We start from the raw sequence: 119,524 nt of genomic DNA on the forward strand, positions 1-119,524 counted from the left end.
GCTCCGCTTGTATATAAGTATAATGAAAGAATAATAATAATAATAATAATAAATATATTTAGTATATTTAAAAACTACTCACAGCAGGGATCAATTCTGCAGAAATAAAGAATTAAAGAGACTTAAATAATCTCTTATAAAGAGAGAGCTTAATTTATGTACTTATAAATAAGTTTCTATGTATAGAACTTATTAAAAGATAGTATAACTCTTCTCTAGCAGATTATTTTACAGATACTAGAACTTATAAGTTACTTATAAGTAGACTGACTGTGTGACCATGTCTGAGACCAGGATCAGATTTTTTGATAGTCTTATTATCAATTTAACTGATCTCATTACACAGTTTTAACATTAGATAGTAGTCTCATACTGTTTCAGTAGAACTTACTGTCTACTCTTATCACATTTTTCAAATGAGACCATGATTTCCACTTCTCAATTTAAATTATTTTTATGACTTTAAATGACTTTAAATCTCATTTGAGTGTTATCAAAAAGTGTTACTTTTTAAAAAATTAAAAATAGTCTAAAAAAAACCTTAAAATGTCTAAAAATAGTAACTTTATGTCAAGAATGGGACTAAATGGGATCAAATGAGATCACTTTCTCATTTTTTTCAAGTCATGATTTCATTTTAAGATCTGATATATAGTCACTTTACATGTTTTTTTGATAGCCAGTCCCAGCGGGATTCACGCCAAGAAATGTATGAGACCAGATCAAATGAGATCAAACATGAAATTCATGGTCCCGGCGGCCAGTCTACTTATAAGAAAATATTTCTGACTGAAGATATAAGAACTTATAAAGAAGATAGTGAATTCTTATACTATTTATCAGAGTTTATAAGTAGTATGATTCAGATTATATAAAGAACTTACTTCTCTTCTCATTCTGCAGAAATCTTGAGAATAGCTAGAAATAAACATTCTTATAAGTCTCTCTGAAAGTAAGAATATATATAATGCCTGTTTTAACAGTGTGCTGATGATAGAAGATTACTTTATCAAGATAACACACTTTATACTCATCTGTAAGAACTTAAAGTTAAAGAATTTAACTTATATCTTTATCTGTAATATGATTCAGTTATATAAATTATCTATGAATATTATCTCAGATAGAGAATTAATCTTTATAAGAAAGTTCTGATCTGATCTGATGACTATACTGAAGATCTTATAAGATCTAAGTATAGTATTTTATTAACAGACAGATGATCAGATAGAATATCTGATAAGTATATTAAAACAGTATCTACAGTGCTTTATTAATTACAATCAGAATAACTGTGTATATTAATTCTCACTTATAAAGTTTATATATAATAACTCAAAGTATATCAGCACAGATAAAACTCTCTTTGAAATACTCACTGAGACTTATCTACAGATAGACTGACCGTGTGACCGTGTCTGAGATCAGGACCAGATTTTTTGATAGTCTTATTATCAATTTAACTAATCTCATTACACAGTTTTAACATTAGATAGTAGTCTTATACTGTCTCAGTAAGACATACTGTCTACTCTTATCACATTTTTCAAATGAGACCATGATTTTCACTTCTCAATTTAAATTATTTTTATTGCTTTAAATGACTTTAAATCTCATTTGAGTGTTATTAAAAAGCATTACTTTTTAAAAAATTAAAAATAGTCTAAAAAAAACCTTAAAATGTCTAAAAATAGTAACTTTATATTAAGACTGAGACTAAATGAGATCAAATGAAATCACTTTCTCATTTTTTTCAAGTCATGATTTCATTTTAAGATCTTATATATAGTCACTTTGCATGTTTTTTTAATGACTAGTCTCAGCGGGATTCATGCTAAGAAATGTATGAGATCAGATCAAATGATTATTATTATTATTCTTCAATTATACATGTATACAGTCAGAGACTATGACATCTACCTGAGAATCTTTAGTTCTCAGGGTTTTTCCTATATCTATAGAGTCAACTATTATACATTTATCAATTTCAAATATGCAAAATCAGAAAATTCCAGCTCAGAATACAAAAACTGTTTACATATTACAGTATTTCAACACCTTCTGATAGTTTGAAATCATTTGAAAATGTAAGAAATCCCGCTCCTCGCGGATTCTTTACCTCTATTTCTATCTCTCATGTAATCAATAGAGCTAGCAGCCCTTGACTACACATAACTATATAGACTGAAGTTCGCGAATACTATTCACAACTCAGCTTGAATGCTATTATACATTTAATCTCTATATTTTATCTTTCTATCATGAATACTTCTAGTAGTTAACAGTATATATCATGTCAAGCTGCAAACATCTGAATAATTGCCTGTGAGCACTTATTCTTACATTTCAAGCTCAATCAGTCAGCAATCACTTATTATGACTGAAAGAACTAGAAACTTATATACTTCAATCTCTGTGAACTCTACTGCAGACACTCAGAAGCAGTCATCTGAATCATGAATAACTTTTATAAAAGAAGTCTCAGAGAACTTATTAATTACTCACAGAATATCATTCTCTGCATCTCAGACAGAGAAACTCTTCAAACTTATAAATAAACTAATCTCAGTGAAGAACATTCTTGAGCATCTTCTGTAAGACTAAGCTATTTTTCTATAAGAAATGCTTACTGTCTGTAAACACTCTCAAACTGAGTCTCTAGACATAATCTTCAGAGATACTCATGAACTGAAAAGAAACTTTCTTAAGCTATAATTACTTAAGATCACTTATCAAATCACAATCTATAAAAGCTTTTACAAGTTTGTATTTGAAATTGACTTACAAGCTCAGCTGTGTGATATGAAAGATGAAGAAGCTGTTATCTATATAATAACATATCTCTATTACACTGAAGTCAAGAACTGGCTGAATTATCTAGAGAATAATTATAAGAGATCTCACTGATCTGTTCTCAAGATCTATTTAGAGAATAAGTTAAGAGACTCTGTGAGCTGAACAGAGAACATCTGAACTGTGATCATTAATATTAGAAAAAGAGATGAGAAATCTGATAAAGACTACTCACAGTACTTTATAAAATTATGATATGAATTGAGATATGTGAAAACAGAGCTCTGAAATAAGATCTGAATAATGATATTTATAAAGAAGCTGAATAAAGATATACAGAACAAGCTCATTGAGTAAGACTCTAAGCTTTTAACTCTGAAGAAACTGATGACTCTCATTCACTGCTTGCAGATCACTGTGAGAGTCACAGACTTATAAAGAGTGAATTACTGACTGACTCTGTAAGAGTCAGAACAACAGAGAACAGATTTATCAGAAAAAGATAACAAGATATAGAGAGATTTATATCTGACTGCTGAGTAGAAAGAGAGAGCTTCATAAGCTTCTATGAACAGAGTGTATAACAGAGAGATTAAGAAAAAGAGACTCTGCTTCATCTGTTCTAAATCAGAATATCTTCATATAAACTGTTCAGATAAATTAAAATAGAAATTTGAAAAGTTATGAACAGAGTTAGTAATAGCCTTCTTAAAGATCTTGAAGCTGATATCTGAATCTGTTACTTCTCTGATAAAAATGCTTACTTATAGAGAGAGACTGTGCTGCAGTACTGCTATCTCACAAGTATGAAAAGTATTAATAAACTCAGAATCTCAGGTCACTGTAGTGTTTCTAAAGCTCACAGAGTGAATGAACTGAAAGATGAAAACTGAGAATCTGCTCTTATAATAAACAGAGTATAAGAACTCAGATCTGAGAGCTGAGAGACTTATAAGAGTTATCTTTGAATTATAAGATCTCTCTGAAACCTGAAGAAGATTTACAGAAACTGTGATCATCACAGATATCACAGATAATATATACTTAAGACTTATATAACTTCAAAGACACAATTCACACATAGCTGTCTATGAGTCAGGTTTATACTTTCAATCAGTGTTAACAGACTTACTTACAGAGATAGAATCAGTTAATACTGTAGAGTTGATTAGAGAAGACAAGCTCATCTATATAATAACTTTACAAGTATCTGAGAATCTCACAGTTATGAAAACTGAGTTTCAGATATCAGAGAAATACTGAGATCTCACAGAGATGTTCAGTCTGATAAAAACAGCTAAGCTTTCTTCTCACTATAAGAAGAATTTGATAATAGATTTAATAGAAGAGTAGAAGCTCTTCTGAAAATCAATCTATAAGCTCTCTTATTATAAGACAGAGATCTTGCAGATCTATATAAAGAAGAATCTGAAGAATGACTTTATCTGATCTTTACAGGTCTCTGCAGAAGTCTCTGTGATGTTTATAAAGAAGAAGAATAAAGATCTCAGATTATATATAGACTACTGTAATCTGAACTTCAAGATAATAAAGAGTTACTATTCTCTATCTCTGATTAAGAATGTGATCAACTGTCTCACAGAAGCTGTCATATTCACACAACTGAATATGATTAATATATATATATAACTATAAATACAGTCTGAGAATGAATAAAAGACTATCTTTAGAACTGCACTGAGATTATTTGAATATCTAGTAATATCTTTTGATCTGACTAATGTCTCTATGATATTTCAGTCTTTCATCAATAAAACACTTTATACATATATGAATATCTTTGTAATAATATATCTGAATAATGTGATGATGTACTTCACAAAGAAGAAAGAATACACTGAGTATATACAAAGTGTGTTGAAGGTCTTGAATGAGACAGAACTGTATATTAAGCTTGTAAAGTATAACTTCAGTATCTGCTGAATTAATTTTCTAGAATATATAATCACTGTAGATGATATTCAGATGAAATCTTTATAAGTTAAGACTATTCTATTATAATCAGAGTTAACTAGTATTTATAAGATTCAGATCTTTCTGAGCTTTATGAATTTCTATAGACAGTTTATCTTTGTATTTATAAGAATCTTCTTGACTCTTACAGACATACTGAAGAATGAAAATAAGAAGAAGTCATTCTATGAATAGAGAATGAAAAGATTGTTGAGAAGAAAGAACTGTAAGAACTTTTTTATCTCAGAAGCTCATAGAGTCTTTGTAAGATTGAAACAGATATTCACAGATACAGTGATACTATTTCACTTTGATTTCTTACTCTTAATCAGATTGAAGACAGATATCTTCTTCTTTATAATTTCAGAAATAGTCTCACAACTATAGTTAAATAAGAACTGGATTTCAGTGGCCTTTTTCTTATAGAAAATACAATCTGTAGAGATTAACTATAACATTCATGATCAGAAGCTTCTTATAATAGTGAAATTCTTTCATCACTGATATCACTATTTTGAGAGCCTTATAATAGTAATTACTATTAGAACTGATCATGATAGCTTATAATAGTTTACTTCAATTAAGAAACTCTCACAGCAGCAGATTCACTAAGCTCAGAGACTGAGTGAGTTCTGATTCAAGATAGAATATATCAAGAGAATTAAGAACTCAGCAAATAAACTCTTTCACAGATCAGACTATGTTAAGAAGATCAGAATGATAGATACAGAGAGACTAGAGAAGACAGAAAAGCTTTACAGAATGCTCAGACTGAGTGTTACAAAGAGATTGACTGAAGAGTCTCTCAATTCTCTATAAGAGAAGAAAGAAGAGAGAGAAAAGAAGTTTGTATAACTACTCTCTATAACACTGAGAGTCAATACTCTGAGAATCTCTGTGAGAATTCTTGAAGAGAGTATCTATAATCTGAAGAGTTTACAGACTTTAAGAAGCACTGCAGAAGATCTGATATAAGAAGAAACAGAGTATAAGTCTTTATAAAATCTTCTATTCAGATTGTCTGAACTGCAATTGAAGAATGAATATACTCAGTATATTCAGAAACTGCTCATGACAGAGATTAATTCTGCAGAAATAAAGAATTGAAGAGACTTAAATAATCTCTTATAAAGAGAGAACTGAATTTATATACCTATAAATGAGTTTCTATATATAGAATTTATTAAAAGATATCATGACTCTTCTCTAGCAGGTTATTTTATAAATACTAGAACTTATAAGTTGCTTATAAGAAAATACTTCTGATCAAAGATATGAGAACTTATAAAGAAGATAGTGAATTCTTGTACTATTTATCAGAATTTGTAAGTAATGTGATTCAGATTATATAAAGAACTTACTTCTCTATTCATTCTGTGAAAATCTTGAGAATAGCTAGAAATGAATGCTCTTGTGAGCCTCTCTGAAAGCAAGAACATATATAATACCTGCTTTGACAGTGTGCTGATAATAGTGAATTACTTTATTAAGATAACACACTTTATACTCATCTGTAAGAACTTGAAGTCAAAGAATTTAACTCATATCTTCATTTATAATGTGATTCAGTTGCATGAATTACCTGTGAACATTGTCTCAGACAGAGAATTAATCTTTGTAAAAGAGTTCTGATCTGATCTGATAACTATACTGAAGATCTCATGAGATCTAAGCACAGCTTTTCATTAACAGACAGATGATCAGATAGAACATCTGATAAGTATATTAAAACAGTATCTATAATACTTTGTCAATTACAATCAGAATGACTGAGTGTATTAATTATCACTTATAGAGTTTATATATAATAACTCAAAGCATGTCAGTACAGATAAAACTCTCTTTGAAATACTCACTGAGACTCATCTGTGAATAATCTTGATAAACTCACAAGAGTACACTATAGAGTATGATAATGTCTGTGAACAGGCTGAGAGAATTCAGAAGATTCAGAAGAAAGTCTGCAAATTCTTGAGAAAGACTCAAGAGTATCAGAAGAGATACTATAACTTTAAGCATATTACAAAGAGTTTCAAGAAAGATGATAGAGTTTGACTGAGTCTAGAAAATATTATTATATAGAGATCTAGTAAGAAGCTGAATCTCTTACAGACACAATCTTATAAGATTATAAAGAAAGTTAGCTTATAGTTCTACAGATTGAAACTGTTATCTGAGTTATAGATATATAATATTTTTCATATCTCTTTGCTTTATAAATATAAGAAATTCTTAGAAGAGAATTCTGTGACTCATCACTCTGTCTGTGAAGTACTAGAGAGTGAAAGAGAATATCAGATTAAAGAAATTATTGACTCAGAGAAGTGAGATTATAAGCTCTGATTCAAGGTTCAGTGATAAGAGTATTCTGATAAGATAAATAAGTTCACTTGAGAATTATTCAGACAGATAAGATATCTGCAGAAGCTGAGACATGACTTTTATACTGTGAATTCTGATAAGTCAGAATAATGTGATCTTCACTAAGAACCTGATTATAATAAAGATATTAACACTGTTATTTATAAATTCTAGTCTATAAGATAATGAGTTTCTACTGAGATGAACAGTCTGCAGTGTATATAAGAAAAGAAGAAATTATATTCTTATTAAAGTTAAAAAACAGAAAATAAACAGAGCTGTAAACACAATTTAGAGATTAATAAAGAAAAAATAAAGAAAATTCATACTCACACTCTTAATATTCATGATACTCAACTCTCTCATAACTATTAATTTCTCTCTTTAAAGAAGCAGAGAGTATTATATCTGCAGTACAGACAATTATTACATTTGATATAAAGATTATTAGAAATGCACAGACTTCAGAGAAGCTGAACATCAGAGTATATATAGTTGCAGCAGAGTCTTGAAAACTGACTATCTATATATGTAATCAGATATTTCTCATAAAGCTGTATTCACTCTTTCAGTTATACTGAAGTATTCAGCCTGAAAATAATTAAGATATGAAGAGAGAGCTTATCTGTTCAGATCAACTCTTATCACAAATTCATGACATTTATATTATCTTAATTATCTGAATTTTGCAGATACTCAGTAACTCATCTCTCATTGACAATGAAATTACAGAAATGTGCTGCAGCATGAGAATTATTAATGAGAAACTTAGACATATTCACATATATCTGATCAGAGATTGTATGAGTAGAGAGAGAGTGATTGTAGGCCTGTGAGACTGTAAAAGATACTGATAATATCAGAAGCTTTGCAAGAACTGTTAACTAGAATCTGTAAGAAATTACTTATAAGAAGACATATAGTAAAGAAGAGAACTGTGCTGCTTAAAGTCAGAGACTGATCTGAGAGAGACATGAGATTGACTGCTGATCTGAAGATCAGATGCAGTGATGAGACTGAGAGAGATAAAGACACAGTTATAAGCAGCAGTGTTCCTGCTTCATCAGTCAGTAAAAAGTGATTAGAGAAGTTATAGAGATATTTACAAGAAGCTCAGTAATAGTCAGATATTATTTATAAAGATATTGAAATTGAAAAAATTTTTTATTCTTGAGAAGTTCTTGAATTAATATACAGATATTATTAGAAATACTCTCTCTCTATTATCTGAGTGAAAACACTTCACAGATGAATGAAAATACTCACAGTTTATAAGAATGAAAGCTGTTACAGAAAAAGAGAAAAGAAGATAAGATTTCACAGACAGATCTAGAATATTTATACTACTCTAGAGAGGTTTGTTTACACTGTGAGTGATTCTGTAGAATAGTCAGATCACTCTAGTAAATAAAAGTGATTATGAATCACAGATCTGAATCTTTCTATATAACTATAAAGAGTGATTACAGACTATAAACATCTTGATTCTACAATTCTATAGAGTTAATGAAAGAATGAGAAATTTCTCACAATTCTACAGTGTCAAAGAACAATGATTTATAAGAATGAGTAAAAGATCAACTCATAAATGCTTCTCTTTAATAAAGATAATCTCACAGAGAGTGATTCATCTGTAAGATAAATCTGTATAATAATTATACAAGAATCTCATGAAAATAATTAAGAGTTAATCAGAACTCTTCTGTATGAAAGATACAAGATGAATCTGTGTAATAGTCAGAGAAGAATCTATAGATTATAAAGAATCTCACAGAATAAGAAACTGAGTAACAGACTCTTTTCTCTTTATAATAATAAGAGATTTTTTCTCACTGAGATTTTTTATAGATATAAAGAATTTTTAGTGAGTATTACTGCAGTGCTGAGCTGATTTCATGAAGTCACTCAGTGAAAGACTTCATGAATAAAGTCTTAGAGAGAGAAGAGTATGTAAGAAATTCTACTTCTTATAGATTCTTTATCTCTATTTCTATCTCTCATATAATCAATAGAGCTAGCAGCTCTTGACTATACATAACTATATAGACTGGAGTTTGTGAATACTATTCATAACTTAGCTTGAATGCTATTATACATTTAATCTCTACATTTTATCTTTCTACTGTGAATACTTCTAGTAGTTAACAGTACATATCACGCCAAGCTGCAAACACTCAAATAATCGCCTGCGAGCACTTATTCTTACAGAAAATATTATGACAAAAGAAAAGAGAACATAGTCTTAAAGATAGACACATTAAATAGATAGAGAAAAGAACAGAAGGAAACAAGTACAGTAAAGAGAGCTACAGAACAAGATCTCTGCAGTTTACATCTTAAGCTATATACATATTTTAACACTCTATATAACTGACCACTGTCTCTGTCCTCTCAGGCCTGCTTCAGAGGTTATTATTCTCTCTAAAGAGTCACCGCTCAGCTAGCTTCTGTAGCTAGCTTACTCATAAGTGAGATTCTCACTAAGAATAACATCAGAGCTACTCAATTCTAGTTAAGTCTCTAATCTTTCAGCTGACAATCTCAGCATTTCAGCCTATCAATTGATTGTCATGATCTTGCTTGCACTAATCACCTATTAAGAGTACCTAGGTCTTGTCTCATCTAGATTCTTGCTAGGCTCAGAGTGTTCTAATCAGATAGTTTTTAAATCTTCTTTCTCAGAAGTGAGTGTCTAGAGTGAGAGAAATGAGACCTGATTAGTTAAGCTTGATAATGATTCACTATTCTGTAGATACTCTAAATCTCAATCACTTTAGTACTGATCTAACTTGAAGTGTCTGAGAGACTGTTAATTCTAAGATTAGTGAGAATTAGTGCTCAGAAATTTCTGAGATGAACATCTTAAGCTTGATAATAATTTACTATAGTGCATCTGAGAGCCTCTGATACTGTTTTATAACTTAACAGTGAAAGCTGTGATTAAGATGACTCTTGCAGGGTTCGAACCTGCCCTCTCTTGGCATTCATTCCCCGGGGGGAAGGCCGCTAATTGAGGCTTCATAGTAGCGTAGTTAATCACTACGCCACCGGGCCTGAGATCAAATGAAATCAAACATGAAATTCATGATCTCAGCAGTCAGTCTATCTACAGATAATCTTGATAAATCTGTGAGAGTATACTATAGAGTATGATAATATCTGTGAATAAGCTGAGAGAATTCAGAATATTCAGAAGAAAGCTCACAAATTCTTGAGAAAGATCTAAGAGTATTAGAAGAGATACTATGACTTTAAGTATATTATAAAAAGTTTCAAGAAAGATAATAAAGTCTGACTGAGTCTAGAAAACATTATTATATAGAGATCTAGTAAGAAGCTGAATCACTTATAAATAGAGTCTTATAAGATTATAAAGAAAATTAACTTATAGTTCTATAGATTGAAACTGTTCTCTAAGTTATAGATATATAATATTTTTTATATCTCTTTACTCTGTGAATATAAGAAATTCTTAGAAGAGAATTCTATGACTCATCACTCTGTTTATAAAGTATTAAAGAGTGAAAGAGAATATCAGATTAAAGAGATTATTAACTTATAGAAGTAAGATGATAAGCTCTGATTCAAGATTCAGTGATAAGAATATTCTGACAGAGTGAATAAGTTCACTTAAGAATTATCTGAGTAGATAAGATATCTGCAGAAGCTGAGACATAACTTTTATACTATGAATTTTAATAAGTCAGAATAATGTGATCTTTGCTAAGAATATAATTGTAATAAAGATATTAATATTATCATTTACAAATTCTAATCTATAAGATAATAAGTTTCTACTGAGATGAACAGTCTGCAGTGTATATAAAGAGAAGAAGAAACTATATTCTTATTAAAGCTAAAAAATAAAGAAAATAAAAACAGAGTCTTGAATACAATTTAGAGATTAATAAAGAAAAAATAAAGAAAACTTATATTTATATTCTTAATATCTATGATACTTAACTTCTCTGTGACTATTAATTTCTCTCTTTAAAAAAGCAGAGAGTATTATATCTGTAATACAGATAATTATTATATTTGATATAAAGATTATCAGAAATGCACAGACTTCAGAGAAGTCAGATATTAGAGTATATATAGTTATAACAGAGTCTTAAAGACTAATCATCTGTATGTATAATCAGATACTTCTTATAAAGCTATATTTACTTTCTCAGTTGTACTGAAGTATTCAGTCTGAAAACAATTGAGATGCAGAGAGAAGACTCATCTATTCAGATTAACTTCTATTATAAATTTATAATATTTGCATTATTTTAATTATCTGAATTTTACAGATATCTGAAGACTCATCTTTCATTGATAATAAGATTGCAGAAATGTACTGTAGTATGAGAACTGTTAATAGAGAATCTAGATATATTTACATATATCTGATCAGAGATTGTATGAGTAGAGAGAGAATAATTGTAGATCTGTAAGACTGCAGAAGACACTGATAATACTGAGAGCTTTATAAGAACTATTAACTAGAATCTGTAAGAAATTACTTATAAAGAGACTTACAGCAAAGAACAGAACTATACTACTTAAAGTTAAAAACTGATTTAAAGAAGAAATAAAGTTAGCTGCTAATCTGAAGATCAGATGCAGTGATAGAGCTGAAAGAGATAAAGATACTATTATAAGTGATAATACTTCTACTTCATCAGCTGATAAAAAGTAATTAGAGAAGTTATGAAAATACTTATAAAAAGCTCAGCAGTAGTCAGATATTGTTTATAAAGATATTAAAATTAAAAAAAATTTTATTCTTAAGAAGTTCTTGAATTAATATATAAATATTGTTAGAAATACTCTCTCTCTGTCATCTGAGTGAAAATACTTCATGAATAAATAAGAATACTTACAGTTTATAAAAATAAGAGCTGTGATATAAGAAGAAAAAGAAAGATAAGATTTTATAAACAGATCTGAGATATTTATACTACTCTAGAGAGATTTATTTACACTGTGAGTGATCTTACAGAATAGTCAGATTACTCTAGTAAATAAAGAGTGATTATAAACTACAGATCTGAATCTTTCTATATAATTATAAAGAATAATTATAGACTGTGAATATCTTAATTCTATAATTCTATAGAGTTGATAAAAGAATGAAAGATTTCTTACAATTCTACAGTGTTAAAGAATGATGATTTGTAAGAATAAGTGAAAAATTAACTTATAAATACTTCTTTTTAATAAGAATAATCTCATAGAGAGTGATTTATCTATGAGATGAATTTATATAATAATCACATAAGAATCTTATAAAAATAATTGAGAGTTAACTAAAACTCTTCTATATAAAAGATATAAGATGAATCTATGTAATAGTTAGAGAAGAATCTATAAATTATAAAGAATCTTATGAAATAAGAAACTGAGTAACAGACTCTTTTCTCTTTATAATAATAAGAGATTTTTCCTTACTAAGGTTTTTTTTGTCACGCTCCCGGCCGTGTCAAGACCCTGTTGCGGTTTCACACGGCTCATTGCTTTCATGCAGATGATTTCATCTCATCTGAACCAGTTTTCAATCACTTTATAACATCATTTGAATATATCATAGAAAGATTCAATTAATGAATATGAGAACTCTGCTTCTATATAAGATCAGCAGATTACTTTTTCTTAGTAGTGAGACACTGCTGAGGTATCACTTCAGCTATTCTCACTTATGAAATGAGAGAAGATATCTGCTCATTGTCTATATAGAATAGCTAGATGCTGACTCTTTATAAAAGAAGTCAGTGATTTGTTTTTCTTCTACTGAAATATATATAAGAGTTACTGTATATCTTATACAATCTTCTTATTATACTAAGTATCATATCTGTGATATTCTTGCAATAACTCTGTAGTCTATGAGCTCACTATTTAAGCAAGATAGTCAAGCTTACTTATATAACTTCTTAAACAACTATCTCTATATAACACTGCTAACTAGTCATCACTTCAGTTCTGTTATATTACAATTCAAATCACTTAATCTGATTACATGTTTGAATCAGTTGAGCTCTAACAGACTGATATGACCTCACACATCTGTACTGAGATCAATTCAACCTCACTCTCTGAGAAAAATACTACATTATCTTCTAGAGTGTGTACATCTCTATCTCAGCAGAAATCCGAGATTCCTGAACCTGCTGCACATTTTGACATGGGCTTTTCAACCGCTCTGCTATCATCACAGCCTCTACACACCTACATCTATCATGGAGATAGAGAGATTAAGATCAGAGATTCTCTGAGATACAAGGAAAACATCTTGTCTGAATTTCACAGCTTTATCTGTACTCTTGCATTCATCAACCGCCCCACCACGAACTCGCTCGATTTTTCGAATAAGAACCCGCCGATAGATCCATCGAAAAGCCCTCGATCATACGAGCATTTGGACCCCATCGCCGACCGCATACCCCGTGTGGTGGTGGAGATATCCAGCCAAACGTGAACTAGACGTTGTTCGAAACTCCCGTGTGGGATTATCCCCCGTTCACCCCTACCACACCACAACCCCGGGCCAAAGTGCCTAGACTGACCGTGTGACCGTGTCTGGGACCAGGACCAGATTTTTTGATAGTCCCATTACCAATTCGACTTATCCCATTACATGCTTTTAACATTAGATAGTAGTCTCATACTGTCTCAGTGAGACTTACTGTCTACTCTTGTCACATTTTTCAAATAAGATCATGATTTCCACTTCTCATTTTAAATTATTTTTATTACTTTAAATGACTTTAAATCTCATTTGAGTGTTATCAAAAAGCATTACTTTTTAAAAAATTAAAAATAGTCTAAAAAAAACCTTAAAATGTCTAAAAATAGTAACTTTATATCAAGAATGAAACTAAATAAGATCAAATGAGACCACTTTCTCATTTTTTTCAAGTCATGATTTCATTTTAAGATCTGATATATAGTCACTTTACCTGTTTTTTTGATAGCCAGTCCCAGCAGGATTCACGCCAAGAAATGTATGGGATCAGACCAAATGAGATCAAATGTGAAATTCATGATCCCGGCGGCCAGTCTAAAAGTGCCATACAAATTGTAAGGTGAAGAGACATAGCCATATGCGTCAATCTTCTTGATTTTGGAAGATCCCTGATCTGTAATTGTGGAGATATCTGAGAAGCGACCTCCGCGAAAACCCTGTCCATCTTTGATGTTCCAAAACATCAACGCCAAGTCCCACCCTCGTACCGCCCTTCCCAATCTGGCCCATCCCCGGCAGAAAAATACAAAAAGATACCTCGGCAATAATATCAAGCACATAATCAACGGACACTTCTGAAGTGCAATCTTCACAGTCTGTCATCAGTGTATCTAGACTTCAACATCAAGTCTCACCCTTGTACTACTTCTCTCAATCTGACTCATCTTCAGCAGAATAATACAAAAAGATACCTCAGTAACAGCATTCAATACATAATCAGCAGACAATGAGTTAACAGCACATTAACAACTATAAAATCAGTATACCTCAAGATCTGACTGAGCCTTTGATCCCTGCACAGTGAGATATATTAAATCTAGTTTTAATATCTCAATATTCAATAGATTCTGCAAGGGATTGAGAACAGCAATACTAGGTTTCTATTGAATTTGAGAATTAACTCTATATTGATATAATCATTGACAAAGTCTTCTATTTTGAGATATAAATAACCAGTTTCTCTACATCCCGCTGACAATATTTATATTATTATATAGAAACAGACTTATATTCTCTATAATATCAAGACTCTGAAGAGAGAAAGTCTTGATAGAGAGTATATAGTAGTGTATATCTTAGCAGTTTCTATCTCATTCTTCTGCAGCAGTTAATGCAAAAAAAAAATCTTAGAAATAGTTTTTTACTTCTCTTGAAAAAGTAAGATGTTTTTCTCTGAGTTTTATATAATATTCTTACAAAGAATAAAAAACAGAGCTGTTTTCTGTCATAATTTCATATTCTTTTAAGTAAGAATTACTTTTTCAGTGACTGAAGAGCTTTTATTAATACTTAATTCTTTTTTACACTCTTTATTAACTGATTTGAGTTGCACACTTGTTGTGTGAGAAGAATTGAATGATTTAGAATAAAATTGAATAGTTTTAATCAATTTCTCTGCAAAAAATTGATTTATTTTTTATCAGTTTTTCTCTTAAAAACTGTCATATCATCTGATTCATTATTAATTGATATTATACTCTTCCTCACTGTATCTCAAGAAAGAGATTGTAAAGATTTTATTGATTTATCTCAAAAATCAATTTTAGTTTATTAGATTCTCTTCAAAAATCTAACCTAGTTACTGAACTAGTGTGAAAAAAATCAGGTGTTTTATACACAAAAGTCTTTTATTCTTCTTTTGAAACAGTCTGACCAACTTTTCAATTGAAAACAGACTTAGAAATATCTTAATTGAAACAGTCTGATCAACTTTTCATTGAGTGAGAACAATGAGTTCAAAAATACACTCAGTTAATGTGGAAAAAGATGCTTTCTCAAATGCTATTTCTGAGATTGAAATTCTGAAGAGAAGAAAGAAAGAAGAAATAGAGAAACAACAAGTTCTTGAAATACAGAAACTTGAAAAAGTAAGCAAGATTCTTGAAAAGCAGTGTCTGAGTAAGATGAATGAAGAAGTTCTGTTAATTCTTCATACTCAGACTAGACAACTACAGAAGATGATCAAGTTCAAACTTGAAATCTCAAACACAGTTTAAAAAACATTGAAAATTTCTAGTATAATCACTGACTCTTCATCTTACTCTTCTTCTTCTTTTTTTCCTACTTCTTCTTCTTCTTTGAATCAGAAGAAAATATATGCTCAAGCAGCTGAATCTACTGTCTTTAAACCTGCTGTCTCAAAACCTGCTCAAAATTCTGAGAAAACTGAGAAGAATACTGCTCATACCTCTATTCATAGAAAAGTGAAAAAGAAAATGCAAAAAGAGAAAAACTTTCAAATCTTCAGAAATAGAAGACTTATTCTCAAAGTCTTAAATCAGAATATTCTGCAAAGAAATAAGCTAAACTCAAATCTCATTTTCAGAATCAGAAATGAAATTAATCAGCAGTTCTTTTCTCAGTTAATGACTGATATTGAAGTTCAAAAATCAGTTATAGCTTCAATTGAGTCATCATTCTTTGAAAACTTCATCATTCTGACTACAATGCCTGAATTCAGTGCTGAATTCCTTATTCAGAATGAGAATCTCTGAAAGTCAGTAGTAGAATCTTTACTAAACATAATAATTCTATACAAAAGAGATGAAAAGTGAGATAAATTCATTCTTCATAATATTTCAGTTGAAATTTTTGACTGTGAAGAAGAAATACTACTTCTCAAAAATGAATTGAAAGAATACAACTCTATTCAACTGAGAAAGAAGTCTGTATGACTAAATTCAAATTGAGTTCAGATAAATCAGGAGAAATGCCTCTATTCTAGTATATATAAAAACACTTGAATAGTCAAAGATCTCTGAAGTAAGAGTAGCAGATTTGAAAATGAGAGTTCATGAATACAAAGACTCAAGAATGAATCTCAAAGCTCAAACACAGTGTTCAAACTGTCAAAGATATGAACACTTTATAATCTCATATTTTAGAGACTCAAAATGTGCATTCTGTATCAGAGATCACAAAACTAGTGAGCATAAATATGAAATATGCTTAAAAAGAGATGAAATATGTCAACACACTCTGCTTAAGTGCTCTAATTACAAAGAAAAACATGCATCTAGCTCAAAAGAATGCATGTTTACTTCTAGAACTCAAAAGAACTGAAGAAAAGATAAAGCTCAAAGTTAATCTAGAACTGAAGAGAAGAGTCAAGCCAGTAGACTTATAACTGCAAGCTTAAAAAGAAGAAACTCTCAACTATCTAAATCTTCAAACTTCAATTCTCCAGCTAAATATAAACAGAATTTGAATTCTCAAACTTCTGTTAAGATTAGAGAATTGAGAAATGACTCTGGTGATAAACTAGATATAATGCAAGCAGTTGAGATCCCTACTTTTCAAAACAGCTATAATCTACTATCTGATGATAGTGACTAGATTCTACTCTATCTCTACTCTCTTTTAGTATGAATATACAACAAAAACAACAAAAAAAGTTTAAAAACTCTTCAAAAATCACATTTATTCAAAATAATATGAATAGAAACTCAAATTGTATTTATTCTTATCTTCAAATTACATTTAAATAAAAAGTTGATTTTATACTACTTCAGGAACTGAATTTTGATGCTGAGTAAAATTACATCATTTCTTATTCAAGCTACTACTGCTTTCTACCTCAAAAGTGTGAGATAAAGTCAAGAGTAGTAATCTATGAAAGAAAGAGATTAAGATATCAGTTTAATCTAAGATTTAATATCATATCTGACTCTGATATTCTGATGAGTGATATTATAGATAAAGAAAATGAGTTTGATACTATACAGCTCATAAATATCTATAATAAAAAGTCATTGAAGAAAAATAACAATATCTGAACAATTGATAGAGAATTTCTGAACATAACTTTATCAAGAAACTCTATAATTGCAGAAGATTTCAATGCACATCATCTCTGATAAAATTCAGAATGCAAGAGAGCAGTGAGAGCTGATAATCTGATTACATGAATCTTTGAGCATTCAATAGATTTGATTAATAAGTCTGATCAATAAACATTCTTTAGAAAAGATATGAAACAGAAATCTATTATAGATCTAATCTTCATATCACAAAATCTAATGAAAAGAAGACTTGTAAACTGGTTTATTAATTTAAATGAGACATCAGAATCAGATCATGAGATTATTCAATTTAATATTGAACTGAGTGAAAGACAAATGAGTGAAAATCCTCTTCTCTCTAATCAGTTTAACTTTGAAAAAGCTGATTGAAAAGCAGTTGAAGAAAGTATAAAACTGTTAAAATCTGAAAGACAGAATGAGCTATATTGAAATTCTGGTCAAGATATCTCAAATGAAATGCTTGAGAATAGAGTGAAGCTTATTACATCTATTATTCTAATAAGTGTTAGAGATAATATTTCAAAGAGAAAATCTTCTGAGTATTCAAAACCTTGATGAAATGAGAATATCTTATCTAAAAGAAAAGAATTAGCTACTGCTAGAAGAGATTGAAAGAATAATATAATATCTGATAAAGAGTTTGAAGCTGTCAGAAATGAATATTTTTCAGATATTAAAAGAGCTAAAATAGACTGCTGAAATAAATTTCTTGAAGAAGCATAAGAGAAGGAAGTTTTTAAAGCTTTTAACTATACTAAAATAAGAAGTGTAGCAAAACTTCCAGTCATAGAATATGAGTTTCAGAATGAATCATATACAGTAAACTCTTTTAAGGAAAAATGTCAAGCTTTCATGAGAATTCTCTTTCAGAACTCACCAGATTCAGATTCAGATTCAGAGAAAGAGAATATATCACTTCTCAACTACATTGATGAAAATGGCTGGAAATGACCTGATCTTATACAAGATGAATTAGAGTCAGCTATCTTCTCAAGTTCTGATAAAACTGCTACAGAGCCTGATTCAATTAATCACTTAATTATTCAAAATACATATTTCTACTTAAAGAATGAATATTTTGAGCTCTTTTTCAATCTCTTGAAAAATAAATATCATTCTGAATGCTGAAGAGAAGCCACTGAAGTGATTCTTGTAAAACCTAATAGAAAAACTTCAATTTCTAAGTCATATAGAGTAATATCTCTATTAAACTGTCTAGAAAAGATTTTGAAAAAGATAATAGCTACTTAACTATCTTTTATAAGCTCTATTAATAACTCTCTTTTATTCAGTGAATAAATGAGAGATAGAAAACAATGTTCTGCAATTAACACTGTTCTCTCAGTTGTTTATAATATTCAAATAGCAAAGCATGAAGATCTGGTCTCAACTGCAGTTTTTATTAACATAAAAGAAGCATTTGATCATGTTTCAAAGTCAAAGTTAATTCAGACTTTGAAGATGTTAAAACTGTCACTTTCTCTAATAAAATGAGTTAACTGTTTTATATTTAAAAGAATCATACAACTTTTCTTTGATGAAATGAAATAAGATAAGACTGAGATAAAAATAGAAGTACTACAAGAATCTTCAATCTCATCTATTTTATTTGCAATATACACTGCATATCTATTTAAAAATAGAAATATGAGAATAGTGTGATCTCTGAGTTATGTGAATGATATTGATCTAGTCTACAGCTCAAAAACTATTAAAGAGAATTTGAAAGTGATTGAAGAAGCTGCAAAGAAAATCTTTATTAGAGCAGATATCAATCAAATTCAATTTGATATGAATAAAACTGAGTTAATTCATTTCTTTTCTAGATTCAATGAGAAAGAACTATCTCTAACTCTTTTAAATAGAGAGATTAAACCCAGTGTAAATGTCAAATGATTAGAAGTATAATTAAACTCCAAGTTGAATTTTAAATATCATATTTAACAAAGAACTGTCAAGGCAGAAAGACTATTAACAACATAATCAGACTATCAAATACAGAGAGAGATCTATTCTTCCAGGCTATGAGACAGTTATATATAGCCTGTATTACATCAGTAGCTGATTATGAAGTTTAAGTTTGATGAAATAATCAAGAGAATTTCACTGAACTCTTTCAAAGTCTGTAAAACAGAGTCTTGAGAAGAATTCTGAGAGTATTTAAATCATCTTCTATTAAAGCAATGGAAATTGAAGCTTCAATTCCTTCTTCTGCTATTAGATTTGAAAAGGCCTGTATAAACTATGCTCTGAGAGTTGTAAAGATAAGCTTAAATCATATAATCAGAGAAAGAGTCTCTTCTTCATTTTTATCAATTAACTCTGGAAATGAACTGAATTGAAATAGATTTCTTGATTGAAATGAAAATAATTCTTCAAAGAAAATGTCTTCTCAACTGTACAGACTATACTCTCTGATTAAAAATCAATTTTCTTCTTTAAATATTGAAAAAGTTGATCATGAGAAGTTATCTCTCTGAAGAGAAAAGCTTAAATCTCTTATAGACTTATAAATAAGTGAACTATTAAAAGAGAAAGAATATGAACAGTATTTAAAGAGAATCTCTATAATCAATATAAAAGACTCTATTCTGATTTATTCAGATGACTTAAAAAATGAGAATTTGAATAGATTAGATGCAGACATTGCTTATACTGAAGATAATATTAATTTTATCTCAGATTTCTGAAATCTAGACTGTGAATCTGAAGTCTTTGATGCTGAACTATTTACAATAGTGAAAGCTTTCAAACTCATTGAAATAAAATCTCATAAAAGAGAAAATTATTTGAAAGAGATATGAATATTCTCTAATAGTCAAGCTGCTTTAAAAAGACTTAGAAATAGTCAGATTTATAATGATCAAATGAATCTTGAACTGATCTTAAACTCTGTTTTGAAAATTCAAAAGAGAAGAATATCAAAACTGATAATTCATCTACACTAAGTTCCTGCTCATATGAATATTCATGACAATGAATTGACTGATTCAGCTGTAAAAAAGAGTGCAGAATTAAGCAGATCTGTTCAAAAAATTATGTTCTGATCTTTTATAAAGAGAAAAATAAAAGAATCTTGTTTAGACAAGTGAAATGAAAGCTGGCAGAAACAAAAGAAGAGTATACATTATTCAAGATTTGAAATAAAACTCAAGTGAAAATCTTGTTTAATTAAATGTAAAAAGAAAATATTCTCATCTATAATACAGCTGAAACTAGGACATGGCTATTTCAAATCTTATATACAAAGATTTAATGATAGATTTGACTCAATAGAATGCTCATTCTATAATACAAATGAGAATTCTGAGTATATTGTAATACACTGTACATTATACAATAGTCTCAGAGCCAGATTGAAAGAGAAGTATAATCTAAATCAATTAAATATGAGATTCTTATTCTCAACTGAGACAGGAATTAAATACTTAATAGACTTTCTATCAGAAACTCAAGCAGCTACAAGAAAATGACTAAATTCAGAATTATCTGAATATGAAGAGGAGAAAATCAACCAGATATAGTCTGTTAAAACAGCTATATACTATCTTTTAATAATTTGTTTTATTACAGTTGTTCTTTCCTTTATCTTTTTCTCTTAATTTCTTTCTATCTATCTATTTAATGTATCTATCTTTAAGACTGTGTTCTCTTTTCCTTTGTCATGATATTGTCAAATGATTTCAAAGTATCAGAAGATGTTAAAACACTGCAATTTGTAAACAGTTTTTATATTCTGAGCTGAAATTTTCTGATTTTGCATATCTGAAATTGATAAATGTATAATAGTTAACTTTACAGATATAGGAAAAACCCTGAGAACTAAAAGTTCTTAGGTAGATATCATAGTCTCTGACTGCATACATCTATAATTGAAGAATAATAATAATAATAATAGACAATGAGTGAATACCTTCTCTCATTTCTCAAGTGAGAATAGTCAGAGTGATATCTCAGTGACATCTCACTATTAAGAAAAAGTAATCTGCTGATCTTATATAGAAGCAGAGTTCTCAAATTCATCAATCAGATCTTTCTATGATATATCTGAATGATGTTATAGAGTAGTTGAAAACCGGTTCAGATGAGATGAAATCATCCGCATGAAAGTGATGAGCTGTGTGGAACTGCAACAGGGCCTTGACGCGGCTGAGAGCATGATAATAGAGTACATTACTACATTATTCAGATATATTATTATAGAGATATTCAGATATATATAAAGTATTTTATTAATAAAAGACTGAAATATCATGAAGATATTAGTTAAATGAAAAGATATTATTAGATATTTAAATAATCTCAGTGTAGTTTTAAAGACAGTCTTTTATTTATTTTTAAACTGTATTCACAGTTATATATATATATTGATTATATTCAGTTATATAAATATAACAGCTTCTGTAAGACAGTTAATCACATTTTTAATCAGAAATAGAGAATAGTAACTCTTTATTATTTTAGAGTTCAGATTATAGTAATTTATATATAATCTAAAATCTTTATTTTTCTTCTTTATAAATATTACAGAGACTCTTATAGAGATTTATAAAGATTAGATAAACTTATTCTTCAGATTCTTCTTTATATAAATCTATAAGATTTCTGTTTTATAATAAGAGAACTTATAGATTAATTCTCAGAAGAGTTTCTACTCTTCTATTAAATTTATTACTAGATTCTTTTTATAGTAAGAAGAAAGCTTAACTATCTTTACTAAGTTAAATATCTCTATAAGATCTCAGTATTTCTCTAATATCTGAAACTCAGTTTTCATAATTATAAAGTTCTCAGATATTTATAAAGTTATTATATAGATAAGCTTATCTTCTTTAATTAACTCTATAGTATTAACTGATTCTATCTCTGTAAGTAAGTTTATTAACACTGATTAGAAGTATAAACCTGACTTATAAACAGTTATATACAGATTATGTCTTTAAAGTTATATAAGTCTTAAGTATATATTATCTGTGATATTTATAATAATTATAGTTTTTATAAATCTTCTTCAGATTTTGAAGAGATCTTGTAATTTAAAGATAACTTTTATAAATCTCTTAGTTCTCAGATCTGAGTTCTTATATTCTGTTTATTATAAGAGCAGATTCTTAGTTTTCATTATTCAGTTTATTCACTCTGTAAGCTTTAGAGATATTACAGTGATCTGAGATTCTAAGTTTATTAATACTTTTTATACTTATAGAATAATAGTACTACAGTATAGTCTCTCTCTATAAACAGATATTTTCATTAAGAAAGTAACAGATTCAGATATCAGCTTCAAAGCTTTTAAGAAGACTATTACTAACTCTGTTTATAACTTCTTAAATTTCTATTTTAATTTATTCAGATAGTTTATATAAAGATATTCTAATTTAAAATAAATAAAGTAAAGACTCTTTTTCTTAATCTTTTTATTATATACTTTATTTATAGAAGCTTATAAAACTCTCTCTTTTTACTTAATAGTCAGATATAAATCTCTCTATATTTTATTATATTTTTCTAATAAATCTATTCTCTGTTATTCTAATTCTTACAGAACTAGTTAATAATTTACTTTTTATAAATTTATAACTCTCACAGTGATCTATAAGTAGTAAATAAAAGTTATTAGTTTCTTCAGAGTTAAGAACTTAAAGTCTTACTTAATAAACTTATTCTATATATTTTTATTCAGTTTTTTTATAAATATTATTATTCAGATCTTATTTCAGAGTTCTGTTTTTATAAATTTTAATTTATATTATAATTTTATAAAGTACTATAAGTAATTTTTATCAGAATTCTTATCTCTTTTTCTAATATTAATAATTATAGCTTAAATATTCTCTATTCAGTTCACAGAGTCTCTTAACTTATTCTTTAGATAAATTTTAAAAATAGATTAGTAGAATCTCTTATAATTATTCTCTAAATAATTCAGTTAGTTCTTGACTTTAGTATAGTAGAGATCTATTATTATATAGATAACAGCTTCTTTATCTTTTATATTATATAGTCAGACTTATAAGTTAATTTTAAATATAAACTTATAAAAGCTTTTATAAATTATAATTCAGTAAGTAATCTTAAGTAATTATAATTTAAAAAAGTTTCTTTTCAGTTCATAGATATCTCTAAAGATTATATTTAGAGATTTAGTTTAAGAGTATTTACAGATAGTAAGTATTTCTTATAGAAAAATAGCTTAATTTTATAGAAGATACTTAAGAATATTCTTTACTAAGATTGATTTATTTATAAGTTCAGAGAGTTTCTCTGTTATAAATATAAAAAATAATATTTTATAAGTAATTAATAAGTTCTCTGAGACTTCTTTTATAAGAGTTATTTATAATTTAGATAACTACTTCTGAGTGTCTGTAGTAGAGTTTATAGAAATTAAAGTATATAAGTTTCTAGTTCTTTTAGTTATAATAGATAATTACTGACTGACTGAGCTTGAAATATAAGAATAAGAGCTTATAGATAATTATTCAGATATTTATAACTTAATATAATATATACTATTAACTACTACAAGTACTTACAGTAGAAAGATAAAATGTAGAGATTAAATATATAATAGTATTTAAGCTGAGTTATAAATAGTATTCATAAACTTCAGTCTATATAGTTGTGTTGTAGTCAAGAGCTGCTAACTCTATTAATTATATAAGAGATAGAAATAGAAGTAAAGAATTCGCAAGAAGCAGAATTTCTTACAAATATTTACTTTAATTACTAATTCTCACACTTTCTCTTTTCTTTCCTTCTTTAACATTTTTCACTTTGTTATATAAGATCTATAAACATCATACTAATCTATTCAGCGTAGGCCTCTTACAAATTTAAAATTAATTTAAAATTAATTATTAAATATTTTTATCTTAATATATTTTAAAATTCTGTAAAACATCTCTTTATATTCTATATGAATTTATCTGTTCATTTAATTAATTATGAATCAGCTATACTGTATACATGCTTTGATTGATTGATGAGCTGAATGAATGAGTGGATTGAAAGGTTGAAAGCCAATTACCAACTGATTATTACTGTATTGTGCGAGGTCAGGGTCATGATTATGTAACAAGGTCAAGTGGCGCACTTAGCGAGGTCAAGTTTTCTGTATACACTTGAAGTCAAGCGTCAACAAGACAGAACAGTGCGCTGGTTGGGTGCAGAATAGGGGGGCCGTAGCAGGCAGTGGGGGGTCAAGCGGCGGCTCGCTGTGCAAAGTTACGGGTGGAAAGGCGGCCGTTTCTGGCGCCAAAGGCTGTCATTTTCGGCGTCGTTTTCACAGGTCCCTATAAATATTCGTTGTAATAATCCCTGATTCACGTGATTCTCCTCGCCCGTATCGCGTTTTGACTTCCAAGAGGGGAGGGAACACATCCACCGAGTCGAGTCAGAGCTGAGATCCTCCGGTGTGAAGAAATTCAATCCGTAAGTTATAGCTATTCAAAATCCGAATGCATCTAACCGGATTATGATAATATGAGGAATCACACTTTGGCTTCCAGTAGCGGATGCTCTGGGCCATCAGAAACGTCCCCTTTGCTCGGCGATAGGGAAGCCTCCAAAACGCCAACCAGAAAGTCCATTACCGAAGCACAAGATGAGGAAACAGTAGATCAGAATGGGACCGATGCTGCTCGCGAAGCCCAGTTCAGAGGCCTCCCTGACGCACAGAACCAACTGAAATATATCGTGCCAGCGATTTCCATTGGGGTAAATTTATAACGCGACTCTCAAGTTCCCCCTACTGCGCCATTTTTTTTTTTTGAAGTTCATGGCTAACACATCAGTTTGCGATTACCCATATGTAGGTGTTCCTTGGCGCAGCGGATCAAACGATCATTGTGTCCAGCTATGGAAAGATTGGAAGTGACCTGCAGGCGTTGAATCTGACGAGCTGGATTGCAACCTCATATTTCCTGACCCTGACCTCCTTCCAGCCGCTCTATGGCCGTCTTAGTGACATATTCGGCCGTAAAGCATGTCTTCTATTTGCGTATTCTGTTTTCGGGATTGGGTGCGTGGGTTGTGGACTTGCGAGGAACATTGGAGAGTTGATTGCTGCGAGGGTATGTCGTTTTACTACTGTATTAAGTATTGCAATGACAAAAATTAACGGATCTAGCTAGGTGTTCCAAGGTCTTGGTGGCGGGGGAATGTCAACTGTTGTGAGCATTATTATGAGCGACCTTGTTCCCCTTCGTGATCGAGGAGTCTGGCAAGGTATCATCAATATCATATGGGCTAGTGGGAGTGCGGTTGGAGCACCTCTAGGTATATCTTTTTTTCCTTCGACCCCTGTTTGGTAAATTTAATGGGTGTAATGATGCTGACTTTCAATGAAACAGGCGGCATTTTGGCTGATTACATTGGCTGGCGCTGGTTAGTGTCTGCTGCTATCTGTGCCTAAAGGAAGAAAACAAGAACTAATTATTTTTACTATAGGTCGTTTCTCCTGCAGGGACCATTATGTCTGTTGGCTTTTATAACTGTTTCATTCACATTACACCTCCCTGTGCAAGATAAATCTCATTGGCGGCAAAAGCTCCGCCGGATAGATTTTCTCGGAGCATTAGTACTGGTTGGCGCAGTGTTCTCCTTCCTCCTTGGAGCAGATAGGGGCAGTAATGTCTCATGGTCTATACCAATAACCATCGTGTCGTTATCACTGGCAATCGTTCTCTTTGCCGTTTTCCTCTGCGTTGAAGTTTGGGTAGCGTCTGAACCTTTCGCACCGAGCCATATTATTTTTGATCGGAGCTTATCTGCCTGCTACGGATGCAACTTTTTCAGTTTTGCCGGATATATGGGTGTTCTTTTCTACTTCCCACTATATTTCCAGGCTACAGACGGTGTCTCTGCCACTGGAGCAGGTATCAGGCTTCTTCCCTCCATCATAGCTGGTGTCTCCGGTTCATTGTTTGGCGGCATCGTAATGAAAAGGACCGGTAAATATTTCTGGATCACCTTCGTATCCTATGTCCTTCTAACTGTCGGAGTTGCCGCAATATTCCTCTGGTCTGGTGGTTTGGTTCGAAACATTGTCGGAATTCTTATTGGCATAACTATAGCTGCATTTGGAAGTGGAATTGGAATCACCACTACGCTGATTGCATTGAGTAAGTGTTTTCGTCCTTCATAATTCCGTCCAGTTCAATGAAATACTCCCGCCACGTTTATATTCTAACATATATCCAGTCGCGTGCGCATCTCCACAGGATCAAGCAGTAGCAACCGCATGCTCTTATCTTTTCCGATCACTAGGCTCCGTAATTGGGCTTTCATTTGCATCTACAGTGGTCCAACAGTCTCTGCGAACGGGTCTGCGGTCTGCTCTCGACAACAATAAGGATGTCGATAAGATTGTTAACGGCGTACGCCAAAGTTTGGACTATATCAATACTCTGGATCCGCAGACCAGAGAAATCGTGCGAAATTGCTATGGAATGGCCACGAACCATGCATTCGGCCTTTCGATCATTGTTGTCTTTTTTACGACGCTCAGTGCCCTTTTCATCCGGGAAAAGGCTCTTAGCCGTTGACGTAAGGCAGTGGTGAGCGGACATGGGAGAATATCCCTCCAAAATTTATCATACCAAACCAGTTTGTTTCGAGTTCCTAGATGAATGTCCAGCGCTATTTTATCCCGCGGTCTTGCCTCATTTTGGACGCTATGTTATTGTTTGAAGGAATTTAACTTGATTCCCCCGTTCCCGTTTGTCTTCTCATAGAAACAGGAAATATTTCCTTTTCGTTTTGTCTACCCTACAAGTTTCGGGTTTCAAAAGATCTAAAGCTAGGGGACAGGGCTTGTTTAACGACTCGTGATGCATAGGAGAAGTCTACTTTCAAGATGTGACGTATACATCATTACTAGAGATTGAGAGAGAAAACTCTTGTTTATATCCCTATACCCTCCTGTTATTTAGTTCATGTCTCTGTATAACAGTCCGCCAATTCTGTGATTTATATTTCCTAAAGTGGGTTCAATCAGAAGGGCATTGGGCAGATATTTGTTAAAGTAAGTTGATATCTTGGCACAATTTGTATGTCTCCTTACCCTTTGTAGAATGAACTAAGTGTCCATTATTGCAGTAGCGCCTGTGAATAGCCATGGAGTGATTGCAAGAGTGGTATGAATACACCTTTTGCATGCCGCAGATGCTCAGAAATATTATCGTAGAGCCAAAGGCGCAAAACAATTGAAGTCCTCGCCACAGCTGAGGGAGAAAAAAAAGTCAAACTAAAATTACCGCGCGCTTATTTGTCTTGAAGCCTCGGAGCTGATTTTCAGTGATAAAATCACCTATATAACAAGATAACTCCAGATCTATCTATAACCTTCCAAACTTGGCCCTGGCTATAAAATCGTGACGTGCATGCAGCATGTCTTTTAGCTAGTTCAGCGCCCTGGCTAATGCATTTCTGGATTGATGTCCATGGACAGACCGCGGTGATGCTCGTTTAACTACTGACAACCCGCATTCCGAAATACCTCCCTTACCCCAAGATGTCGTCTGACGCATCTTCCCACCCAACATCTCTCGCACGGTTTCGTCCAGCGCTATATCTCTTGACAGGTATAGCGGCTGCATACGCCATTTTCTATGCTCACAGCCGATATGTCGCTTCTCCATCTCCTCCGCCTTTACACCGCCGCAATGCCGTCCGGAGGAGAAGCACGCGGCGGCGCGGTGGTATCTCCCTTCCCAGTGGCGAATCGCGCGCCCCCCATGACTTCTCAGGGCCTATAGAAGCACTGGACCTGCTGGAAAGAACAGGACAAGCTTATGGGACTTTTAGGATGCAGGTAGACGGTGGCCGTGCTGTTGAGTGTCGTCTCATCCCGTCGCAGCTACCGTCTGTCGATCAGATTCAGGAAGAACTTGAAACTCTTCGGGGACACGCACGGTATATACGGTCCGTCATTGAAGATGCCCTACTTGATAACTTCCTCGCTGTTGAATTCCAGTCTTCGCATACGATTCTCTTTGAAACGGGCGAGTGGCAATATCTGTCAACTGAGTTGCTAAGCCGTGGTCTTTCTGAGACGAACGTCACGGCTGCGCTCACGAGATTTAATGAGTCCGATCAGTTTGGCGAGGAGCTACGGCGTCGGAGACAGAACGGCGAGTCGATACGACTGACAGGCCCTGGAACTAGCCTCCTCAACCCTTCAGAGCCGTCCCAAACTGCACAAGCTCATGAGCAGGCGGAAACAACAGTGGATGACCAGAGCCTCTTTTCGTGGCGAGATGGTAATGACGATGGTACACCCACCCGTGAGGGACAGAATTTGCTCAACTTACTCTACCATATCGCTGAGGATCAGGCGCGGCGGGATGGCTATATTCATCGCGGAGTAACGTGCAATAGCTGTGGGGCAATGCCAATTCAGGGAATAAGATATCGATGTGCCAACTGTATCGACTACGACCTCTGCGAAACATGCGAGGCAATGCAGGTTCATATCAAAACCCATCTATTTTATAAAGTCCGTATTCCTGCGCCTTTCCTAGGTAATCCGCGACAACCCCAGCCGGTTTGGTATCCAGGGAAGCCGTCTATGCTGCCACGCAGTCTACCACGAAATCTCGCAAAAAGACTTATGAAAGAGACGAATTTTGAAAATACAGAGTTGGATGCGCTCTGGGACCAGTTTCGCTGCCTGGCAAACGTTGAGTGGATCAATGATCCAAACAAACTTAATATGGCGATCGATCGCAAGACGTTTGATCGATGCTTTGTGCCAAATACGTCAATTCGGCCTCCCCCACCGAGTCTCATATACGACCGGATGTTTTCGTTCTACGATACTAACGGAGATAATCTGATCGGGTTTGAAGAGTTTTTGAAAGGACTGGCAAGTTTCAGTAATAAGAGTGTGCACGAGAGGCTTAGGAGAATATTCGAAGGGTATGATATCGATAGAGATGGCTACGTGGAAAGAAAAGATTTCCTTCGAATATTCCGGGCATACTATACGCTCAGTAGAGAATTGACAAGGGACATGGTAGCCGGCATGGAAGATGACTTCTTGGAGGGTGGAACAAGAGATATCATACTCGGGAGCCAACCTATATCTTCTGCGTTCCCGGGCAATATCCCACCTGGAGAACCTTCCAGGATTGGTGAAGGAAAACGAACAAATCTGCGAGGTGATATGGAAATTATCGATAATGAGGGCATTTTACGAGATGATGGTGATGACACAGGCGATAGGAATGCAGTTATTGCAGACGCTGCAGTTAGGGAAACGTATGGTCGGACACGCCCCCTCTTCACATCTAGGCTGCGACTCCCTGACCCTCCATTTTCGCGGCCTCGTAGACGCAATCGACACCCCCACGGAGATACCAACGAAGAAGAGTATGGCGATGAAGAAGATAACGGATCGCATGATTCGGATTCGTACCCGGGCAGCTACAGCGAATGGCCTAGTGACCTGGTCCGGTCAGAGGACGTAGTTAGTGCTTTAGGCACCTATGTACCCTTGGAGGAAATCACCGATCCGGTTGATAGGGCTAGGATCGCTACTTGTGCAATGCAGAGACTTGATGAAGCAGATCGAGAGAGGATGCAACGAATAAGGAGAGAGGGAATTGACGAAAGATGGGCAAGGCGGGCGTTCTATACCGACGAGGAGGAGGGCGCAACTGCTCCTGCTGGATACCATGAAGCGGATGATTTCAACGACGTCGAAGATATACCTCATCGACTCCAAGAGGAGTCGCACTCACCCACTCCACGGTCGAGATCATCGTCTAAGGTTCGCTTCCAGGATGACATCACGGACGACTACGAGACTAGGTCAAACCAGTCCACGTCATCTCGCAGCATCCCAGTAGCTGAACGCTGGGGCGGATTCGAGGTCCCTGAAGCGGAAAAGGATGTTGGAAAAGAAGTACTATATCAAGTTACTCAGCAAGGTCTAAATGAGCTTCTAGACCTCATATTCAAACCGAAGGAAAATCTACTTATGGAAGCACGTCGGACGAAGGCTGAGAGAAAACGATGGGCGAAGGAGATCAATAACTTTACGGCATCCCTTCCTAAAAACCATTATCTTCGACAGGGTGCTGATATCGACAAGCAAACTGGAGGACCTGACCAAGCAGAAGCGGAAGACGAAGTAAAATCAACAGAACGCTCGAGGAAGGAACATCGGGAGCAACTACTGGATGGCACAGATTATCCCTCCCTGGGCGGCGGAGATATCCTTGACCACTCTCATCCAGGTGAAGATGATATCGCCGGCCAGGCGGAAATGCTCGCCGATCCTACTCTCCCTCAAAACCGCCCTAATGACCCGGATATTCTGGAGCCTTTCCCTCCGGCCCCCGAAGGATTAAACTACACCGAGTACATAGAGGAAGAAGAATACGAAGTAGCAGAGAGCACATCCCCACCTCCCGATCCAACCCTTCCTCAAAACCGACCAGACAGAGCAGCCTCGGGCCGCAGCCTCCATATAACTGAAGTTTCCAGCTCCACAGCCCTTCCACATGGACATTCCGTATTCGAGCAATCACCTGTCTACGAATCTGCTTCCACCTCCAGCTCCTCCGCCCCCGCCTCCGTATCTGCGCAACAACAGCCACCACAACAACAGCAACAACGCCCTTTGCGCCCACGCTCTATACGATCCCGTAACCAATCCTTACCCCTCCGTCTCCGTTTCCATCAATCCGCCTCGTCATCGCCCCGCCGACAACAACTCGTCCCTGATGGTGACGATGATGATCGTTCACATTCCTCCCTTTCTCTCTCTCCCCCACCATCACCATCCTCCTCATCCTCCCTGAACGACGCTAACAAAAAACCCAATCCACCTTCACCGCCACTTCCACCATCGCCGAAGACGCTCGCCCGCTGGAGCAGGCTTAATCAGGTGGAGCGGGAAGCGAAGGCACGTGGCGGATCTGGTGCAAAGTTGAACTTTGACGAGTTTGCGATGAGGATGCAGGGGGAGAGGGGGCGGCGGCTGGGATTTGTGGCGAGTTGGATTGATATGACGAGCTTTTAGCCCGCGTTGTATGGTTTAAAGGAAATTTTCTTATAATGCGAGAAGCGAACGGTACGAGGAGATGCTAGCTTTTCATGGAAATGAAATAAAAAACGGATATGGGATTTGTGGCATGCATGAGCGAACGAGCGAGCGGAGTGAAATGGATGATTTAGATGGAGATGGATTTCTCAACTTTCTTTTCCCTTTCTCCGTAATCCCCATCTGAAGGAGTATAATTGTCAAGGCATGGACGAAGGACAAAGTGCATTAAAGCTGCTCTGTTGTGTTTTCATTTACATTGCCCTTTTTGTGATTTGATCCTGACATTTTTGAGAGCATTGTGTTGCTTTTTACATATGCATTACATACGTCTAGTACCCTTATGCTCCCCTTCATCTATCTAGCGAAAACAGGAATTGTGATGTGCGCTAAATGTATAAATCCTTCATATAGATATAGTTATAGCTGTCCTGCCAGCATGAAAATTGATCATCACAGAATGATATTAGAATGTCTTCTTTTTCGCATCCTTATTTCCGAATAATTGGCGCTAGCATGACATAATACAATAGTTATACAGATTATATGGTATGTAAGACCGAAGAAAATTTAGAACTCCCCCACACCCCATAACCATCACAGGCTTAACTTAAAAAATGAAAATAAGTCGAAAAAAAAAAAAAAGAAAAAAGAAAAGAAAAGAAAAAAGAGCATTATCTAACCCAATCTTAATCCCAATACTTAATAACGCCCTCCAATCCAGCCGTAGCAACCTTACTAGTCTCCTGCGGATGCCATTCTACACATGTAATTGCAGCCCCTTCCTTCCCTCCCGCCTGAATCTTATGCCACATCTTCCCCGTCTTCCAATCCCAGAAACACACATACCCACCACTATCACCGGATGTGACGAACTGCCCGTCAGGACTGATAGCAACATCAATCGCGTACCCAGCATTATTATGTCCACGGAAACTCTTTTTGCGATTCTGCCGGAACTTATCCGTCGATGCGTACACGACGATCTGATTGTCGCCTGACTGGAAGGCGACGTATTTGCCGTTGGGATGGGGCGCGGCGCGCACGAGGGCGTATAGGTACGGTTCTGCGATAAACTTGATGGGGACGGGAATGTTATATTCCCACGCACGCAGCGACTTGTCGTCTGAGGTGGAGATGAAACGGCGGTTGTTGTCGACGAAGGTAAGGGTGTTGACGGCGGCGAGATGGTGGTCGTATTCCTGCGTGATGGCGCCGGTGCGTGTGTCGAATTGGATGATCTTTTTATCGGACATACCGGCGAGGAATTCATGGCTGTGTTCTGGGTCTGGGTTGAAGCGAATGACGTGCGGCGTTTTGCCCGTTGAAAAACGTGATATGCACTTGCCGTATTCTGTGTCCCAGAGCTTGATTTGTCGATCGTATGAGCCGGAGAGAAAAGTGGTGCCAGTTGGGTGGAAGGTCGTGTCGGTGACTGCGTTGGAGTGGCCGGAATATGTCCGTAATAGTTCTCGGGAGTGGTAGGCATCCCATATTTTGATTTTCGAGTCGGCAGAGGAAGAGAGGAGGAGGTGGCCTGAGTTTGGGAAGAAGCGTAAGGAGGTGATGGGTTTTGTATGTGATTTCCAGGTATGAACCAGTTTTTTGGGTACGTAATTTTTAATGCTGCCCACGTCCTTCTTGAGGTCGATGCCCAGATCCTGTGGAACATGCATGTACGTCCTTCCTTGGTAGTCGAACTGTTCCGAACCATGAAATTCTGTCGTTTCGGTATGAGACGTATCTTCCTTGTACGCTGTAGCCTTTTTATCCATAGCCGGTATATTCGACGGTACGATCGCTTCCTCAATATATTCCTCATCGCTGGCCAGTTCCCGACCAGCTAGGTCCAACTCTTCCTCGTACATGTGATCGTCATCCTCATATCTCGCCCAAGGTCCGACATATGCGCCTTCTCCTTCAACGATACTAGAATCTCCTTTTTTCTGCCTCTTCCTCCTCAGCGCAGCGCTAACCTCCTTGGAGGGACGCATTTGTACCACATCTTTACCCCCCTGACGCGCAGCGGCCTCCAAATCTCCGACAAACCCCCCAGGGACGGTTGGGTCCTGAGTGTATCCAAAGGCCTGGAACGTTCGATGTTGAGAGTTAAACGTCGCCTCGCTCATCAAAGTCTCCTCTGCATGTCCCGTCAGCACATTTTTCCTCTTCAGCGCGTTACCCCCATGCACGGAACGAAAGGGGTTTTCTGGTCCCAAGGTTGGTCGTGTTAGGTCATCATAGGTGGCGTTGTAGGTCAAGGTAGTATCGGTCGGTTTGGCAAGCATCAGCTGCAAGCGTGAAGAATCCTGTATAATGTATGAGCTTATGTGCACGCATCAGAGGGCGCAAGGGACCAAACCTCTATGGAGACATCAGGCGCCGCGATGACGCTAGAAGCTGGCGCTGGAGCTGGCGTTGCCTTGACGGGCGCATTTTGCGCATCGTCGTCGCTGGCAGATTCATAATTAGCACCCAGTAGGGAAGTCATAGTTATGGGTTCTATTTCTGTGCGCAACAAGTTGATATAACCCGCGTGGGAATGAGGAAGCTGGTTCGTTGCTTGCCGTGAAGACAACCAAATTTTACGGCTACCGAAGTAGACCAACTATGCAGTCAATATCAAACTCAGTTAACAAGCCGGGGGGGGGGGGGGGGGTAGAATGACAGTGGGAATGACAGTGGGAATGACGGAAAATAATTTACTTATATTGTAATATCTGTCACCTAGTACGTTTTAATAGTGCAGAATGCTAGTTATTTAAGCAACAGAACAACAACGCCCTCGCAGGTGCCTTATATCAGAAAATGCAAGGGAAATGAGCGTGTATCTTACGCTCTTCATTATAAGTTTAAGTATGTATACACAAGGATTGGCAGGATATTAGGGATAAGAAAACATATGTAGACTCCCAGCACCCGCTCTCAAATATACCTCGAATTTCGCACCCTTCGTGCCCGCCTATCTCATACATCACTCTTTTCATACCCGTCAACCCAACGTTAAGGAGAAAGACAAACAGGAAATAAACGTTGGAAATGACAAGTAGCAAAACATAAGCACTATTACAGAATCGTTTCTCATCTCCTAAGGCGTATCATATAGGGAAAATAAACCCTCCCAATGTAAGGAAAGACATAAAACAAAATGAAACCATTTCCGAACACAGTCAACTCTATCAACAAACGCGGCTCGCAAAAGAGAAGAAAAAAGAGAAGAAAAAAAAGCACATGGAAACTCAAATATTGGGGTTTTAAGGATGGCGTGGGATGGACTATTATTCTACGAACAAATGTCCACCCTTCTATTCTGGATTTCGAAGTTGGTCGGCTCGAATTACTCGTTGACCTCGGGGTTCAGCTTCTGGTAGCTGTGGGATTACAAACCAGCCGGACGACCATCCCGCATCGCGTTTGCCGTTTTCTCACGTAGTCAATGTGGATCGTCTCTGATTAGGGCGACGATCATACTGTAGAGGTAGAAGAAGAACATGATAAGGTGAAATCCGAGTTTGATAAATGATTCCTGTGGACGGGACAAATTAGTTACCCGATCATGGAAAATGGAGCAGAAAGGGAAGCACATGGATACCTTCTTGTGCACATTAAGCTTTCGGAAAATCTCCGTAGCATCCAAAAGATGCTGGTTATCGAATATCCTGCATTGTTCATGACGAGTTAGTGCGCCGCTGTTTATAAACCGCAAGCATATTTATCCAGGAAGTTTCAAAACAAATAACACATACTTCTTCGCATTGAATGCCAGAAGGGGGAGGTTGAGAATTATGGCCAGCCAGTATCCATTAACAACGAAGAGGATCGTTAGGACTGCATGAACGGCGGCTTCTGGGACGATATAGGCGTTGAGTCGGTTGCAAAGGTCAATGGGGTTGATGTAATCACTATAGCATGGGCCGCATGGTTAGCTAAAAAAGTGCCTTTATTCACATTCGCATAAACGCCGCTTAAAGCACCCGTATACAAGAGGGAGGGACACCCAGCGAGTCTCATGTAAGTTTTCTTGCGGGAATTCCCCGAATGAGGAAAATGCGCCCACTCACCATTCCAAGTCGCTATACATAATCGTGAAGAAAACTTGTAGAAAGAGGTTGACGGCATTTAACAGTACCGCCAACAAGTAGAGCCACGCTTCGCCAGACATGATGGATGTTGTTTATGTTTTTCAAGAGAGGGTGGGCGGTTTTATATTGACTTTGCACGGCTGGTTTCCGTATTCGTGAATATTTACGTCAGAACTGGAGGATAGCTCGCGCACAACCCGAGTGTATTCCCGATATGAACGATATCCCGCTATCCGACCATAAAAGGTGTCCTGGAGTAGCTGGTCTGGAAATGCCTTCTTCTAACGAAAGTAGCAGCAGTCGCGCATGTGTATGCAGGCGGATGACAAAATGTGCGAGGGCTGGATGGGCTAGCTAGCTTATATAAACGAGCCAATAGGAGCGATGCGGCATGGAGAGCTATATGGGCGTCGAGGCGGCGAGAGAAAACAGGAGCAAAAGCGGTAGATAGGAGTCGAGGGGTCGTCAGTCTGAGAGAACGTAGGATGCGAAAAGCTGGAGAGAGCTGACACAGGCGTTGGGTGGTGCGGAAAGGCTTTGGCGGTGGGCGGACGTTGGCAGATATGTTATTTAACTAGCAGTTGGCAGTCGGTGGTTGGTGGATGGATGGCTTGGCTGAGGCTCTTTTAAATATTTATTGAAATAGTAACTAGTTAAATAACTAGCGAGGGAAACCGTCGACCTCATTTCTCAAATATTAATATCATCTCGATCCCTATCCTTTGCTAAGAACAGATATACTTACTGCCTTAGGTCCTTCTCTCTGGCTATGATACTGTGCAATCTACCCGTTTTCTTTTCCCGGAGCATAAGTGTCCCTCAATCACCACTACGTTGGAATAGCAAGAGGCCGTCAACAGCGGACACACCTTATCCTACCTCTGCCGCTCCATAACTAGCGACCCTCAAAGTTTCAAACAACAGCGGGATGGAAATCAAACACAGTATCCGTTATGTTACTTTTCTTGAAAAATACAAGATATCAGAAAAAATAGTTTTCCTCCATACGATTTGGATGATACTTCAATCTTTACCAGGTGACAGGGCTGCTGCTATTCAGGATGCTGATAAGTCTGAGTGGAAGCAGTGGATTTAAATAGAATACCCCGAGATATCAATACTCAATCAGCTCCAAATTGTCATCACTATCTACATACATTGATTACTTATGCATAGCATATTACCGAACCTGGCCTGACGATACGAGCGTAGTCAGTCTACCTCAGCATGTATCGATCAACTTCAAGTGCCGAAAAGAATATAACAGCATGGCCAGAACACCACAAAATATACCTCAAATCCTGTTTTTTAAAACTAACTACTACCTTCAATGGCAATAATATGGCATCTAATGTTTCTTAGTTGCATGATACATGATGTCAGGGCGGTTACTTCGAGGCCTTGTTAATTGTTCTGCCTAGGGCTGACAAGTTCCTGAGTGCACTCAACCCTAACAGCAGCAACAGCGCCAACTCTCTTCGCCCCGAATCACTCCCAAGAGTTCCCTATCTCCCTACCTAGGGATCTCAAATAATTCTGTGCTGCCAAAAATTACCCTAATAATGGCGGCCGACTCCGATCATACATTCAATGAGACAGACACACTCCTGGGGACGGATTCACGTCCGCCACCAGCCCGCCCTCGAGTTTTCAGGAGCAAACCCGTCGTTTTCGTCTTTCTATGTGTATTTATAGTATTCTTCATTGATTCTGGAGCTTACCTCTCCATCGCTCCTCTAGCTCGCATCTGCGAAGCTATAGCCCATCGCACCTATTATGAAAAACGTGACCCAGGTCGATATCGATTGTTGGAAGAGATTCCAGAGGAGAAGTGCAAAATCTCACCTGTGCAGAGCGAACTGGCCTTCGTGCAAGGATTACAAATCAGCTTCGAAGCGCTTCCCAGTACGTGGTGATATTACTATTCCTTGATTTTTCGTTTTCATTGTCTTTTTGGACATGAGAGCTGTCTGCAAAGGCACCTCAAACCCCCTGACCCGAATATTACGTTCGTCTGTTTGTAGCTGATTTGTTATCCGCTTGGGTTCACTTTTGGACTTTCATGGGCATTTTACTCTCTGTCCCGTACGGCCGTCTCGCGGACAATGTTAGATATGGAAGGAAATTTACTCTTGCTCTTGCGGTGGCTGGCCTTTTATTAGGCCAACTTTGGGTAATTATGGTATGCTGGTTCGCCCAAGTCATGCCTCTCCGCTCAGTATGGCTGGGATCAGCAGCTCTCCTCCTAGGGGGTGGGACTGGCATCGCTATTACTATGCTGATGACAATGATTACGGATATTGTTGAGACTAGATCTAGGTATGATCCCGCTATTCATCACGCATGGGTTTCTATCAATTCGCCCTAGTTCTCAGTCTTGTCTTTTTATCTTTAGATCAAGTGCATTTTTCCAGATTGCTTTGGCGGTCGTGCTCACTCAATTTGTGGCACCCCTCGTATCATCCTGGATGATGTTAAAGGGCGGCCCCTGGAAGCCTCTCTTTGTAGGCACAATATGTGCTACATGTGGTCTCCAACGTCGGCAGTAAGCACCTGTCAATCATGCTACTCTACGTCTCGACCCGTTATAGCATCCCTTTATCCACAGCAAATTTCTCCCTCACCATCTTCGCGGGCGTGAATATATTCCTGCTCCTCGTCTTCTTGCCCACTGTCTCCCGCTACCTCACCCTTAACCGGCGTTATTCCACTACTACCAAGGATCTCATCTTGTCCAGATATAGCATCACCATGTACACGATAGGGGCCCTCTTCTTGGGCCTTGCCCCTACAATCGCCACTATGATAACAGGATTGGTCATTTTCACGCTCGGTTCCGGGTTTAATTCCCTAAATTTGAGCCTGGTAGCTACCTACGTTGAACCTCAGCATATTGCGCGGTTATATTCTGTGGTGTCAGTGGTTTCAACTTTGGGCGTCTTTGTTGGCTCACCTCACCGTTGCTGGCTGGTTTGTTTTCGCTAGGATTGAAGATGGGCAATGGGTGGGTTGGACTGCCATATTTCGGAATCGCACTCTTGTGTGGCATGATTTTCGTGGCGGTTTGGTTTATTAGATTGCCGGACAACACGAGTGATGGTGACGATGAGAACGGGCATACTGAAGACGAGGAACGGGGCGTGGAGACATCATCATCGAGTTCGACTTCGAGTTATACCGATAATTAAAGAACGGGAACTACCTACGTTTGATTATCGGGCAAATATTACATCTACTTGAATACAAGTGGGCGTGACTTATGCGGAGCCAGTTTCAAACGAGGCGGTAAATCTACGTGCTAAGCACTAACGAGCATATGAGCATGTGTGGAGAATTTCCGACTGCATTCAAAATCACAAAAGAAATAGAAAAAGCGCAGCGGAAGATCAAAGACAGAAACTGGCGAGAAGAGAAATATTAATTATTGTAAAAATATATTTGGATGTCTCCCCGACAGGGAATCGAACCCTGGTCTCCCGCGCTCGACATTGTTTATTAATGACAAGCGGAAATCATCACCACTAGACCATCGAGGATTACTTGTTTACGTGCGCGTAAGGGGTTGAAATCAACCTTGATATTATATGATATTCCGGCTTTCATGCAACTTATTCTACATATCTCGACTCTCTGCGACGAATATCCCTAATCACATCCGCCAACTCCACCTCCCGAACTCGAACCAATGCATTAACCGAATCTTCCCTCGTCGCAACAATCGAACGATCCCCTCCATTGGCAAAAATCTGCGTACAAAGAATATCCAAAATCCACCCTTCTTCCCCTTTTTCCAGCTTCTCCTTTCCAGCTCGATAGAGTTCATTGGTTGAGATTCTCTCGACGGCCCATTTGGAGTCCGAAATCTGCTCGAAGGCCGCTAGAATTTGGTTCTGCGTCGTCTGCAGGGACCTGATGCGCAGGAATTTGTTTGCCGTTTCGGTCGGGTTGAAAAAGGTGCCGACTACGGCCTGGCAGACTGAATCGATGAGCACACCTGTGATGGGTTCGTTGCCTCAGTCGTAGATTCGGGCCGCCTTGTTGGGTAGGTCGAAACCGAAGGCCGGGAATCGTTTAATAGACTATCATCAAGGTCAATTAAGATATCACCTCGGCGTTTAACCCATTTCTCTCTCCTCACAGCTGGGGGTATATATATGAACAAGAGAAGAATACCTAGACAAAATAGACCAAAAAAACGTACCCAATCAAAAAAAAATTTCCCACCGCAATCGCCGTCCACGAGAATCTGCCTTCTGTTTCTACGACCTTCTTAGCTAGGTGTTTCATGACAGCTATCTTCTGCGTCTGCGTCGCTGTCATCTCCGGCAACCGCTTATGGTCGGACTCGGGATGATTGCCAAACTCGCTGGCATGAATCGGCGCACACCAACAGCAACAGCTGCGTCGATGACATTGATCTGGTCGGATACACCACCAATCCCCACGACGCTAATGATCGCATCTTGGCCCCGTAGAGCGTGCTTGAGAGAGTTCGACCGAGCTGAAATTGGCCCTGATGACTGGGATGCCCTCGGGGAAGGTGGATGTTGAGTTGGTGCGGGGGAGGATTTGGGTGATGAGTTTGCGCTCGGAGGTTAGGGTAGTTAAGATGTGTTGGCCTAGGTGGCCAGCAGCCTGTAGGTGTCAAGTTATCAGATTGGGGGAAACGATAGAGTAGGCTCAAACCCACCCGCCCGTGCGGCAAGGAGGTTGTTGGGGATTGGGATTATGGTTCAGCGCTATGTAGATAGGTGGGGGTATGAATACATGAAGGGGATCATAGATGAAACAAAGGGGGAATTTACTCCGATGATAGTGACTCTGGTGATGTCTAACATTTTTTACTGGGAAAGAGAAGTGCAGATAAGGGATTGAGAGTGAAAACAAGGAAAAGTTCAACAGACGTTTCCTTATTCACAAGATGAGACAGATAGAATAAATAAGGCAGAAGAGTCAGGAGTTTTACTCAGTATTAATCCAGTCTCGGGAGGGACGTGATGCTCCTATTATTTATGAAATTCTTGCCGCCCTTACAGCCAAGCCAGTATGCAAAACATCTTCTCCATATACATCTCGAGCTTCTTCTAGTTACGCGTTTTACCAGGACCCGGAGAGATAATCAGCTCTAGCATCCCATGTACAGTACAGTACATCGCTGCCTCAGGTAAGCTTGATGTCATTAAGCGATCGAGCTATGTTTGTATGGCCGTATGCGCAACTCGTGCAGCTCTTCCGTATGTCTGTATAAATGGGTCTGACCCGATATAGTTCGGACTTGTTGACAGCCACCTATTTAGTTCGCTCAAGCAATCTGTAATTACATCCGTACAGGCCCCGCCAATAATGAGTCAGTCACAGTTCTCCGTCATAAATACAGGAACCTTCTACCTCTATTGAAAACGCAGAAGCCGAGTTACTCTAACGTCGCTGTCAGGACCCAAACCACCCTCTTGAAGCCCATTTGACGGGCCATAACTAGTAGTTCCATCCGCGCCAGCCAACTTGCTCGACCATGGAGAACCTTCCTATTGAAATTATCTGGCTTATAGGCTCCCATGTATGATGCCTGGTTTGCGTTGCTCCTGTTCGCAATGTCATATTAACATCTAGCAGATTCTGCGTTACCGGGACCGTGCTGCGTTGTGCTGCGTATCCCGCTCTCTACGCCGAAAAACCACCCCCCTGCTTTACCAGCACACTATCATTGAGTTGGATAACACATTGCGACCACGATCGAAACCAGAATACTCGCCGGTCTGGCTCACGCAACTTCGTGGCCTGTATAGAGACAGGAAGACTCTCTGTCCGGCTATCAAGAAATTGTCCATCTTATTTCCAAACGAGTCTGATTCCTTCGAACGGGGCGAGTCGCTGGCGATGGAGCTTTTGTTGGGTTGCGTTCGCGAAATGCATTCTCTGGACGAGGTTATGTATGCCCTCCTCCGCAAAATGAAATCGTTATAATGATTCAATGCGCTGATTGAACAAGCTGGGCCTCAAATCCTGTTCCCCCGGACGACCTAATGGAAGCATTTGCAACCAAAGGAATAACTGCCTTTACTTACGATGGCGATCCACGTGTTACAAACCGTGCTTATCCTCTTGATATACTGAAAATCGAGCTTTTGTCTCAATGCCCTCTCCGGTCACTTTCCATCAAGGCCAGTACGGAAGCCGAAATTCTAGGCTTGAGAAACGCTATTTACACCCACCGTCAGACTCTGAAGTCGTTGACGCTCCGCTTCGGCAATTGGGCAATGTTGTGGGGTTACTTGACTTACCATTGTGGCTATCCACACTGTGCGCCAAAATGCGTATATGACGGTGAAGGTGACCCGACTTCGGTGCTGTTTGAGCCGTTTGTGCACACATCCAATAAGCTTTGCTTACAGTCGCTTGATCTACTTGGCCATGTGTATTACGATTATGGATTTTCAGATTCTATTGAGGAAACATTCTTGAAAGCAGTCGACGTTGCGTGTCTGAAACATCTTCGCATCTCCAGATACCACACCCGCAGGGTTGATCAGGGGACGTCGTTCGTGTGGAAGGATTATCGATCACTCGAATCGCTCGCACTTGAGGGTAAATCGCTTGCTAACCGTGAAAGTTCCTGGAATTCCTGGGACGAGATAGCTGCTCGATTGACATACCTAAGCATCGACCAGTTCATTGCCCATCTAGGGCGCGATTTTCGTTCTCTTCGAATGCTCGCCATGACAACGCCCATTTCGCCATCCCATCTACCCATTCGTAAACTCAGAGTTCTCTGTCCGCTTCTTGAGGAACTGGCTTATGTCCAGCCCCCCGGGTTATTTGTATGGTTTGAAAAAAATTTATCCCCCACGCTTCTCCCAGGCTACAGCTTTTCCATTCTAACAAGAACCTTGTCTAATTAATCTAGACACGGGACCTCCCCGATCTAGAAGACCTAGTACACTTACGCAGACTCTACGTAATGGTAGACCCCAAGGCCTCCTACATTTTGGATTATTGTGCTCGTTTTATGGAATACTGCTCCGAGACCCAATCTCCTCTTCTTGATCGCCTCGATCGAGTTGCAGGTGGCGCCACCGTATGCGACATTATCCCAGTCCGTCAACTCGAGTGGAGCCTACGCTTGTCGTTAAATGTCGTCGAAGCAGACGCAACGCCCGAAAGCGAACAAACTGTGCCGAGCCCCTATATCCCACTGTTGCCTAGGGATGAATATACTGCGAAATTACCTAGCCAAACTACTATTTCTTGTCGGGGAAAGGTGCTTCGTCAAGTTGATTGGTGGCAGCTGAATCACGATCCAGTGGTTGATACGGTGATGTACTTCTACAACCCAAAATAATGATTTGATGGGTTGGTGGAGTGTTCCAGATGTGACCACCCAGCCGCAACGCCTTCCCAACATCAAGATATAAGCATAGAACTAGGCTCTATCAAAAACACATTATTCATCTTAACTTTATGCAAACTTGTCCACCAGCCGTTTTTCGTTTGGCAATACTAGGACTAGCATGATATGAAGCATGTATATATATACGTATATCTTACCCCCCATGGGAATCAGATCTGATATACTAACACGCACTATGCTCCTTGACCCTTATACTTGCGCAGCTGGCAGATGGCTACATCAATATCAACTCCTACGTCAGGCGCGATTCCTTCAGATTGATTTCTCGCGCTTGTGCGAAACAGCCATCAAGTGATGCGATGGTGCATCCAGAATATGAAGTATGGAAAACAGAAATGGGATATCATCGAGTCGAGTGTCATCAGTGTTGGCTGTCTGAATTTTGAACAAGGAGAAAATATTAAGATCACTCGCCTTCCACTCGGGCCACGGTCATCGTCTAGTTTGGCAGCAGGTTAACTATCGCAGGCTCATTTATTTATCCTTACTATGGGCGCTGAGAAACGTGTCATTGCAAGAATCTAATCTCCAGTTGCTGGACCACCGAAGTTAAAAATCAACTCAGAAGTTGCTGCCATGTATTATTTTATATTTTACTAACTTCCCCTATTTCTTGAGGATTTGCTTGCCCGTTTTGCACAACTAAGCCAAAGCCCTCTGAGATAGTACAATTAAAACCCTCGCTGCCAATCTCAAATATTCTGGCTTGGAGCGAAGACCTACCCAATCCGGCTAGGATTGAGTATATCATCCACCACGAGGCTGATGGTGTTCAAAAACATGAGAGTTGGTATTTCATGGATTCGCTCCAGGATATGAGTTGTTCTAAGGCTTTGGGAGTGAAAATTGAGAAAATGCCATCTTTGATATAACAATCTGATGCAAGGTGAACTCTCATTGTTTCGCCAGATGCCTATTTCACCAAACACTTTACGCTATTTGGCGGTAAAAAAAAACTGGCGAGGAACTGCCAATTATTTTTGCCGACATGATCCATTCTCATCCTGGATCCCTATGCTCTCTGGGGTGGCGCGAGGGGGGTTGCAGAATAGTTGTACCTTCCGACTCCGGCGCATATATGGGCTACAACTTCCCTCGGATGCAATATCATCATGGCCAACGATATATTATCGCCTACGAGAGTCACTATTGATGTCCACCTTAGGTGAATAAATGTCTAAAACAGTTGGCGAATTTTTCGATCCCTCAAAACCGGATGTCATGCTGCACGAAATTGCGAACACTTCTACCCTTCCAACAAGCCGCAATTCTCCCAGCAAAGAGATCAAAAGATGACGAAAAATAACGAGCAACATTTTGAGCAACATTTTGATGCCGGCAGTTAAAATCGGAAACTGGTGAAGTGACCAGAACTTGGACTATCGCTCAATAAGCGGACGCCTTCTATACCCGCGTCGTCTGTCAATGGCAGTTGCTGTCATCTCGGATCGAGACCTGCGTTTCAATGCAATTATATTGGATGAAGACCGCCTACCACCCACAGCCAAACGGGCAGAGTGAACGCATGAATATGCAAATAGATTCGTTGGCTAGGAGCTGGGGCGTATGTCACTGAGAAAAATCGTCCGAATCACGCCTGAAGTCCTCACAATGAGCTGATTCGAGACTCTAGTGATAATGACTATGAAGCGGCAATCCGGGCTGTGAACAACCTGGAAGGAGACGCGAAGGAAAATTAAAAAAAAAAAAAAAAAAAAACATCAAATAGATCGAATGTCTAGTAGGTTCGTGTGCAATGATGATAGGTCTAATAGCCTGATTGTGTGATTAATGGATTGCTCAAAAAGGGGTTGTACTTGGGTTAGTTACCATATAATTTCCAGCACTGCACCTGGCTATTATTCAACACCCCGATCCAACTTTGGGTATCAAATATTTGCTTGGTTTCTGCGTTCGAACAAAACGCAGATGACCGCGGTTTCGCGAAGGAAGGCCTCTCGGCGAAGGTAATAATGATTAGGATTGACAGATACCCGCTGTCATACCTCGCTGAATACACTCCAACGATGGTTCGGAGGAGCTCATAAAAACCTATAAGAATTCCCCATTGATAAGAAGACTGAGAGAATCCCAGTTGTGGCTAGACACCATTGAGAGCTGAAGACCCTAGCCCAAGTTGGTTAACTATTCCTTCTGCTTACTTCTTTGCTCCTCCCGTGAATCTTTACTATGATATTTATTCAACTCATCTGTCAACTTGTACTTAACTTACCATTATCATCACTAGGAGTGCGGTTTGTTGATCAGTTACGGGGTTACGTGATCCGGATTCTACTTCATTCATGTTCTTACTTGCAAATACTTTGCATGATCACTCATCCTACAAGCGGGTAGGATATTTATCAACTCGGGAAGAAGAAATATTCGAGTAGAGGAGGGGTCTGCAGGAAAATCCCTCCAATACCTGTCTCCTCCCTCCTCCGGATAACCTCTCTTAAGATATCACCAAACTCTTCTCGTTCTTGACGCACTGATTGTTTAGTGTTCATTGAGGATTCCTCCTTGGCCTCACCTATTCTTACCTCTTTTGTTTACCTCTTTTGTGCTCCTTCCCAAGTGTTGTATTGGGATCCTTTATATATGATTGTTATCTTCCTTTGTTGTTCGTGTTGTTTTCATCTTTCTATTATACCCTTCTGCTGCATTTTTCTCTACATTGATCTTGTTGTTGTAACCCTTTGTTGTCAGTTGTCTTTGTGCATCCTTTGTTCAGAAAATAGTTGCCAATTTTCAAATCTGCCAATTCCTTCCATCTGCCCTCCTCATGGTCACTGAAAAGGTTAAAGAATTTGTGCTGCTGCTGGGAGGACCTAGTCCAGAACAAGAGAGAGATGTCAGGGGCATGAAGTGTAACAGAGCTTCAGATTCTGGGCTGGATGAAGAAAAAGAGCAAGCACCCAAGCTCTAAATATTGTTGATTTTCAATCTTCTGAGAGTGAAGCTCTGACAGAGGACTAAATTACTGAAGAAGATTCAGGATTTCCTCAGCACTCTTGGAAATAAAAGAGAAGAAGTGTTAGAACGTGAGAACTCTGAAATCCCTCATCAACTAAAACTTTTGATCAGTTTTGCAACTCTCTAAAGGGATGCTTATCTAGCCAGGCCAGGCCAGGATTGGACAGGCTTTTCTGATTGTTTGAGCTTCTTGATAATCACAGTTTCATTCCCTATTTTCCTAGAGTTCTTCTTAAATAGGGGATCCCCATCTGAGGAAAGGGAAATGGTGAGAGTAGACGGCCATTATTTCACGTAATTGACACGAGGATTGTCAAGGTGCGATATATACGCTAATAAGTTTTAACGCGAAAAAAAGGGGAAAAAAAGAAATGAATGAATCTTCGATTTGAGACAGAAACGGCCCGGGGAGCAGGAGAGGGAGAGAAAGCAAAGAGAATTATGTACGTCTATGTACACAGGCTCCTAAATATCTACACACAAAAAATGATTGATCAGGGAGAACGAATAGAAGGCTAGATTGATGTCCAGAAACAGAAGTCTGAGAAAAGGAGAGAAGGTATCCCGAATCACACATAAATATATATCTATATATCTTAGACATTCATATAAATCTTAAATTCATGCTAGTTCAGTCAATGTAACAAATCAGCCGTGCTGAGTAAGACCCTTTTAAGTCTAGCTGTGACATATAGAGTTCCCTGTTTGCTGTAGCAGACCTGTGCATGAAACCCTGTGGATAAATATATGCACCAAAACAGGTTTAAAGGGGATGGGGAAAAAATGCAATAGAAACTTAAACAACACAATACATAACAAACAAAACAAAACACGGCTAGGAAACGTGCAAGAAAAATGTAAATAAAGATAAGAAAGATAACAGCTTAAGAAAATGGTACCTCATTCCCTTTGCCCGACTCATGGACATGCATAACCACAAACACATACACACATGCACACACACATGCACACATGCACACACACACACACACACACACACATATATATATATATATATATAAGTATATAATATATATCTATCTCTTCTCAACAAGCAAAAAGTGCATAGCAGCATATGCAATAACGATGAACACGCCCGAGAACACGCCCAGGCCGATAACATCGCGCCACAGGCCTAAGGTATTGAAGCCAAAGGCGCTTAGTATCGAGGCGCCGGGTACTTCGATGTCAAGGCCGTATTTGTGGTCGATCAGGGTGAGGTATGTTACTTCGTTGACGATGAGGCCTTCGAAACCGTAGTGGAAGATGGAGAGCTGGTGTCGAGGGATGTGGTTTTAGTGTTGAGAGCTAAATATAGGAGGATTTTTTTTGGGGGGGGGGAGGGGGAGGGACGGGATTCGGAAAATAGAACTTACAGTTTGAAGCCACAGTGCAGATTTCGGAATCGCATCGCGGTTGAGAAGGAGGCCGGCGAACAGTAGACTGAACAGCATCACTAAGCTACCAATCAGATTGGCGACGCTGCCGTCTCTGAAGATGATGCCAATGGTTAGGCAAATTCCGGCCGCGGCGAGGTTGAAGAGAACGAGAATGAGCATGAATTTGAGGAATTCGGGCCATGCTGGAATCAACCCGACCATAGGGTAGACGATGACGCCCATAAGGATTGGAGGGATGAGGCGGAGCGGGATGATGTCGAAGACAACCTTGGCGGTGAAATAGGTTATGGGTGAGTAATAGCCATTAGCACGCTCGCGGACGAAGAGTAATCGTTCGGTTGAGAATACATTTAGGCTGGTTAAGGTGCTGAAGCCGAAGAGGGCGAGGAGGAAGAAGAACAGACCAAGCCTATTTTGGAAGCCCTTTATGTCGTCTGTCAGGCCGTAGAAAAGGTATCCGGATAGCACCGCGAGCACGATGGCGATTGCATAGTGGGTGAGCATGAGCATGGGGTTGCGATATAGATTGCGCCAGGTGCGCTGGGAAAGGATGATGAATTGCCTCATGAGGCCAACTTTGGCGTATCCAGTCATCGATCTGTTTACCGACCCGTTGGAGTTCGGTTCCTGTCCCGCGCTCGCAGCGCCGTTTGCCTCTGCCGCGCTGTTTACGGCGGCATTGATCTCGTCACGTATAGATGCTGCGACGTTGGATTCGATGTAGCTGGAGACTAGATGATCAAGGTCGGAGCTGAATCCCGCTGCAGTCGGAGGGGGGTGATCTGGATCATCGAGGACTCGAAGGGTAACATTGTTTGGTTGGCGTGATCGTTGTTGGCCGCTTCCAGAAAGATTACTGGCCATGGTCTCTTCATCGTCAGTGCGTAAAGTAGATGGGGTATCCACTTCAGCCGCCCTCTTTCTTGTATAGAGCTGCCTGTCCTGTCGTTGCTTAAGTGATTGTCGACGTTTGCTCATGGGACGGAACCCCGACTCCTGAGCTCGGTCGGAGCCGCTATTGTCCATGGATGCGTTCGACACGCTTGCGATGGATTTGACCGCTCGTAGGCTGCTAGAAGTGGTTTTGGCAGCGTCATGGCTGACATCTAAACGGATTTCATCCTCATATCGGGAGTGATTGGTACTGGCATGCATGGTCAAGTCAACGAGATAATCGGCAATGTTAAAGCCAGGGGGGCAGGGATATCCGATATTGTCGAAGTATGGTTGACAGTTTGCGAATGGCCCAGAGTATACGGTCTTCCCTTCAGCCAGTAAGATCAATTGATCGAACAATGCCACGATATTCGAACGGGGCTGGTGGATGGTAAAGATGACGGTACGATTGAAGTTCTTAGCCAAGGTCACCAAGCACTCAACAACATTGAATGCGTTGTAAGCATCCTACAAAAAGTTAGTAATAAGTATACCAAACCAAAAGCCATTGAAAGACAGCAGGAACGCACCAGGCCACTAGTAGGTTCATCCAGAAACAAAATACTGGGGCTCGTCACAAGTTCACATGCTATACCAACGCGTCTCTTTTCACCACCAGAGATCCCGCGCCCCTTTCCTTCCTCCGATCCGATTATTTGATCCTTGATGTGATATATCCCAAGCTGCTTCTCGACTTCGAAGACTTTCTGCTCCTTCGCAGCTCTACTCATATTCCGGGGCAACCTGAGCAGAGCGCTAGTTAAAATTGTCTCATGGACGGTGAGAGTGGGTAACATGGTATCCTCCTGATCAACGAATCCCATGACGTTACGATATTCATCGTCGTCGACCTTCTCGCCATTCACGTAGAAGACACCTTCCACAGTACCACGTTTGTTCTTTCTAGCAAGAATATCCAAGAATGTTGTTTTCCCAGCACCAGAGGCTCCCATGATGGCCATGATTTGGCCTGGATGGGCGGAACCCTGAATACCCGAAAGAATTTGCTTCCCGTTAAGATAATAGGCAACATTTTCAAAGTGTAGAGAGGCAGGGTTGTGGTCGGCCATAAGTTTTGCGCCTTCATCATCGGAATCGTCAAGAGGTAGGGCAATATAATCACGGTAGGCCGAGCGCCTAGACAAGTACCATATGCCCAAGATAACGGCTACGATAAAAAGCGAGCAGCCCGCAATGACGCCCGCAATAAGTGGGGTATTGATGGTTTTGACAGGCGCTTTATAACCTGGAAGATCAGTTTTGTACAAACACTCTCCCGAACGGCATTCTAAAAAGATAGCCCCATCGCCAAAGACATTCTTGATCATGTCATTCATAACTGGCTCCGAAAATTTGCTTCCGTCCTCGTCGCTACCTCCGCGGGTTGAAATGGATGTAAACGTAGCTGGTCCCTTGATCTCGTCCTTCAAAAAGTCGCTGAGATCAAGCGCGTTGCTCTGGCACAGCATCCTCTCAGGAATACATCGACAGTTTATTTTTTCGCAATTATACGTTGTTTTATTTTGGGAGTATGTGCTCTCCATGCCCCATGTACACGTATCCAAGTTGCAGTAGAACGATTCGACTTGGTCAACCCAGACTATATTGCGTGTTAGTGAGTGAGATATTCACGAAAGGAAGAACGGTACGATGTCCAAAGGGAGACGGATAAGGGAAAGACATACACTGGAAATTGCATGTATGGTCCTCCGCTTTACAAGAAAATGTTACCTCAGGCTTTTGGTCCCCAAGCATATCAACGATTTTGCGATTAGTCACCGCACACATCTGATAGTTCTCCTTCTGGGTAACGCCGTCTTTGTAGCACACGCCACCCTCGCCCTCTGGCATCAAAACATTGCAGACATCATCCGTTTTGCAAACATTACAGTTTACGCCCTCCCAGCCCTCTGTACAATTGCAGTATTTCTCCTTCCGAGGGGCTCTGTCTTTCCCATCCGGTAGGGAACCACATAGAGGAATAGTACAGTCATCCCCTCCAAATCCGGGAGGGCAATTGCATTTCCCGTTGTATTTATTGCAGGTTGCAAACTGGTGGCACTGGAAGGCTTCGAGCTCGCAGTTAAAACATGGAGGGCAGTCTTTTGGACGATCATCCAGAAAGGCAATTTCTGAGGAAAGGAGTACAGATGTATCCGAATAATTGGAAAAGGCGGAGGCGAGCCATGATGATGATGACGAGGCAATAATGGCGGCGTAGAGGAAGGAGGTTGCGAGCGAAGGGGATCGCATCGCGGATGGTTATACGAGGTCAAGGGAAGGCGGACGGTTGGCGCATATAAACAGAGACGAGGTGACGGCGGAGCAAAGGCCACACCAAGCGACAGTATAACCTTAAGTAGTTATTGGTAACAAGTGTAGAAGCATGGAGACGGAGTTGCGGAGTAGAAACCTAGTTCATCCGGGAGTGATAGGGGTGGCTGGAGCCTGGTCTCTAGTAGGTAGAATAGGCTCTTTATTTTCTTCTCGCTGCGAAACCCAAGCATCCACGTACAGGTTCGTGATGACAAGAGATTTTTATAGCGGCCTTGCTCGGAGATGCCAGACAGCAGCAACTCAAGGCTGTGGATCTGAAGTTGGAGTTGTTGTGGATGAGGGATGAGGCCGTTGTCTACATGACGTTGCCTCGGGGCCAGCAATTGGTTAGTCAGACCTTAGTCATCACTGCGCCAGGAGCGTTGCACTCACCGGGAACATCTCTCGCAGCTACTGCTCTGTACTATGTTATATCTACTCCGTATATATTCTTTGATGTTGATAGCTCCAATCACTTAATGCTCCGGGCCCGGTTATTGCGATTGTCGATATCCTGAGGCTAGGATCAGTAATTAGAGATGATGCCATGCGGCTCTACAACTAACTGCCAACAACAATAAGCTTCCAGCCCGGCAAATGCGTAAGATTTTTATCCTGGCCAGGAGTCACAGTGTAAAACAGGATACTGGTAAATAACTGGACAGCATACCCTTGATCTCGTCCCTGTATCTCCAATAAATGCGCCCTTTCTTTGGGTAACGCCGGAGATGGACATTTTGTGGCCGAATCTTGGCATCGTCACAATTCCGAAACCGCTGTGGCCGTGCAGCTTATCCAACAAACGCCAATCCTGTACAACTCAATAAGCAACGAAAGGTCTGTTGCAGAATACGCCCATTCATCACGAATTTAGAGCTTCTCAACGGAAGGGCGTAGAGTGTAGGGCGGCGAAGGGCGGACGGGTTATGTGGGCTGTGGCTTGGTTGAGCAATTGAGATACGAGACCGATTTACCCCGCCTAATATACATTCAGGACGAGAAGCAGGAATAGAGCAGAAGAAAAGGCTCGCGATACTACATTTACCCCTTTTCTATCCAGGAGATTAAATTGCGAACTATCACAATGGTAAAAATTACACCATTCGTCCTTGAGGATGTAAGTTCTCTCCCTTTGCCGTCCCGCTGGATATATAACCGCCCACCTCCCCCCCCCCTGCCCGGGGCCAACGATTCTATATGTCCCTCTCCCAGAGCTACTATATAGATATGCGACCAAGAAAACCGGCCAACTAACTCCCAACTTCCCTCCAGTACCTCAACGTCAACGGCCCCAAGGCTAAACACAACATCACTAGCTCTTGCGCCCTCCCCATCCCCTTCAGAGAGCTCAAACTACTCTCCGACAATCCATCCGCCTCCACCAACGACGAAAATGGTATCATATCCGCAGACCTCCTTTCCAGAAACATGGACTATGGCCCACCATGTGGCACAGAGAAGCTCCGCAACCGCCTAGCCGGTCTATACTCGGTCAAGCTCTCAACCACGCTCTCGGCAGAGAATGTACTCATAACACCAGGCGCATCGCTGGCGAATTTCCTGATATTCTACGGCCTGTGCAGTCGTGGTGATCATGTTATATGCCACTATCCTACGTATCAGCAGCTGTATACGCAGCCCGCTGCGTTGGGGGCGGAGGTTAGCTTGTGGAGGACGAAAGGGGAGGATAACTGGCGGCTAGATATTGACGCGTTGAAGGGCATGATTGAGGAAAATACCAAGTTTATTGTGATTAAGTACGTCAAATTGTTTGTTTGTTTTGGTTGTTGTTTTATTTTTTACGGGACTATATCACTAATTGATATCCAAAGCAATCCCCAAAATCCCACCGGCGCCATAATCCCACGCTCAACGCTCGAATCCATCATCGAAGTCGCGCGCGAACATTCTATAACCGTCATCAGCGACGAAGTCTACAGACCCCTCTTCCACTCCATCACACCTGCCGACCCGGAGTTCCCACCATCAATGATGTCCCTAGGCTACGAGAACGTGATCGTCTCCGGATCAATGTCAAAAGCCTACTCCCTCTCCGGCGTCCGGGTCGGCTGGCTCGCTTCGCCCAACGTTGACTTGGTGCGGGCATGCGAGTCCTGGCGCCCTTACACGATGATCTCAGTAAGCCAGCTGGACCAGGAAATCGCCCACTACGCGTTGGACGAGGGGTGTTTGCATAACCTGCTCAAGCGCAATAATGGGCTCGCGCGGCATAATCTAGGGTTGTTAGAGGGGTTTATTGAGCAGCATCGGTGGGCGTGTGAGTGGGTGAAGCCTGTGGGTGGGACTGTGGCTTTTGTGAGGTTTTCAAAGATGGGGAAGCCAGTGGATGATGTGGAGTTTTGTGAGAAGTTGCTGGAGAAGGAAGGGGTGTTGGTTGTGCCGGGGAGTGTATGTTTTGGGAATGGGGTTGGGGATGGGGATGGGGATGTGAAGGATTATAGGGGTTATGTGAGGATTGGGTTTGTTATGGAGACACAGGCGTTGGAACGGGCGCTTGAAGGCTTGAAGGGGTTTTTGCAGGATGGGTTCGAGAATGTGTCTGTTAGCAAGTAAGGACATATAGTGTGGAATTGTTATGAGAGTGGTTAGTTATCTGGTAGATTCGATAAACGATCGTATGCCTCTCGCCATAGACGCCTTCATTCATTGAATAATGTATTATTTATTGTAGTCCCTGAGCAAATACCATCACATTCGAGAATTTCCCCGCCACAAGGAACTTGGAAGGTCGACATGCTGCGAGCCCAGGTCCGGCTTTCCGAGCCGCTTAAGGCCCGCATTGTTGCTCTGTGATGCCTCGGTGCGGGGGATGCTGCGATAAGCTCGACTCGGTATTTCTTCTAAAAAGGCTAGTTATTTAGTTAAACTAATTGTTGTTAGTTTGAGCACAACGGAACAACAAATCCCTATAAAACCATCGTAGCCAGATTAAGAAGCCATTTCACCCTGGCCAATTGTCCGCATTCGGGCCGCACGTGAAGGAGACTGTCCTGCACATCCGTAGCAATTCTGTGTACATTAAATTTTGATAAGCAGCCGGACCCCATGGGGTCAGATGTAGGGCCAAGATGGAGGATAGTCCAGGGATTCCAGTAAGGCAACTACTGCGTATACAGCAAAAGGAGGTCCACGTGATGAGGAGGCTCGTTTCCAGGGTCGTCCACTATGTGTCCGATCGATCGGGCATGTTTCAACGACATCTCTTCATCATCTTCCTACTAGTCTTCATCTTCATCTTGAGATAATGTTTTGTAAAGTGAACTTGATAGCACGGGATGCTGCCAATTCGTGTCGAGGAGCCCTCATGGTCGCCAGCCAGCTGCCAATCGCCTAACTAGCGTTTAACTCCACCAGTTCTGAGCTCTTAGCTGACACTAACTGCTTGCTCGGTGTCATATGCAATTGCGCGTTGACAACTTGACATGGACAAACCGTGGGCAGGTTGCATCCCAAACAAGCTGCTGTGTAGCCTCCGTCCCGGCTCCCGCTCTCAACTTCACGCCGAGGTTGGCTTTTTGCTCCTTTTCGTGCGTTGGTTCATTTTCTGCACTATGTCGATGCTGCATAGAGTCGACCACTCCGCCCAATCTTGGGATCCTCTCCTCCTTGCGAGTTAGCGACAATCAAATCCTTTATTCCAAATCGCTGTGTCTGCTTTCCCATAGCGTCGTTGAACCTAGCGTGTAGGCTTCTCCTATAGAACCCACCCAAAAAAATACCCAGCTGTTCTGTCGCCAGTTAGTTTGGACCGGTGGCGCGGATTCACGAATGGAGGCGGAAAAGTAAATAATCACGCATCTGCCGTATCCGCTCAGCCCAACTACTAATGACCAGCAAACCTTCCCTTTATTTGCTTCTTTTGTTTTGCTTCTTCTGGTAACTTTTTTCTAACCTTATTTCTATTTCCTTTTTGTATTCCAATATCCCACCTCGACTTCTCAATCTCTCCGTTTCGTTTGTTCTATACTCTCCTACTACGCCTCAAATGGCTCTTGCAGGTACATATAATTTCCCCGCCATTCCTCCAGAGCGAGTGTTCAATAAATAATTCAGGTTGCCAACTAACGATGTCCAAACAGCGGTTCCATTATCCTTGGCTGTGCCAGCGGCCGCTGCGTCGGTTGCCTATCTGGACGCACGATGGGGCATCTCAGAGGACCTTAATGTGGTGTCCGCCCTCACCCGTTCCGCCCTCAATCGTATCCTAGCTGAGCGACGAGGCCAGTGCAATCTGTTCAATATCATGGAGAGGAACGCACTGGACAAGCGCACCACCAATAACCCCGCTGTCGTCTACGACGGGCAAACCTGGACCTTCCACGAATTATACACAACTTCCCTGCGCTACGGCACCTGGTTCAAAAAGACTTATGGCATCAAAACGGGTGATGTGGTGGCTATGGATTTTATGAACTCTGCTGCGTTCATCTTTATGTGGATGGGACTTTGGAGTATTGGCGCGACGCCGGCTTTTATCAATTATAACTTAGCCAAGGGTTCTTTGGAGCACTGTGTTATGGTGTCGACTGCCCGCATCCTATTTGTTGAGCGAGAGTTGCAAGAGGAATTTTTCCCACCGGAGCAGCTGGAGGTGTTTTCCAAGCCAGACTTCAGCGAAGGTGGCGCCGTCCAGGTGGTGTTCTATGATAAAGCGTTGGAGAGGGAAATCTTACTGACGCCAGCTGAGCGCGCTCCGAATTCGAGTCGGCCTGGGTCACTCGCAAGCGATACTGGTAAGTAGCTTAGCTTGCGCCAATACTTGGAGCCACGAGGGCTTTCTCCCTGTTCAGTGATATCTAACTTGCGACAGCCACTCTCATATATACCAGCGGCACGACGGGATTACCAAAGCCTGCCATTGTTAGCTGGCACAAATGCATCATGGGCGCCGGATTTGTTAGCAAATGGATGGGTTTGAAAAGGACAGATCGCGTTTACACAGTATGTGGCATTTCTGCTTTGGTCCCTATTATTGTGTTTCTATTATGCAAGATTCCTCCCGTACCTCTATATTCGTGTTTTTTTCTTCTATTTCTCTCTAGTGAGAATTTCCGGGCTAATACTTCCCAGTGCATGCCGCTTTACCACTCCACAGCTGCCATTCTAGGTTACCTAGCCTGCATGGTTTCAGGAACAACCATAATAATTGGCCGCAAGTTCTCCGCCAGCAATTTCTGGAAAGAGGTCCGCAACACCGAAGCAACTGTCGTTCAATATGTTGGCGAAACCCTCCGATACTTGCTCGCTACACCACGCGAAATCGACTCTGTCACCGGCGAGGATCTTGATGTTAAGAACAATGTGCGCATGCTCTACGGCAACGGCCTGCGGCCGGACGTGTGGAATCGCATTAAAGAGCGATTCAACGTGCCGATTATCTGTGAATTCTATGCTTCGACAGAGGGCAACTCTGGCAGCTGGAACAGATCCAGCAATGACTACACCGCAGGAGCCATCGGAAAGAACGGCCTACTTACCCAGCTGATAGCCGGCCGTACCGTGGCAGTCGTTGAGCTGGACTATGAAACTGAACAGCCACAGCGCGATCCTAAGACGGGTTTCTGCACGAAAGTCCCCAGAGGGGAGCCTGGCGAGTTACTCTTCGCTCTAAACGCTGACAACATCAAGTCGACCTTCCAGGGCTACTTCAACAACAAAGGCGCGACAGAGGGCAAGATATTGCGTGACGTGCTGAAGAAGGGGGACGCGTGGTTCCGGACCGGCGACGTCGTGCGCTGGGATCCTGAAGGCCGCTGGTATTTCTCTGACCGTATCGGCGACACCTTCCGCTGGCGCAGCGAGAACGTGTCCACAAACGAAGTCTCTGAAGTCCTCGGCAAGCACCCCGAGGTGCTCGAAGCGAACGTCTACGGTGTCGCAGTGCCGAACAACGACGGTCGTGCCGGTTGCGCTGCCATCGTCTTTCGTGAGCAGGCGACCGTTACCCCCGCACCAGGTTCTAAGCGCGAGAATGACGCATCGGAAATACCAATTCTGGAACCTTCACCTGCCGTACTGAACTCGTTGGCTAGTCTTGCGTCCGAGAACCTGCCCAAGTATGCCGTACCGCTATTTCTCAGGGTGACGAGAGAGATGCAGTCAACTGGCAATAATAAGCAGCAGAAACATGTGCTAAGGAAGGAAGGGGTGGATGTGGATTTGTTGAATAGAAAGGGGGTGGACGATCGGTTGTATTGGCTTAGAGAGGGGAAGTATGTGCCGTTCGGGAAAGCGGAGTGGGATACTGTGAAGGCGGGGAGAGTTAAGTTGTAGTAGATTCTTTTTTTTCAGAGAGGGGAAGAGACGCTAACCACGATGATGATATCTGAATGATACTGCTGCTGTGTGAGGAATAGACAAGTGCTCAGCCTTGTGAACTCTGATTGTGTATAGTTTTCTTCGTTTTTTCCCCCTTTGATTTCGGTCGTATTTGGTAATTCTGTTCTGGTTTTTTTTTTTTTTTTTTTTTTTTTTTTTTTTTTTTTTTTTTTTTTTTTTTTTTTTGTTATTCTCCTTTCCCTTTACCCTTTTCGCGCCCTATTTCGTCGCCTCTTCCTTAACTCTATTTTGCCATACTGTTTATGTGTACTCGATGGGGGAGAACGAAGGAGGATATACCCCTGGATTTTGAAAGACGACAGACAACATTGCGAATAAATGAATACCCCAATAGCAGAGTGTTGGGCCTTTGTATGGAGCAATACAATTGAATATGTATGTATGTTGCGGTATCTTAGCAGAGCTCTCCAGAGATCTTTTAATTCATTCCTTCATTTGCCTCGGATATCTAAGATAGTTGGTAGAGATAACTAAAAGTCTAGCTTTCAGACCGCTTCACGCAACACAATCCTCACCCGGAGAAAGCTTATGAGAAGGGATTGGAAGTGAGAAGTAGGAGTAAATGGCCAAAGAGATTACCTCAAATGCGGAATATACAGATACCGTCCTACTCCTTTTCCGCCTACTTGATCATAGTTGATATGCGGCGCTGACACATCGCCTCAAGGCCCAATTGCTCCCTACAGACTTCGTAGGCTTCCATCCAGGAGGAAAAACGTTACGCCGGCCAGAATGGGGAAGAGGTAACTAGTTATTAACATTATTACTGTGCATGCCCCTTCACGCCTCCAAGAAGGAAGCTGTCTGTACGTCAGGAGGGGGGGCTACCTTCTTCAGGGCTTCCAGATTTTCAGAACAGCGAATACGGGGAGGATAATTAGTACAGAAGGTATCCGAGGCCAGGCGAGGCGAGGCGAAGAAATCGGACAAACCCCATGGAGGAGGCATTTTGCTTAAAGAATGTTTGGTGGAGATGGAGAATTGGAGTGCATAGTAGAGTACAGTAGTACACTATACTCTGTAGTTAGCGGTTGAATGATTCTGAGCAAAAGCGGCGGCAGAAAGGACCCCATCCGCGTGTTGCTATTTAACTACCCGTGACTTGGCAACTTAAATTTATTTTGCGCGCGCATTTGTGAGTATTTAAGAGTCAATCGGAAATATTTACAAAAAAAGGACTGCACAAAATCGCTGAAACTCAGCACCTCATCACCTCCCTCCCTCCCCACCAATTGCAATCCCACAAGCTTCAATGGCTTCACCAAACCAACAAACCGCTTCCGGAGCGGTTGCTGGTAAACTCTGGGGTGGCCGGTTTACAGGTAAGCTGACATCACCTATAAACAATCCCCCCCTTTTCTTCCCTACTAGTCAAAGAGAACCAAACAGTTCGCCGCTATCCCTCTAACCTATATCAATTGCCCTCCCTCTAGGCGCCACCGACCCATTGATGGTTGCATACAACGAGTCCATATACTTCGACAAGGCGTTTTACGAACAGGACATAGCCGGCTCCATTGCCTTTGCGCGAGCAAATGTCGCAACTGGAATCCTTACCGAGGACGAGTTCAGGACCATTGAGACAGGGTTGAGGCAGGTGCGGGAGGAATGGCGGCAGGGCATCTTTAAAATTTTCCCCGGTGTCGATGAAGATATCCATACGGCGAACGAGCGCAGATTGGGGGAGATTATTGGCAAGGAGATTGCTGGGAAGCTTCATACGTAAGTGAGGGCTTACAGACAGGTTTTTGTGCTTTTCTTTTCCCTTGGTGCCCGTTCCACTTCCTAGATTGGTTCGACTGTTGTACGGCGTACGCGCGCCGCGGGCTCAACTAAATGGAGGTTTGGTCATAGAGGAAAATTTTGCTCAGAGAGCTGACAATGCTGTTCATTCAATCCAATAGAGGGCGTAGTCGAAATGACCAGGTCGCTACCGATTTGCGGCTCTGGCTTCGGGACGAGTTACGGGTGATCGAAACTTACCTTATCGACCTATTAAAGGTCATTGCGGAACGAGCAGAGAGTGATATCGACTATGTCATGCCCGGATACACCCACCTGCAGCGTGGACAGGTACTTACTTCCGCAACAAATGAATTCAAGAGAAAAGGGGTGTGGGGGGGAAGAGGAATTTACTGATTCTTTTCATCACAGCCAGTTCGATGGAGCCACTGGATGCTCAGTTACGGTACCTTTTTCATGAACGACCTAGAGCGCCTGCGCGAGGTGATAAAACACGTTAACCGGAGCCCCCTTGGCTGCGGAGCTTTGTCGGGAAATGCGTTTGGAATTGACCGGGAAGGTATGGCGAAAGAACTGGGCTTTGAGGGTCTGATCCACAACAGCATGTCCGCTGTTGGAGACCGGGATTTCATCTTAGAAACGATGCAATGGGGCTCTTCATTGATGTTGCACATTTCCCGTTGGAGCGAGGATCTTATTGTTTACGGCACGACTGAGTTTGGATTTGTCCGCCTGTCGGATGCCTACACCACCGGAAGCTCGTTGATGCCTCAGAAAAAGAATAGTATGTGTCCTCTCTCCCCTTTCCTCCAGTTTTCCTGTGAAAGTTTGACGGCGGGTCTAACAGCTGTTTAACAACGCAGGTGACTCCCTCGAGCTCCTACGAGGCAAATGCGGTAGAATATTTGGTGGCATGGCTGGTCTAATGATGACCATTAAGGGCCTTCCGTCTACATATAACAAGGACCTACAGGAGAGCGTAGAGCCGCTCCTCGAGCACGTCAAGACGCTGAAGGATAGCTTGCTTATCGCAACCCGCGTGCTATCCACCCTAACCGTTTTCCCCGAGAAAATGCACGAGGCCCTCACTCCCGATATGCTAGCTACCGATCTGGCAGAATATCTCGTGCGCAAAGGTAAAATTTAATTTAACTCTCTTTCAATCAACCAAGCCCCAAAAGCTATCCGAACCCAGCACCCTATCCCCATCTATACCTACCGGCAAGAAAACCTAACTAACTCACATGCAAATCAGGCCTGCCCTTCCGCGAAACGCACCACATCGCCGGCCGTGTCGTGGCCCTTGCAGAAAACGAAGGAATCCCCATGGACAAATTGACCCTCGCCCAGCTGCAGGCTGTTGACAACCGGTTCGGCGATGATGTGTTGGAAGTGTTTGATTACGAGCGATCTGTGGAGATGAAGGCTGCCATTGGGGGCACGAGCAGGTCTGCTGTTCTGGAGCAGATTGCGACGCTGCGAAAGGCGCTTGGTGGGACGGAGGTGTAGGGTAGCTAGGGCTTTGTTTTGTATGGGCTAGGTTGGGCTTTGGTATTAGGACGCTTTTGTTGGATTTTATATAGGGCTGATACAGAATAGGGATTGGTTTTCCTTTGACCTTGGTAAGTCTTAATACAGTAAATTACTATGGGATAAAGTACCCATCTCATATACGAAAGAAACTTTGTATCCAGGTACAAAAGAAAAATATAAATACTATTTCGGAGTTCGATAACTAACCATAGTAAGAATAGAGGGTAATGAGGTTAACATAAAAGTATCTGAAAAATTCAATACTGTTGCTGCCAACAAGACCTAAATAACAACCACTGCTCCAATAATTTGCTCGTATCCATGACACCCCGAAAAAACAAGCGTCAGGATACACCCCCCCAACCGGCTGTAGATGGTGCAGATCCCACTATCCAGGCAACCCTGCACGGTGCCAATACTGTAATACAAGCATCCTTCGCAGATTTCCGGCGGTGATGTACTCCGTAGTCCAGGTGTAACTCCGTGGGTGGTACCCTTATTATCTATTAGTTATCAATGATTAAGAAGAAAAAGAAAGAAGAGGAGTTGATCACGATAAGTTTCTCAGCCCCAGCAGGTTGCTACGCAAGATAAGTTAAACCTGGGATACAAATACATTGAATCCAGGACTATTCCAGGGGTTCTTCTTTCTCAAGTGACACTCTCCAGTCTCATAGATCTTCATTTCTTCTCGCCCGTGTATCTGTGTCCAACTGTACAGATTCCACGTGTAACGGGATGAGTGAGCGGGTGGTTAGTCCATGGTCCATTGTAAGAATGTATGTAATGTACCTTGTATGTACAGTACATTAATGTAACGTACAGTACATACATACAGTACTGCAACACCGCCATCAGTATATATTCCGTAATGGCGCAAAGGCGGGGAGTTCATGTTGGTCCCATCAAAGAAGGAGGAAATGAATAACAATAGTCCATTTGGCATAGGAGGAAAGGGAGGCTTGGTAAAAAAAGAAAAAAAAAAAAAAAGGATGAGGCGCATTCGCAATTAAATTTCTGGTCAAAGTGGGACGAAACTATAGCGTTGGGGATCTTCGTGAGTAAAAGTTAAGAGTCGAGGTAAATAACAGTGATAATATAATAATACTACTCACGATAACCATACTCAAACCAACCTACAGATTCCTACTTCTATAAACTTGAATGATCCGCACACTTCAAACAAGTATTTTATGCTCGACGGCATCATGTGTAGAAAAGGAATGCAATGAGGGCATGGCATTGCCTCCGTTCTTTGACGCGATGGGGTGGGGAGCATGGTTTGGCTGTTGCACATTTCTAGGGATGAAACCGCCCAACTAGGTTAGGTCCAGTGAGATAGAGATCCCCATTTGAAATAGTGCTCAGGCCAAACAAGAGCCACCGATGTGAAGGAAAGCGTGGGAATACGGAGTACTTCGAAGAGAAATATCCAATTTTTGGGGAGTGGGCTCTGTTCCCTATGCTATGGAGCTCCCATTTCTATATCGCCCCCAGATACCAGCTTCGGTCTCTCTCTCTCTCTCTCTCTCTAATCGTCTCATATGCCCAAGCACGTTTCTTCGGCAAAGATATAAGTGTTAAGGAGTGGGACTGGCACATGCGGGATACTACTATATGGGCACCTCTCTCGCTTCGAGAGCGATCCGACCACTTCAGGATCAGACCAAATGGAAATTGATCAACCCAATTTTCGTCAAGTAAACTTCACCCGATACCAATAACACCTGGGGGATGGTCTTACCAGGTATGAAGAGACGAGCTATGAAAGGAAAATTATGGAAGACAATGTAGAAGTTGGAAGGAGATCCTGGAGCATACAGGGGAATTTCATCCGAGCAAGCTCTCATCATCTAGCTGTAGGGTTTTGATCTCAAAACCAAGAGGCTGGCTCGACTGCTTCTATTTTGTCAAGAAACTCTTTTTCTTGGGCTAGACACAGCATCTGAGATGGGTTGTGAGGTCCATACCGAACATTGAAATAACAATGTAGCATCTAGCATCACCCATCGCTGGTGCGAGCCGCACGCAATCTAATAATAGACGGATCCTCCTGCAAGCACCTTTCGCAGTAATGGCCTTCCTTATATGGTTTAACGTCATAAATTAGTGTTCAGTAGTTAGTGGTGTTTTTACGCAGGTATGCCCCGGTGTTTTCGTTAGTGCCGCCCTAATATTTTAGTGGCATTCTAACGTTCATTCTGGGGTGCCGCGTCTCTAAATATCCTCATATAATACGGAGTATAAGAAGCAAGCTTCTCATTCATTATTCTTATTCCATACGTACGAGATTTCTATACTCATTATTATCATTCTCTGATTCAATATGAACTTATTTGCTATTGCACCTGCAGCTGCCACAGCAGCGCCGAATCGTGGCATCTATGCCTATATAGGAAGGCCGTGTGTACTAAATATTTCATGCGACTTGGCGCTGCAGGATCCCTCTATTAAATAATCTCCGCCTGTCAGCGCTGACCAATGGTCATCTCCTAGTCAGTAACTAGTTGGTTAGTGCCCGGCCCCCATTCAACCCCCGGGTGTCCATCCATGGAATTCATACTACTCCGTACGGAGTACGGAGAGCCCTACAAGAACGTCTCAAAAGTGAGACATACGAAGCTAGCAGATGAACCACCTTAATAAAGAGAAGTTCTACCGTGCTAAGAAGCATGCCGTTTGACGCCACATGGAGCTTAGGATTATTTTCTGGCCAACTCCAAGACTTGTTTTTTGTCTCCAACAACACCCACTCCAAGTTCCCCGTGTGGCAAAACTGGGAAAAAATACTCCGTACTTCCGTATAACAATAATAGTTGTGCCCGTGTTCTCACCCGCCGCTGTTTCCCCAAAGCGGATAACAGAACTACATAGTTTGGAGGCGCATCCCTTGGTTATTTTCCCAGGAGAAAATACCCAGCTGTATTTTATGGTAATGTACTCCGAATACGGTGATACTCCGTAGATTCCTATTATTTCCAACATGGTACATGTATGTACTGTACATGTAAATCATGGAAGAGCAGGTCTCGGAGGTTCTGTTCCTCCCCTCCTTAATCAATGAGAGAAGATAGAAAAGCGGATATCCCTTCGGGCTGACGGGTACTTAACATCAATATGTCACGCTTAATCTTTCATAGAACACTTCGTACAATTTGCACCTCAATAAGATCAATGGTGTTGTTTTCAACGCTTAAAGGCTCCTTTCCAAAAATTAACAGTTCGCCGCCTCATTGTAAGTAGACATTTCTTGACAGGACTTGTATGTCTCGGCTAGTGAACTGTGAAAACCGGGGAAAGGGAAATGAAAACACAGAGCAGACAGCCGCAACTGACACCGGAGCACTTGGTATTGAGCCCGAGAATATTCCCAAGGGCGCGCTGCGATGATAGTATTGGAGATACAAGATACACAGGCGGTCAAACGTCATATGTCTCCAAGCGGAGCAGAGTATAACCCAGATAGTTTACTCCCGTATAGTGAAACAAATGTTTTTTTTTAGGTCTAGGTGGCAATAGTCAAACACAAAACGGCAATAACCGCTAGGATACCTACGCACTTCCACGTCAGTAGGTGGCTACCCGGCCGATCAAAAAGTTAAAAGGTTGTTGGCCGGATGCCCCTATATGAGGCCACGTGACCCACACACCTATAGAATGCTGCGCGGCTAGATTAGTGTACAATCAACAAACCTTCCACCTCCATCAGGTTATGGGCCCTTGGCCGCTCCCGCGCCATCAACTACATGCTTTAAAAAGGGGTTGGTTCCGTGAGTCTCCTACGACAGTGGACAAGATAAGGACTTGACAGAATGACTAGTAAATGACTAGAATTCGCGTCCAAAGATCAACAAAGCCCTCAAAATGCGAGGCATCGGAAGCCCTCAATAAGAGGCATGAAAAAAAGCCCTTTGCAAAAGGCATAACATATCTCAATCTTCTTCATACACAATCAAATCAGCTCCATCCTCAACTACAATCAAGCAATCCATCCTACCAAACACCCAAGGCCTACTCTATATGAATATCCAACCAATCCTTCGATAATCAACTAAGACTGCCCACCAGAGTCAGAAGCCACGCCAATGCCAGAGCCAGAAGAGCCAGAGCTAGAGTCAGAGCCAGAACTTATGAGATGAGAAAGATGTTTTAGGCTATATAAGCAGGATGTTGTTGTGAAGAAATTCCAGGGAGGAAAGGAGCAAGAATGAGGGATATTGAAGCTAGAAGTTAGGGGTCAATTGACATGATATAAGGGATCTTTGAAGAGGAAGAATCAATGAGATAACTAGGCAAGATTTGTAGTTATGTAATATCCACGCCAGCTAGCAGGTGCTTGGGTGCTTGTGGCCAGGGGGGGTGTTGGCCGGATGCCCTATATGAGGCCACGTGACCCACACACCTATAGAATGCTGCGCGGCTAGATTAGTGTACAATCAACAAACCTTCCACCTCCATCAAAGGTGCTGTTCTTAGCTAGTTATATATAGGGTCACTACGGAGTACTGCTTTTTTTAAATGTTTTTCAGTATAAAGGCTTAACTCCACATAATATTCATTATATGGACACGCACCAATTACACTTACTCCTAATGCAGTTAGTATGTTATTATATAGTCCGTCTTGGCTTTCACACTATGAGCTCCATCCACATAACTACGTACATATCTCTCTACATAAACCCATCAGGAGTTCTGGATAGAGTACCCCCGGTTATAGAGTCCCCCAGGTATAGAGATCCCTGAGTATATAGTACCCCGGGGTATAGAGAACCCCTGGGTATAGAGTACCCCCGGCGTATAGAGCCCCCCAGGTATAGAGACTCTCAGGTGAAGAACCTGGGTAGAGCCCTCCCCTGATGTGAGTCACTATTTCATACAACATCTAATGAGGAGATCGTCATTGTTAATACGGTCAGTATATTGATGTGTGCTCATTGTAACACTAGTATAAAATACCCATTTGACCCAAATGTCACCATAGGCTGCCGTAATTGGTGTGAGCTTGTTGAAGCCAACTATATCCGCGGATATCTAAAGGATCTCTATCATAAATCCGAAAGAAGTCGAGCGGGTTGCTCTAGGTTTCCAACAACATCCCCCTCTCACCCTAGTGTCGTCTAGATAAACTAGAACAGTGAACCTATCGGCAAACTACAATACATGTAGGTTGGACAATGTGCGACTGAGGGAATTAAATGAGGATAACGATGGACTCGCGGTTCAAATGCGCATATAACCGACAAGGGTGATACCTGAGCCTGCGGTTGAGCAAAATGGTTCAACAATATGTGTCGGTAGAAGAATCTGGATGGGGAACTACTGGACATGTCTGCTGTTATCTAGAGCGACAATAAGCCATGTGCGGTATACGGAGTACAGGCGCACACAAATTGAAGGGTTCATTCAATTCTTTGCATTTTTCCGCTTCTGAAGAGGAGAAGATTTGCAGTCAGCAAAAAGGAGTTGATCTCGTTTAATCCATCACTCAGCAACATCCAAGGATAGTAGGGTTTACTGAGGCACCAATTTTGGCTGAAATGACTTAAGCTTATTTTTAGCGCGAAGTTTAACTCATCGCCTTTGGTTCATCAGGTATGTATGTACTCCGTACAGAGCACATAGCATGAATTTATATCTGCTTCTATTCATGCTGCCCATGAAGTGAGCTATAAATAGGTGTACCATCTTTCCCATAAAAGTGGTACAGCCGATAGCTTTTAAGAGGAATTAAAAGCTGCGGCTAGATCCTACCATGTCAGTTGGAATGGATTTCGATCGCAGAAACTCAATATTGTGCATCCTGACTGTTAGCTATCTCTCACTTCTTGAATAGCAGTCACACTTCTTCGAGGCATAACCTTTTTTTTTCGTTTTCAATAGACAAACTTGTAGGTGTGATCAGACAAGCTGAATTTCGAGCGTCATCGCATCAGTTAAAAGCATACCAGTATCTCAAGGATAGAATACTCTAGTTGTTTTTGCGAAAATTTGGGTGAAGCCATTATATGATGCTCAGCTATCATTAGGACTCACACCTGGCGAAAAAACGCGCAAACATTTCCTCTTGTCATGATGACTGGGATGATTGGTCTACGCAAAAAAGAAAAAAATGTGAAAAAAGAAAATTCGATAGTTGGTAGCGGGGCAGACGTCCAGACGTTATATGTGTGGCGCTACTCTCGGCTCTCCGCGAAGAAAATGTCCGAAAAGAAGGTCATAATTACGTAAGAAGCGCGCTCTAGGTTGGCTGACTTAAATACACACCCCACCCACTTATTTGTAGGCTACTGGGGCAAAAGAGCTCAATCACCACCAGCGCACTGCTGGTAGAAGGGCCGACCAACCGCGGGACCCCCAACATTATTGCACCTCACACGTACAGTACAGTATATTACTAATCCAGTCTGACTGTCCCCATCACCTTCTCAACATCCAGTTTCTTAATATAGAGATGTAGATTAGAGGGTTAAAAACAGGAATTAGCATTAGAATGAGCTAGAATGAGCTAAGAGTCTCAAGAAATATGAAAATTCAATATGATGAGAGGTACTGGATCTGTCTACCGAGTAGTGCAATGTACATGTACATGTACTTTTAATGGGGTAGTTAACCGCCATGGGTCCAGGCTGAAATTGGGTTGGAACCATGCCGAGCTGTTTTCTTCAAGTTGGCAAAAAGTTCGGCCTAGGCCGCATTTCTCGACGTACGCGTAGCTAAAGATGCAAACACTTGTGTTACAGGATGAAGACCTAAGATCCTTATAACTTGTTTGTCTTCTTACGCTGCGTATGCGGAAATACTAAGCCGCAAAAAGGCAGTGCCAGAATCCACCTATGATGAAAGTGCCATGGAGAACTGCGGAAATCATAAATCATGTACTTGATTGTGATACACTGGAGGGGCTAGCCATAATGGTAATAAAAACTCGTATGTTTGTTGCAATCTTAAAACCAAGCAAGGAATACGACAGAATGCCTGAGTTAATAATGATCAAAGGACCTATTCCGTGTCTGCATGGTAGGCAGAGAGCAAGCCCTATTTTAGGTTCTATCCAGCGCGCGAAGGCCTTATTATGTATCCCGGTTAACTTATATATGTAAGTGTGGGAGATCCCAACGTTTCTCCCCCGATTTCCTGGTCCAGCAGAAACCCGTTTGTCAATGAAAGCTTCATTTGAGACGATCATAGCTAAAACGCGCGTTCAGGATTTACGGATTAAAATCGTGGGTGTGACAATATTTGATGGAGCGATGGATTTCGGCCTAATGCCTGCCTTGCCTTGATATGTGTGCTAAATCTTGTACGGTACCGTCACACGAACAGCTCTTCCCCAGATACGCGTTTAGAGGCCGAAAATTACACTTAACGAGCTTTTCCACGTTCGAATTCAGAGACAGCTACGGAGTAGTTATCCTACGATTGGTAGGCGCTCGTATGCACTCGGTCGCTGGCGTGGTTGGGGCCAAATACGGGCCAGAGGCAGCGCTAAAGTCACAGAACCAGCGCCCAATGGCCCACAAGGTACATGTACATACACATACATTACATGTACAGAAATAGCAGGGACCGAGATGCATATATAAGAAAAGTGATGATGCTTACACAGACACAGTCTTTCCAAAACATCACAGAAGAAGAGACTTGTGTTAACTTCCTGAGAATTCTGGAGATTACGCGGATAACAACTAAGCCAAACCGTGGGATTGAATTTTTATCGAAAAACCAGAGTTGTTTCCGTAACTTAACTTTCCTAGTTTTCCATCCATGCATGCCACAGCGCCGCCGCTATATTGATATGTGGACCTAGCTAGGGTGTCTTGGATTCTTGGTGCTTCTATTCATGCCATCGCCTCTCGGTTCATTATTTTACCTCGACAGCTGCGTAAGTATAATTCTCTGTGGCAGAAAGAAGAACGTCCTACTCCTCCTCCTCTCACAAATAACTCCAGCTCGACGGAGGATCCATTCGTTTAGTTCATTGCCATCCTGACACAGACGCTTTGCGTATTGCAAATCTTCCCTCAAATAGAATGACCATCTCTTAGTTTCTGTCTCTCCCCACCTGATATTAATTTTCTTCTTCGTCGTCTTCTTCTTCTTCTCCCCTACCTGTCGCTTCCGCCTGTCGCTTCCGCCTGTCTTCCGCTCGGTTTTATTTACTTCTTCGTCCTCTTTTGGATAGTGGCGCTTCTTCGTTTGCGCTCCACGGGATGGGCCTGCAGCCACCTGTGGACTGATTGATCTCCCTTCGTCGCTATGAGCGTCCCTTCGTTTCGTGTCTTTCAGCCCTTCCTCTTCTCTGTCCTAGTGGTTGCGCTGCTCGCTGCAAAACTTCTCCATCTGTTCCAGCATGCTCGTTCGATTCCCCTGCTGCGTTTCGTTGTCTATTTCCCGACTTTTTTTATCCAGGATTGCTTCGTTATCATAGTACAGCGCCTTCTTCTTAATGGCCAGAGCCGCAATCTATACTCAATCCTTGGCTTATCGATAGGTGCTTTTCTTACGTATGGACCCCTCTTCTAGATATTGTGGCAGTGGTGCGGGAGCTAACACTTGGGCTGACCCTTTTAGAACCATCTCACTGGGTGCTTCAGCTGCACAGTTTGGGTTTTATTATGTTACTGGCGGAGAGTTGCAGTGGGATGCTGCTGGAAGCGTGGCCAGCGATCCTGCTGCCATGAGGTTAATGTTGAGTGGAATCATGCCTGTCACTGTTTCAGGGCTAGCTATGCTTCTATTCGCATGGCCGATGACACCGATTCTCTATAACAAAACTGGATTTTGGTTGACATCGATATGGAAGTTGATTTCGCCGGGGAGTTGGGATATGCTGCTCCCAATTGTTCGAGTTAAAAAAATAGAATTTTCACACCAAAGGGTTGTTAGACTCTGGCCCCCCTGTGCCTTGACCACTCTCTGCTCCTTGACGGTTTTGCAATTCATTCGACCAGCCGTTCCATACGATCACATTTCGGCAACCTTGCCGGTCGCGATGAGCCAGATGTTACAATCTAATTCAAAAGGCTGCGCAAGAAACCTGTCACAGAATGGTGAATCTTTTCCACTGCCTGAATTACTTGTGGGAGACCATTGGATGATGCCAAAGGATAATTTCAAAGGATGGGCCCCCGGCAAGGATAATTTTTTCATTCAACAGTACTTTGAGAGAGCACGGGACTGGATTCCAGAGCGACTCCCAGCTGGATTTGAGCGGTGGGACAAGGAATTAATGGCTAAGCAGGCGGCTGAGAACAAGACAATGACTACACCAGGCGGAAAAGACATGTGCCCTATTCAAGTTGGAACGCACTACTACAACCCCGTTGCAGATCCGCTGAGGATTTCGAATCTCAATTTGGAACCTTATGAGGAACTCAGAGAGGCTCTCAAGGACATCCTAATATCGCATGTTGTTCTTATTACAATGGAGAGCTCGCGCAAGGATATGTTTCCCATTCAGCAAGGATCCTACATCCACAAGCAGATCCATCGTTCTTACAAAGATGACGACACTAATAGGGAACTGGTCGACAAGAAATTATCGCAGCTAACTCGAGTCGCGGAGCAAGTCACTGGAGAATCATTTTTTAGCTCTCCGGACAAGCAACCCGACCTCCTACCGGGTGTATGGAGGGATAAGTCTGGTCCAGATATGGGCGGTATAAATGTCGTGGGAGCCAATACTGGGAGCACTCTTTCCTTCAAGAGCGTCCTGGGCAGTCACTGTGGTGTAGGACCGCTCCCAGAGGATTTCCTCGAGGAGGTCAATGCAAAGATCTATCAGCCTTGCATACCCCAGGTCGTGGAACTTTTTAACAGGGGAAAAAAGAAAACCAATCAAAAGAATAACGTGAGGGAAGCATTACTCGACCATCGTGCCAGTGTACATCGACGAAAATGGGAATCGGTATTTGTTCAATCGATCACTGATCAGTATGATCGACAGGATGTGCTCAATCGGCAAATGAGCTTTGGGAAGTCCTTTTCGAGGGAGACTTTGGAAAATGAGTCTTCCAAGTACTTTCCACCGAAGTCGCCTGAACTTAATTACTTTGGGTATGTTGTGTTCAGATATCATTGTACGTCGGAAAATAGGGAATTAATAACTGACCAAAGTTGAAGGTATGCTGAAAGCGAGGTCAAACCCTTCATCCGCGACCTGATATCGGAGACGATCGCAAACAATAAGCGGCTTTTCCTCTCGCACTTCACGAGCACAACTCACCACCCCTGGGCGATACCTCACAATTTTCGCACCACAAATTACATGGGCTCGAAGGGTTCACATGAGCACATGAACTCCTTTTTGAACGTTGTTCGCTACGACGATCTTTGGTTGGGAGAACTCCTTGGGCTACTAGATGAACATGGAATTGCAAACGAGACCCTTGTCGTCATTGTTGGAGACCAGTAAGTTTCCCCGTTGTTCCAATATTCAATACACTCACTGAATATGGCTAACGCGCAAACCACTACAGCGGCCAAGCATTCGAAGAAGACGATGGACACACAGGCACCTATGAAAATGGCCACATCAGCAATTTCCGCGTGCCTCTCGTCTTCCGCCACCCGCACCTTCCACGCATCCACGTCGCCGCAAACGCGACTTCAATGTCTATCCTCCCCACCATCCTCGACCTCCTCGTCTCGACCAACTCCCTGGACCCCGTTGACACCGCTGCAGCTGCAGATCTAATGCACGATTACGAAGCTCAGTCGTTGCTACGCCCTTACATGGCCACACTCAATGGCCGACAGGCCTGGAATTTCGGCGTGATAAACGCTGGCGGCTCTCTGCTGGCTGTTATGTCTGCTGCCGTCCCTTACCGGATTGTAATCCCACTGGCCGGCAGTCACATGTTCCGCTTCACCCACATAGGCAAAGATCCTAATGAGCTCCACCCGTTGGAAAGGTGGACGCTGAATGACCTTGCAAAAGCTGTTAATCGTTCCCATGGCGAAGAGGCGTCCAAATGGGCGCGTGAAGCGGATGCTGTAGGTAGATGGTGGGCCAAGGAGATGCATCGTGTGTATAATTATAATCGCCAGTGATTGTTCTATTTTTGATTTTTCTTTATTATTAATTTTTATTGACGATACAAGCTGTATCCTTTTGGAAATAGAGCGAGAGGTACGATATAATGTTTTGAATATGCGAAGGGGTTCTACTCCCTTTTCTCCCTACTCTTTCGATGTTTGCAAACAAGCGTGGGCGTTTTTTTCCCCCTGTTTTTCCCCCCTTCCCTAGGTATTATTTATTGTATGCGACTGGGTTCACGGAGTTTTTTCCTGTCGGCTGGCAATCGTCGCAGGTTGTTTATTGAATTGGTTAACTGACTCACGGACTATGATATAATAACACCCATTTGGATCTCAGTTTTTTATAAAAAAAAAAAATTTTTTTGACAACTCTAGCTTGCTATGGATTTCGACTGTTATCTACAACTTATATTCCTCTCTCCTTCTGCTCTTGTTGACCTTAGATAAAGGGGCTACAAACTCCGCATTTTTCTTCACGATTTGATAAAATACATATCCCTGTCTGAAGCCCTCACTCATTCCTGCTTAACCTCGAGATCATGCTCTTTCATCCACCGGGTAACCAACCCAACCGTATCAGTTGAGCCCTCTCGACTAACAAGATCAAAACAGCTCTGCCAGACCTCAGCACCGCACTCCAAAAGATATCTAACCATATCCTGATCCCCTTTCTCCACTGCATAATGAAGTGGTGTCCTCCAAAATGGGTCGAATTCGTTGACAGTACGATTGACCTCTTCAGCATCTGACAAAGTATCAAGCAAGAGCTTTACCATATCCACATTGCAATAAGTGACAGCGTCAATTACTGGCACTCGTTGTCGCAATGGGACCATGTCATAGTAGCTCCGCGTAAATTCAGGATCCCAGTTCCCAGCAGCACCACTTCGTGGTTTACTCTTGATACGGTAACGACTGAGAAGGAAGTCATTCGGTAGCACAGGTGCAGCCACCTCTCCACGCTTCCCATGCTGCAACAACAGACGGATGACATCCACATCCGCACCACCTCTGAAAGCCCAATACAAATCCCTTTCTACGTCAACCGTAAACGAGTAACGCTCAACGAGTAGCTTCAGCATCGGCATGCTCGACCGATACGCAGCCCACGACACCAACTCCAGATGCTGACATTCTGCAAACCCAAAGTCCCCAATCTGCTTAACAACCACATCCAACCGGTCGATTTCATAACGCAACCGCTCTAGCCGCCACTCGCTCTCGCGCCCAGGTAAGCACCAGCAATCAATGTCATCCACACGCGCGCTTCTTCCGCACTCATCATCTCGAAATAACACATACCCCTGATCAGGCACGGGATCAAAAGCAAGGATGGCAGCAGCGATATCGACATGGAGCCGCTGGACAGCCATTGCGATGGGCAATTGAGCCCAGTCCGGTATGATCGCGTCCCGGTCTCTGGGACCCACGCCGCGATCCAAGAGGAAATTGACGACGCCCAGTTTCCCACTGCGGACGGCTTCTCGAAGAATGGATGTGCTGTGGAGGCTGGTTTCGGCAATGCCGATGCCCCAGCCAACGGCGGTACTTGCAAGAGCGTGCAGGCACCCGACGAGGCCGCGCGATGCTGCGAGGAGGAGGCCGAGGCGGAGTTCCTTAGTTTCCAAACGCGAACGTGATGCGGGTGATAAAGCTCTATGTCTGAAATTCAAAGTTAGTGTGGTGCTCGGCCCAGTTTCTTGGAACAAGTATCGGAATTCATGTGTTCTTTTACCGCTGCCGGGGTTTCGCTCTGGTTTCCTCACCGACTTGACCAATCCAGCGATCTATTGCCTTCTCGGCAATTGGCCCCGGTGCAAATGCGAGAAACATTTCGATATCGATATCGCAGTTCCTCAGGAGCTGGTGTGCCAGCGATCTGTTCCAAGCCCCTGTGTAGAATCCAATTTAGCTACATTCACTATATCCCTGTACTCTAATCAAACAAGGCACTTGGTATGTATGTAATGTACATACAGTTAATACACAAACAATTCCCCACCAAACCTCTCCACTCCTGCCCAGACCGTACATCCCGCGCATTGTGTGCGACCTCTGCGAGAATCATCTCCTGAATCTCCGCCGGAAGAGTGAGGGCTCCGGGTGGGGAGGGATTGAGACCCCGGAGCGCAAGAGGAGGCTCCATTTCCGCAGTCATTAAGTCTGTTTTCGTACAAACAGACAGACAGGCGGACAGGCAGTGAAAAGCTTATGTGGGAATTTGGCTTCCTTTGCGTTTGGGATAGCAGAATTCTTTTTGGTTCTTGATATTCGTTCGTTTTTATATGCGCCCGCTCCCACGCAACTCCTGCAGGCGCGATAAGCGATATCAAGATCAGAGTTCCAAAAATTCCGAGGAGCGCGTCCAGAGGCGTGTTCTTCTGGCGCATTGAAAAATGTTTAAGGAATAGAAAGTGTTTTCTTTTCCCAATGATGGAGAGAAGTAAAAACCAGTCAGTCGCCAGGTAGTGGAGCTCCTTGATCATAAATATGCAAGAAGGTAACTGTGTTTCAATTCGATGGCGACCAGACAACAGAAGACGATTTTCCGCCCGCCCTAAGTAGCTAGCGAGTAACTATAACATAACTATAAAATGCTAGCAAGTGCATATGAGGACACTTACCCTCGGCAAAGCACCCTTTGAAGTTCATTCTGTAGACATAAACTAATTCGACGAGGCCCTATACTTGAGTGTGATGCGAATTGGCTATGCTGTGGCCAAAATGCTTGCCAGGCGCCTTAAATTTACGGATATTCAGATGAAACTGTTTTGCCCAAGGCTATTTCTGTAATATTGCTCTTGCTTTGATTGTTAACTTGCAGGACAAAGTCAGTTTGACTACATCAAACGATGGAAAATCACAGACGGGCTTCCACTTAAGGACAGCCCAATTCACGGCGCATTCGTTGACAGGAGGACGTTGCTGTTAATCAAAAGAGAATCGTGGATCTGAAGACTCAGGCTGATGCTCTCCAGTGCTTTGTTTGTTTCGGTCGAGAAATTGCTGAATTTTGACAGGAGTTGTTCTGTACTGCTCCCGGATAAGATTGATTGAAGTTTGCTGGATCTGAGATGGGAATCTTCCATGTATTTAACTCCATCCAGACATCAATAGTGAACATCTGGCAGTTGTTGAGAAGAATGATTGTACTCAAACCTTGGGAAGCACGCTCTCGCAGCATCTTCAACTTCCTCTCGTGATGCATGTAATCCTGTAAGAGGCACAAACAATCCTTCTTTGCAGAACTGCGCGAGAGTTAGAACCGGTTCACAAGTAGCTCCGCCTGATCTCCGCCGGACTTTTGCGTCGTCATTGTCTCCTATCATGACGCGCATAAGGGTTCCGGTCGGATCGGCCGTCCTGTTGGGAATAAAAATAGCCCCCAATGTGCTCTATCCCCGGTGCCAAATGCGACAAGATGAAGAGTTTGCGGAGTATGTGTTCCACAGTTTGGGATGATGTATTTATTAAGGTTTGCAGGATAAATATATCATGTTAAAGAGGAGGAGGGTATTCAAGTATCCGATTTCATTGCAGTCGGAAGCTTAAATATTTAAATACTGTAAATATCGTAAATGCGCATGGCTTTCAATAAATATCCTCGCTTGTATTTATTTAGTTAACTATATCAAACTCTTTGGAGTAAATAAACTTACAAGGGGTCAAGATTTCCTTCCATCAATAGCGGCGGCTTCCACCACTCTCTCCTCTTCTCCATAAGTCATATTTACATAGTTACACCACATGCAGCAGCAAGTAGTTACGACGTAAATAACTCGACATAAATACTCCAAGTAAAACCTGCTACGCTCTCAGTCCACAATACCATACATACCATACATACCATACCTGTGATCTTGCCTGTCCTTCTCCGTGCATTGAGCACAAACTTTGACTGGTCATTCCTCCATAGCCATAGCCATAGTTCTCTCTCTCTCTGCAAGTCTCTTCCTCCACTTGCTTTTTTTTTTTTCCAGATGAGTTCTTTATTTGCGGGAAAGGCACCATTCATCGAACCCGGCCTCTGAATCAAAATGACCCCATGAACTTTTGTCTCAATACCTTCTTCATACGGGCTGCGGGTATGCTAGCAATTGACAACATCCAAATATATACAGCTGAGTGCATGATCCTGAAAAGTTTTTTTTAAATGATTTGCAAGCTGCTCCTTGATCGACCTGCGTTGTTGCTCATCTAATCTCAGCCAGACCTTGTCGAGTGAATTGCCTGGCACAAAGTCGACAAATCATTGCAAATGCAATTGGTTGTCAAGATGGCGGCATTCCCAGACAGCAGGGAACCAAGAGGTTCTGGGAATGCGCGTAGGCCATCATGTCTGCCTCCGACGGCTAGAAAAAGTCCAACGGTCTTGAATTTAATGGCGACAGGGCGTCCATCTGGAATGTGTTGTGTGGCTGGCTCTTCTTGATAACGCGGTTGCCAAAATTACTCGTATAACTATGGTTCCCCCGTTGAAGGGGGCCATCATAGAGCCGCTCAGAAGCGCCTGCTTGAGACTCGGTATTATCTTGCAGTCTAAACTTGCTCAAAATAAAAACAAACATTGATGCAAGTAAATGACACTCGTTCGCCGTAGGAGGGAAGAAGAAAATAGCTCTGTTGCTGGTCCTCTCAACCTTTCATTCTTGTGATAGGTAACTTATTTAATAACAACATAATTCCCAAAAAAGCACTTGCATGCCTTCATTGGTTTACTTCTTACTCGTTAATAGCTTCAAAAGAGAGATATAAAAATTATTTGAACTCCGGGAGAGTACATGTACCGGAAACTGAGGCGCGGAAAGAGGATCATTGACCCAACCATCACGCCAATTCAACTCAACTGAGTCCCCAATATCCAAAAAAAGAAAAGAAAAGGAAAGAAAAGAAAAAGCCATGATGCCATCCATCCAATCCTGCCCCATAAACGCCGATTTCCTATCCCTCATAAAATCAAAGATTAGTTAAGTACTCCACAGAGAAGGTATAGATAGATACATGTACACAGATGGTAGATGTGCAGGCATAATATATAGATTATCTGCGGTTATATGTAAACCACAGAAAGAAAGCCAAATAAACCCCCCCCCCCCCTTCACTAGTCTAAAACAACCCCATCCTCCCGCCCTCCCGTTTAATCCCCTCCCTCAATTCAATCAAATTTGGAAACTCAAGCTCCAAATCCTTAAGCAGTCGCTCGCCACGATCTTTCTTCGCCAGATGGAGCTTTTCTTCTGTCTCCCGAATCTCCTGCTGTATTAAGCAGTGAGAGTCGTGTAAGGAGAGCGCAAGCAATTCTGAAGCATAGTGACGGAGGCGGCGGAGACGAGCCTCAAGATCCGATATATGCGGTGGAATAGGCGCCTGTGGGGGTGATGTCGGGGTTGATTTCGGCGGTTCCACTGGCGCTAGCGAATGTGGTGAGGTCAAGTTACCGAAAAGGCTGTTAGATGGTTCGGGTTGGCGGGTGTGGACTAGAGCGGATGATGTTGGTGTCGGGAGAGAGTGCACGTGCGAGCTAGTAGTTGTGGGGGTTGTCGATATTACCGCTCCGCCATTGTCATACTTTGCATCGCGGGACGGCAGAAACTCATGCGGAGGTGGGATTGTCATTTTAATACGTGAAGCGGCAGTGACGCCGGTGAGAGCGCTCATCCCATCATTAAGGGGGGGGTGGCTGGGTTTGGGTGAACCTGGCACAAGACCACCAGGGTGATTTCGTTGTGATTTGAGTGGAGGGAGGGAGAGTTCGTCAGCTTGCGGTGAAGGCATTTGCGTTATATAATCGATACCATGGAGGGTCCTGCCTGTTGATATTATCCTTTTTTGGACCAGCCAGGAGTGGTTAGAGCTGTCGCTAGACGATCGAGGGATTTTTCCTCGATGTTGACTGTATTCAGAGTCCACTGGGCCGGATATTATTTGGTCTCCGTCTTTCTTATGGGATCCAAACGAACGGTCCGATTCCGGAGTTGGGAGGTCTGCGTGTGGATTTGAGGTATGCTTGAAGTCCGGTACTGCAGCAGATGTCACGGAGAGTGAGCGTTTCTGAGGTCTAGAAGCAGGTATAACATGGGTGGACGAGGATGATGATGTTGACAGAGCGGGTGTTCTCTGTTATGAATTGAGTCAGTAAACTGCAGGCCTTGAGAGCTGCAACGCAGCAATGTTAAAATACATGGCAGAAGACAAAATAACTGACCCTTTTTTGATCAAAAACATTGTCCGTAAACCCCATGATTTTCCCACGATGATCAACAGGTTTTACTCGACGTTTCGAAGCCGGTTTTTCCGCTTTCACATACGCCGATGGAAAGTGGCAGCACTAGGTGTGTCAGGTTAGCACAAATATTTGCTGAGAGTAAAAATATCAATGTGTAAAAGGGAAAGGACAGGGAGACAATGGAAGCGGAAACACACCCGACAATTGCACTTTTCTGAGCATTTTGGACAAACCCATAACCCGGAATGCCGCATAAAGTCAGTGGAGTTCATGTCAAAATGACGGAACAATCCGCGGAAGCAAAAAAAGGCAGAGCACGTATCGCATCGCCTTCCTTTCCATTCTAGATGATCGATTCTGCAGAGATGGCATAGCTTAATGGCATTGCTTTGGCGTGCCCGCATCAACTCGTTTACCGCAGTTGCCAAGGTCTTTCTGTTCCCGGAATTAGTGTTTTCCTCGATCTTATATCCAAGAATAGATTCGCCCCGACGAATAACTTGGGAACAAGTCTCGGGAGGAACGATTTCCGCCCATGTGTAGCTCGAAAGATGCTCACAACTTCGGCCTCCGAGGAAACACAGCAAGCAGAGGTCAAAATCTTGGCATTCATTACACCGAAGATGTCGATTCCAGATAGCAGTGCCACAGAAATTACAAGTTGCAATGGCGGTATCTGGTATACGGACTAAGGATATTGGTGTGACAGGTGGATCATCAAACATTTCGTCTCGCACCATTTGGCAAAAAAGTTTGGCGAGCAAGGGCAAGTCGGGGGGGATAGGGCTGGGCTTGTCTCGTAACAAACTCAACATTGCACACGCGAGTGACAGATTGGAACGTGCAACATCTGGACGGCAGAGCCGGTTGAAGGGAGGCTGTACATAGTTGAGTCCCGCCTCTAGTGATAACGGATGAAGAATGTTCCACACCATCTTCGTGGATATCGCCCCGAGATTCCAAACTTGGTGAGCTGCAGCATGGGGAAACACAACAAGCTCTCCAACCTTCTGCTCGTGGACATACAGCGGGAAATTTGCTTTCTGCAGCTCGTTAGGGGTTAGGTTAAGCCAGTCTACATGTGGGGAAGCACCACGAGCGGCTACGAAGGCATCGTATTTGCTTTGGGATTCAAAATCCGTCCCGAAACAGAGAACGGGGCGATCTATATTTTTAGTTGTCAGCTACAAAGTCTCCAACGACAGAGAATGCACTACTAATAATAATGTATGAATTGAGTATTGAAATAATACATACCGCTTGCTTCCACCAAAAGATTCAACGCAACTGTGGATGAAAAGCACCTGTGAAAGCCAGACCTAATCGCCATTAGAAACATAGATGCCCAAAGGTAATCTGGACCACTTACGAAGAGCCTTCTGAGCCAACATAAGCCATCACAACCTCGCTCCGCGCACATGAGGGCAACCACTGAAACAAATCCATACTGCCACCCCATTGCACTTCAGACGGAAGAAAGGTCTTACATTTTTCCAACCAGGCCTCTGGACATTGCAAATCTCGTGCGTAGAGATTTTTGAACTCTCGATATGACCGACGAGAAGCATCCGCAAATTTCTTGAGTGTAAAATTCAGGTCTCTTGCCGTACTACAATTCCGAATTGGAATGTCTGGTCGAATTTAGTAAGCAAAATATGCTGTTATCTTGGGCCTATAGCTTTCTCATTCGAGCAGATGATAATAGCTTCAAATAGCATGACACGGGGCCTCCAGCGTCCCAAAATATCGTCAAGGGTATATAACGCGGATATAGTCAGAATCATAGCGCCTTACTTTTCTTCGTGGACAGCTCTATCAAGCTTTCGATTGAAAGCAACCTCCTGTCCCATTGTGGTAGTTTCTCGAAGTCCCGGATCACGAACGGCTTGCCGATGTGTAGCCTCCGCGTGAACCACTTAGAAAAGCCATCTGACGGCTCTTCCCATTCACCAGTGATCTGGCCAATTTTATCTTGACTTCCGGTATGTCCACCGCCTCCACCAATCCCTGTAGTCCGTTGAAGATCGAGAATGGAGTAACAGGGGAACTCGACGAACGGAGTGCCTGAAGCCACTAGGTCTGCGGCGCGAATGGAAGTAAACGGTAAAGCAGTATTATCTGGGCGGTCTTCTAAAGCAGAGACAGTCGTCATAATCAAGCAGGTCTTGCCTAGCAATGGTCGTCTTCACATGAAAGGACGAAAATCAAACGGGCATCGCTTAGAGAACTGTGAGGTCAGAATGGGAAGGTCGTTGACCCTAGGCTCAATGCGCGGCGATATTCTGAGGGCATACGGGGTAATGTTAACTCTCTAATTCACACATTGAGACATTCGCATCGCCCTTGGGGATGGGATAAATGAAGGGAAATCAGGAACACATACCAAGTCACCCGGTTATGAGCCTAAGCATGGACCGTGAATGTAAATTCAGGACCACCAGAAGCATAGAGGGCGGGTCGTACATCTGAACCGCACAACGAGCAACGTGAAGTAGAAAAATAATATCAAGCTCACAGAATGAACGTAGATCTCCTAAACTCATATGCAACTTGGCACCTGGCTAGGATTTGGGTTGTGGCGGCCGAGAGGGGTTGTTGATCGTATCGCGTCCTGAACCTCGGGCAGCCGAACGCTGGGCGGAGCTATTTATTTTACTTGGTGTTGACGATGCCCTCGACGACGGCTCAACAACATTAAACGTCCAGGAAAATGGCAAAGAAAGAAGAAGAGGGGGAAGAGGCGAAAATATCAAAAGATGCAAGAGAGGACTTTTAATTTAATTTTCCAGCTCTCTGCAGAGGTGGACTGATGTAAATAGTTAATTAAATAAACCCCCATCCAGGAGAGGAGGCTCCGAGCGATTTCACCATTACCTTACCGGAAAAAATTACATTGGAGAAAGGGCAAAACAGGGTGAACCAATGCCTGCATGGATGTGATAAGTTCTTTATTATATATAACTACCGTATTATGCTTTCACAAAATGGGTTATGACAACCTCCTCCCCCCCCCCCCCCCCAACCGCATTTCACCAGGATGGGTAAGCCGTGGGGAACCACTGAGGAGAGTGTATACAGACGGAGAGTGTGGCCGAGAATCTTGGATACCAATCGACCCCCTACGTCATGATGGCAGCTCTCTCACGGTAAAATGAGAGAGAAGATTATAGGATTTACCATTCTATTGCTGAATTCCGATTGAACGCCTTGGATATTGCATATTCTTATTTTGCCTCAAATCATATTATCCACGTGGAAGAACTTCGAAGGATTTCCCTAATCGTTATTTGTTCAAGCTTATATCAATTCTGGTAACCCAGAACGCCGGCCATTAACTCATCATATTCATTCCAGGTTTGAAGTTGTGTTTAGGTATAGTATAATAGTCTGCAGGTCGGCAGATCAGGCACATGGCATTCCTTATTCGTCGTTAAGGTAGTTTAGGCTACGGAGTAGTTAACGTAACTACTACAAGTGTCTACTTAATTAAATCAAAAGTTTTGAAACCAACCCTCCCCTTTTACAACTAGGATTAATGTAGTTTAACCTACTCACTATTTAGTATTGAAAAAAAAAAAAAAAAAAAGCCCTAATTGATCTGCCTTGGCATGATTCTTCCTTATATTAATCCTAGCGTAGAAGGGGAGAGAGAGGGTTTCAAACTTTTTAGTAGTAGATACTTGTACTCCGTACTCCGTAACTTACTCCGTAGCTAGCTAGCCGGTTACCCATCATACTTAAAATCCAAAATCCACAGGCTGCTTATCCCATGACACTCGTTCGTCCATCCCATCGAAATAACGACCTCCAGACTATGTGTGGCGGCGCCCGACCTATCCCGGAGGAAGCTCAGGAGTAGAAAAATACAATGGAAGGACCCATTGGGATATATGTTCATCAATAATAAAATAAACACGTAGAAAAAATATATCGTTTGATAACAAAAGAACAAAAGTCAAAGTTGCCTTGCCTGCTGTGTTCCCTATCCTATCAAGCCATGGTAACGTTGCAATGCCAATGGCCCGGTTGCCCGAAAATCCCGAAACTCGGGGAAACAACGGTCCCGAGGTTGTCTCGCAGATTGGATGAATCGTGACATCACCGCCCCAGCGCGCGCCCAACAAGCAACCCCCGTGGAAGCTACCGTCGTCCGTCCCCCTCCACTGGCCGTTGGGCGCGCCAATAATGGGCGGGTTGCATATGATGGGTCTGCCAGATATTACTGTGAGTTGAGCCTTCATGTGTCAACAACACCCTTCACTCTCCATTCGACAAATCGTTTGCGCCCATGATTTGCTGAAGAGCTGTCTGTAGCTTAACTACCGTACCGTACCTCTCAACGAAACCGTCGATTGAGTTGGCACTGCGTGTGGACTGGACGATACATACATACTAAATATTTAATAGCAGACGCCAATTCAATCTCGGTGCCAATATACTCAAAATTATCTCATCTCAATAGGCGTAATCGCGACTGTACCTCAACTATTTCCCTCCATTCAAAAAACCATGTCTTCATCGCTATTATACCCCTCCGCTTCGTCGTCGCGACTGTGCCCCTTCCTCTCCCGTATCCACCACTGTCATAGGAGCACATACAACCAGCTATTGCGATCGCTAACAATATCTCAACCTGCCTTCCAATACTCCGCCGCCTCCTCCTCCTCCACCGCCGCCGCCCCCTACTCAACCACCTCCGCCCCGACTGCTTCTACCATCGCTTCCAACTTCCTCTCCCGCTTCCAATCTCTCGGCCCCCAAACCCGCACCCAGATCCTCGACGCGAACCAACTCCAACTCCTTTCCCTCACCCTCAACCGCAACTCTCTCTACCCGGGAAGCCCAGCACTCTCCAACGCGAGACCCCCAGAAGCTGGCACCCCCATCCCCCCTGGCCACCACCTGGTATACTTCACACCCACGTTCCTGGAAGGCGAGCTGGGTGCCGATGGCACTGATGCGTCATATAACCCTGAAGCGCCGTTCACAAGGCGCATGTGGGCTGGCGGGGAGGTCCGATGGCCACGGGGGCGTGATGGCAGGGTGAATTTGCTGAGGGTGGGGCAGGAGGTGCGGGAGACGACGCGGATGTTGAGTGCGGAGGCTAAGGTTGTGAGGAAGACTGGGGAGGAGATGGTGGTTGTTGGGGTAGAGAAGGTATTTGAGAATGAGAATGGGGTTGCGGTTGTAGATCGAAGGTGAGTGAGTTTCTTTACAAGCAGGGGATGGTTCAATTCGTTTTGCAGGTTGCACATATCTTACGTCGGCCCCCTCCTACTTCTAGCATTCCATATCCTATCATTCTAATTTCGGATATATGCATTATACCCATGGCAACTAAGCTCATTAAACCTTTTTGTATGATAGCTTGGTGTATGAATATACGAAGCGAAAGGAGACAACAGAACTGATACAGTTTGCTAATAACGAGAAAATAATTAAATCACAAATCCAGAAACTGGGTATTCCGAGAAGCACTCAAGCACGACCCCTCAACCCAAGCGGCACCAGTGTCATTCGACAACGCCCCTCCCGCCGTCTCCAACACCCGCAAATCAACCGCACCCCCAACCTTCTCAACCTCGAAAGAAAACAACACCGTCACCCATACCCGCACCCTCTGCCAATCGGCCGTAACACTCTTCCGCTTCTCAGCCCTGACATTCAACGGACACAAAATCCACTACTCATTACCCTGGGCACAAGAAGTCGAGGGACACCCCGGTCTAGTTGTGCACGGGCCCCTTAATCTCATTTCCATCCTGGACCTCTGGCGGGATGTACGGGCAGCGCAGAAGGGGAATCAAGGGGCCGCCGTGGGTGAGATCATGATTCCTGAGGGTATTGTGTATAGGGCGACAAGCCCGCTTTATGCGGAGGAGGAATATAGGATTGTTCTTGAAGAAGCGGAGGGTGGGGGAGATGGAGGGAACGTGAATATTTATAGTCCTGCGGGAACTGTAGCGATGAAGGCGGAGATTACTGCGTAGGCTTTAGTATTTGGGGTGAAGGCTATGTTGTGTTGCAGTATCACCTACGAGTGATAGGGGAAAAGGGGGGTGAGGAGACGTTGATGATGTATAATGGGGTATGGGGCTCATGGCATTGTCAGGCCTGGCCTCGTTTATATTACCATTATCTGTCCCTATGAAATATAACTATTGTGCTAACTATATGGATAAAAAGATGGAGCAGATATAGAATACCAATTTTGACGAACGTCGAACCCCAATCTTCATATTCTCTCGACTAACCAAATATAGAATGCAATGGTCTGGCAGTTCAAGACAACATTACCCAGAAGAGGTACTGTCCCTGCTACCCGGCTCAACTCAGTATTCTCATCTTGAACAGTCAAAACTCACACAAGATAACGACCAGACTAAAACCCGTAGTGATAACAGGGTTGAAACTCAGAGCATGAGTGGATGGTGGCCTTCCCGGCCAATATAGTCTGGCAGAAGGAGGAATATCAACTACGGAGGTTCCTCAGGGGCATTTTCCCGTCGTATTCACACCTACTCTCCTGTCATCCTGAGGGTCTCACAGCTGCGTGAGGTATGGTATAGGGCATATCCATATCCCAATATCCAGTAGGTGAAGAGTAAACATCATAACGCAGGTGCTGCCTCTTTCCTCCTGCGGTGCGCTCTATTGCTCATCTGCCCGGCTGAATCCAACAAAGCTAATTCCTGTTGAAACCTAATTCTGGAGCCTCAAGCAAATAGTATACGCTATTATTTAGAAGAAGCACACATAGTGGACGAATCGGACAATAAAATGCGTCATGTTCTTTATTTGATGAAGTGCATCTACTCCGTTATAGCGAGCGGAAAGGAAGTCAATAAATAACTAAACTTCGTCGTCTTGGCATCGGAGCTGTTGCGGACTTGGCAGCGGAGGTTCTCAACACGACATTCACTTCCAACTCAGCCAGCTGTAGCAATAACCACAAGCCCCAACCTATATTATACCATTAATTTGCTAATTTCTAATCCACCTATATTGTTCTCGCAATATATCCCGCGATACAAATACCCAGATTCTCATTGCGCCTGGAGAACGAAACCCTCCAAGTCAACACCCACCCCAGTCATATATAACCTCCGATAAAATAAGGCCATGCGATAGCCCGGAAGTAAACCAGCAGCTTCGCAGCTCCAAAATCGCCCAGATATCTCCTCTTTCGCTACCCTCACGCATCGCCATATCATAAGAAACACAACGGCAACCCTCGCCAACAGGAGCAAACCGGCCGAGTAAAAACCAGGACGCAGAATGCGCCCACCAAACCCGCTCCTCCTCCGGCCGCTCCTCCGCCCCCACAAACTCCCTCCAATCACTACAACTCCAACCGTAAAACTCCGCCCCTTCCACCTCCCCTCCCTCTCCTCCTTCACGAACCCCCTCTCCCCCAACCCGCCGCCCCCACGCACCCTAACAGCCACTCGCAATCTCCCCTTTCCCCCGGAACCCCTCTTCCGCACCATCGCCGATATCGACTCGTACGCCCAGTTCCTCCCCTTCCTCACCGCATCGACCGTGACGGCCCGCGACGTGAAGACCGGATACCCAACCAGCGCCTTCTTGACGGTGGGGTATGGCCCGTTGAAGGAGACGTTTGTGTCGCGCGTGGAGTGTGACGCGGCACTGTGGACGGTGGGGGCGAGGAGTGGGCGGCGTGCGGCGGAGGATGGTGCTGCTGAAGCTGGGGATGGGGGGCTGTTTGAGTTTTTGGATACGTTGTGGAAGCTGCGAGCGGGGAAGGATGGGGTGGTGGTGAATGGGGGGGGTGGGAGGGGCGCGGGGGAGACGCGGGTTGAGTTGGAGGTGCGGTTTCAGTTTCGCAGTGCGCTGCATGCGGCTGTTATGGGGGCGGTGGAGGATCAGGTGGCGGGGATGATGATCGAGGCGTTTGAGAAGAGAGTGAGGGAGTTGGAGAGGGCGAGGATGGGGTGAGGCGATCGCGCGTGGATGGTGGAATTGGAACTGGGGCTTGCGATGGGTTTTGGGGGATTTATCAATGGAGCATGGAGTTATTTGAAAATTAGGTGGGTAAGCTGGTGTTAGAGATATGCTTGGGGTAATGCCTTGTCCCTGAGAATCCCTTTTGGCATGGCACGGAAAAGAGAGAAGCCATGGAGAATCGTCTATATTCCAAATTTCTAATAGCACACAGGTGATAGAGTGATGGAAATGTATAATACGGGATAAAACAAGAAAGAAAGAGATATATATGTATAATACAGAATAGACAGACATAGAAACCTGGCATAATAGAACCCAAAACAAAAATTTCCGTTCTCACCTTCAGGTTCTTTAATTTCCAATCCCCATTAAACTATCAACCTAGAACCTCGCGCCACGCCTGTATGAGGATCTCGCGGTGCCTGGGCGCGTGGAAATCGGGCCAGCTTGAGAGGCATTATGAGCCACCTCATCCCAGTTAATCCTATTCCACCATGCCTCCAAAAATTGAGGTTTCCCTCCAACACCCCAGTCCGGAAGCCACACATGTTCCCAGGTATTCACGCAGAGGATCGGGTGGATATCAATAGCGCCAGGCGCCATGAACTTCTGGCTAGAATACGCACCCATAGAGCCTACTCGGTTCGTCGGGGTGAGTTTTCTGATCTGTTCTAGGTTCTCGCCGCCCGTAATGCCGGTGGTCTGTGTTGCCATATCGACTGGTTGGCGGCGGAAGTGGGCAGCAGGGTAAGGGGAGCCGGCGATGTAGGTTGATAGGATCTTGAGCTGGCCGGTGTCCTTTGATTTGACGAGCCAAACGAACCCGGGGCCGAACATGGCGTTGGCGGTTGCGAGGAATTCGGCTTTCAGGGACTCGACGGAGGAGCAGGAGTCTTCTATGGATTTGGAGAGGTGTTCGGGGATGGGGACTTGCTCGGGCGACTGCACATATGTGTAAATAAATGGAGAATTGGCCGGTTATGGGGGAAGGACGAAACGTTGAAAGGAAGTAGAGGTCTACTGACAAGGCAATTGAAGAAGAAGTGGTTGTTGTGGGCCATTGAGGCATAGTTGAAAACCGATGCCATGCTGGCGTCGCGGGCATATCTGACCAGAAGAGTGCCGGGAGTAGCAGATTCATCGGGTGTGCCTAGGTATAACATATCTCAGATTCAAAGACTTCCCCAGTTAAAGGTTTTATTTTTATTTTTTATTTTTTATTTTTTTTATCCATGCCATTGGCCGTCAAGATATTACCTGCTGTTAAAAGATTTAATTTGTTGATGAGGAAGCTCTGATATTGAACCCATGACAGATCGAATCCCTGTGGCGACAAAAGATCCGGTACCCCATGTTGCTTGAAGGATGCATCGTGTCCTAATTGAGGGACATAGTGGGTTGATCGAGTCTGGGGAGTTGTTCGGAGGAAGGACTATATACCATTATCAGCAACAGATTTGAGGAGCGGTTGAGCAAAAGCGATGGACATCGCCATACCAGGGAGGAAGAGACGGCGCGCAGGCCGGACTGCGGCCGGAGCGAACGTTGCAGGATCATGAACGGAAAGTGGACAGACTCAAACCATTGCCGGGGGAAAAGAGTCTGCTAGTAGTATAGATAAGTCTTTAATTGTAGCCGGTGCAATGTCTGGATAGATATCTCGTGCTGCGGAGTTTCTTCTTCGCCAAGTCACGGGATTCTCTCGAATTTGGCCAAAGAATTTCTTCGATGCCAAGCCAGGCTAGTGTCTTTCGAGCCTAGTGGATTTTTAAGCATATCAGCCAATCACAGCCCATGAATGCCCTGAGCCGCCGACTATCTGACACGGCGCCAAAATTGCCCGATTCGGCTTGCGACTACCAATATCCAACCACATCCAACCACATCCAACCAGAGCCAACCAGGGCTGCATCGTTGGTTTCACACCCGACATTTCTGCAGCTGCAGAACCAGTACGGGACTGCAGAAAGGGTGTTCCTGTGCCCTGGAGGGGCCTGGTCGGGTCTCTATGGTTTCAATCTTCAGCTTGGGTTGGCGGTTGGGTGGTTCAGTGTAGAGGTTAGCTGGCTAACCTCTCCCCCTGGTCGAAATGCCCTATGTTGTTGGCCCTGTTCGCCGGAAGCTTTGTATAGAGGGGTCCTTGGGCGTCGCGTATCAGCGGATTCTCATTTTCTTCAGATCTCCGTGTCGTGGGATCCACATGACTCTGTCCGTCATATAGCCTGCCTGGTTCTTTGTTTCATAAGCCTCTTTTCTCCATATTTTCTCTTTCTTGCGATATACTTTTCTTGTTCTTAATTGTTTCTTTTTTATACAAGACGTTGTGATGTTTCGATTGAAGCTTTAGGCTGTTGCTGAGCTCTTGAAATCCAAGATATCCTGGCTATCATTTTCTCTCCCCATCCTACTCCCTCCGCGCATTCTCCATTGTTCACTAAATCTTCAGCTGATTCTCTTTGCTGAGCGGCTGGCGTAGACACTGATGCTCCTTTGACAGGACAACAACCCAGCCCGTTACCTCAGGATGTCGGTTCTACAGCACGGAATTATCTTGGTCTCAACTTCTTTATCTTTGCTAGCGCTGGCACTTGCAATACCATTCACACCTTCAGCCGCATTGGACATTGTACGGCGCGGCAGCGGTTCATGCCCCCTGGAAAACTTCACAACTTGCGCAGACCCTAAAGCTCCGCCTAATTTCTGCTGCCCTCCGGCGACAAAATGCATTACTTTGAATTACGGTGATTCCATGGTATGTTGCCCAGCTGGCGCGAACTGTTTACAGTGGACGCTAGGTTCATGCGATCCTGGGAAGTACGACCCCGAGCACGAGCCTATGTCCATATATAAATCAAAGCGACCAGACATAGCGCTCCAGAGATGTGGGGATAAGTGTTGCCCTCCTGGCACTGGATGTAAGGAATCCAAAAATGGTGTTTTATATTGTCAAGTTTCGTTCCCGGATGCAGCTTTTCCACCATTTCCAGATGATAAAGGCCGCAGTTCCTCTACACCTCAGCTTCCAACGTCACTATTACCGTCGCAAACTGGCGTCCAGACAGAGACAGGCCCTACTTCTCCGCCTACTTCCACTGGCAGACAAGGCCCGGATATTATCCCAATTTCAACGTTGGGTCAACAACCTACCACAACATCCACAGCCACCCACAATATCAAGCACACAGACCCGCCACCCAAAGAATCCAAATTCCCCCCTATTGCAATCATTGTCGGCCTCATTCCCGGCCTTGTAGCTGGCATAATCTTGGCCCTGGCAGTCTTCTACCTCTATAAACGCCACCAAGAGAGACGTTTCGTCCCCTCACCCATGTCGAAATTCAGCCATTTCCGCGAAAAGTCCTGCGAAAAGGGCGTAGTCTCCATCTCCGATCCCATTCCCTCCGCAGCACAGGATTCCGTCCGGACAGATTTCCTGCGCCGCCAAGCCAGTCTTGTAAAGGAGGATGATAACAGTACGAAATCGAAATTCCGCCGAACTAGCGCGCGGGTAAAGAGTTTCTTTGGACCCAGGCCTACCGCAGATGATATTGCGACAATGCCGATGTCGACTACTATGTCCAACCGGGATGCAGGGCCGAATGGTGTCGGTGGCCGCCGCAGTGGTGGTGGAGCAGGACGCGAGCCCAGCACAGAGAGTATAAAAGTTTTCAGCCCCGCACACCTACGCCCGGCTCAACTCGGGGAGTTATACCAGTCTGTTGGAAACGGCAGACCACAAACTACATTTTCCGAAATGATGGAACGCGTCGGGTTCCAGAGCAAGAATGGCAGTCCGTATTTCTCAGTCACAACGACACCGCCTCTACCACAGGTACAGACGCCGCGGGGTAGGGTATAGAAGGTTAGAATTTGACCCGATGCCGTTCCGCAGCCGTTCGCTCCGCTCCATATTGCGACATCGAGACAAAGGATGAGAAGAGCGGAAGGAGTAAGGGACAAGGAAGTGCGACAAGCTAATAATAGTGTACTGGAGGCGGATTTCACCGACAAAGCTAGAAAAGGATTGCAGAAAAACAGGACTTGAAGAAAAAGCATTATAGATAATTAAGGTGTTTTTTGGTTTGTAAGTACTGTGTAATGGGTTAACTCAGGAGCAGGGCTACAGGTGTTGTAAGGAACATTACCCCTTAATTTTTTGATTTTCTCATGGGTTTCACAATGGTTTCTGGATCCTCTCATCAATACTTGAGTTTGGTTGTTTGTAATTATTTTTCGCATACCGCACAGCCTGAGATCTATTTTTTATTTTATTTTATTTGTTTTGCCCTATTTCATTATATTTTGAGTTATTTTTGATCATATATATACACCCTTGTGCCTGTATGACCTTTTCCTTGTCTCGTACAATAGATCTGAGCTCAGCAACACTTGATTGTGAGTTTCTATTTATATCCAACCTTCAAAGCTTCCAAACCTCTATTAACCCCTTCTCATTACCCAAGACTTACATTTTTCTTTTCTTCTCAGCCCATGTTTTTGCTCCATCGGCTGCAGGAGGCCACTGATCTTCACCCCGTATCCGACCTCCCTGGTCTCCCTTTCTTTGTCTATTACCAATGAACCAAGCGCCCCCGTGCATGGTGACTTCAATCGTCAGCGTCGCCCATCTACGATATGCAACCTACATGCGAACCGTGCTATGTACTGTACATGTATTTATCTGCAACTGCCATGCGAGATTATCTGCCTGCTACTTACTATATGAGCCGACGGGTAGCTTTTGACTCTTGTGCACTCCCCTCGGATTTGCTGCTACAGCAGGCATAAACAATCAGAAACATGGATATTCTCCCCTCAAGCTTATGTAGTATGAAGCTCACATGAGTTTATCTCGCTTTGTTCGAACTAAAAGATTTACATTCCTATTAGCATTCTTTTAAATAACGTGAAACCACATCCACACTCATATCCACAGTTAGCACCATAGGTACATTGTAGGATATCTGGTTCCATAACATTGTCAAATATTTAGAATAAGCCCACCAGGAACCGGAAAACTCAAATTTACTCAAATTTACTCTTGATGGATATCTTTGTTCAAACGAAATGGTTGGCTGTGGTCCGGAACTCAACTCCCACTCTAAAATTGAACCGAAGCAGTCTGTTAGTAGTTAGACAGAGTCACTTTTCCGGGCCTGGTCCCAAGCCCAAGATACCTCTGGCCCCCAATAAAATACCCTTTGTGACTTCTATCTATATCCCCCTCGCTCCCCCTCACATTTCCCCATACATCACCATATTCCTCCCGACCTTACCCTCCATGACCAGAAGGGGATCTGACTTAACCGAGTCTATGTGATATCTTGTAAAGAAACCCCATTTTTTCCATACCCCCCCCCCCCCCCCCCCCGGCAAGCAAGCACATTAAAGGGAGAATCAAGCTCCCGCGTGAAAAGCGTCAATCACCCGGTTTCGGCCCACAGGTACCGTACCACCACCCATCGCCCGTGCTACATGAACTTTGGCAAGTCAACAATCCTCCCGAGGCTCGCTGGAATTTCCAGGGGCCGGGCCCGCGGATGTTACCTGACCGAGAGAACGTGAGCGAACAAGAGGGCGTAGGAGTGTAGTAGAGTAAGTATACCTTTTACCAACGTAGCCATTTGAGGCGGGTGGTGGTGGTGGCTGCTGCGAATTCAAGATGTGATCATATGTGTTATAGGTGGCGGGAAGGATTGGATAGCCGAGGCCTAATTGCCGCTATCGTGATGGAGTTCTGGTTTGAAATGAATTATGGATATGAGATGTTAGGTTTGAGAATAGACGTTGGTGTGGATGGGATGTTGGGTTGGTTGCTGTGGCTGTGGCTAGCTGGTTGGCTGGCTGGCTGGTTGGCTGGTTGGTTGGTTGGTGGTAGGGGTGGCGAGGAAAGGAAATTCTATCTTTGGATTTTTGTTTCGCGCGATAAAGAAGGGGAAAAAAGGACAGAGGGGTTAAATCGGATCTCGGCCTGCGATTTTGATCCTTGTAGGTATCTTAAAAGAAGTATTCCAGTTGTGGTGATTGTCTACCAAGGATGGGTGACGACCCCGATGTAAAACATCAAAAAATAGTAAATGAATAGAATATACATGGACTTCGGACTGAAAAAAAGAGACAAGGAGAAAGGAGAAGAGGTATTAAAAAAGAAAAAAAAAAAAAAAGTGAAGAGATCTACCTAACCCCCCTCATCGTCAGAATTACTCTTTTCCCTTCTCTTATCAGGCCCAAGACGAGGGGTACCCCAATCGGTCCCAGCAGTGGCAGGTATACCGCAACTTTATGTTCATCCGGGAAATACGCTTGCCCAACCATACTCTTCTCAAAAAAGCTGCGCTCAGCCTCATTCTCCGCAACGCGTGCGCTCGCCAACGCCTGTTTGAAGCGGCCCTCACGCAAGAGATCGCATGTAGCCGAGAGATGCGAAAGAGTGGTCGAAACGGAGTTGGCTACGCTGAGTGGGATGGGGATTGAAGCAAGAGAGCGTGTAAGACGGGCCAGCGAGCCCATGGTTGAAGATGCGGAGAGGAGGAGGGAGGCTGTATGGATGCGTACTAAGGCTTGGAGGCGGAGGGGGAGGGATGCGGGGGAGGACGGGGTACCAAGGAGTGTAAGGAGTTGATGGGAGAAGGTAGATAGGGGGTTTTGGAGTGAGTCTTTGGGGAGATGGGGTGGGTTTGCCCTAGGAATCATCGACGGATCAAGGGGTGGGTTGAGGATGAAGACTCCGCCCCATTGAGGGATGAGCCAGCTAGTGGCGCGATTTTCTTTAATGATGAGGGGAGATTCGCTTGGTGAAGGGACGTAGAGGATGAAATTTATTGTAGGGCTTTTGCCGATGCTAGGGCTTAAAGGCCATTCCGCAGCGTTGATGAATGAACCTAGCTCTTCCTTCTTAAGCGTCCAGGCGTCCAGTGATTCGTCGAATTCTGGCTGTGTCGCGCTAGGGGCAAAGCTTGCGTATACCTGCACCTGCGTGTCGATGGAGAAGTTGCTAATGGGCAAATACGTTCTTAGAAGCGGTAACAGGTAATCTTGCAGCGCTGGTTCGATATCCCATGAAGATGGCAGCGGCCCCGGTGTGAAAAGCGAGAAGCTTAAATGATAGGTTTCGGCATATTTAAAAGAACGGGTGGTGCGACGAACAATTGACTCCGCCAATTGGGGGGCTACCGCTTTCATGGCTGCCACTCCTTGCTCTCTGTTATTCACAGAAGGGGCGTGACCTCCTGGAATCGAGGGTTGAGGTGATGGACTAAGGGTGTTGCTTTTTGATAGGATATATGCAATTGTTGCTTTCTCCTCATTGAACAGTTTCTGCACTTCTGCCGCGATAAATGTAGCAAGGAGTGAATTCAGTGTCGAAGTAAGCGGTGCTTGGTTAGCTGGATAAAATATGTCCAGTCTTTCAGAGTACGCATGTAGTTCTGAACTCGGTGTGGCCACTTCCTCTCGCGGAAGCAACCTAATACTCAGGGCTGCATTCTCTTTCTCCTCAGCATCTGGTTCTGCTATTTGTATAGCCTCCGATTGTTCTCCTAGGCTCTTAGACGTTTCTACTAGCCGAAGCCTGAGGTGGTGTGCGGAGAAATCGTTCAAATCGTCTAGGGCATGTTGGGTGGTGCGAATAAGGTGTTCGGCATCAGGCGCATTCATTGACGGAGCATGGACGAGAATCTGTAAGGGGAAGACTGGTCGACATGCCTATTACGTAGGAAATATTAGATTTGTCTTTTGAAATATCCAGCTCCCCATATACCCGTGATTGAGGAGACGTATGCTTTTTGAAGCCTACCTTGCCATCTGCCCAATCCTTCATCTCGTCCAACGGAAGTCTCGCTCTGTAAATGGACGTTGTCTTCCACCACATCGGAAGGCCCAGGAATATTATAACAGCCCAAAAGGCAGATATCACTAGTGTTCTGGTCCGAATAGCCTCTGGCTTCTCTGGCGGGAGGCTACGCTTCGCGCTGGTCGTCATGGCTGGTTTGTCATCGATTGTAGCGTTTGTCTGTGGGTTAGCAGAGGAGGCTCCCATATTGCCTCCATTCTTATTCCGCATTGTCAGCTCATGGTCCGCTTGAATATAGCGGGAGCTGGGCGACTAGAAATTTGGCGGGTTGAACAAGTTGAAGTTGCGGAGTCGCGGAGAAGAAGTGGTGGCTTGATGCTTGGTCCTCTGTGATTGGGTGGGTGGGCCAAAGTCGACGAGGGAGAGGTGGACAAGCTTGCTACAAAACGCAAGAAAAGATAATTATGAACTAAATATGACTCTCAATAGTTACGATAATAAGTACGGTAAGTATGATATTATAATCCTGGTACCCGTGAGCCTATTTATGGGAGCAAATATGGAAACGGACTGCGAAATATCTTTCCGTTCTAAGTATAGGTAGGAGGAGATCAAGACGCTATCATCATATACAACGATACATCAGAGCCGGGCAAATAGACGATTTACCATTAATAAATGAGATTTTCACTAGTAGATTTCTAGTTATAGAGGTGTGTATCATATCATTTTGAGAATGCCAACAACGCCTGTAACCCTGTGTCAAGAAGAGTACAGTACTATGACCATTCGAACCAACTACGCCGAAAATGCTACATGTAGATGACGAAATAAGGTAAGCGAAAGACTCAGTATTCCTTTTCGAAAATTTTCTGAATCGGTTTGGCAGCCTGTCAATGGAAGAAGTGATTAGCTTAATCTCATCATAGATATGAAAGTTGGCGACGGGCCATTTTTATATCCGAGAAGATATTGAAAAATGAATCCAGGTGGGGAGCAAATGAAATAACTCACGTCAATAAATCTCTCAAGATCTTGATCCAGATTGGCCAGATCGTCCTTCCGCTTCTTGTTTTCTGCAATCAAGGCTTGTTTTCGCTTCAGAAGCTCTTGCCTGGCCTGCTCTAATTTCTCACGCTCCGCATGCTCGTGGTTGATGCGCGCAACCATGAGTTGGTTCGGATCGGCTTCTGCCAGCTCGGGATGGATAGTTAGGAATTCCTCGATGGGTATTAATGGAAGAGAGAGATATTTGTGGCTGTACATCGAGGTTTTGTTAGCACGAGGAACCTCACCAAAAAGTCTTCGAAGGGAGATATGTATAGAATTATATGCGGCCAAACAAGAAGGATAAATCCTATGTACATGGAGAAGCACATACTCATAAGATTCGCATGCCGCAATCTCCCCATTTAGATGCCTCTGCTCATAATATAGATTCTGTAGGTGGAGGTGCAACCTATCAATCTCCTGCCGCGCCTCAGCGGTGGCTTGCTTCGTGGCTCTAACGCTAAGAATGGCATCGCGATTCAACCCTCGAAGCTGCGCTAGGAGTGAAAATACTAGCTTTTGTTGTTTTGATATTGATAGTATGAAGTCCTGTGACGGAGAGGGGGTTAGGGTCGAGGGATCAAGCATGGAGAGCAGGGTTTGGCATTGTGAGAGAGTTTCCGCGCTGGTCCGGAGGACGGGTAAAAGAGAAGGATCAGTGACGAGATCGTCGACCGTCATTGTGAATAGTAATCAGGTTGATATCTGGGAACCTTAGTTGTTTTTTTCAGTGTTGGATGTTGAAGCTTTTTTAATGGCGCCTAAACTACGGGAGCGGAGCAGTGTAAATAAATTCCCATGTTAGCCCACTGATTGGTCGGACTATTGATGCGCCGATTATCACGTGTTCGGGCCAAAATGCATCTTAAATTTAAAGCCGTCTAACCACTCACCCTTTCACCATAAGAATTTTTTTTCACCCAACCTGTTCAAATCCGCAAAAATCATCCCGTCCTGTCCTGCTAAGATGACTCCTAATGAAAGTTCCGAGACCACTCCGCATCTTGACCCGCCATACGACATTGTCAGCTTTTGGTGTGGTGATAAAGATAGAACTGAAATGACTGTGATGTGCTACAATAGGCGCTTTGATATTCGAGCCCTAGCCAAAAACATGGAGCAGTGTCCAGCAATCAAACATGAATTTTTGGATTTGATAAAGGACCTTTTGTGTATGGATAATGATGACTTCCAGTTTATACCTGGCCAACCAGACCCAATGGAGGAGATGTGCTACTGGATGGCAAAGGCTTGTTTTGCACACTTCCATATCCTGGCACCTTGTCCAACTGAGCCGCGGATAATAACCTTAGAGGAATATTACATGACACCAGCAATTCATTTGACCATAACAGTTGATGATGGCAAATTAACTGCAATCCAATCCTCACACAAACCCAAACCAGATGACCTTATGCCCCGAACCTGCCTTTCATCATCATATACTGCTATGGCTGCTAGCATTCCTCTACTTGATCCTTCGAAGGTGAAATTACCCTGGGATTCAAAAAATGAAAGACCACTACGACCTTCAAAAGTGCTTGTGGGTAATAAGAAGCAATTTTTCAAACCAGCTTATCGAGAGCTATTACAACATACTGAACGCGAAATCAAGACACTGCTCCACCTACATCAGTCAGGGCTAAATGACAAAATCCGAGTACCTAAAATTCACGCTTTTGTTTCATCTGGAAATAAGAGCAATATGGAAATTTGTGATATCCTCATCACCTATATCAAGTTTCGCTGCACATTGGCTTCTCAAGATAATATCCAAAAGGCAGCACCAAATCTACAAGAAACATGGATTCATCAGTTGAAAGAGATGGTCAATGAGTTTCACAAAGCTGGAATTATCTGGGGAGATGTTAAACCAGGAAATGTTCTCATTGATATGGATAACAACCTATGGATTATAGATTTTGGGGGATCTTACACACCAGGCTGGGTTAATGAAGAGTTGATGGAAACAGTGGAAGGGGATTTGCAAGGACTATCAAAGATCATAAGTTTTATTAATGACAGGGAGATAGAGACTAAGTAATCCATTCTTATGGTGGATGTGCAATCAGTCATCTGGAGCTTCTTTTGTATTTTTCATCAATAGCAGTTTCAATTGTTGCCGGTGTATTTCCCCAAAGGAAGCGGGCGAACATCCTGCGTTTTATTTGCGCCGTCGTAGCCAGATGCAGACTTCCCTTGTGGACGCCATGCCATGCCCATGTGGTCTATCGGTTGCTGTCCATCTCTACGCTTGTTGTCACCCATACGTGTCATACCTATTGCAATTGTGAGCTACAGGGAATGCACAGTGGACACATCCTGAGCTATCAAATGGCTTCTTTTCTATCATAGAGCCTATCAGTTCTTAATTATTGCTTGTATCAAAAGGTCGATGCGTTGTCAGACATTGGGGAGATAGCAAAATGAGAGCCGATTACCGCACGCGAGCTTTCTTCTGGCAACAACCTGCAGCATGATGAGTAGACCGCCACAGCTTACGCTGGAAACGTGTACGCAAGTACGGAGTACAGAGCTAAATAAAACAAGGATTCGGTTACAACTGCCCCAGGGCGCTTCGCTAGTTGCTCGGCCGGCGGAGGCGATTAGCGCCCCAGACTAGACTGCTTGCTGTCTTCTCGCTCCACTCCTCCCCCCCAACCTCTGATCCTCATTCCTCATCCCTCTATCATTCTTCTTCGTTTCCTTTGGTCCTTGCTTCGTTTTCTCTCTCTCTTTTTCCTCCCAGCTCGCCCCTATATAACCCCTCTCCGCTCCTTCAATTGCCCCGTTATTATTATTCCCGCTTCCTCAGCTCGCAGCATCCCACGCGCACTCTCTCCCTCTATTAATTTCTCCTATCCGTCTATCCTTCATTGTTGGAAACTTTTATTCTTATCCTTACTTAATATGAGACCGTAATTCCCACTCGTCTCGGCCTCGTCTTCTTCTTACTCGCCGAGGTTAACCTCGATATACCAGAGAACCCACTACCTAGAGGGAGTTCTCAACGCAATATACACCTCGAGTTTCGCCAACCTGCCCGCCTCTTGGGCTTCATCCCCGTCAATCAAGGGTGACCATGGCTTGTACAGCCCCTTCCGTGACCATGGAGTCCCACGCAGACCCTGACCTAGCTTCCAATGCTTCCGGTTTCGCTACCCAGGACGAACGTGCCAGTTTACTGCGTAACAGACGGAGAAGGCACTCTTTTCATACCAACAGACGACTATCCTGCGACTATGATGCGGATGCTATATTCTTGCGAGTGAGTTGCTCCCTTTACCTGCAGATAATGGAAGTTTCAATGGAAACCGGGCAAGATTTAACGTTGTATAATTTGTTTGCTTTTATTTTAAGGTCGAATTATTCCTCACAGAAATGGAGCGACGGTTACAATGGCTGGAGGAATATCGGCAATCACACATAACACATATCGACGCAAGGCTAAAACGAGGATATGCCGCCCTGGTTTCCGTGCGGGATTCCTGCTCCCATGCCTCCGGGGAGCTGATGGGAAGCGGCAAGCGACGAGCCAAAATCCTGGTGGAAACGCTGGAGGATCGTTATAAAGAGGCTCTCGCAACAAAGGAAACTCTCGAACAAAAAGCCCAGGCCAGCATGCGTTTGATGGAGAATTTCCTCGGCGAGCTCGAGGTCAGTGCGCAGGCCGTGCGCGATCGGGGTCTATATGGAACGTTGGACGATGGATGGCGCGCCGTGGAACCGGGCCTAACGCACGCCCGCGAAGTCATGGATGAGAGCGTCGAGCGTGCACGGGAAGCCCTGCAAAAGAACATCGAACGTGCGATCCATCTAGCCAATGAAAGGCGGCTAATCCAGTACTCCGACCTGCCGCACCCTTGGAGGGTCAACCCATACATTCTGCAGGGTTACCGTTTCACAACTTCCAAGATCGAATGTGTAACGTCCGTCTTTACATTCTCCAACGAACTCTTCAACATCTGGTCGCACTTCATTGGCCTACTCGTCGTCCTGGCCGTGGCATTCTACTTCTACCCCGCAAATCCGAACTTCACACTCAGCACCAAAACCGACATCACAGTCGCTGCCATCTTCTTCGTTGCCGCCTGCAAGTGCCTTGTCTGCAGTACCCTATGGCACACAATGAACAGCATCGCGTCACAGCCGCTCATGGAACGCTTCGCCTGCGTCGATTATACCGGGATATCCCTGCTCGTCGCCGCCTCAATCGTCACGACGGAATACACTGCCTTCTACTGCGAACCAGTCTCCCGATGGATCTACATCGTCACGACGTCTAGCCTAGGCGTCGCCGGCGTCATTCTCCCCTGGCACCCTACTTTCAACCGCGCGGACATGGCATGGGCGCGCGTTTCCTTCTACGTAACCCTGGCAGCTACAGGCTTCGCACCCATGGCCCAACTAAGCCTGACAAGGAGCTTGGGCTGGTCTCTATACTTCTACGCACCTCTACTAAAAAGCCTGGCCGTCTACCTGCTGGGAGCGATGATATATGCGTTACAGATCCCTGAGCGCTGGCTCCCTGGCTTCTTCGACTACATCGGCGGCAGCCATAATATCTGGCACGTCGCTGTGCTTGGGGGAATCCTGTTCCACTATACCGCCATGCAGGATCTTTTCACGGGGGCTTTCGTCCGCGCGGAGGGTGAATGTCCGTCTCTAACGATGTAGATAAGACGTTTAGGTTTTTTTCTTGGCTCCTCGTGCGCTCCTCTATCCAGCCTATCTATCTTTGCCGGTTCAGGTGATCGGAAATAATTGCATTGAGCCAACTTAGAAGACCCCGCGAAGGGGGCCAGCTGACATCCTCAATTCCCCAGCCTCTCCCAGGGAGACACCTGCACCCGGACGATACACATGTGCACCTCTTCACGCAACAACGTTCCGAGCATCCTTTCGAGCTAGCCGGGTGGTAGCGCACGTCAACCGGGGTGGGTTGCTCACAAATAGACCACAACGCAAAACCAACCCCAACGCTGCCCCCATTTACCTCCCTGCCTTTCCACTTCTCTATCGTTTCCTTTTTTTTTTCTACACGCGTTTGCACCAATGGGGAGATAAAATAGCATGGGGAACAAAGGGGAACAAAAAGTAAAGGAAAACAAAGGAATAATCATACAACAAACGCTCCGTTCGAACCAGATGAACTTGTCGACTCCTGTCGTTGCTCGGTTACATGAGACACCCCCTTGCGGGGTAAAAAAGGGAAGGGGAGGGGGAATAGCCATTTTAATAATAATGATTTAATCCTGTGCGTGGCATGGCTGAGGGGTGTTGGGCTATTTCATATTTTTTTTGTTCGTTTCTTGTGTTCTTTCGTTGCGAGGGATAGAAGAAAGGGTATAGAAAAGAAAAAGATGATGTGGTTGGATGTGCATGTACTTCCCCCCGTGTTTAGGTTTAACCGCCTGGGGGTTTAAAGAAAGACAGCTACGGACTGTACCTAGAGTACCTACCTAGGGAGGTAGGTATGTATATATATATATATGTGTGTTTGTGTGTGTGTGTGTGTGTGTGTTTAGCTCTTCTTTTGCTTCCACTGTTGTCTGTTGTAAATAGCAGAATAGCAGAGGGGGGTTTTGGTATATATATTTACGAAATGTTCGTGTATATAGAAAAAAATAAAAATAAAAATCTATTAAAATAACATAATATTGGATCACAGAAACTGAACAAGTGCCTGATCTGAATACTTCCAAGTTTCCGAGCCAGCGGAGTCCACGTGACACCACTGCGGCTCCAGGAATTGGGCGCCAGTGATTGGCCCAAAACCAAACCAAACCAAACCCTTTCAATTTTTTTTCTTTTTTCGCCATTTACTGCGCAGACGACAATCAAAATCAACCAACACCTGCGGGTCCTTTTTATCCTTATCAATCCACCACCATATGCTGTACTGTGCTGTGCTGTACACACCAAAAACCAAACTTCCGTCCCTTTAACTACTCTCTTCGATCAATCCACAGCAGCTGAGAGGGGGGGGTCGCTGTAACTGCGTATATTCTCTAGATCTGCACACTAGGCTACGCTACCCCCTCCATCGATCAATCAATCAATCCCACACACCGACCTCTAACTGCTCGTCGTCGTTCCTTCCTGAGTACGGAGTCGTTAACCTAGGTAGCTCCAGAGAATTATGCTAGGGGGCACAGCGTCCTGTGATCTCGCATGGTGTTGTTGGGCTGGTTAGGGATTCTTTTTTATTTTATTTTATTATTTTTTTGTTCGATATATATTTTTGTAGGTGGTGGGTGAGGTATGTTACTTTTTAATTTTTTTTTTCTAAAATTTTTTTTACCACTCCTTTTGTTTTTAATGCTGTTTTTTATCTTGCCTTTTTGAATAATCCACCCCCCGCCCCCCACTTCCTTTCTTTTCCCCTCTCTCCTTATATTCTTTCTTCATGGCATTGCCTCAACGCTGTTCGTTTTGTACCTGTTCCAACCCCGCAACTTCATTCCGTTGCAATGGTTTTTTTGTTTATGGGCTCGGGTTGTACATGTGCACATGTGCGTACACAAGTGGAGAGATCTACTATACCCGCATGCGCCGCCATACATACCATACATATACATATCCCTTTATGTGTATGGCATAACGGCTTCTGCTATAGACCTGGTGTACCCATCTGATCTGCAGATAGGTCAAAGGCCAGCGCATGTGGGGAGGGGATGGGGTGAGGAAATTCGGAGTCTGAGGAAAAAGAGATGTTTTAAGGCTGGATATATGTCCTTTGTGCTACTGCTTCATGGCATCTGTTTTCTGCCAACTGCTTCGGGGTTGGAGGGCTATTGAGGGGGGAGGGGGAGAAAAAGAGCAATGAACGAAGGGCGTGTGTTGTGGGTTGAAGGGAGATTGTTGGATTGTGGATGCACTTGAACTCTTGTCCTTTGTTTTTTTTTTTTTTTTTTTTTTTTTTTTTTTTTTTTTTTTTTTTTTTTTTTTTTTTTTTTTTCCTTTTCTTTTCTTCTGCTGTTATGGACACACCCTACTGCAGCGGTGATGCAAAGAAAGAAAGGAAAACCGCTGAACAATGGATCAACGGATGTCTAACTTTTCTTCTCTTCTTCTCTTTTTGTGCCCTTTGCAGATGGATGAAGGATTGCCAACAATGACCACCGACGGGCAGACGGACTCACAGAACCTCGCACAGAACCAGGGCCAGGGCCAAGGCCAGAGCTCGGGTTCAGGTCAAGGCTTGCAGAGCATTGCGGTATGTTTGACTCTATTATTATTCTTATCTTCTATTCTCCCACCAGTCAGCTCAGGTCAGGTTCTGTACCTACCTTCCGACCCCTCCCCTCCGATAAGGAGACCTATACAATCATGCACTTGAGATACGTAAGGGTACTTGAACAAGAAAAGCGCAGTTTATGCATGTATGGAGGTGGCACTTTATGCTGCACGAATGCTTGGACTCGACTTCGAGATGTTCTAGCCATCTACGCATTCCCCCAGAACATGTAGAAACTTTTTCCTTTTTTTTATCTGTTGTATCGCATTTGATGAAGTTCTATACTGATTGGTGCGCTTCTTTGCTCTTTGGGAGAAATAGTGCGATGAGTGTAGGCTTCGGAAATCGAAGGTATGTATGTACCTGTACATGCACGGTGCATTCCGTGTCACATTTCTCTGTACATGTCCTGGGAACAGACTAGTCTGCTCTCTGAGACCATGTTATAATGGACATGTTAATGAATTATCGGCTTGCGATTTCTGGATAGTGCTCGAAAGAACGACCAACATGTTCGCTGTGTAAGCAGTTGAAGAAGGAGTGTGTATACAGTCCTAAGGTGGTTCGAACACCTTTGACGCGACAGTAGGTTCTTTGTGTCACCATTAGAAGTTTATGACCTGGGGTTAATAACAAAAATTGCTTCAAGGAACCTTACAAATGCTGAAGAGCGCATACGAAAGCTGGAGGCAGTAATCTCAACATTGTTACCCAATGTTGACATCGAAGAGTTCCTAGGGTCCTCTTCTCCTCAGCCATCTGATGATCAATGCCCACTGGAATCTGAACCCCCCCAAAAACCTGTCTCTGTGGTTATCCCGAAAGACGCTGCAGCAGCTCCGGAAGCTGCGTCAGAGGCACTCCCCCAGCTTGCAGATGGATTTGACTGGGCTGAAAAAGAACTTACTCTTAGCGAGCTATCTGATGGCATGGCAGCTCTTTCAATCCGGCCTGAAGGCGCGGGATATCTTGGTCGTTACTACCCATCCCACGCTCCCGGTACCATCTATGGGCCTTTCAAACTAATCCTATGCTGTAGGCGGTCCTTCAAGCGTTGCGCCGCTTCGAGCACTCTTTATGGGTGGCTGGGATGTGAATTCCCCAAGTCAATCAGCAGCAGCTGGCAAGGCTGCACCTGAGTCTCAGTCCATGATGTGGCAGTCGACGCATCCGGGGATAGCACCTTCACAAGTCGTGGCTCAGACAGTTATAGATGCATATTTTGCCAACTACCACACGAGCTACCCATTCCTCCACGAGGAAACGTTCCGAGCTCAGTTCAACGAACAAATCCCTAGGCCACGGGGCCATGCATGGCCGATCCTTCTTAACACCGTTCTTGCTCTCGGCGCCTGGACCCTTGGAGATGATAACGTCGATATCCACGAAACGTTTTATAACGAAGCCAACCGATATTTGCAAGATGTTTCGGTCTTTGAGGTGGGGAATTTAGCATGCGTACAAGCGTTCCTGCTTCTTAGCAATTATACGCAAAAGCGCAACAAACTCAATACCGGCTGGAATTACCTGGGACTTGCAATACGGATGGCGCTGAGTTTGGGTCTCCATAAGGAGTTTCCACAGTGGAATATTAGTTTGCTGCAGCGGGAAATGAGGCGAAGGGTCTGGTGGGGTACTTTTATCTTTGATAGTGGTGCCTCCATCACATTTGGACGGCCGATTCTCCTACCTGATGCGTGCATCATGGATGCGAAGCAGGTGAAGAATATTCCCGAAACGGTAAGTCTGATATATTCCCAACTACTTCTAGAAACAGTCCTATAATTGACGCATCTCCCAGGCCTTGACCGCAACAACTACATCAGACCCAGTGGAGTGCGACCAGCCGACTCTCTACTCAAGCCTAATCGCCCAGGCAAAATTCCATCTAACAACCAACGAACTCTACCATTACCTCCTATCCAACCGCAACCTCTCAGCAGAAGAAACTTTAAAACTACAGATACCCATTGATGACTTTCTCTGCTCCTTACCACCATTCTTCGAACGTGATGATAGCCACTACGACGATTACAGCCGCTCTAATGGAAGCTCAAATTTGCAGCTCCCGTGTTGGTTCGAGTTTGCCAAAAAGCGCCTCTCCTGGCGCCGCTGGAACTTCCAGATAATCTTATACCGTCCTATTCTACTTACGTGGGCCACGCAAAGATGGAAGCAGATGCGCCAGCCGCAATTTTCCTCTTCCACTGACCCCAACCAAGCACCACCGGCAGACGAGGAGTGCAGAATGCGTTGCCTACGGGCTGCACGGGCAACGATCGAGTCGATATCATGCTACATGGTGTTGAATCCATATACGAGAATAGCTGGATGGTATATGCTGTAAGTACTAACCAGCATACCCTTTACCTACCCCGCCCATATTTGGGTATTCCTAAACATTCCATAGATATTTCCTCTTCCAAGCCGCCTTAATCCCCGTTCTCTTCCTAATAACAACCCCAACCTCCCCCTCCGCCCCTTCCTGGCTCTCTGATATCCACACCATCCGCTGCCTTCTCAGCCCGCATAGCTCCCTGGGCAAAAATAACCGCCTCGCCGCACGCTGTCTGGAAGTCATAAATAGACTTTGTGGGCCGGTCGCATTTCCCTCTCCTTCATCACCACGCCTTCCCGCCGGATCAGCATCAGGGACAACCTTCGACAGTACCAGCGATGACAATCCCCATCAGTATATTGATACCGGCAATACTACCCCCCTGCCTCCAGTAGCTACGAGTTTTGCGAAGACAGCAGCGGGACCCTCAGGCAATAATAATAATGTTGTTCGGCGAGATGATGAGAATAATGATGATGGTGGAATGCATCATGCATGGGAGGCTGATATGGCCGGTATAATCTCGCAGGAGATGAGCGTGCAGAATCAAGAAATGATGTTCGGCGATGCGTATTCGTTTTTCACGGGCGCGGCTGGGAGTCATGAGAATTTTGGCAACCTTTCTGTGGTTCCAGGAGGGGTTCGGGTTGGTGGTGGTGGTGGTGGTGGTGGTGCTGCTGCTGCTGCTGGTGGCCCTCCCGCTGAGCTTGACCATATAGGTGGTACTACCAGCGGGAATAATATATCCATAGAGAGCACTGCGGCAGCAGAGGAAGGGGTTGGCCCTCCTGTAGCTCCTGCTGGGATGGAGTTCTTCGATTGGACAGGCTTTGGTACAGAAGGGGCTGTGGAAGGGAAGAGGTATTTTTGAATAACAAATTTCTCTCTTCGCCTCCATTTTTTTTTTTTTTTTTTTCCCTGTCATTTTTCCTTGTGAGGGTTACGACCGGAGTTGAGTAGGAAATCATCGAATATCATCTACCCTCTTGTAAAATTCCATCGATAATATCATCACCCTTGCAGAGGAGGGTATTTTTCTATATTTCAAAATCTGTACATGTAACAGTACAGTACAGTCGGTACATACATACATACATACATTCTTCCATGTGATTTATATTCACAATCGCCCAATGGCACATGTACTAAAGAATTGAACCTTCAGTGTCTCCCTTCTTTGGGTCTCCCTTCTTTAAACATTTCCTCAAGCTCACTCCTCATTAAACAGACTCTCTTTCAACGCCGCCGCGCCCGGGAGCGGTGTCCCGCGCAGTGCCGCCTCAATCTGCACAATACGCTGCTGCTCCTCATGCGCCGCCGTGTCCCCGAAAACAAGGTCCATGTCTTCTAGGGTCTATTTATTTTTTTCGAGCGTGAGTTCGTTAGTTTTGAAGATCACACCAAACCACATACGCTTTGTTGCGGGGAAGGCGGAAGTCAACATAATTTTTCCTCTCGTCTCAGGGATGAGGTGAATGCCAGCGCGAGCAAGCAGAAGGCGGCAAAGAATATATATGTGCCCCAGGTGATGGTTTCGAGCATGTCAGGGGTGAACCAGCATCGCGTCCCGCCAATGTAAATGTAATTTGAGCCGTAATCAATCCAATAGCTAAGAAGAATACCAATGGTAATAGACACTGTGGTAAGTGATGTTAGAAAGGGTTGGGATAAATTGATCGGAAAAGTATCTTACATTGCTGGAGGACTACAAGTCCACCCCTGATTGCAGGCAACGAAACCTCACTAATATACAGTGGAACAACCATGGTCAATTGCCCAACTGAGAACCCGGCGACTGCCCGCCCTGAGCATAAGAAAGCAATATCAGTAAAACACTCACATTCAAAATCCGATGGCGAAAGTTCAGCTCTGTACATACCAATATAGAGCATTTCCAGATTGACTGCTCCGGTTTGGATGATGGAACCCACCAAAAATACAATAACAGCGACGATTATGGACAATCTCCTGCCAATATAGTCCGCAAAAGGGCCATTCGCTAAGGAACCGAGCCAGGCAGCTGTACATTGATATTAGAATAACGAGTTCTTCTCCGTTCATATCGCGCCTGGCTTGCCAAAGAAGATATTGAGTGATTCAGCCTTTCACCTACCCAACAGCAGTGTCGACACAAACCATCCTTTGAAACTACTATCCATATAAATTCTTGGGAATAAAGCTCCAAAGAACTCCATCGTGAGTACTCCCGAGACAACGCCCTGGTCGTAGCCAGATAGTAGACCACCGAGGGAGGAGAACTATACATTTAATTAGACATGGGCATCAGCGGTGAATTGAGGACTATTTTTCATAAACCAGCGCGACTCCAAACACGTATGGGTTCTTGAAAATCACATGGAAGCCCCCGGATTCAGACACGGGAGCTTCCCCCCGAGGGGAGGTATCCTTATGGTTGATAGCTTGCTGTGCCATTAAGAGTTGTATTGACGAACACCAGAGGGGTCCTCCAGAGCAAAACGGTCAACCTCAAGTCAGTTCAAGGGCAGAAAAGTAGACAGTGATGAAATAAAGTATAAGATATCTATAGAATATTAAACCCAAATGAAAGTAGCAGCTAGGAAGCTCCACACATGGACCTCCCCCCATCCAAATACCACAAACCTCTCCCCAGAATTCCCACTCCGCGCAGTATCTGGCTTTCTGTCACATAGCTGCAAGTCATTAGCCAATGTCCGTCGTCGATCGGCTTCCTGAACTCCGGCATCCTCTCGGACTCTTATCCTCCGGGCCTTTGGGAAGATGTCGTTTTTCTCGAAGAAAGGAAAAGCTAAGCTCATAAAAATCCGGGTTCTCGCTCCTTGTCTGAACTAATTGAAGGGGATTGCCAACCAGTGGGGGGTTTTTTCTGAAATTTCAGCGCTAATATTCCCCAAATGGTTGCATTAAGCACTTGCTAAAAATGTGAGCAGCACCAAGGTTATGGCGGGTATTTAGTACCTTTATCGGCATCCCGCATGGTGGTGAGCCCCATAATTTCATCCTCTTGTAAAAAACTATAATTAACAGGCTCTGGGGACATCCGTGTTCATGAGAGGGCGCGAGTGACCAAAAAGTAACTCTGCTTGTCGCTCTTATTCTTGTGGCAAGCCGGACGAAAAATTTGACTGAATTAAGTGAGCAAAATTTACCTCCGTGAATAGGGGTTTCGCAATTTGAGGATATTGATTGGTGGCTCGTTGGGGAAAGAACAAAGCATTGCCAAAAGTCAATGATGGGAGAGGTCGCTTGGACATCAAGATGAGAAAACATGACCCCGAAGATGTTCTTGCCCCTATCTGCGGAAAGAAAGATAATTCTGTTAGATATTAGATTGTATTCAAAGTATATCTATACTCTATGTATGCTTCTATATTGGAGTAGATAATCCTACTTTTCAAAACCTCATAGAAAGTCGTAGTTCATAGTGTTTCATTATCTTCTTGCAAGCTGGCTGAAAAAGAGCCGAATGGAATATGATGTATTGAGGTAGACAGTAGGTACTCGCGTTTGCCCGGTTTGCCTGGTCCTGATTTGGTTCTTAGCTGGATGAGATTGTAGGGTGCTGCGATCGCTTGTTATATGAGACGCCTGAGTGGTGAGAATAAATCGATAGAAGAACAAATGGTTAATTAAACGGCGTCGAAGATGTCTAGGTGATCATGGCCAGGATTGTTAACTTCGAGTAGCGCATAAATTGCATTTTCGTAACTGAGCACAGCGCCGTAACTCCAAGTGCCGTAAGGCCGTGATTCTAGTTAAACCGTCTATCGAAACGATGGTGTATAATGCAAAACAGCATAGTGACCATTCAGTTTGGAAGCTCAACTTTCTGGCTATCAGGGTTGCGCGTGCTGGACTGCTGCGATTCGACCTTCTTTTTCTGAAAACGGCCCTGCATCCAACACCTATACATTTTCAATTTCCGTTGTCGATTAACAATCAGTCGTTGGTCAACTCCAAGCGCCAATATTTCAAATCCGGCATCATCTGGTGACTCCGGAGCTGTGTCTGCAGAACCTGCAACCTTGCTCTCGCTAGTTTCCGGAATTCCATTTTGGGGGCTCCATCGACCCCAGATGTGCTCCAGTTCTTCTTTCTCAAAGAAGTATACTCGCGTTCCATCCCCTCTCACATAAAAGTTTTCACCCATCCACCGACCGCTTTTAAAGCGCACTTGTGCGAGATCCCCCTTCCCATAGTCCCTGAAAAGCACATGGCCACCGGGCTTTAGAACCCGGTGAATGTTCTTCAACGCGCGGCCCCACTCGCTGGGTGAGAGGGCGGAGAAGATAAAAATCATCACGACCACATCAACAGAATCCGGACCTAGGCCAGGGGGTAAAGAATCCTCGCCCTCAGCCGAAACGTCCCATACATCCGCTTGCATATACTTTTCATCATACTGCTCACTCTTGCGCATAACCTCCACTGCTTTCTTAGAATAATCGCACGCATGCAGCCTTAGTTGCTCATTCTTATTATTCGCAAGAATTGGAAACGCGGAATTGCCTGCTCCTGCGCCAACTTCCAGAATAACCTGAGGACCCGCGTCGGGTTGAGTAACCTCCACTAAGATCGGGAATTCTTGCTGGAGCCACTTGCGATTCTTGAAGAAATTGCTCGTATTGTGCTTGTAAAATAGATTCCAGAATTTGGAAGGGTTCGCATTGTATTTGTCACGAGCGTCCTCTGGGACCGGTGACTCTTTCTGCCTTAAGTATTGAAGCTCTGCGTATTCTCGATAGTCAGCGTCAGTTTCAACGTGATCCCAAGCGTTGAATTCGAAAATATCGTCGCCTTCTTCGAGATAGCGCGAGCCGAACTGGAAAGGATCTGTCCGCTTCTGGTTGTTTGTGGGGTCGTGAGATCGATGGCGGGGAACTGGTTGAACCGCTCGCGCGATGGCTTCATAATCGTCATTTCCCTGGAGTTCTAACGGAGCCATAGTTTAAGAATTTCTCCAGATATTGCAATGAACGCGAAAGGAGAGTAGGTTGAAGTAATGGTGCGGGGAAATGACCGTTCGAGTGAGTTTTCTCAACATTCTGAATTTCCGCATCCAAAAAATTACACGGATTATGGTTTCTCCAGGCATGAGGCTAAAATAAGCTATGTTGTCATGTGACTGTAGTGGGTCGGATAAAGGTTCATCCCCGCATTTTGTGCCTTGAAATGTAATTACGCTAAGGTTTGATACTTTACATTTTATCCAATGAAATGATTGTATCTGGCAGTTAATTGGCTCCGAGGTGCGTACGGTGTTGTAAAATAAGCCTCGTGTGAGGCTGAGCCGAAGCGAACCAAACCATCCAGAAAGGGAAAAAAGCCAACTTCATCGAAACAAGTCCTGAAGGCATCAACAATCAATTCTCCTCAATCTTGCCGTTTTTGCTTCCATCAGCGCCGTGTCGTGGAAATTTTGCGATTTCGATATTTACATTTGTTGCTGTCTTCTTCTTGTGTTGATGGAGGGCTGCCCTTTCTTCTTGTCCCTTATCCTTATCACAATGTCCATCGTAGCAGCGTAAAATAGATCTGGGGTTACCCACATTTTAGATCAGACTGGAGCCAATTCGCCCAGTCAACGGAGCGCCCCTCTCGTTTTCCATCTGTCCTCTCCTATTATTACCGTTCATATATTTTCATTTTATCTTTCGGTTTTTCAACAAGAAACGCCTTCAAAACGCACCCTATTTATATTAATTGACTATATAAACAGCGGGGTGAAGATGCTCGGAAGCTTGTGCTGCTGCTTTCCCAGCCCCAGACGACTTCCATCCGCACCTGTTCTCCATCAGCAGCCTCATGACCCTCAAGCAGGCTTCAGACGATGTGGTGGGGTCAATGGGGATACCGATGCACCGGGTATAGATGAACCATATCTCTCCACTGCTCCTCTACCAAGATATACACCACGCCCAGTCAGCATTCATGAAAAGACAATTGCCTTTGAGCGTCGCCAGTCGAATTTAAACGAACAGTCTGATTTCCCATGCGAGCAGAAGAATAGATATGAGTTTGAACGGGACCTTGCTTCACCTCAGCTAGATGATCGCTCCTCTGATGCTTCATCCGAGGTATCCGTACCGAGTAGCTTTGGCAACACATCCACTGCGACGACAGAAACTCCTCCGCCTCCATATTCATCCAACTCGTCAATAGCACCGTCACGTCGTTCGATGTCGATATCTATATCAACTCATAGGACGGGCTTCACCTACGCAAGTCTCGAAAGCATCGAGCGTGAATCACCCGTTGCTCAACTTCCTCTAGTACCTCCTGCTGCGGTGTACAGATCGCATCCTGGTCATGAACCACCAGAAACCAATGGCGGGGCAAATAGACGCTCTTTGGAGGGATCCCAAGGAAACGGTCGATTACCCCCCCTAGCTCCTACTCACCCGAGGGAATAAATTCCAAGCGTATGCCCATATCAATCAGATATGTTAATACTCTGGAAGGAACATCACAGTAATTTTCCGTCTTGACTTTAGACCATGTATATTCGAACCAGGAATCCACTACCTCCGGTCATGACTACAACCTGAAATGGTACACTCATTTTACACGGTGCCAATATAGAGAACGACACGCATACAAAACACAACATACATCCGGGCATACTACCCAGTTCCAAGCTTGGTAGATTACCGAGCATATATAAGCGTGACCAAAGGCCCTGATGTGCACAGGTGCCACGAAGCCGCAACCCATCAACCTCTGCCCGAGACTCTACGATATACATCGCGCTCCTCCACATCAACTCTACAATTCAGCTGAATAGAATGTCGATCAATACTAGAAACTTCACACGCGCACAAAGCACGCTCTGTTTCCATTTTGCATATAGATAAGACTATATTATCACGCCGAAAACGAATGCGAATACATATTCATTCGCAACAATATTTTCATTAAACGCATATTTCCACACATCACAACAATCCTTACACCCCCCGCGACCGTCGAACTATTTTTTGCCCCATTGGTTTTTATTCCCCCGGCAGCAGTATTTTACTAAAGTCGTTTAGATTTCTATTGGCGTTTTCTGGTTTGACGAAAATGTCATTTTTGGTTTTGTTTTGTATAAATCTATTTCCATATTGCCAGCAAGACTTTGTGGGCAGCGGCCGCGTCCAGGGCCGGATAGCGGTAGGGATCAAAGGGCCAGTGATGGTCCTAATACGTGATTGGACATCTTAATAGCGAATGTGACTGACGTTCATGTAGTAATTATGTATTTAATTGCCAAATAATTACATTGAATAAGGAATATAACTATTGGAAAGACAAACTGGACTCTCAACAAGTTGTGAGAGAGGTTGAACATGGTTGGTTGTTGTTATCTAACTAGTAGCTAGTGGAAGCTAAATATATGTGTGTGGGTCACGTGGGTTAGGGCTTGTGTAGTAGCTCCAACACCCCCCCATGCTACGCAGGCCAGTTAACCCACGCAGTCAAAAGCGCCCAAATCATTCAAATCTGCAATAAAAATTAATTACAAAATGTAGAGTCTAGTTTCCTCATAAGGACTAGCTCCATACATGAAAAAACATAAAAAACATGCAAGAAAAAACACTCAAATCTGTCCTTTCTGTATCTGTATTATCCCCCCAGTCATCCGAACACTGCGGGGTCTCACTTCTCATATTTTTGTCATTTTATTGTTATTGTTATCGTGGTTATCATATAGGCACACTCAGTGGTCTGGTTATCATGGGTTATTGTGGTTATCATATAGGCACTCAGTGACCTGGTTATCGTGAGTTATCATGATTATCATATAGGCACTCGGTGGCCTGGTTATCGTGAGTTATCATGGTTATCATATAGGCACTCGGTGGCCTGGTTATCGTGGGTTATCATGGTTATCATATAGGCACTCGGTGGCCTGGTTATCGTGGGTTATCATGGTTATCATATAGGCACTCGGTGGCCTGGTTATCGTGGGTTATCATGGTTATCATGGGGTATCATCTTTATCCTGGGTTATCATATGAGCATTCAACAGCCCGGGTATCATGGTTATTGGTATCTCCATTGTTTTGGCATTGATATTGGCGGTTATGGTTATGGTTATGTCCGTGACATTGTTGACACCACAGGTTATGGTTATATCCATGATATTGTTGATACCACGGGGTTATGGTTTTGATTATGGTTATGGTCTTGTGAAATCTGACCTCCGGATCCACGGCATTTTTGATATTGATATTGTTATTGGCATTGTTATTGGGCATCATTATCAGGATTTTTGGTGTTCTTGTCATTCATCTGAGCAATATGCTGTCTCAGAATGGTGGCTTCATTGCAGTCTGTCATATCTTCGCGTTCTGGAGGATTATCTTGAGCTTGATTATTCTTGTTGTCTTCGCGCGGTTATTGATGTTGGAAAGGATTCAGCTATCTGATTCTCTGGGATCTCTTCGCGGTTGATCGATCTTGTATTGACAGGCATTTGGTATGAGGTATTTGAATGAAAAAAGCAGCTATTTGAAAAGCTTATTGTATGATTATTGTATGGTTATAATGCTTCATAGAAGTGCAAGAGCTTCATAACCTGTGAGAGAGGTTGAACATGGTTGATTATTGTTATCTAACTAGTAGCTAGTGAAAGCTAAATATATGTGTGTGGGTCACGTGAGTTAGGGCTTGTGTAGTAGCTCCAACACAAGTTACTGTCAGGTCACGTGATCTGGCTTACTAATCCTTCCACTATATAACTGTAGGATAGTTGAAGGTTGTATTGATATCTATCTACAAGAACATAATATAGTGGTGGGTCACGTGATCTAGTGGGATCGCTAACCGCAACGGCTGTAAGAGTCAACACCCCCTCTCGAGATAACAAGAATCACATACAAAAACACTCAAATCACCAAGATAGTCTGTTAAAATCAAATACAAATGTAAAATTAAACATTTCCAACTTTTACACCTGTAAGACCTAGTAAAACCATGAATCACATAAATATTACATTGTCTAGAGATTTAGTGAGTTCATCTGTCACTATCTGAGTGATGAGAATATATTCTAAATCAATGACTCTCTGATTCAACTGTCAATGTGAAAAATGAAAACACATATCAATATGCTTACTTCAGACTGTAATAACTGTCATCTTTGTAAGATCTATGACTGTCACGCTCCCGGCCGCGCCAAGGCCCTGTTGCGGTTTCACACGGCCCATCACTTCCATGTGAATGATTTCATCCTGTCTGAACCGGTTTCCAACCACTCTATGACATCATTCAGATATATCATAGAAAGATCTGATTGATGAATATGAGAACCTCACTTCTATACAAGGTCAGCAGATTACTTTTCCTTGATAGTGAGACACTGCTGAGGTATTGCTTCAGCTATTCTTACTTAAGAAATAAGAGAAGATATTCTCTCATTATCTATATAGAATAGCTAGATACTGACTTCTCATGAAAGAAGTCAGTGATTCATTTTACTTCTACTGAAATATACATAAGAGTTACTGTGTGTCTTATACAATCTTCTTAGTATACTAAGTATTATATCTGTGATATTCTTGTAATAATTCTGTAGTCTATGAGCTTGCTATTTAAGCAAGATAGTCAAGCTTATTTATACAGCTTCTTAAATAACTTTCTCTATATATTATCACTGACTAGTTACTACTTCAGTTTCATCATATTACAATTCAAATCACTCAATCTAATTATAAGTTTGAATCAGTTGAGCTCTAACAGACTGATATAATCTTATACATCTGTACTAAGACTGATCTGATCTCACTTTCTGAGAGAAATACTACACTATTCTCTAGAGTGTATACATCTCTATTCTGACAGAAATCTGAGATTTCTGAATCTGCTGTGTATTTTAATATAAGCTCTTCAACTGCTCTGCTATCACTGCAGCCTCTACACACCTACATCTATTATAAAGATAGAGAGATTAAGATCAGAGATTTATTAAGATATAAGAGAAATATTTTATCTGAATTTCACAGCTTTATCTGTACTCTTGAACAGAAATTTCACCTTAATCTGAGTCAGTATAATACTCATGAGATATAAGTAATATACATTATCAACCTTCTTGAAGACATCTCTATAACTACTTGAGTTATTAAGAAGAGAGAGCTTGAGTGTATTAATACTGTTATAACTTAAGAAGAATTCAAGAACTTTCTACTGAATCAAATTGAAGATTACTGTAACTGTAGCTTTATAACAGCACAGTGATTCAACTTATTATATTAATAAAATGATGAAAATCCTTTCAATTTCAATATAAGATTTAAAGAATATTGAGAGAAATTGACTGATAATTTGAATCAATTAAAAATACAGCTTTATCTCACAAAGCTGACTTACAAAGTGTGAATAATAATATCATAGTATCAGAGTTCATTAACTAATTATACTGAGCTTGTCAACCTGGCTTTCTGAATCTATTTGAATAATCAATTCTTTAAGAAAAAGATTAATAAGATCTCTTCTAAGTAATTAATAATAAGATCTAAACAGTGCTATGACAGCTTCAGTGTGAAGAAAGTAAAGAAGAATTTCAAGTATTCTGATTCTTCACTCACTGTGAAGAAATGTTAAAAAAGATTTAATAAAGATCTCTATTTCAACTGCAGAGTTGATAATTACTATATTAGTGATTATAAGAAGCTGAAGAAGAGAAGAAACTGAGAAGATATCTTCTCAAAGTCAACTTCTCTTCTGACAAACATATTTATAAAAGATAAAGAAGAGAAAGAAAAGAATTAATAATTCTCACATCTCTGAGTTCATGTTATGATTACAATACATACTCTGAATAAGAAGATATCAGTGAGATATCTACTTAACTCTGAGATAAATATTAACTTCATATTCTATTTCTTTTCTTTGATGAAGAGTTGAAAGAAGATAGATCTGTCAGATTATATGAAATTTACAGATAAAATGAAATGTCACTGTTTTAGCATAATTTAAGCAAAGTGTGTAATCACAGACTTAGAAGAAATCTTTAAGAAGAGCAGTCTGCTTCTTCACACAGTTAATATTATAGATAAGAACATCATTCTAGATCTTCTATAATTGAGAGAAAACAATTCTCTTATTAACTGAGTCACTCAGATGTGACAGTATTATCTTACTGATGAAGAGACAGTGATAGAGAAATCTGAAGAGTTTCATCAGAAGAATCTTGAGAAAAAGATTGAGTTAATATACTGTATAGCAGATGATTGAGACTTGAGAATAGATGAAAAAGTCATTATTCTCACTGTAAGATTAGCAGTAGTATCTGTCATTGAAGATGAATATATATGATGTCTCTTTACAGATTTTAAGAATGTCTTTTCAGAAAGAAAAGCAGTGAAGTTTCCTGACATCAAGATATAATATAAGATTTGTCTTGAAAATGATGTAACAGTACTGTACAGATCTCTTTACAACTTATCTATAAAGAAGTTGAATATTCTACATAAATATCTTGAAGAAGCACAATCAAAGAACTGAATACATTTATCAAAGAGTTCAGCAGAGATGTCTATACTCTTTGTACTTAAGAAGAATAATAGACTATATCTATACATAGACTACAGAGGTCTCAATAAAATGATAGTTAAGAATCACTATTTATTACTGTTAATTAACAAGATAATTGATTGATTATCTGAAGCAAAGATATTCTCAAAGATTGATATACAGAATATCTATCATAGAATCAGAGTTAATGAAGACAACATTTGAAAAATGACTTTTCATACTAAGTACAGTAATTTTAAATATCTTGTTTTATCTTTTGATCTTTGTAATACTTCAGTCATCTTTCAGATTTATATAAATAAGACACTGTGAGGTCTTATTAATGTCTTCTGTATAGTATACCTGAACAACATTTTAATCTTCTCAAAATCAGAGAAAGAATATGATACTCATGTTCAAGAAGTGTTGAGTTGCTTGAGACAGTATTAACTCTATACAAACACTGAAAAATGCTTATTCTACATGCAGAAGATTGATTTCTTAGATTATATTATTGAGATGAATGACATTTCAATGAACAGAAGCCAGATCTCTGTTATTAAGAACTGATCAGTGCTGTGAATGTACTGTGAGATATAGATATTTCTAGAATTTGTGAATTTCTACAGATAATTCATCTATGTATATTCACAGATTACTGCTTCCCTTACAGATCTGTTGAAGAGAAGTGTAAAAGACAGAAAAACAGAACTGTTTATTCTCACTCAAGATACTGTGCAGGTGTTTGCAGAATTGAAACAAGCTTTCACAGATATTACAATACTGAATCATTTTAATCTTGATTTACTCAGTCAGTGTGAGACTGATGTATTCAGAAATGAGATCTGTGAAATCTTTTCACAGTTAACACTGAAGATCTTTCAACATTGAAAGAATCAGAGAATAATCATCTCTAAGAAAACAGACAATGAATTGTCTGTAAAAGAAGACTTTTTCACAGAGTCTATAAGACACTGTGAATAAAGATCAGTGACCTTCTTCTTCAAGAAGTTATTACTCACACAGAGAAGATATAATACTCATGATCAGAAAATGTTAGTAATTATCAAATTCTTTAAGATCTGATGACATTATCTTCAAAGTAGTAAGTACTCAGTGTAAGTTCTCACTGATTATACAAATCTGTGTTACTTCTTGACAATAAAGAGCTTAACAGAATGTCAAGCCAGGTGAGCAGAGCTGCTTTCAGAGTATGATTTCTATATCTGATATTATTCAGATCAGCTTAACTCTGCTGATGCACTGTCTAGACAGTCTGATTATAATATTGTTGATATGAAGAAGAATTCTACAAAAGAATCTCTGTCATCACTGCAGAAGAAGCTGGCTACAGAGAGTTAGAGTTCTCTAAAGTTTAGAAACAGCACTGAAGAGGCAGCTGTATAACTCAGTATAGAAGATGAAAGAGAATCTGAGTCTCTGCAGAGAACTGACACTGAAGATCATAAGCTTCTTATATTATATCTTACAATTATTGAATTGATAAAGAATGAAATGATCTACAATCTTTCAATCTGATTACTTTTGAAATTCATTAATAAGTTACAGAAGAAGAACATCTCTACTGCAGCTTGAATTCAAAAGTTGAAGAAGAAAGAATCTGATTTGAACTTGAAAGAGACAGACTCTGAGTGAGGTGATACTGCTAAGAAATCAAGTCACTGATAACTAGAAGAATATGAACTTCTACTGCTGAATAATTCAGTCTTCATCTCTTATAGCAGAGCAGTGCATCAGAAGTTATTAAGAATTCATCATAATAATTTTCATATGAGACACTTCAGATTAGAGAAGACTGAGAAGCTTCTAAAATATAAATACATTTGAAACAAGCTCTGAACAGATATCAAAGAGTATATTAAAACTTATAATATCTGTCAAAGAATAAAGATTCTGCAGTATAAGTAATACAGTGAGTTAATATCACTGCCTGTTTCAAAGAACTTATAGCAGAATCTATCAATGAATTTCATAGTTAATCTACTGAAGTCAACAAGAGTCAAAGAATATGACTTGATTTTAGTCATTGTTAATCACTTCATGAAGATGATCAGATATATCTCTATTCATAAAAAGATTAAAGCCTCTGAATTGACTGACCTATTTTTAGATATCATTATTCATGATCATAGTGCTCTGAAATTGTTAATAATAGATCAAGAATTTCTCTTCATCAGTAAATACTGATCAGCTTTTTACTATTATCTTATAATAAAATGTCTTCTCAGTACTGCATTTCATCCGCAGACTGATGATCAGACTGAATATCAGAATTAGACACTAGAACAGCATCTTCAAGTATTCTATTTATATTATCAGAATAATTGACTCAAACATCTTCTAACTGCTGAATTCACATATAACAATACAAAGAATGCAATCTTAAAGATATCTTCTTTCTATACTTATTATGAATATAATTCTTCATTACTCAGTAACATCACAGACAACATTTTAAAGAAGGAAATAGACAGTCAGAATATCAGACAGATACAGAGAATGAAGTATCTCTCAGTATCAGAAGTAAAAGTGAGATTGAAACTTTTAAACAAAATTCATAAGAAGACAGTGAAAAGTATTCATCATATTCAGAAGTAGTAAATGAAATACTATAATTGAAAACATCTTTTAATGAAGTTCTTGATAGAGAATTAAGTGCTACTTTTAACAAAGAATATCAAGACAATGAGACTGTATAAGAAGCTCAGTGAGTAGTGACTAGAATCTTTTCTAATAATAAGAGTGATGAGTAAGCAGGTATATAAGTTGAAATTACTCACAGAATTGAAATCAATTCATTCTATTTTTCACATTTTCTATTTAAAGCTCTATAAGCAATATTTCAGAACAGAGCTGTCTTGACTGAATAATATCAAGATTAAGAGTGATACTGAATATCTTATAGAGAAAATATTGAACAAGTGAACATATTACAGCAAGCTTCAATATCTCATTAAATAAGAAGATTATTCATTGTCAGAGAATTTATGAGAACTGCTTAAGCATTTGAAAAATACTGAGAAAGAGATTACAATCTATGAGATAGCTAGTAGAGACTGCTCTATTACACATCAGAGACATTGAGTAAGAAATACTGTTTAAAACTTCTCATTTTTTTCAAAGAGTTTTTTAAAGATAATCTTACAGTAATGAGTCAGTGTCTTATAGACTCTGTAACACTCTTCTTCTATTTTCTCTCAAAGAGTTTTTAGAAGTTTAATGAGACTACACAAGTGTAAAATTCCTGAAGCAGTTAGAGAGAAGAAATATTTAAAACTAATAAAAAAGATTAATATTAATTGATCTGTGAGCTGCTGCTATTCTAGTGAGACTGCAGCCTGCTGAAAAAGTAAAAAGAAGAAATCTCAGAGTCTACTCATTAACAATTACACTCTTATTAAACTCATTCTTCATCATTGAAGTCTTCAGCATTAGTATCTTTATCTGTTAAGAAGTTAGTGCTGCAGCACTGCAGAGAAGCATGCTATAGAAGAGTATAAGAGATACTGAAAGTATTAACTTATCAACTTACAAAGCATCTCAGTTATCTGCTTCAACTGAAGTGAGATTCTTTTCAATCAGTGATTAATCTCTGTGATACTTTCAACAGCAGCATTAGCTGACTTCTTCTTAAGATCAGTCATTCTGAGATGTTTTTTCATCTCAGAGATTCACACTTTCATCTTCTTTTATAGATGAGTAAGAGAGATCTTTTCAGTCTTAATAGAATCTGTTAACATTTAAAGCTCTGAGACTCTTACTCTGTACTGCTTGAATATCTAGACTTCTTATCAGAACTGATATAACATCTTTCTATGAGATAATACTTACAGAGAGACAGAAGTCATTATTACAGATATAATAGAAATAACAGAAG

At 42.5% G+C, this 119,524-nt stretch overlaps 26 protein-coding genes and 1 non-coding gene across 29 annotated transcripts; 15 read left to right on the forward strand and 12 right to left on the reverse strand.

Moving 5' to 3' along the window:
- Positions 1–25,149: 25,149 nt before the first annotated feature.
- BDCG_08762 (MFS multidrug transporter) lies at positions 25,150–27,212 on the forward strand (the record flags this gene model as incomplete). Its single annotated transcript, XM_045424548.1, has 6 exons — positions 25,150–25,383; positions 25,482–25,739; positions 25,800–25,944; positions 26,019–26,052; positions 26,116–26,789; positions 26,869–27,212. 6 exons carry the CDS (start codon positions 25,150–25,152, stop codon positions 27,210–27,212), a joined length of 1,689 nt encoding a protein of 562 aa, XP_045273234.1.
- A 968-nt stretch (positions 27,213–28,180) lies between these two features.
- BDCG_08763 (EF hand domain-containing protein) lies at positions 28,181–31,696 on the forward strand (the record flags this gene model as incomplete). The annotated part of the gene is made up of 1 exon (XM_045424549.1): positions 28,181–31,696. One exon carries the CDS (start codon positions 28,181–28,183, stop codon positions 31,694–31,696), a length of 3,516 nt encoding a protein of 1,171 aa, XP_045273235.1.
- Positions 31,697–31,929: 233 nt separating this feature from the next.
- BDCG_08764 (mRNA splicing factor) lies at positions 31,930–34,355 on the reverse strand. Its single transcript, XM_045424550.1, has 2 exons — positions 34,080–34,355; positions 31,930–34,026 (listed from the first exon to the last, which is right to left on the reverse strand). Exons 1-2 carry the CDS (start codon positions 34,206–34,208, stop codon positions 32,407–32,409), a joined length of 1,749 nt encoding a protein of 582 aa, XP_045273236.1. The 5' UTR covers positions 34,209–34,355; the 3' UTR covers positions 31,930–32,406.
- A 44-nt stretch (positions 34,356–34,399) lies between these two features.
- Positions 34,400–36,752, reverse strand: BDCG_08765 (ER-derived vesicles protein ERV14). The gene is made up of 5 exons (XM_045424551.1): positions 36,545–36,752; positions 35,779–36,481; positions 35,464–35,619; positions 35,310–35,376; positions 34,400–35,243 (listed from the first exon to the last, which is right to left on the reverse strand). The coding sequence occupies exons 2-5, from the start codon at positions 35,877–35,879 to the stop codon at positions 35,151–35,153; spliced, it is 417 nt and encodes a 138-aa protein (XP_045273237.1). The 5' UTR covers positions 35,880–36,481; positions 36,545–36,752; the 3' UTR covers positions 34,400–35,150.
- A 609-nt stretch (positions 36,753–37,361) lies between these two features.
- On the forward strand, positions 37,362–38,987 carry BDCG_08766 (uncharacterized protein; the record flags this gene model as incomplete). Its single annotated transcript, XM_045424552.1, has 4 exons — positions 37,362–37,704; positions 37,824–38,118; positions 38,346–38,714; positions 38,876–38,987. The coding sequence occupies 4 exons, from the start codon at positions 37,362–37,364 to the stop codon at positions 38,985–38,987; spliced, it is 1,119 nt and encodes a 372-aa protein (XP_045273238.1).
- A 258-nt stretch (positions 38,988–39,245) lies between these two features.
- BDCG_17852 lies at positions 39,246–39,335 on the reverse strand. The gene has a single exon. It is a non-coding gene; the product is annotated as a tRNA-Asp (tRNA).
- A 72-nt stretch (positions 39,336–39,407) lies between these two features.
- BDCG_08767 (uncharacterized protein) lies at positions 39,408–40,119 on the reverse strand (the record flags this gene model as incomplete). Its single annotated transcript, XM_045424553.1, has 3 exons — positions 39,408–39,767; positions 39,794–39,878; positions 40,001–40,119. 3 exons carry the CDS (start codon positions 40,117–40,119, stop codon positions 39,408–39,410), a joined length of 564 nt encoding a protein of 187 aa, XP_045273239.1.
- A 728-nt stretch (positions 40,120–40,847) lies between these two features.
- Positions 40,848–44,905, forward strand: BDCG_08768 (uncharacterized protein). The gene is made up of 5 exons (XM_045424554.1): positions 40,848–40,963; positions 41,068–41,356; positions 41,413–41,729; positions 41,789–42,617; positions 42,704–44,905. The coding sequence occupies exons 2-5, from the start codon at positions 41,312–41,314 to the stop codon at positions 43,136–43,138; spliced, it is 1,626 nt and encodes a 541-aa protein (XP_045273240.1). The 5' UTR covers positions 40,848–40,963; positions 41,068–41,311; the 3' UTR covers positions 43,139–44,905.
- Positions 44,906–46,251: 1,346 nt separating this feature from the next.
- Positions 46,252–51,630, reverse strand: BDCG_08770 (ATP-binding cassette, subfamily G (WHITE), member 2). Its single transcript, XM_045424555.1, has 5 exons — positions 51,229–51,630; positions 50,205–51,151; positions 49,050–50,119; positions 47,560–48,987; positions 46,252–47,457 (listed from the first exon to the last, which is right to left on the reverse strand). Exons 2-5 carry the CDS (start codon positions 50,770–50,772, stop codon positions 47,221–47,223), a joined length of 3,303 nt encoding a protein of 1,100 aa, XP_045273241.1. The 5' UTR covers positions 50,773–51,151; positions 51,229–51,630; the 3' UTR covers positions 46,252–47,220.
- Positions 51,166–53,771, forward strand: BDCG_08771 (aminotransferase). The gene is made up of 3 exons (XM_045424556.1): positions 51,166–51,952; positions 52,108–52,592; positions 52,668–53,771. Exons 1-3 carry the CDS (start codon positions 51,920–51,922, stop codon positions 53,407–53,409), a joined length of 1,260 nt encoding a protein of 419 aa, XP_045273242.1. The 5' UTR covers positions 51,166–51,919; the 3' UTR covers positions 53,410–53,771.
- A 68-nt stretch (positions 53,772–53,839) lies between these two features.
- Positions 53,840–57,324, forward strand: BDCG_08772 (long-chain fatty acid transporter). Its single transcript, XM_045424557.1, has 4 exons — positions 53,840–54,854; positions 54,936–55,589; positions 55,667–55,797; positions 55,927–57,324. The coding sequence occupies exons 1-4, from the start codon at positions 54,842–54,844 to the stop codon at positions 57,127–57,129; spliced, it is 2,001 nt and encodes a 666-aa protein (XP_045273243.1). The 5' UTR covers positions 53,840–54,841; the 3' UTR covers positions 57,130–57,324.
- A 36-nt stretch (positions 57,325–57,360) lies between these two features.
- BDCG_08773 (argininosuccinate lyase) lies at positions 57,361–61,137 on the forward strand. The gene is made up of 7 exons (XM_045424558.1): positions 57,361–58,188; positions 58,261–58,517; positions 58,629–58,917; positions 59,100–59,268; positions 59,350–59,722; positions 59,802–60,074; positions 60,194–61,137. The coding sequence occupies exons 2-7, from the start codon at positions 58,448–58,450 to the stop codon at positions 60,445–60,447; spliced, it is 1,428 nt and encodes a 475-aa protein (XP_045273244.1). The 5' UTR covers positions 57,361–58,188; positions 58,261–58,447; the 3' UTR covers positions 60,448–61,137.
- A 5,740-nt stretch (positions 61,138–66,877) lies between these two features.
- BDCG_08775 (sulfatase domain-containing protein) lies at positions 66,878–74,153 on the forward strand. The gene is made up of 6 exons (XM_045424559.1): positions 66,878–67,400; positions 67,470–67,569; positions 67,679–68,977; positions 69,045–70,529; positions 70,596–70,883; positions 70,952–74,153. Exons 3-6 carry the CDS (start codon positions 68,730–68,732, stop codon positions 71,523–71,525), a joined length of 2,595 nt encoding a protein of 864 aa, XP_045273245.1. The 5' UTR covers positions 66,878–67,400; positions 67,470–67,569; positions 67,679–68,729; the 3' UTR covers positions 71,526–74,153.
- Positions 71,873–75,112, reverse strand: BDCG_08776 (the record flags this gene model as incomplete). 2 transcript variants are annotated; one of them, XM_045424561.1, is made up of 3 exons in its annotated part: positions 71,873–73,175; positions 73,249–74,070; positions 74,138–75,112. In XM_045424561.1, 2 exons carry the CDS (start codon positions 73,344–73,346, stop codon positions 72,029–72,031), a joined length of 1,245 nt encoding a protein of 414 aa, XP_045282676.1. The 2 variants fall into 2 exon arrangements, with proteins under 2 accessions (XP_045282676.1, XP_045282675.1); XM_045424560.1 differs by lacking the exon at positions 74,138–75,112 and having other exon boundaries at positions 72,029–73,175; positions 73,249–73,405; positions 73,491–73,671.
- A 977-nt stretch (positions 75,113–76,089) lies between these two features.
- On the reverse strand, positions 76,090–80,749 carry BDCG_08777 (ZZ type zinc finger protein). Its single transcript, XM_045424562.1, has 7 exons — positions 80,123–80,749; positions 79,534–80,021; positions 79,109–79,370; positions 78,997–79,058; positions 77,937–78,904; positions 77,719–77,841; positions 76,090–77,630 (listed from the first exon to the last, which is right to left on the reverse strand). Exons 2-7 carry the CDS (start codon positions 79,889–79,891, stop codon positions 76,620–76,622), a joined length of 2,784 nt encoding a protein of 927 aa, XP_045273246.1. The 5' UTR covers positions 79,892–80,021; positions 80,123–80,749; the 3' UTR covers positions 76,090–76,619.
- A 1,100-nt stretch (positions 80,750–81,849) lies between these two features.
- On the forward strand, positions 81,850–84,527 carry BDCG_08778. Of its 2 annotated transcripts, XM_045424564.1 has the most exons (4): positions 81,902–81,963; positions 82,054–82,937; positions 83,195–84,045; positions 84,121–84,527. In XM_045424564.1, the coding sequence occupies exons 2-3, from the start codon at positions 82,249–82,251 to the stop codon at positions 83,727–83,729; spliced, it is 1,224 nt and encodes a 407-aa protein (XP_045282678.1). In that variant the 5' UTR covers positions 81,902–81,963; positions 82,054–82,248; the 3' UTR covers positions 83,730–84,045; positions 84,121–84,527. The 2 variants fall into 2 exon arrangements, with proteins under 2 accessions (XP_045282677.1, XP_045282678.1); XM_045424563.1 differs by having other exon boundaries at positions 81,850–82,937.
- On the reverse strand, positions 84,464–87,401 carry BDCG_08780 (Fe-Mn family superoxide dismutase). The gene is made up of 4 exons (XM_045424566.1): positions 87,205–87,401; positions 86,965–87,139; positions 86,733–86,857; positions 84,464–86,649 (listed from the first exon to the last, which is right to left on the reverse strand). Exons 1-4 carry the CDS (start codon positions 87,262–87,264, stop codon positions 86,089–86,091), a joined length of 921 nt encoding a protein of 306 aa, XP_045282679.1. The 5' UTR covers positions 87,265–87,401; the 3' UTR covers positions 84,464–86,088.
- BDCG_08779 (cyclase/dehydrase) lies at positions 84,631–86,046 on the forward strand. The gene has a single exon (XM_045424565.1). It carries the CDS (start codon positions 85,018–85,020, stop codon positions 85,696–85,698), a length of 681 nt encoding a protein of 226 aa, XP_045273247.1. The 5' UTR covers positions 84,631–85,017; the 3' UTR covers positions 85,699–86,046.
- A 100-nt stretch (positions 87,402–87,501) lies between the features above and the next one.
- On the forward strand, positions 87,502–89,566 carry BDCG_08781 (uncharacterized protein; the record flags this gene model as incomplete). Its single annotated transcript, XM_045424567.1, has 2 exons — positions 87,502–87,765; positions 88,205–89,566. 2 exons carry the CDS (start codon positions 87,502–87,504, stop codon positions 89,564–89,566), a joined length of 1,626 nt encoding a protein of 541 aa, XP_045282680.1.
- Positions 89,567–90,102: 536 nt separating this feature from the next.
- Positions 90,103–93,891, reverse strand: BDCG_08782 (phosphatidylinositol glycan, class S). The gene is made up of 2 exons (XM_045424568.1): positions 93,503–93,891; positions 90,103–93,411 (listed from the first exon to the last, which is right to left on the reverse strand). The coding sequence occupies exons 1-2, from the start codon at positions 93,767–93,769 to the stop codon at positions 91,882–91,884; spliced, it is 1,797 nt and encodes a 598-aa protein (XP_045273248.1). The 5' UTR covers positions 93,770–93,891; the 3' UTR covers positions 90,103–91,881.
- A 42-nt stretch (positions 93,892–93,933) lies between these two features.
- BDCG_08783 (uncharacterized protein) lies at positions 93,934–95,320 on the reverse strand. Its single transcript, XM_045424569.1, has 3 exons — positions 94,881–95,320; positions 94,514–94,757; positions 93,934–94,389 (listed from the first exon to the last, which is right to left on the reverse strand). The coding sequence occupies exons 1-3, from the start codon at positions 95,228–95,230 to the stop codon at positions 94,348–94,350; spliced, it is 636 nt and encodes a 211-aa protein (XP_045273249.1). The 5' UTR covers positions 95,231–95,320; the 3' UTR covers positions 93,934–94,347.
- A 142-nt stretch (positions 95,321–95,462) lies between these two features.
- On the forward strand, positions 95,463–96,995 carry BDCG_08784 (uncharacterized protein). Its single transcript, XM_045424570.1, has one exon. It carries the CDS (start codon positions 95,517–95,519, stop codon positions 96,591–96,593), a length of 1,077 nt encoding a protein of 358 aa, XP_045273250.1. The 5' UTR covers positions 95,463–95,516; the 3' UTR covers positions 96,594–96,995.
- Positions 96,996–97,033: 38 nt separating this feature from the next.
- BDCG_08785 (IZH family channel protein) lies at positions 97,034–100,204 on the forward strand. The gene is made up of 2 exons (XM_045424571.1): positions 97,034–97,817; positions 97,910–100,204. The coding sequence occupies exons 1-2, from the start codon at positions 97,632–97,634 to the stop codon at positions 99,224–99,226; spliced, it is 1,503 nt and encodes a 500-aa protein (XP_045273251.1). The 5' UTR covers positions 97,034–97,631; the 3' UTR covers positions 99,227–100,204.
- Positions 100,205–100,371: 167 nt separating this feature from the next.
- Positions 100,372–105,217, forward strand: BDCG_08786 (transcriptional regulatory protein GAL4). Its single transcript, XM_045424572.1, has 8 exons — positions 100,372–100,811; positions 101,646–101,768; positions 102,111–102,140; positions 102,280–102,374; positions 102,439–102,761; positions 102,829–103,529; positions 103,591–104,132; positions 104,200–105,217. The coding sequence occupies exons 2-8, from the start codon at positions 101,646–101,648 to the stop codon at positions 104,996–104,998; spliced, it is 2,613 nt and encodes an 870-aa protein (XP_045273252.1). The 5' UTR covers positions 100,372–100,811; the 3' UTR covers positions 104,999–105,217.
- A 120-nt stretch (positions 105,218–105,337) lies between these two features.
- BDCG_08787 (MFS sugar transporter) lies at positions 105,338–107,381 on the reverse strand (the record flags this gene model as incomplete). Its single annotated transcript, XM_045424573.1, has 5 exons — positions 105,338–105,474; positions 106,007–106,147; positions 106,241–106,385; positions 106,719–106,955; positions 107,277–107,381. 5 exons carry the CDS (start codon positions 107,379–107,381, stop codon positions 105,338–105,340), a joined length of 765 nt encoding a protein of 254 aa, XP_045273253.1.
- Positions 107,382–107,441: 60 nt separating this feature from the next.
- On the reverse strand, positions 107,442–109,182 carry BDCG_08788 (actin binding protein). The gene has a single exon (XM_045424574.1). It carries the CDS (start codon positions 109,070–109,072, stop codon positions 107,936–107,938), a length of 1,137 nt encoding a protein of 378 aa, XP_045273254.1. The 5' UTR covers positions 109,073–109,182; the 3' UTR covers positions 107,442–107,935.
- Positions 109,183–109,452: 270 nt separating this feature from the next.
- Positions 109,453–111,432, forward strand: BDCG_08789 (uncharacterized protein). The gene has a single exon (XM_045424575.1). It carries the CDS (start codon positions 109,857–109,859, stop codon positions 110,538–110,540), a length of 684 nt encoding a protein of 227 aa, XP_045273255.1. The 5' UTR covers positions 109,453–109,856; the 3' UTR covers positions 110,541–111,432.
- Positions 111,433–119,524: the final 8,092 nt, after the last annotated feature.

The sequence above is a fragment of the Blastomyces dermatitidis genome (assembly GCF_000003525.1).
Source record: "Blastomyces dermatitidis ER-3 genomic scaffold supercont1.12, whole genome shotgun sequence".
NCBI classification, from domain to species: domain Eukaryota; kingdom Fungi; phylum Ascomycota; class Eurotiomycetes; order Onygenales; family Ajellomycetaceae; genus Blastomyces; species Blastomyces dermatitidis.

Excerpts from the sequence above, each read along its gene's own strand:
- BDCG_08764 (XM_045424550.1), bottom strand. The coding sequence starts at position 34,208 with ATGACTTCCCTACTGGGTGCTAATTATGAATCTGCCAGCGACGACGAT. Across the intron at positions 34,027-34,079 it reads CGCCTGATGTCTCCATAGAG|GATTCTTCACGCTTGCAGCT; the intron begins GTTTGGTCCCTT and ends TACATTATACAG.
- BDCG_08765 (XM_045424551.1), bottom strand. The coding sequence starts at position 35,879 with ATGTCTGGCGAAGCGTGGCTCTACTTGTTGGCGGTACTGTTAAATGCC. Across the intron at positions 35,620-35,778 it reads ATGTATAGCGACTTGGAATG|TGATTACATCAACCCCATTG; the intron begins GTGAGTGGGCGC and ends CCCATGCTATAG. Across the intron at positions 35,244-35,309 it reads AGCTTAATGTGCACAAGAAG|GAATCATTTATCAAACTCGG; the intron begins GTATCCATGTGC and ends TCCCGTCCACAG.
- BDCG_08768 (XM_045424554.1), top strand. The coding sequence starts at position 41,312 with ATGGAGAACCTTCCTATTGAAATTATCTGGCTTATAGGCTCCCAT. Across the intron at positions 41,357-41,412 it reads TCTGGCTTATAGGCTCCCAT|ATTCTGCGTTACCGGGACCG; the intron begins GTATGATGCCTG and ends AACATCTAGCAG. Across the intron at positions 41,730-41,788 it reads CATTCTCTGGACGAGGTTAT|CTGGGCCTCAAATCCTGTTC; the intron begins GTATGCCCTCCT and ends TGATTGAACAAG.
- BDCG_08770 (XM_045424555.1), bottom strand. The coding sequence starts at position 50,772 with ATGCGATCCCCTTCGCTCGCAACCTCCTTCCTCTACGCCGCCATTATT. Across the intron at positions 50,120-50,204 it reads CCATACATGCAATTTCCAGT|TCTGGGTTGACCAAGTCGAA; the intron begins GTATGTCTTTCC and ends CACGCAATATAG. Across the intron at positions 47,458-47,559 it reads CTGCACTGTGGCTTCAAACT|CTCTCCATCTTCCACTACGG; the intron begins GTAAGTTCTATT and ends CCTCGACACCAG.
- BDCG_08771 (XM_045424556.1), top strand. The coding sequence starts at position 51,920 with ATGGTAAAAATTACACCATTCGTCCTTGAGGAT. Across the intron at positions 51,953-52,107 it reads CACCATTCGTCCTTGAGGAT|TACCTCAACGTCAACGGCCC; the intron begins GTAAGTTCTCTC and ends ACTTCCCTCCAG. Across the intron at positions 52,593-52,667 it reads ACCAAGTTTATTGTGATTAA|CAATCCCCAAAATCCCACCG; the intron begins GTACGTCAAATT and ends TGATATCCAAAG.
- BDCG_08772 (XM_045424557.1), top strand. Across the intron at positions 55,590-55,666 it reads GTCACTCGCAAGCGATACTG|CCACTCTCATATATACCAGC; the intron begins GTAAGTAGCTTA and ends AACTTGCGACAG. Across the intron at positions 55,798-55,926 it reads GGACAGATCGCGTTTACACA|TGCATGCCGCTTTACCACTC; the intron begins GTATGTGGCATT and ends AATACTTCCCAG.
- BDCG_08773 (XM_045424558.1), top strand. The coding sequence starts at position 58,448 with ATGGCTTCACCAAACCAACAAACCGCTTCCGGAGCGGTTGCTGGTAAA. Across the intron at positions 59,269-59,349 it reads CCCACCTGCAGCGTGGACAG|CCAGTTCGATGGAGCCACTG; the intron begins GTACTTACTTCC and ends TTTTCATCACAG. Across the intron at positions 59,723-59,801 it reads GATGCCTCAGAAAAAGAATA|GTGACTCCCTCGAGCTCCTA; the intron begins GTATGTGTCCTC and ends TTAACAACGCAG.
- BDCG_08775 (XM_045424559.1), top strand. The coding sequence starts at position 68,730 with ATGAGCGTCCCTTCGTTTCGTGTCTTTCAGCCCTTCCTCTTCTCTGTC. Across the intron at positions 68,978-69,044 it reads TCGATAGGTGCTTTTCTTAC|AACCATCTCACTGGGTGCTT; the intron begins GTATGGACCCCT and ends TGACCCTTTTAG. Across the intron at positions 70,884-70,951 it reads GTCGTCATTGTTGGAGACCA|CGGCCAAGCATTCGAAGAAG; the intron begins GTAAGTTTCCCC and ends AAACCACTACAG.
- BDCG_08777 (XM_045424562.1), bottom strand. The coding sequence starts at position 79,891 with ATGACGACTGTCTCTGCTTTAGAAGACCGCCCAGATAATACTGCTTTA. Across the intron at positions 79,371-79,533 it reads AGAGCTGTCCACGAAGAAAA|ACATTCCAATTCGGAATTGT; the intron begins GTAAGGCGCTAT and ends AAATTCGACCAG. Across the intron at positions 79,059-79,108 it reads GTTGGCTCAGAAGGCTCTTC|GTCTGGCTTTCACAGGTGCT; the intron begins GTAAGTGGTCCA and ends AATGGCGATTAG.
- BDCG_08778 (XM_045424563.1), top strand. The coding sequence starts at position 82,249 with ATGTCTTCATCGCTATTATACCCCTCCGCTTCGTCGTCGCGACTGTGC. Across the intron at positions 82,938-83,194 it reads GTTGCGGTTGTAGATCGAAG|AAACTGGGTATTCCGAGAAG; the intron begins GTGAGTGAGTTT and ends TCACAAATCCAG.
- BDCG_08779 (XM_045424565.1), top strand. The coding sequence starts at position 85,018 with ATGCGCCCACCAAACCCGCTCCTCCTCCGGCCGCTCCTCCGCCCCCAC.
- BDCG_08780 (XM_045424566.1), bottom strand. The coding sequence starts at position 87,264 with ATGATCCTGCAACGTTCGCTCCGGCCGCAGTCCGGCCTGCGCGCCGTC. Across the intron at positions 86,858-86,964 it reads ATTAAATCTTTTAACAGCAG|GCACACCCGATGAATCTGCT; the intron begins GTAATATCTTGA and ends TGTTATACCTAG. Across the intron at positions 86,650-86,732 it reads ACTTCTTCTTCAATTGCCTT|TCGCCCGAGCAAGTCCCCAT; the intron begins GTCAGTAGACCT and ends ACATATGTGCAG.
- BDCG_08782 (XM_045424568.1), bottom strand. The coding sequence starts at position 93,769 with ATGCGGAATAAGAATGGAGGCAATATGGGAGCCTCCTCTGCTAACCCA. Across the intron at positions 93,412-93,502 it reads AGGATTGGGCAGATGGCAAG|GCATGTCGACCAGTCTTCCC; the intron begins GTAGGCTTCAAA and ends CCTACGTAATAG.
- BDCG_08783 (XM_045424569.1), bottom strand. The coding sequence starts at position 95,230 with ATGACGGTCGACGATCTCGTCACTGATCCTTCTCTTTTACCCGTCCTC. Across the intron at positions 94,758-94,880 it reads GCGGCATGCGAATCTTATGA|CCACAAATATCTCTCTCTTC; the intron begins GTATGTGCTTCT and ends CTCGATGTACAG. Across the intron at positions 94,390-94,513 it reads ATCTTGAGAGATTTATTGAC|GCTGCCAAACCGATTCAGAA; the intron begins GTGAGTTATTTC and ends TTCCATTGACAG.
- BDCG_08784 (XM_045424570.1), top strand. The coding sequence starts at position 95,517 with ATGACTCCTAATGAAAGTTCCGAGACCACTCCGCATCTTGACCCGCCA.
- BDCG_08785 (XM_045424571.1), top strand. The coding sequence starts at position 97,632 with ATGGCTTGTACAGCCCCTTCCGTGACCATGGAGTCCCACGCAGACCCT. Across the intron at positions 97,818-97,909 it reads CGGATGCTATATTCTTGCGA|GTCGAATTATTCCTCACAGA; the intron begins GTGAGTTGCTCC and ends TTTTATTTTAAG.
- BDCG_08786 (XM_045424572.1), top strand. The coding sequence starts at position 101,646 with ATGGATGAAGGATTGCCAACAATGACCACCGACGGGCAGACGGACTCA. Across the intron at positions 102,141-102,279 it reads GTAGGCTTCGGAAATCGAAG|TGCTCGAAAGAACGACCAAC; the intron begins GTATGTATGTAC and ends ATTTCTGGATAG. Across the intron at positions 103,530-103,590 it reads TGAAGAATATTCCCGAAACG|GCCTTGACCGCAACAACTAC; the intron begins GTAAGTCTGATA and ends CGCATCTCCCAG.
- BDCG_08788 (XM_045424574.1), bottom strand. The coding sequence starts at position 109,072 with ATGGCTCCGTTAGAACTCCAGGGAAATGACGATTATGAAGCCATCGCG.
- BDCG_08789 (XM_045424575.1), top strand. The coding sequence starts at position 109,857 with ATGCTCGGAAGCTTGTGCTGCTGCTTTCCCAGCCCCAGACGACTTCCA.